At 54.9% G+C, this 104,242-nt stretch overlaps 7 protein-coding genes across 10 annotated transcripts; 4 read left to right on the top strand and 3 right to left on the bottom strand.

Annotated features, from left to right (window-relative positions):
* Positions 1-11,280: 11,280 nt before the first annotated feature.
* On the bottom strand, positions 11,281-15,529 carry ATF5 (activating transcription factor 5). The gene is made up of 3 exons (XM_082862813.1): positions 15,328-15,529; positions 13,696-13,992; positions 11,281-12,460 (listed from the first exon to the last, which is right to left on the bottom strand). The coding sequence occupies exons 2-3, from the start codon at positions 13,871-13,873 to the stop codon at positions 11,799-11,801; spliced, it is 840 nt and encodes a 279-aa protein (XP_082718939.1). The 5' UTR covers positions 13,874-13,992; positions 15,328-15,529; the 3' UTR covers positions 11,281-11,798.
* Positions 15,530-27,553: 12,024 nt separating this feature from the next.
* On the top strand, positions 27,554-40,433 carry NUP62 (nucleoporin 62). Of its 2 annotated transcripts, none has more exons than XM_082862376.1 (2): positions 27,554-27,634; positions 37,743-40,433. In XM_082862376.1, exon 2 carries the CDS (start codon positions 37,807-37,809, stop codon positions 39,355-39,357), a length of 1,551 nt encoding a protein of 516 aa, XP_082718502.1. In that variant the 5' UTR covers positions 27,554-27,634; positions 37,743-37,806; the 3' UTR covers positions 39,358-40,433. The 2 variants fall into 2 exon arrangements, with proteins under 2 accessions (XP_082718502.1, XP_082718501.1); XM_082862375.1 differs by lacking the exon at positions 27,554-27,634 and adding an exon at positions 29,252-29,417.
* Positions 40,434-44,508: 4,075 nt separating this feature from the next.
* On the top strand, positions 44,509-54,165 carry IL4I1 (interleukin 4 induced 1; the record flags this gene model as incomplete). Its single annotated transcript, XM_082862272.1, has 7 exons — positions 44,509-44,587; positions 48,389-48,627; positions 49,314-49,426; positions 50,039-50,240; positions 52,265-52,333; positions 52,676-52,812; positions 53,238-54,165. The coding sequence occupies 7 exons, from the start codon at positions 44,509-44,511 to the stop codon at positions 54,163-54,165; spliced, it is 1,767 nt and encodes a 588-aa protein (XP_082718398.1).
* A 292-nt stretch (positions 54,166-54,457) lies between these two features.
* Positions 54,458-67,691, bottom strand: TBC1D17 (TBC1 domain family member 17). The gene is made up of 17 exons (XM_082862140.1): positions 67,587-67,691; positions 67,046-67,144; positions 66,765-66,839; positions 62,164-62,287; positions 61,180-61,387; positions 60,583-60,694; positions 60,321-60,479; positions 59,826-59,954; positions 59,646-59,749; positions 59,033-59,127; positions 58,460-58,576; positions 58,265-58,365; positions 58,087-58,186; positions 56,187-56,284; positions 55,904-56,020; positions 55,272-55,358; positions 54,458-55,190 (listed from the first exon to the last, which is right to left on the bottom strand). Exons 1-17 carry the CDS (start codon positions 67,605-67,607, stop codon positions 54,972-54,974), a joined length of 1,965 nt encoding a protein of 654 aa, XP_082718266.1. The 5' UTR covers positions 67,608-67,691; the 3' UTR covers positions 54,458-54,971.
* Positions 67,692-68,725: 1,034 nt separating this feature from the next.
* On the top strand, positions 68,726-76,148 carry AKT1S1 (AKT1 substrate 1). Its single transcript, XM_082862650.1, has 5 exons — positions 68,726-68,830; positions 71,964-72,349; positions 73,440-73,517; positions 73,615-73,784; positions 75,198-76,148. The coding sequence occupies exons 2-5, from the start codon at positions 71,971-71,973 to the stop codon at positions 75,339-75,341; spliced, it is 771 nt and encodes a 256-aa protein (XP_082718776.1). The 5' UTR covers positions 68,726-68,830; positions 71,964-71,970; the 3' UTR covers positions 75,342-76,148.
* Positions 76,149-77,102: 954 nt separating this feature from the next.
* Positions 77,103-84,453, top strand: PNKP (polynucleotide kinase 3'-phosphatase). Its single transcript, XM_082863208.1, has 18 exons — positions 77,103-77,193; positions 77,449-77,612; positions 78,252-78,298; positions 78,637-78,939; positions 79,356-79,435; positions 79,515-79,572; positions 79,665-79,772; positions 80,182-80,253; positions 81,274-81,322; positions 81,439-81,509; positions 81,593-81,685; positions 81,773-81,869; positions 81,946-82,007; positions 82,260-82,369; positions 82,449-82,536; positions 82,633-82,694; positions 82,776-83,587; positions 84,380-84,453. The coding sequence occupies exons 2-17, from the start codon at positions 77,462-77,464 to the stop codon at positions 82,891-82,893; spliced, it is 1,569 nt and encodes a 522-aa protein (XP_082719334.1). The 5' UTR covers positions 77,103-77,193; positions 77,449-77,461; the 3' UTR covers positions 82,894-83,587; positions 84,380-84,453.
* Positions 83,789-92,803, bottom strand: PTOV1 (PTOV1 extended AT-hook containing adaptor protein). Of its 3 annotated transcripts, XM_082863211.1 has the most exons (13): positions 92,518-92,803; positions 89,482-89,619; positions 89,263-89,345; positions 89,137-89,194; positions 88,948-89,055; positions 87,273-87,428; positions 86,659-86,745; positions 86,501-86,574; positions 86,366-86,423; positions 86,098-86,202; positions 84,353-84,550; positions 84,197-84,267; positions 83,789-83,914 (listed from the first exon to the last, which is right to left on the bottom strand). In XM_082863211.1, exons 1-12 carry the CDS (start codon positions 92,686-92,688, stop codon positions 84,256-84,258), a joined length of 1,248 nt encoding a protein of 415 aa, XP_082719337.1. In that variant the 5' UTR covers positions 92,689-92,803; the 3' UTR covers positions 83,789-83,914; positions 84,197-84,255. The 3 variants fall into 3 exon arrangements, with proteins under 3 accessions (XP_082719337.1, XP_082719336.1, XP_082719335.1); XM_082863210.1 differs by having other exon boundaries at positions 86,501-86,745; XM_082863209.1 differs by having other exon boundaries at positions 88,948-89,194; positions 92,518-92,800.
* Between the last annotated feature and the right edge of the window lie 11,439 nt (positions 92,804-104,242).

The raw sequence follows: 104,242 nt of genomic DNA, 5'->3' as shown, positions 1-104,242 counted from the left end.
CCTGCCTGTCTTGGGGCCGTGTATGTGTCCACACAAGGATCCCAGCTCCACAGTACGAAGTGGAATATTTGCACACGGCTTCATGCTCAGAAGGGCTTCCCGCCTGGGGTTTGATGCTCTGAGGTTGCCATCTTGAAATTCCTAATAATTTTATCTTTGAGTTTGCATTTTGTAAGTGAAGTCTAATGGATAAGGAGCGCATGCCAGGGGGATTGGAACTTTGAATAACACGCGGTCAATCCGGGGACGTCCTGGATCTGGAGACAGCTTCTGGGCCCACCCTCGCACCCCCATCCCACCACTTGGGCACAGAGAGGGTCTGGAGTTTGCTGAGTTGAGTGGGTGCCTGTGAGTGTCTGCACTGCCCATCCCCCCAGTCAAGCCCAAGGGATTGGACGTTAACTAGCAAATATAAACACTATGAACAGGGACTTCCCTGGTGGCCCAGTGGTTAAGAATCCATCTTGCGATGCAGGGGATGCCAGTTCGATCCCTGGTTGGGGAACTAAGATCCCATGTGCCATGGGGCAACTAAGCTCGTGCACTGCAACTAGAGAGCCCAAGTGCTGCAACTACAGAACCCATATGCTCTGGAGCCCATGCCACAACGAGAGAGAAACCCGTGCACTGCAATGAAAGATCCCGCATGCCACAACTAAGACCCATTGCAGTCAAAAATAAATAAATAATAAATCTATTTTAAAAATGGTTAAAATGGTAAATTTTATGTTATGGATTTTAAGACAATTTTTTTTAATGTTAAGAGAAAAACAAAACATGACTGATAGGGAGTCCATGGAAAAAAGGAAAAAGGTTTTTCCTGCTTTTTTTTTTTGTCAAAGGGACCTCACATTTTCATTTTGCTCAGGGGCCTGCAAAAGATTTAGGCAGCACTTGTAAGAAGCTTCCAGACTCAGACCTGCCCTAAGAGGAGAGCGTGGTCAGCACTGCCCAGAGGCTGGGTTGATGAGCATCTGTCCCTCTCCTGAGGGTCAGGACAACATAGGAATGAAGGACACATATCTGGGACCACTCTGCTGGCATCTAACCCAACTTCTCAAGTGACTGGCAATACATGTAGTAAAGAATTAACCTCATCCAAAGAGAGGCGTGGGCTTTACCCAGCTCCTGGGAGGGAATCCTAAGACCTTGGCATGTGTGTCTCGGTGTCCACATTTCCTTTTTATTTTTTAATAAGAATACTGGTCATATCGGATTAGGCCCACCCTAATGACCTCACCTTAACTTGATCACCTGCAAAGACCCTGTTTCCAAATAAGGTCACATTCACAGGTACTGGGGGTTAGGTCTTGAATATCTTTTTTGGAGGGACACAATTCAACCCATAACAGACCCCCAGTAAAAACGCTGTACACCAAGGTTTATACACCACAAATGCTGTCACACATCGTTGCTGGGTGTATTGGTCAGCTTTGAGTTGCCATAAGATACCACACACTGGGCAGCTTAAACAACAGAAATGTATCAACACTTTCTCACAGTTCTGGAGGCCAGAAGTCCAAGATCCAAGTGTTAGCTTGGCGAGGGTCTGCTTCCTGGCTGGCAGATAGCTGCCTTCTCACTGTGCCCTCACATGTCAGAGACAGAGAGAGGGAGAGAGAGAGAACTCTGGTGTCTCTGTGTCTCTTCCTATAAGGGCACTAATCCTATTGCATAAGGGTCCCACCCTTATGACCTCATTTAACCTTAATTACCCCCTTGTTTCTATCTCCAAATACAGTCACATTGAGGGGGTTAGGGCTTCAACATATGAATTGGGGATGGGGGTATTCAGTCCATAGCACTCGGACAATTAAGCACTGTCCACATGACTTCACTGGGAGAGACCACCGGAACCTTGTGCCTGGCCTCCCCTGGACCCTGTCCTGTGAACTTTGCAGATTTTATTTTATTCTATTCTATTCTAAGAGAGTGCGGAATCCTAACCACTGGATGGCCAGGGAATTCCTTCCTTGGCAAATTGTAACCTGTGTCCTTTTGTTGTAACAAATCCTGAGTATAACAGTTTCTCTGAATTCTTTAAGTCCTTCCAATGAATCATCAAACTTCAGGGTGGTCTTGGGGATCCCCAGAACAGTCTGTTTCCCTCCTCCTCCTCAGACTGTGGTGCAGAAAGCCACCGTTTACCTAAGTGGGGGCGACGGTGCCCACTTGCCTGGGTCTGCCCATCCTGGGGACCAGTGCTCGCCTTTTCGAGCGCCCTCTGGTGGACCTGCAGTGGTCAGCTCTCAAAGAGCCCAGAACTTGTCTAGGATGGGAAGTTGCTGACCGGGAAAATTGCTGAGTTTATCACAAATACATAAAAAGGAAATGGGATAAATGCAGCCTGAAAAGCACAGAAAATGCACAGAGGAAATCCTCAGTTCCTCTTCATCTACAACCAGTTTCTCACTTTACTTCCCTATCGCTTGTCTCTCAAACAGGAGGCAACATCACTTTTTTTTTTAATATTCATTTTTTTTTATTTGGCTGTGTGGGGTCTTAGTTGTGGTACACGGATCTTCGATCTTTGTTGCAACATGTTTTTGTTTTGTTTCGTTTTTAATTGAGGCACGCAGGATCTTCGATCTTCCTTGCGACGTTTTTGTTTTGTTTTGGTTTGGTTTTAGTTGCAAGATGTGAACTCCTAGTTGAAGCATATGGGATCCAGCTTCCTGACCAGGGATCAAACCAGGGCCCCCTGCACTGGGAGTACAGAGTCTTAGCCACTGGACCAACATGGAAGTCCCTGGAGGCAACATCACTTTTAACTAAATGGTCCCAGCTGGTACCAAGGTGCCCATCCCTCCTCTTGCACTTGCTACAATGTCGTCTACAGCCCGGCCTGGACCCCGTGGAGAGCAGGCCTTGGGGGCAGGCTCTGAGGAGAAGGGAAACCAGGATCTCTGTCTCTGACTCGATTGCTCTGCCTTGTCTTGGTTTGAGTCAGTTTTCCAATTTCTACAGAATTGCAAAACAGGCCCCGAAAACTTCCCTTCTTTCAAATCAAGTAGACTATTCATTGCTTTTGCAATAGATGGCCAGAAAGAATGGGGGTGGGGAGGTCAGCCACTGGTAGGATTTCTGGGAGACTCAGGACCACATGGCATGGACACAGTGCTGAGGACCAAGCTGTCACCCAAAGTCAGGAGCACTGTTCTTTCTCTTCCATGGGAGATGTCATTGCCTCTGGGCCTCCTTGGCCTGAAAACTAGGTCCAGTTGCCTGGATATAGAGCGCCACCATTCCCGGGAGAAATAGTAGGGTGGAGAATTTACTCCAGGACTCACAATGAATAACACCCAAATGGGTGTGTGTCAGCTTGTGTATGTGTGCAGGTGTGTTTGGGGCCCAGAGCAGGCCATCTCAAAATGTGCTTCCATGGCATATTGATTATTTTGCATTATAGTTACTCAAGAAACTGCCAGGACTTCCCTGGTGGTGCAGTGGTTAAGAATCTGCCTGCCAATGCAGGGGACACGGGTTCCAGCCCTGCTCCAGGAAAAATGGAGCAACTAAGCCTGTGCATCACAACTACTGAGCCTGCGCTGTACAGCCCGCGAGCCATAACTACTGAGCCCGCATACCACAACTACTGAAGCCCACGCACCTAGAGCCTGTGCTCCGCAACAAGAGAAGCCTCCGCAGTGAGAAGCCCGCGCACCACAGCAAAGAGTAGCCCCCGCTCGCCACAACTAGAGAAAGCCCATGCGCAGCAACAAAGACCCAGCACAGCCACAAATAAATAAAAATAAATAAATAGATAGAAACGGCCAACTCAAGAGGACACTCTGACCCTCCTTTCTGCTTCCCTGAGAGCAGGATATAAATCTCTCAAGTGAAAGGTGCCCTCCCCACATCCGGAGGGAGAAGGACACCCTTATCAGCAGACCTAGGGAATTCGAGGCGAGAAGCCTGTGTGAACAAACCTCGTTACTTCTTTAATTTACTACCCCAAGGCTAAATTCTCACTAGATTCTTCACTCATTGGGCACCCAAAGCCCAAGTCTCTTTGTCCTGTCAATTCCTCACAGATTTGTTTCTTTGCCTAAAAAGCATAAAACCTGCCCAATTTGGCCACTTCTTAGGTCCCATTCCAGGTGGAGGGTTCCAGAAGACAGTGTATGTGATCGGCTGAATAATGGCCCCCACAGACAGCCCCGTCTTAATCCCCGGAACGTGTGAATACGTGTTACCTTGCAGGGCAAAAGACCTTTGCAGGTGTGATCACATTAAAGCTCTTGGTGGGGGGGAGGGGGGGTGGAGAGATTCTCCAGGTGGAGCCTCGTTGTGATCACAAGTTTATAAGACAGAGGCAGAGGGAGCATGGACCACAGCAGAGGTAAATGATAGACGATGATCAAAGAGATGGCAGTGATGCCATCGCCAGAACCTGCAAGAAGCAAGAAAGAGATTCACCTTTGAGATCCTCCAGGAGGAACCAACCCTGCTGACACCTTGATTTATCTCCCTGAGACTCTGGACTTTCAGACTCCAGAACCGTAAGAGAATGCATTTGGGTTGTTTTAAGTTGAAGTTGAAGCCCTACTCCCTTGAGGGGCTCTAGAGGAGAATCCATCCCCTTGCCTCAAGGCCCCTTCCGCCATCTGCAAAGCCAATGGCGTAGCATCTTCTCTGTCTGCCTCTGCCTTCATCTGCTTTTCCATCACACGGGCTTCTCTTCTGTGTTCAAATCTCCCTCAACCTCCCTCTTAGGAGAATGCTTGTGGTTACACTTAGGGCCAATGCAGGGAATCCGGGATAATCGCCCCATCTCAAAATGCTTAATTTAATCACATAGGCTAAGTCATTTCTGCCATAGAAATTAACATTCACAGGTTTCCAAAGATTACGAACTGGATGTCTTTGAGGGCTCTGTTCTTGCACATAAATATTGCATGATTCCTTTTATATGAAGTATTCGGACTGGGCAAAGCCACAGGGACAGAAAGCAGATGAATGGTTTCCAGGAGCTGGGGGGAGAGGGGTTTTGGGGTTGATTGCTTAACGGGTCCAGGCTTCCTGTTTGGGGGTGGGGGAGGGGATGAAACAGTTCTGGAGCGAGATAGTGGTGACGGTTGCACAACACTGTGAACGTGCTAAACGCCACTGAATTATACAGTTTAAGATGGTTAAAATGGTGAATGTCATGTTATGTATGTTTTTATTGGAGTATAGTTGATTTACAATGTTGTGTTAGTTTCAGGTATACAGCAAAGTGATTCAGTTATACATATATATTTATCCTTTATCAGATTCTTTTCCATTATAGGTTACTACAAGATATTGAATACAGTTCCCTGTGCTATACGGTAGGTCCTACTTTATATATAGTAGTGTATATCTGCTAATTACCAATTCCAAATTTATCCCTACCCCGCTTTCCCCTTTGGTAACCATAAGTTTGTTTTCCATGTCTGTGAGTCTATTTCTGGTTTGTAAATAAGGTCATTTGTATCATTTTTTTAGATTCTACAAATAAGCGCTATCATATGATATCTTTCTTTGTCTGACTTACTTCACTTAGTATTATAATGTCTAGGTCCATCCATGTTGCTGCAAATGGCATTATTTCATTCTTTTTTGTGGATGAGTAATATTCCATTGTGTGTGTGTATATATATACATCACATCTTCTTTACCCATTCTTCTGTCGATGGAAATTTAGGTTGCTTCCCTGTCTTGCTACTGTAAACAGTGCTGCTATATATTTTGTATTTTTAACACAATTTTTTTAAGTCCTCAGGGCCACTAATACAGAAACAGCACATTTCTGGCTATTATCAACATAGTAATTCAAACCAGCTATGAAACAGGACTGAGTCATTTACCCCCGGTGGATTATTTTCCTACCACTACCGTAATAAAGCACCACAAATGTGGTGCTTAAAATAACAGAAATGTATTTTCTCACAGTTCTGGAGGCTAGAAGTCCAAAATCATGGTGTTGGCAGGGCTCTCCTCTCTCCGAAGTCTCTAGGGAAGGACCCTTCCTTGCCTCTTCCAGCTTCTGGTGGCTGCTGGCAATCTCTGGCATCCCTTGGCTTGTGGATGCGTCCCTGCCTCTGTCTTCACCTGGCCTTCTCCCTGCATGTCTGTCTCGGTGTTTCTTTTCTTCTTGTAAGGACATCAGTTATATGGGATGAATGACCCACCCTACTGTAATGTGACCTCATCTTAACCAATTACATCTGCAATGACACTATTTCCAAACAAAGTCACATTCTGGGGCTCTGGGAAGAACATAAATGTGGAGGAGACACTATCCAACCCCGTACACTTGGTCAGATGGTCACTGGGAACTCCAGGTGGAACTTGAACATGGTTGAACATTCAGGGCAAGACCACAGAGCAGCATACGTAGGTGATACAGGAATCTCGGGACCTGTTAACGTAACTGGCCTTTGCCATCTGGCCCTATTAGATCCCTTCTCCTGAAGGAGGGTTAATGCCACGCCCAAGCTTACTTCATAATTCATCACAGTTCAGTACTGAAGAGGCAGTATAGCTCCATAACACTTACTGACCAGCTCACATTACTTTCTCTTTATGTCTTTACTGCAATCTGGATGTCGCTCATTGTAAGAAAATGATTTATTTACTTGTCTGGCTATTCCACTGACCCAGAGACAGGGCCCCACGCTAGATTCAGCTGTGACTCCAGTACTAACTGTTGTCTAGTTGGACCCTGGGCTCCTTTGCAGTATTTCACTGGCTTTGGCAGCTCCCCGCCCCCCGCCAACTACGCCAAGGGAACTGGGTTTACTTCTACCGCAAGCACAATGCCAAGGAAAAACTCTGGTCATGGAATCAAGGTCACTGGACTCAACTCAGAGATCTCCCTAGGTGGGGAAATGTGGCTTTGGTGATTCACTCCCCTACTGTGATCCTCAATTTTCTCTTCTGTAAAGTGGGAATTTTTAGCAATTGGTTTAACAAATACACCAGGCCCTTCAAAGTGATTTACAAATATTAACTCACTTAATGCTCAGACAGCCCTATCAAGCAGGTGCTATTAGTCCCATTTTAGAGCAGAGGAAACTGAGGCACAGAGAGGCTAGGCGAGCTGCCCAAGGTCACACAGCCGCCTGGATTCCACCCCGGGTTGTCTCACGCCAGACTAGGCGGGGAGGCCTTCCTGTACCGGCAGGGTGGTGAATTTGAGGTCTCGTCCGTCCTCCCATACAGGGATGTGAGCTCTGGGAGGTGCACAGAGGCATTTAATGAACACTGTGGAATGAAGGGATGAGTGGATATTTTAGGATGGCCACATCCCTTCGTGACCGCCTGCACCCTCCTGCCGATTTCTGTTCTGGGAATTCTATTCGTGGTCAGGGCTTCTAGTCCCAGTAAACCGGATCCTCGGGGCGAGAGGAGACCCCGAGGAAATCACGGGCTAGGGCTGAGTCAAGGTTGGAGGTTAACCCACTCACAGCGGGGCACAGCGCCACCTGGCGGCGGAGTCCTGCTAAGACAGAGACGCCGGGAGACCAGGAACGTTTGCTTTGGGCGTGGTTGAATCGGCAGCTTTGAAAGGGAGTTGATAGCGGGTGCGCAGTTGTCTGAAAATCAGTATTTGATACTGGGTGCTTCATAACTTTGGCTCAGGTAAATGTCAGCACTGTCACAAATAAATATGTTTTACTGTCGAGTGGAGAAGGTCAAAACCTGCCCCTTTGGACAGGTCAGCCCTCAGGTGGAATTTCAGCCCCAATTCACAACACCTGGCTGGCCCAAGTGTCGAGACTTGAATTTAAGTAGAAATAAATACGAACATAGCAGTTCTCACGCTTTTTGGTCTCAGAGACCCCTTTGCACTCTTAAATAAATAAGAGACCCCAAAGAACTTTTGTTTGCATGGGTTATATCTGTCAGTATTTATAGTCCCACGTGCCAGGACTCAAACCCAGCCAGAACCCAGATTGGGACTTGAATCCACAGTCTTTTAATTGAGATCACACACCTGGTCTCAGGACTTAATGAAGCTCAGTTTCTTGATGTCTCGCTTCAGAAAAACTTCAGTGAGAGACAAAGTGATAGGTAAGAAGTGGATTTATTTAGAGAGAAACACACTCCACCAACAAAATGTGGGCCATCTCAGAAGGCAAGAAGCCCTGAAGTATGGGGTGGTTAGTTTTTATGGGCTGGGTAATTTCACAGGCTAATGCGTGGCAGGATTATTCCAACTATTTGGGGGAAGAGGCGGAGATTTCCAGGAATTGGGCCACTGCCCACTTTTTGGCCTTTTATGGTTAGCCTCTGAACTGTCATGGCGCTGGTGGGTGTGTCATTTAGCATATGCTAATGTATTAAAATGAGGCTCAAGGTCCACTGGAAGTCAAATCTTCTGCCATCTCGGACCTAGTTAGTTCTAACCAGTTTTTGTCATGTCCTATGGTTATGTCATTCTTTTAAAGGTTGTGCCCTGTCCCTTTCCTTCCTGTTTCAGTTTTAGCAATTAAAATTACAAAACTTTTAAATTGAGAATACACAAACACATATTCCATTAGCCGTCAGAGTAACTATGTCATACATCACATAACCTCTGGAAAATTCCAGAGAGAGAGGGAGAGAGGGAGAGGGAGAGGGAGAGAGGGAGGCAAATAACATCTTATTATTACTATGAAAATAGTTTTAACTTTGTAAAATACCTGAAAGTGCCTTGGGGACCCTGAGGTCCCCAGACAACATTGGGAGCTGCTGGCCTAGAAGCCCCTGCATCCCTGTATTCCTGACCCTGGCTGACTCTCTTAGTTCTATCTTAATGACCAGACTCCTTAACATCCAGTTTTCCCTTTTCCTTTTGGTAATAGGACCACCTAGGCTCTGGCTGAGAAAATGACCACTCCTCTAGAGACTATATTTCCCAGGCTACTTTGCAGGTAGGTGTTCCCACGTGACAAATTTCAGCCAAAGGAAGGGAGCAGAAAAGATGTGGAAAACTCCCAGCTCACATCCTTAAAAGGAGGGACCTTAAAAGGAGACTGCTTGCTCTCCAGTATCTCTTTGCCCTTTCCTGCTTTCCGTAACAAAGTTATAGCGATGATGACTTGGCTTCAACTGTCTTGAAGAGGCTGACACTTTAGGAGAATGGTTCCCAAATTGTGGTCCCCAGACCAGCTGTAGCTGCAGCAGTGGCACCTGGGGCTTTGTGAGAGAGGCAAATTCTCAGGCCCCATCCAAGACCTGCTGAATCAGAAACTCTGGGGCATGGGGCCCAGGACTGTGTTTCCAAAAACCATCCAGGGGATTCTGATGCACAATCAAGTTTGAGGACCGGAGCTGGGAGATGTGGAGCAACAAGGTAGAAGGAAACTGGGTCCATGGATCACCTCAGCAGGTAGGGCCGACCTACTCCCTGCCCCACCTACCAGTGTAGATATTTACATGAGAAAATCAATCCATCTCACTAAAGCCTCTGTTATGTGGTCTTTGGTAGATCGATACCTTAATCGACAGTATATTTAAATACACTCCTTGATTCTTCTTGAATTAAAAATTTTAGGCATACACCACACAACCATCAGAAATGGCTACTATTGGGTTGGCCAAAAAGTTCGTTCGGGTTTTTTCCATAATGAACCTTTTGGCCAACTCAATTTTTTTTTCTTTTTTTGCTGTACGCGGGCCTCTCACCATTGTGGCCTCTCCCGTTGCGGAGCACAGGCTCCGGACGCGCAGGCTCAGCGGCCATGGCTCACGGGCCCAGCCGCTCCGCGGCACTTGGGATCTTCCCAGATGCACGAACTCGCGTCCCCTGCATCGGCAGGCGGATTCTCAACCACTGCACCACCAGGGAAGCCCTGGCCAACTCAATATTAAACAAAAAAAATTTTTTTTAAAAAAGGAAAAGACTAAGTTGGCAAGGATTGGAGAAACTGGAACCCTTGTGTACTGGTGGTGGGAACGTAAAATGGTGCCGCCGCTGTGGAACACGGCTGGGCATTTCCTCAAAAAATTAAAAATAGAATTACCATTTGATTCAACAATTCTACTTCTGGTTGAAACTCGAGGACCTTGAATAGTACCTCATATAAGTGGAATCATACACTATCTTTTGTGACTGCCTTATTTCACTTAGCATAATGTCCTCAAGGTTCATCCATGATGTAGCATGTGTTAAAATTTCCTTCCTTTTTAAGGCTGAATCATATTCCATTCCTACAGCTAGGAGTACCCATGTAACATAGCTCTAGACAATGAGATGTAAGCAGAAATCTACCAGAGTCAGCTACGAAAGATTTGACCTCCTGTCTCAAATTTAGATACAATGCCTGGAGCTGTGGCCTCCATCCTGTGACCCTGATGTAAAAGCCAAGAGAATCAGAGAGACTTCAGTTGACAGCAGCAGCCTCTCCTCTAGACTTCTGTGGGAAAAAACTTACGTGCACACCACTGATGGGCAGGTCTGCTGTTACTTGCGGCCAAAAGCATTTATAACTAATACACTTGGTCAAGTTATATCACCTCTGTCTCCCCAACCGGAATGTAGGTTCCACAGTGGCAGAAAACATGACTTTGTTCACCACTATGTGACCAGCCCTTCCTCTCCCAGCCAGCGCCCGGCAGAGACCACACAGATGGAATGAGTGTTTGCGGTTATTCATCCAAAACCTAACAATACCTTCCTTTGGGGTTGACTGAAATAATCATGCAAAATGCTTAAAATAGCGCTCGGTACACAGTAAGCCTTCAAAAAACAGATGTAGCTGAATGTCTCCGCCATGGCTACCAGGCCACCTCCCACTTCCTCCCGACTTCCCCTGGGAAGCTCTGCTCAGACGGCTGGCTCTTCATCACAGGGTACCCCACAACTGTGCTGCAGCCATCCAGCCCCTTTTGGTGTCACCCTTTTTGGTGACAAGGACCACGTGGAGCTCGCACCTTTGGCTATTCTCTCTTTTCCCTGTCTACGTAAGTAACAAATGGAAGCTAAAGTGGGTCTTGTACATTTACCAGTTCAGTCAGTCCCACCTTGGCCTTGACTGTGTGTCGGTGTGTGTGCTTGACCGTAAGTATTATGTTATTTCCATTATTATCATTATCGTCTTTGGTCTAAGACTGCCCTCCGAGCAACTTCTCCTCTCAAAGACAAGACGCACAGCCAGAGGAAATTCTTCATTTTATTTCCACTCACAACCCCCAGAAAGGATCAGTCCCTGCCCTCCCTCACCTAGAGGCAGCCCCTCCCCCAACACCTTCACAAAACACTGATTTCCTCCCAGACCTAAAAGGAACACCCAGTCACCCATTATGGCCATTCCCCCCCACCCACCCACCTACCCAGCTGCCCACTTATCCACCTGCTCTGTGAACTCGGCCACCTTTTGGTTCCACCCCCAAATGTAGTTCCCCAAGGTCACTTGGCTTATTTTGCTTGTATTCTATGGGCAGCTTTCTTAAAGCCCTCCCTGACTTAGTCTCCAGATGGCTTCCCTGTCCTCCTTTGCATAGACGTTCTGCAGAGATTCCTGGCCTCACTTCCCTGCTTGAGAGACCAGGTTTCCAAGCTCTCCCCTGCCCCCCCAATTTCCCATGGGCCTCTGTTCCTCAGCTGTTAGTTGAAGGGTATAGATGTTGACTAAGGCCAAACATTCCATGATTCTGGGGAGGGAGGAGGGGAGCAAATTCAGAATGGACAGGAAAGGAGGCAAGGATAAAAGGAGAGGGGGAGGGGAAGTTTGGACGGCAGCTAGAGGCAGGGGGATGTTGGGGGACCTCCCAGCTCAGCCCCAGAAACAGAAGTGAGCCACAGCCGAAGAGCAGCATGCCCGCTATGGCCTGAAGACCCGGCCCAGCTAGCTGGGCCGGGTCCTCTGGCTCCGAGCCTTGTACACTTCGATAAGCAGATCCTTGACGTACTGGATCTCCCGCTCCACCGACTCAGCCCTCTCCCTCAGCTCCCGGTTCCGGGCCTCCAGCCCCTGGCACTCGCCCTCCAGGGCCTCGCCCTCTGCACGCTTCCTCTGGCGGTACCTCAGAGCTGCTGACTTGTTCTGGTCTCTCTTCTTTTGCTTGCGGTCCCCTCGGGTGGCGGCAGGATTGGGGTAGGGGGTGGGGCGGGAGGGTTGAGGGGGAGGAGAAGGGGGTTGCTGTGGGGGGCACAGGGGCGCCAACCCCGAGTCCCCCTGCTCGGCCTCACTGCGGCTGTAGATGGCCAGCAAGTCGAGGGTGTCCGGGGCCGGGGTCGGGGGAAGGTCAAAGGTGGGCAGGGGGAGGGGAAGGGAGAGGGCGGGTGCCGGTGCTGGCTGTGTCGGAGGTGGGGAGGATGGTGGGAGGAGTGGGGCATCAAGGAAGTCTTCCATCTGCTCCAGCTCCTTCTTGAGGAGGGAGGCCATAGCTTCCAGGTCAGGTGGGGGTGGGGAAGGAGGGGGGAGGGCACCTGAGGGCAAGGGGGGCTCCAGAGGGAGGAGGGCTGTAAAGTCCACCCTCTCGGTCATCCAGTCAGAGAAGCCGTCGCCTGGAGGATTGAAGAGGGACAGAAAGCTCCTTGAGTTCCTAAGCCTCCACCCAACCAGGTCCCACTCATGACTACTTCATTCATCCCATTCGTTGAGTAAAACCACCAACCAGCCAATCAGTCAACCAACCAATCAAGGAATCATCAAACCAGTCAACAGACCAACAGACCAGCCAACTAACCGACCAATTAGCCAATCAATCAATGAACCAGTCAACCAACCAATGACCCAAACAACAAAACAGTCAACCAGCCATTTCTTCAACCATTCTAACATCCTCTTTACCGATTAGCCTGCATCTGTGGTTTCTTGATTTACCCTCTAGTTTACTCGTAAACGGCAAACTAAATCACACATAAACACACCCTGTTTCATCTTTAATTAATTATTGAAAACCCACTATGTACCAAGCATTTGGGATACACTAATGAATAAAACACTTCCTGCCTCAAGAGCTCTGCCTATGCTGTTTCCTCCACCTGAAAAGCTCTTCCCTTTTTTTTTTTTTTTTTTTTTTGCAGTACACGGGCCCAGCCGCTCCACGGCATGTGAGATCTTCCCAGACCGGGGCACGAACCCGTGTCCCCTGCATCGGCAGGCGGACTCTCAACCACTGCACCACCAGGGAATCCCAGTTGTTCCCTTTTCATGGCTCATTCCTTACCATTCTTTAGGTCTCAGCCAAAATGTTACTGACTTGGAGAGGGTTTCCTGGCTCCCCGCTCTAAACGTGTCCTTGTTGTCATTTTTAAAAATTATATTTATTTATATATTTATTTATTTTTATTTATTTAGTTGCGCCGGGTCTTAGTTGAGGCAGGCAGGCTCCTTAGTTGCAGCATGCGGACTCTTAGTTGCGGCATGCGTGTGGGATCTAGTTCCCTGACCAGGGATCGAAACTGGGCCCCCTGCATTGGGAGTCTTAACCACTGCGCCACCAGGAAAATCCCCCTTGTCATTTTTAAGCTCAGCTACTAAGTGTTTCCCACTTATCCCCATGCATCATGGTTTAATATGTATCTTGTCTGTCTCCCCAGTAAAGTGTGAGCTCCAAGAGGGCAGGGATCATGTCAGTCTTGTTTCCAGCTGTATCCCCAGCACCTAAGACAGTGCCTGACATATTATACATGCTCAATAAATACTTATTGAATGAGTGAAAAGTGAATGAATGAATTCTTCTCCCCTGCCCCCCACTGCCCAGCTCACCCCACCTCCATTCTTTGCCTGCCCTTACCTGCCAGGGGCTCTCCCCCCGCTGGAAGCCCGCCCTCTAGGGCTCCCCCAAGGACCTCATAGGGGCCCAGGGGGTCAGGGGCCAGGGGGAGTTTCCCATAGTCTACGAGCCAGCCCAGCCCGCTAGCTGGGAGCAGGGTCCTGTCCAGCTCCAGCCCCAGGGTCGCCAGGAGTGACATGGCTGCAGCACGGGCGTTGGGCACGGATGGCAATGGAGAAGGCTGCACCAACAAGTGGCAGGAGGCTCTGGCGGTTGCTCAGCTGGACGAAGACAGGCACCAAGGCAAAAGCGGAGTACCTACGAGTGTGACACAAAAGTGAGTGGGTCAGGGGCCAGCCTCACCTACTGCCAAAGCCACGGGGAAACCAAGCCATACCCCCAGGGCCCCGGGATTCCTTGCCCTTTCAGAATTCTAAATCTGCCCTTTCTTTCCCCAAATCTGAGCCCCACCCATTCCCAAGGGAATTCTCTTTACGCCCGACTTACTTTTCTTCAGAATTCCCCAGACCCAATCCTTCCAATACAGAAACCTATGGTCTCCCAGGGGAATTTCCTTAAGTCCCTCCCACCTACCGCATAATATTCCATTTCATTAAAAAAAACCACTCAATCCCAGGGGAATTTTCTTGCAGCCACACCTCTTCCTCTAAAATACATCCTTTAGGCCCCATCTCCTCTCTAGATTCCATCTCAAATCTCTTCCCAGGGGAATTCCCCCCGTCCCGCCCCTTCATCAATGTCATCCGTTCGAATCCCACCCTTCCCTTTGAATTTTGCGGTGATTGCCACTGTCCCTCCAAATCCCGCTCCCACGGTTTATTTTAGCTCCACCCCTCCCCGACGATTCCCCAGAGGCCTCGCCTCTTTCTCAGATAGAAACACCATCCCCTCAGCTAACGGTTTTCTTAGTCCCGCCCCTTCTCACCGTGGGTTACCCCCCAAGCCCCACCCCCCCCGTGACGCCTCTTATCCTAGCTCCATCCCCTTAAACGGGTCGTTTCTAAGTCCCGCCTTCTCCCCTGTCAATCTAAACCAGCCCCCCCACCGCCCCCCGGAGGTGCCTGAATGAAACGGAGGGAAGATGTGCTTTGCGCCTGAGCAAAGTGGAGGCGGGCGGGTGGAGGCTGCAGGCGGAGAACAGCTCCTCACTCTCCGCCATCCACACGCGGCTCTCTCGCCGAGGGCTAAAGCGCATGCTCCACCGCCGTAGCGGCCCCATTGCTCCCTCAGGCCTCCGCCCTCCTGGGGGTCAGTGCGCACGTGCGGCTGCTTGCTGCCCGCCCTTTGCATAGAAATACTACCGCTGGTGGACAGATGCGCATGAGCAATCGCTCGCAGACTCATTCAGGGCGTGGGGGAACCACCACCCTCTCTGGGAACTAGTGCGCAGGCGCAAACGCACATGTGCTGTCTTTAAACACCAACGTTGTCTGGAAGAACGCACCCTCCCCCCATCGGGCCGAGTGCGCATGCTCGACCGCGCGCGCGAACGACCCGTCTTCCCTCTTCTGCGCCTGCGCGACCGTGATTCCTCAGTCTCGTCTCCCTACGCCCCAGACTCGGTCGTGAGGGCCGCGAGCTTCGAAAGGGCGGGAAAGGCCGTTGGAGAGGGAGAGGCGAGCGGTTACTCACTCCATGGCTGCGCAAAGGAGAGGCGGCGGCGGCCTCGGCTGAAGAAAGAAGGTAGGAGCGGAGAGCGCAGGCGCGGTGAGCGCGGACACTGGCCGGGGGCACAGAGGGGTCGCGGCTACAGAGCCATGGCCGGGGCTACGCGGGCTGAGGTGGCGTCGCGCTGGTGTGAGGAGAAATCATGATCTGAGGATGGGGAATGAGGTGACCCCGTGGACTGGGGACAGATATACCGGAGGTGGCGCAGCACGGCCTGCCCGGATCCTTCCGCGCCCCGCCCCGCCCCGCGCGGCCTCCACCGTGAGGCGGGCCTCACCGCCCGCCCTCGGGGATCCCGGGATCCGGCCGCCTCATCCTTCCCACCCCGGGAATTCAGGCCTGTCCTTTCTCTGACCTGTAGATCTAGCCCCGCTTTCCTCCCAGCCTCGGGGGTGCCGACCCTTCTTTCCCTCTGACTCTGGGGTCCGGCCCCCTCCTCCTTGCGGTCCGCGGGCCGGCTCTCTGCTCCCTCTGGTTTGGTGACTCGGCCCTTCCTCTTCCCTGAGACCCGCACTGGTTCATTTCGCCTTTCTTTTCCCCTGCTTCGCGAATTTCCGGTCAGCCGCATGTTGATCTCTTTATCCTGAATTGCCGTCCCACTCTGAGAACGCTTCTTGTGGCTTAGAGTCTGGCGTGAGTCACTGGGCACGCTCCGTTCAAATCAGAGACGAATAAATTCTCTAGTCTCTCAGATAGGGGATTATTTGTAAAGTGGGGAGAATAATCAAGTGTACCTGGTGGGGTCGTTTGTGAGAAATAAGTCCATTCCTGTGAAACCCAGATCCCACCTCCTACATGCTCGCTCAGCGTCTTTCATGATCAGTAGGAGGGAACTCTGAGCCCCGCGTCCACTCTTCCGACCCCCGTGGCCGGAGCCCCAGACACTTAACCATGCAACACTTGCTGAAAGGTCGTTCTTGTGTTTCCTTCACTCCTCCAAGGTGATTTCCAGCCATCCCTGCCCTCTCCCATTCAAATATGGACGCTCAGCCCCATCTTGGTGCAGGGAGTCGGTCATCGCCCTCAGTCTTATCTTTTCTCCATCCCCTGCCCACCTCTCCTCAGCCCTTATCCTTAGCACTCCTTTCAGGCCCGTTGGTTCATTCTTCTGTCCCTGCCCCTCCCCTAGACTTCCTTTCGAAGGATCCTCTACCTCGGCTGCGCCCCCCCCACACACACTAGATCAGTCTTCACACTCTGCCAGAAAGAGGGAGATCTGTACTTGCATCACTAAAAGAGATCGGGCTTCCTAGCCATCCCCTCCCCCTGCACTGGACCCTCCACCAGCCCCAAGTGGATGTGGGTCTTTCCTGTGCAGCAGAAACCCCTCCTTTTCCCACCCTGCATTCATCCACATGCTTATGAGACTGAATCAAGATCCAAAGAAGGTGGGGGACCCTGATCTTGAGAGTTAGCTGGGAGTGAATACACACAGGCTTTTTTTTTTTCCCTTCCAAATGCATGTGCTCTTTTTTTCTCCCGGTTTTATTGAGATATAATTGACATGTAGCACTGTATGTAGCACTGTATAAGTTTAAGGTGTACAACATAATGATTTGGCTTACACACCTCGTGAATTGATTACCACAGTAAGTTTAGTGAACATCCATCACCTCCTACAATTACAACACTAAAGAAATAGAAAAAACACATACGTTTTTCCTTGTGATGAGAACTTTAGGATTTATACTCTTAACAACTTTCATATACAACATATAGCAGAGTTAATTATATTTATCGTATTGTACATTATATCCCTCGTACGGGCTGCTGTTGCATACAGGAAGTCTTTCTTGGGATCTGACCATGTTTCCTTATGATACTTAACTGTCCACTCTGCCAACTCTTGCCCTATAGGGGCTATGTTCCTACCAAGGCAGCATAGAGTAGTGGTTAAGAGCACAGTCTCTGGAGCCAAGTTGTTGGGTTCAGACGCTGAGTACACCCCACTTACTAGCTTACTGGCAATTTCCCTTCCCTGTGCCTCGGTTACCATTAACAGTGCCAGAATAAAGCATGGAGTTGAGTTAATAGAAACGGACTGAGGTACGTGGCCGTTAATAGTACCTGCTTCTTAGTACTGTTTTGAGGATTAAATGAGTTAATCCAGGTCAAGTGTGCTTAGACTAGTGCCTGGCACACAGTAGGTGCTACATAAGGGGGTTTTATTATTACTTTCATTGAGTTGGATATGTTTTATCTCCATTGCTAAGCAGTAGTGCTTTTAAAGTTCTTCTAAGTAAGAAGGACCGACTTGCACTCCTCAGTGTAGATATTTGAGCGATAGCAGGTGGCATTAGGGGAGTCTGTTGGACAGGCCGCTGGCAGTGAGGGGGCACAATCACTCCCCAGGCTTCTTCGGAAAGACCTTCTAGATTATAACAGGTGGACTAGGTAGTTTTCTTTAAATAAACTTTTTATTTTGGAATAATTGTAGATGTACTGCAAAGACAGTGCAGAGTCCCCTTATACCCCTCATCCAGTCTCTGTCACTGGACATCTTGCATTACGCTCGTACGTTTGCCACAGCTCAGGAGCCAACATCAGTACGTTTCTATTACCTAGACTCCACCTTGTCTTCTGATTTCACCAGTTGTTCGCTAACGCCCTTCCTTTCTTCCAGGATCCCCTCCAGGACGCCGTCTTACACCTTAGCCGTCCGTCTCTGTAGCCGCCTCTGCTCTGCAAAGGCTTTTTAGGCTTTCCTGTCTCTCGCAACCCTGACAGTTTTGAAGAGTGCTGGTTGGATATTCTATGGAATGCCCCTCATTTGGTTTTGTCTCATAGACGGGGATTGTGGGGTTTTGAGAGGACGACCAGGTAGGATATTTTTTAATACCTGGGAATGAACTTAGTGTGGGAATCTTGCTGCTTGTAGATTGCGGCGTTTGCTGACTGAGAAGACCCTGGTCCCCCTGTCCCAGCCCCTTGTGCCTTTTTCTCTCTCCATCTGATGGGTCCCATAGAGTTGAGTTCTGCTGGTGCCAGCTTGCACACTGAGCTCCCAGCCCTTCAGGGCATATTCGAATTTATGGGCGGTGGGTCATCAGTGGTGCCTGTGAGCCCAGGTCTTGGCACCCTGAGCCCTCTTCCCACACCCACCTCTGGACCTGTTGCCCATCCAGGACTCAGATGCCTGGGCCTCCCCCAACTTCACAAAGTCCTCTGGGGTCCAGGTGCCCCAGGCCCTTCAACTCCTGAGCTGGGGCTAGGAGCGTGGGTGGGGCTGCTGGGGACTCTTTTTCAGTGCGGAGGAGCCAGGCTTGGGGAGTGAGGTGGCAATTGCAGGCAGGTTGCATCACCCTGGCTGTTTGACAGGGAGGGGGAGTGGGAGATTCTCTGGGGGCCGCCCTGCGCACCCGGCAACCGTTCCTGGTTAGTGAAGCCCTGGATTGGAGAGAGGCTCCAGCACAGCAAGGGAGGGGTTTGGGGAGGGGGAGGGAGAGCAACCTGTGCAGAACCCTGAGAATCAGGCTCGATGCCGAGAACTACCAAGAACAGACTCAGATCACAGAGGCTGACCCGCTCAGCTTGCAGGGGGCAAGGTGTCGTGTACAGTCACACTGCTGGTTAGAGCCTGGGCCTCCGCCATATAGCTTCCAAGGCCCTGCTGGTCCCAGGGAGAGCGTGTCCTCTCTCAGATGTGTGGGGTCCCTGACCCCCAGCTCAGGATGTAGCCTGCTGGGAGGCCACCAAGCCTGGACCTTCACCTCGGGTCTGCTGCTGCTCACAATTGCCAAATTCTGTTGATTGTGACCTGACCCTCCGCATCCCCTGTCCCAGAGGAGGCCCTCCTCACCTGTCCTATCGCAGAACCCCGAACTGGTCTCCCAGTCAAGGTGACTGGGCCTGCAGTGATGGAAGAGGCACCGAGTTTTCCATCAGATAGACCCAGGTTTCAATCCCAAGCCCATACCACCTAGTCCTGGCCAAGGGTGCACACGAGGCCCTTACTCTGCCTTGGCCTCAGCTGCCTTCTGAAAAGTGGCTCAGATCGCTTCTCAACCTTTTGGCTAAGATCAAGTGAAAAGTGGCTCAGAGCCTTGACTCTGGAGCCAGCCTGCTAGGTTCACATCCCAACACCACTTATTTGACCCTCGGCAAGTGACATCTTCTCTCTGTGATTCAGTTTTCTCATCCATAAAATGGGGATAAGATGACCCACCTCCTAGGATTATTGTGAGGATTAAATAGGTCAATGTATGTAAAATTCCTAGAACAGAGCCTGCCTAATTATGAGCATTAATTATTTCTCTTTAAGGCTTAGGTGCTGAGGGGATTATATGAAATGATGTCGGTAAAGCCCAGCACTTACTAGGGACTCAAGGTCAACCCATGTTTGTTTCTCTTCGTATTCGTACCCCACTTTGTTCTGCTTTCAGAGCCGCCTCGAAGGCAGATGTCTGTGTGTGTGACTGTTTCCCCGAGCACTTAGAGGGTAAGTCAGAACCCTCCTCATTCCCAAGAATCATTCCTCACAGCCCCCAGCCCTGTGCTGTGGGGCATGCGGGGATCTCAATTCCCCGACCAGGGATCAAACCCGTGGAGTGGAAGCACAGAGTCCCAACTGCTGGGCCACCAGGGAAGTCCCGCATCAGTTTATTTTTAAATGAGTTGCTCAGGCACAGAGACTGGGGAATTCAGTCCTGTGGCCTCTGAAGGGGCACTAGGGCAGGTGTCTGCATCATGCAGGCCAGGAGGGCAGAGGTTGGGGGTGGGTGTCTTGGCAAACAAGGGCAGGAAGGCCAAGGCCAGTTCAGCTGGGGAAAGGGCAGTGCAGGGGCCAGGCACACAGAACACAGGTCTGCCACGTGGCCTAGTGGCTCAGAGTCCTCCAGAGTCCCTTCCCTCCCCTTCCTCCTGCTACATCTTCCTCAGCAGAGGCAGCCACAGCTCTCAGAGCCTGGCGAGGCCCCATACTGCTGCACCAGCTCCAGCACCCTCGATGGTCATCTTCTGTTTTCATTTCCTGTGGCCACTGTAACAAATTGCCGCAGACTTAGTGGCTTAAAACAACATGCACTTATTCCCTTTCAGTTCTGGAGACGAGAAGTCTAAAAGGGGTCCTTCTCGAGGCTCTAAGGGAGAATCCATTCCCTGGCCTTTTCCAGCTTCGAGAGGCTGCCTGCATTCCTTGGCTCGTGGCCCCTTCCTTGAATCACTTCTACCTCTGCTTCCATTATCATGTCCCCTATCTCCTCCTTTGATACTCTTGCCCTCCCTCTTATAAAGACCCTTGTGATTATGGTAGGGCACACCCCAAAAATCCAGTATAGTGTCTCCATCTCAAGATCCTTAATTTAACAACATCTGTAAAGTCCTTTTTGCCTATAGGGTAGCGTTCACAGATTCTGAGCACTAGGATGTGGACGTGTTTGGGAGCGTCATCCATCCTGCCACGCCTCCCCTCTCGGGACCTCCGTTTCCTCATCTGGGAGCTAAAGGCTAGCACCAGCCCTGGCATACCCGTCCCTCATATGCCCACAGGGAGTGGACAGGGTAAACTGAAGGTAATTGACAGCATGGTGTCCTGGAGCTCAGGACACATCACTTATCACCGTGTGGCCTTCAGCAAGGTGCTGTGCCCCCACGTGCTACATCAGAAGAGCAGGGACAATAGCAGAGGGCAGTGGTGAGGACCAGAGATAACGTGTGAAAAGGCCTAGAACGACGCCTGGCTTCGCCAGCGAGCTGTCCTTGCAGGCACGGTGCTGCTCAGGGTCGGCCCATGTGCCCTGCAACAGTGCCGGCCTGGCAGCGCAGAGCTTCGGGTTTCATAGAAGTGAGAAATCCAGACTTCTCCATGAGATCCAAGTTTTAAAAGGTTGGTGAGTCACTCAGAGAAACCTCAACAAACCTCGAGTGTGGATAGGCTGGGGCCGAGGGCCCTCCCTGACCTTTGTGTGCGGTGATTCCTACCCCCCTGCTCCCAACCCCACATCTGTCATCCTCTGCCCAGAGCAGAGAACTAAAGGAACTGAGGACTCCTCGGTGCAGGGCCACACATACCCCTGAGCTGTTCCCCACACCCCCCGCCGGACTGACCCAGCTTGAAAGGGTGCCGGTCTCACTTAGACTCTGCCCAGCCTATGCGCGGTTGGGGAGGGCATTGTTTGGGGAGCAGGGAAGGGGGTCTCTAGGGAATCATCCGGGAAGGTTGGGTTCCTGCTGAAGGGGGGCTGGTGTCCTTCATCAGCCATCCATGCCCCCAGGACCACCAGTACATGTAGTCAAACCATTTGGGTTTCTTGCTTGTCGCAGCTGTGGGGCCACCCACCTTGGGGGCCCGTGGGGCATCTCAGGAAGGGGGTGTCAGAGGGGGCTTTTAGGGGCTGGGCTGGGTTAGGTGACTGGGGAGGGTTCAGGGAAGAGGGGTTTTGCTCTGGATTGGAGGCCGGCAGGGAGCAGGGGCAAGGCCGTGACCAGCGTCCTTTGTCAGTGGAGCTGACGCTGTGCTTAGTTAAGAAGCAGCCGTCAGCTCTGAGCCAGGAGAGTGATGTTTGGTCATTTTTGTGCTTCGGACAGTGTGTTTCTGTCTGTGTTGAGACGTGTCAAGATCCATCACAATCAGGTGGCCTTGCCTGATGTGTTCTGTTCAGTTGTTTATGCCCAGCAGGAGAGTACAGGGCCACTCTTCCCTTTCTCACAGCAAACCTGCTCCTCGTGCCCGATGGGGGATGGCAGGTGGAGGGCAGCTGCAGCGCAGCCTGTACCCCTGCCTTGAGGTGGGCTTGGATGCACCATACCCCCAGGTTTGCTTGGGCACAAAGGAAAGTAGCAAGGCCTGAATGAACGCAGTTCGCACCCACTGGGATGGCCAGTCATAGGGGGAGCCAAGGGAGCAAGAGAGAGGGGGTTTGAGGCAGAGGCAGGGGACCATAACAGGAACACCTCACAGGCCTGAGAGGTCCCCCAGGACTGCCCCAGGGGGGGCTTTGAGGGCCAGCAGCCAGCAGGGCCCTAGACCTCAGAGCTGTTAGGTTTGTTCAGTAGCCCTTTGCCCTTCTTCTCCTGCCCGCCCCCACCCAGAGCAGGAACAGATTCCGGCGGGGGCCGGGGGGACGCAGGGCAGGAAAGGGCATCTGAGGCCCCCGCTTCACTCCAAGCCGTCAGGAGTCTAGCCTGCAGTGAGGGAAAGCAGACGGCACCGAGTTGGATTTGAGAGTGAAACCTGAACCACTAAACTAGTCTGGAAGGTGACAGAGGTGACCTGGGATGTCATTAGGGAACAGGAAGGGGGTGCTGGACATGGCACGCAATGGGGGGGCGTAGTGGTGAAAAGGGTCACACTGGAGAGGCTCCTGATGCCCCAGCTTAGCTCTGGGGCCAGACAGCCTCGGTCAGTCCTAACCACCGGGGCGACTTCGGGCAAGTTACCGAAGTTCTCTTGGCTTCAGTTTGCTCATCTGTAAAATGGGAACGCTGGTAGTTCCTGCCTCTTTGGGTTGTAGTCAGTACAGGTAAAGCACTACAAAGAGGGCACAGCACATAATAAATGTCCAGAAGTGTTAGTGCGGTGGTTGATACCCAGGGATAGGTAGGGGCTGTGATTGGTTCTAATCTCAGAATCAAAGCCACCCTGCCCCCCACCTCTGGTAGTTTTCACCTGGTTCCCAGAGAAACCATCTCCATGGCAACTGCCTCTGCCACAACCTGGACCTTTGCCTCCCTCCCCCACTGACATCACTGCCTCTCCACTGGGACACTGGTGTTGATTGCAAGAGAGGCTGGGGAGGGAGCACAGGTGTGTGTGGTTCTGTCTACACACACACACACACACACACACACACACTCACACTCACACGTGTCCACCTGTGGTGCTCTTAAAGTCCCTTGGCCCTGGTGCTTTAGCCCCTCACTGAGTCTTGTATCTGTGGTGTATCTGTGCCAAGCTGCATTTCCACTGGAGCCCCTTGTTGGCCTCAGCTGACTGGAGCATTTCTCCTCCCCAGCCCATTCTCAATCAGCTGTACTCATCCCCACAAGAAAGTGTGATCCTATCTTTAGAAATAGCTCTGCCCAGCCCCTGCCTTCTCAGCCCCTCCCTGGCATCCCATGCTTGGTTGGTTTGTTTAATGGCTTTATTGAAATACTGCAAAAAAAAAAAAAAAGCATGATTCACATCCATTTATTCAAGTGTACAATTCAGTGATTTTTATACATTCAGAGTTGTGTACTCATTACCACAGTCTAATTTTAGAACATATTTATCACTCCAGAGAGAAACCCCATACCTCTTAGTGGTCATTCTCCATGCTCCCATCCCTCGGCAACCACTAACCTGCTTTCTCTCTCTGTAGATTTGCCTATTCTGGACATTTCATATGAATGGAATCATACAATAGCTGGCCCTTTGTGTCTGGTTTTCTAGGTTCATCTGTTTTGTAGCATATGTCAATACTTTATTCCTTTTTAAAGCTACATAACATTTCATTTTATCCATTCATCAATTGATGGACGTTTGGGTTGTTTCTACTTTTTGGCTGTTATGGAATATGTGTGTACTAGATTTGTATGGACAAATGTTTTCATTTCTCTTGGGAGATACCTAGGAGTAGAATTGCTGGATCATTGGATAACTGTGTTTAACCTTTTGAGGAACTGCTGTACTGTTTTCGAAAGTGCCTGCACTATCTTACATTCCCACTAGCGATGAGGGTTCGAGTTTCTCCACATCCTAACCAACGCTTGATATTGTCCACCTTTTTTGTTATTGTAATCCTAGTGGCACCAGTAAACTGGTATCTCATTTTGGTTTTGATTTGCATTTCCCGACAGCTAACAGTGCTTTTCCCATGCTTATCACCCATTTGTGTATCTTCTTTGGCATCTTGTGGTTTTCACACAGGGCATTTAACACTGTTCTTCAAGGCAGCCCCTGCCCATCTGAGCTTTTGCCTGGAATGAGCCATTGCTCTAACCCCTCCCCACCTTGACTAACTCCTCCACATCCTTCAAAACAGGCTTAAACATCCCTTCCTTCTCTAGGACAGTGTCCTTGCCCCTCCCCTGGGCTTCCAGTAGGGTCTAACCAAAACTCTTTTCACAGTGTCTACCTGTTGTCCAACAATTTATCTCTTTGTTACCCTCAGTAAACTCTGAATTATTTAAGGGCAGGAACCTTGTCATATCCTGACTTTGACATTTATGTTGACATTGAGCAAGTTACTTAACTCTAAAAGGGAGATGCAATGGTACCTACCCTGTGGTAGAAGCAGTGAGAACTAAACCAGTTAGTACATGGAAAGCATGTAGAATAGTACCTGGCACAAAGCAACCTGGATCTGTTTATTGGGTTAACAAGCATTTGCTGAGTGCCCCCAGTGACCAGCAACTGTCACAGATATTGGGGTACAGCAGTGGAGATCACGGACCAAAATCCTGCCCTTCATGGAACTGTTGTTCTAATGGGGAGACAGACAACAAACGAGGTCTGTAAATGGAATATATTGTATTTCAGATGATGCTGGGTCCTAAGGATAGCTGGGGAAGACCTCACTGAGTAGGTGACATTTTAGCAAAGACCTGAAGGAGGTAAGGGAGTGAGCTATGGGGCCATCAGAGTGTTCCAGAGAGAGAAAACAGCAAGTGCAAAGACCCTGAGACAGGAGTGCTTTAGGCGTGTGTGCAGAACAGCAGGAAGGCCTGTAGGGCTGGAGTGGAGTGATGGAGGCAAAGGGTGGTTAGAGATGGGGGCATCTTTTGGCTGTTGGGAATAATGCTGCTGTGAATGTTTGTGCACAAGTTTTTGTCTGACTACCTGTTTTCAATTCTGGTAGCTTTTCCTTCATCACATTTATAACACTGGGTTTTTGAGGACGGGTGGCCATGCCATATTGTCTTTGTTTGCCCAGCCCAAGGCCTGTCCTGTCCTAAGTCTCAGTGGATGTTTGTTGACTGAATGAATGAGGTATGTTTGTGAATTACCCAACACGTGCTGGCATACAGTGGCGCTGAATGGTTGGTGCTTTTATCATTATTTTTTTTTAATGCAGTTCATATATCAGGTTGGCAATACTTTCCTAATTTCAGGTGCTGGCAGGTTGTAGGGAAATGGTTGTCTCAGGCACCACCAGTTAGAATAAAAGCACATACAGGCAAGTTGGAGGGCAGTTTGGTTGTCCCTAGCAAAACCAGAATGCAAGTACCTGTGGCCAGCAGTTCTTCTGGGATCTGCCCTGGAAGAGTGTCTGTGCCTGTGCCCGAGAAAGCATGAGTGAGTATGCTTGTTGCAGTATTGTTTATAATAAAGAAAAAATCAGGAGCATTCTAAATGTCCATCAGTAGAGGCACGGATAAATAAAATGTGGTCTAGTCACACTGCGGACTGGTTTACAGCGGCTAGAAGGAGAGGAAAACCTGTTGAAAACGCTACACATTGTGGAGTGACACATGCAGTATGATCCCCTGTGTAGTAGAGAAAACATATGTATAAAGTCATTTCCTCTGGCTATGAACGTACGCATGAGCACGTAGATAACAGATGCACAGCGACTTTTAACCGGGCTACCTCATGGGTGTGGGGACCAGGATCAAGGATAGTGATCAGGGGGTGCTTAGCTTTGTTGGTGGTGGCCAAAACAATATTTTAAAGAGAGGACTGATGTATTGATTGTGTAGTTAAAATTTAAATGTTAAAAATGCAGTTAGGGGGACTTCCTTGGTGGTCCAGTGGAAAAGACTCTGCTGCGCTTTCACTGCAGGGGGCACGGGTTCCATCCCTGGTCAGAGAACTAAGATCCCACATGCAGCACGGCCACACACACACACACGCAAAATGCGGTTAGGTAGAGGGGGGAAAATATCTTTCAGCACAAGAGAAGGAAACAAAACAGTTTTTGGCAAAAAAGGTAAGGGATCCAGTACCTGAGTAATCCTCAGAGCTTGTCCAGTCCTATTATTTTATATTAAGAGTGGTTCTAGAATCTTCCTTAAAAATCTACTCCTCTGGTTGTTTCCTGACTTTTCCACACACGTCTAACCTGATTCGTTTTCCCCATGGGGAAATTTGCTGTTTGTCCCACCACCTGAGCTCCTTCAGGTGCAGGTTTGGGCCTCAGGAGTGAGAAGGAGAATGTAATTGGTCGTTAGCCGTGAGGTGAGTTCTTGGGGTAGAGAGAGTATTTTCCAGTGAAGGAAGGAAGAAGAGGGATGGCTGAGAACCTCTGAGTCCAAGAAATATTTAGGTACTAGCTGGAGGCAACCCCGAGGAGCAAACAGCTGAGGGGTGCAAGGCAGTTCCCCTGTGAGAGTATTTCCTCCTCCATCCAATGAGGACAATAAGCGTACTTAAAATGACTTCTACAGTATAGTCAGTGAAGAAAGAAGAGTGCAGAATAGTGCTTCTGGCACATGCAGCCTTTTGTGTACAACGGGGAGATTGCAAACGGCATTTACTTAAACGCATTGAAAAAAAAAAAAAAAAATCTCTGGAAAGGGACTTCCCCGGTGGCACAGTGGTTAAGAATCCGCCTGCCAGTGCAGGGGACACGGGTTCAAGCCCTGGTCTGGGAAGATCCCACAGGCCGCGGAGCTACTAAGCCCACGTGCCACAGCTACTGAGCCTGCGCTCTAGAGGCTGCGAGCCACAACTACTGAGCCTGTGCGCCTAGAGCCCTTGCTCTGCAACAAGAGAAGCCACAGCAATGAGAAGCCCACGCACCGCAACGGAGAGTAGTCCCAGCTCACTGCAACTAGAGAAAACCCACGCGCAGCAATGAAGACCCAACACAGCCAAAAAATAAATAAATTTATTTATTTATTTATTTTTAAAAAGAAAAAAAGAAAATCTCTGGAAAGAGGCACAAGAAACTTAAAAGCTTGTCTCCAGTTTAAGAAAGATAGCTGTGTGGAGCAGGGGAGGATCACAGAGACCGTGGAATTCCCTCTTGTACCTTTGGAACATAGAACCATGTGAACAAACTATCTTTTCACAAAAAGAATTTAATTTTCATTTTAAAAAATGACCAGTATGTCATTGGGTGGGTTGGGAAATAGAACACGTGTGACACTGTCTCTTGGGCAGTTAGTATGCAGGGACATTTAGGGATCAGTTCATGTGACCAGGACAGGCAGTGAGGCTTTCCATATCCTTTCCCCTCCCCACATCAGACAGACAGACACGCCTCCTGTTTGTCCAGACAGGTCTCTAATGCTTAACATGGGTTCGTTATATTGATACCTGGGAAGGTGAGAAGCCTGCAGTGTGCCCGTCCACAGGGAGGAACAGGCCCGAGGAAATTAGGACCAGAACCCCAGGCAGCTTAAGGAGGTGAGAGGGCAGTTGAAAACTGCATCTACCTGGTCTCTGTCCCACCCTCCCAGTTGGGGATGCCTTGTGCTGTGGGAGAGAGATGGCCTTTACATGGACGGGAGCACTGAGGTTTCCCTGCTGCAGACTGGCTTAGAAAAGCCTCTCTGCCCCTCTCTGGGGCTCCGTTTCCTGCACCTGGGGTTGGCCGGGCCCACCAGGCAGGGTAGTTGTGTAAGAGCCAGACCGAGTGGCCCAGGTCACCACCAGCCCCCGCCAGGCGACTGCTGGCGTCTTGCCCCACCCCACCTCCCAGCAACCTGGGCGAGTCTTTCAAAACGTAAATCAGATCCTGGAACTTCAGAACTCTATCGTGGCTTCACACCGCACACTGGTCTGGCCACACTGGCCTCCTCGCTGCTCTGGAGCCTGAGACTCTGCCTTGTCTAAGGTCTGGTTGGCAAGCTGCTTGTCGCTGATCAGCTGATTTCCATTCTTTTTTTTTTTGCGGTACGCGGGCCTCTCACTCCTGTGGCCTCTCCCGTTGAGGTGCACAGGCTCTGGACACGCAGGCTCAGCAGACATGGCTCACGGGCCCAGCCGCTCTGCGGCATGTGGGACCCCGGACCGGGGCACGAACCCGTGTCCCCTGCATCGGCAGGCGGACTCTCAACCACTGCACCACCAGGGAAGCCCTGATTTCCATTCTTGAAGGGCAGGCTCTCTGGGCTTATCCGTTCCCTGAGGTTTAGAGGGGTTTTCTTTGACTCAAAGGAGAGTAGGGGATCCGATTCAAGAGAGATTTAAGAAGCAAGAGTCAGGGTCTCACATGTTGGTGAGACAACCTACAGGAGATGATGGTGGGGGGCAGGGGACAGGGAGTTCCTGCACTGACACAGCAAAGGTACCGGCTGGGCCAGGCCAGGATGGGCCTTTGAGCCTCAACGGGCATCACATTTCCCCAGGCAGGGCCGCGTTCAGCAGCGCTGGGCTGGGCTGATGACGACCAGGGGCAGCGGTTCCCTCAGTCTCTGATTTCCTGCCTTGTCTCTCCCATGTCTTCTCCCCTCCTCTGGTCTCTCTGAGCCCGTGGCCACACTTCCTCCAAGTCTTAAATAAATAGCTAATTCCAAAGGGAAAACGTAGTTGGTACAGACAGCTCCTGTCCTTCCTGGGTACTGTCTGGGCTCAGCGTTGTTAGCAGCCACCAGGTGGCTGTGGGCATAATGCTGGGAGCGGTTGCTCCCGTCACTTCCCAGAACTGCATTAATAAGTTAACATTTCCTGGGTCCCGAGAATACACCAGACATGGTGCTAAGTGCTTGACACGGATTAGACCATTTTATCTTCACAGAGACCGTATGATTCTGGAGCCATCATCCCCTTTTTTCAGATGAGGAAACTGAGGCCCGGGGAATGAATTTAGAACTAAGATCCCAGGGCTAGGAGTGGAGGAGTGGGCGCTCGGGCTGACAGGGTGCAGCGTCCACTGCTCGTTGCTGGGCTGTGTCCTGCCGGGCGACTGGCAGAAGAGGTTGGGCAAAGTCCTCTGTCCGCAGAGCTCACGGAAGTGCATGGGCTGGACTTCTCGTGACCGCTGCAGGCCTGCTGCCCTCCTCCCGGCCCATCAGTGGACTAGACAGACCTGGGCCCCATTAAGGAGCTGTGGGACATGGAGTCCTTTGGCTGGACTCGTTGCTGCCCCAAATGAAACAGAGTTTCTGTTATGAAGGAAGCGGGTGGATGTGGGGCAGCTGCCTCTGCCCCGGGGGATGAGCCTCGTGGTGGGAGAGTCACTTCTGAGGTGAGAAGGTGAAGGGCCGTGGTGGGGATGGGAGGGAAGCGGGGTCCCGGCTTTGTGTCCGGTGGGTGGACTGGCTGCCAGTCTGCTTCTGTGACCCGGCCCTCGACCCCACTCCCCGTCAGCCTGCTGCTCCAGCCGTAGCTGTGCAGAAGCTGCCCTGGAGGTGTGTCACTCCCTCGGCTGCTCAGCCACATGTCTGCCCAGGGCACCCCACTCCTCCATTAAGACTTAATTCTGACATCTCCCCCTCCGCTGCCCCAGAAGGAGCTCGATTCCTTTCTTGGGACTAGTGTTCGCTGCTGTGTGACCTTGAAGAAGTCACATTAACTCTCTGAGCTTGTTTCCCATCCAGGAAGGGTTTAGTGTGCTGCTTGCTCCTGGCCAGGTACCGCTTACATAGGTGGCACTCAGTAAATGTAGTTAGTATCGGTTCTCAGGCCGTCGGTCAGCCACAGATATTTATTGGGCGCCTGCTGCATGCCAGGCACTGCTCTGCGTGCTGGGGGTACAGCCATTAACAAAACAGGGAAGTCCTGCCCTGTGGGGCTGACACCATCACAACCACAAGCCCTCCTTGGTGTTCCCAGGCCACCCTGTCCCTCCCGTCCGTCATACACGGCCTGTTTTTGCTGGGTGTCACACACATCCACACTCCGATGAGGTCACCCCAGTGGCTGGGGATGTCTGGATTTTCAGGATCACAGCTGTTCTTTCCCCAGTAGCTCCGCAGCTGCTAGGGTCCTGCGATCACGCCCCGACGCACACAGGCAGGCCTGCCCTGGCCCCGTCACCCCTCACTCCTGCCCCTTTGTCAACCCCAACTCCAGGATGTGTTTCCCATCCATTTCTCTGTATTGAGTTCCGTCCTGTTCTTTCTTTGTCCCCCACCCCTGTATTAGTTTCCTATTGCTGTTATAACAGGTTACCACGAACTTAGCCGTTTAAGACAACACAAATATTTCCTCTTACAGTTCTGGAGGTCAGAAGTCTGAAATGGGTGCACAGGGCTGTGTTCCTTCTGGACACTGGGGGAGACTCTGGGTTTTTCCTTTTCCAGCTCCTAGAGGCCACCTGCTTTCCTTGGCTCATGGCCCCTTCCTCTGTCTTCAGAGCAGCAGTGTAGCAGCTCTCGGAACGTTCTTCCATGGTCACGGTCCCTGTGGCTGTCCTCTTCTGCCTCCTGATTCCAATAAGAACCCTCGTGATTACATTGAAAGCCCGTGCAGATAATCCAGGATCATTTCCCCATCTCAGGATCCTTAATCACATCTGTGAAGTCCCTTTTTGCCATGTGAGGTCACATATTCACAGGTTCTGCGATTACGGTGTGGACATGTCTTAGGGCTGTTATTCTGTCCACCACACACAACCCCTCCCCCATACCCTTCTTAATCTTTCTTTTCCTCTTGGTCCAAGGCTGAGGTCCCCCCATATTCATTCCCAAACACCCCTGTTCCTGGTGTCTAAGAAAAGGGGCTGTGGTAGGGAGGGAGGGAAAGGAGAGCCCAGGGCTCAGTAACAGTGCCGCCTGCCTGCCTCCTGCTGTCCTGGTCCCACCCCAGGACTTTGTTCTGGCTCCTCCCTCTGGTCTCAGATGCACTTCCCTCTGGCGGCCTCTGTTAATCCCCTCACCCCTGTGCGGCATCCCCTCTTCCCCTTCCCTTGCCCCACTTGGTCTTTTCTCCGTGACGCTGAGCCTCTTCTAACATGCCATGTAATTTCTCTGTTGTGTCTTGTTTTCCTGTCTGTCTCCCCCGCTGGAATGTAGCTCCACGAGAGCAGAGACTCCTCTGTCTCATCTACAGCCGTATTTTCGGGGCCTTGAATAGCGTCTGTACATAGCAGGTGATCAAAAATACCGGTTGGGGCTTCCCTGGTGGCGCAGTGGTTGAGAGTCCGCCTGCCGATGCAGGGGACGCGGGTTCGTGCCCTGGTCCGGGATGATCCCCCATGCCGCGGAGCAGCTGGGCCCGTGAGCCATGGCCGCTGAGCCTGCGCGTCCGGAGCCTGTGCTCCGCAACGGGAGAGGCCACAACAGTGAGAGGCCCGCATACCGCAAAAAAAACAAACAAAAAAAACCAGTTGTATGAATGATGTTGTACTGCAAAGAATTTGTGTGCTCTCTGTGACTCCCCCCTCGGGGGACGGACCATTTTTCCTCTCTGTGTTGTCATCACTGTACACAGGGTAGGACTGAGTAAATGCTAGAGTGAGTAAAGTACATGAAGTTCAGGTTTGGAGAGGCAGAAAACTAAAGGTTGGTGGACCTGAGCGAAGGTGGAGGTGATGGCAGAGAACCCTGGTCCTTGAAGCTGGGGGTGAGTTGTGTCTGTAGGTGGGAATCCCAGGCGCCCCGGGGCCATGCAGGTGGCCGGATGTGGTTTGGAAAATGAGGGCAAATGGCGGGGCTGGTGGCTCTGCCAGTAACACTCTCAGTGATCTCAAGGCAGCCCTTTTCACTCGGGGCCTGGGTCCTACGTGGACCAACTACCCCGGCCGCGGCTGCCCAGTTTCGGGCAGCTGGCCCGGGCACACCCTCCCCTCTTCCCAGGAAAAGGCACCACTTCAGTTTTTGTGCCTCCCCGCTTGCCCCCAAGCAGCGTCAGCTTCTCTGTTAGGAAAGCTCACCCCTTTGGTAAAAGTAGAAAAGCCCTCACAGAGGGCAGAGGGCTTTTTTTCCTTCTCTTTTTTTCACAGCTCACAATAGTTTGTATTTGTTCAGCCATGTTTTATGAGAAACACCCAAAGTTCTGGTCTTCAGTAGCTTTGTTAACCGGGACAGACCCTGCAGAGCTATCACTTTGTTTCATTTTGGTGCAGAGTATACATGTCCCAACCTGGGATTCTCTCTTCTCCATCCCCAGGGTCCTGGCTCAGGCCTTGGGCTCTTGGCCTAGACCGTCCCCCAGCCTCCTCCCAGCTGCCCCACCTCCAGCCTCTACTGCTCCAGTCCATCCCCCACCATGTTAGTCCCCCCCTCCCCCTGCCTTAAAGTCCCTCTGTGGCTCCCTCAGGATAAGGTCTGGCCATTCACGTGACATCGGTGGCTCTGCCAGCTTCTCCCATCACATCACATGGCACCATACATGAATGTGGTCACAGGTCCCCAAGACCACCCTCAGCTTCTGTGATTATCTGGAAAGACAGATCACAACTCAGCAAAGCTGTTATAGTTATGGTTTATTACAGCAAAACCAAAACAGGGTAAAATCAGTAAGGGGAGAAGGTATTCGGGGCAGAGTCCAGGAGAGACCAGGTGGAAGCTTCCAGTTGTCTTCTCCCAGGGGAGTCACACAGACAGGGCTTAATCCTCCAGCAGCAATGTGAGCACACACGGGACATTGCCCACCAGGGAAGCCTTGCTGTCCAGGGTGGTTTTAGCTACAGTCATGCAGGCACCGTGTCACCTTCGTTATTCAGCCTCTAGCCCCCTCACAGGGCAAGCTGATGCCGTGTGGCCTGGCCCACCTTAGAGACACTCTGTCAGGCAGGATGCTCCAAGGGCTTGGAGGTTCCCTCCCCAGAGCCGGGCAAGGGCCAGTCCTTTCTTTGGAATGTGCAGGGTTCAGCCCTGCCCCGCGCACGTTCTCCCTCCAGCCCATGCCGACAGCGTACTCAGGCCCCAGAGCCACACCTGCTGGTCAGCCTCTCTCTGCCTCCACCCGGACCCTCCTCCCTGTCTCCGGGCTGACCCCTCGTCCTTCAACGCTCAGCTCAGGCATCCGCTCCCACTACCTGTGACCCAGCCTTGCCCCTGCCTGCAGCCCTGGTAGTGAAAACCCGACGTTTGCTGCGTCTCTGGCTGCCTTCAGGGTTTAGGTCATCTCGCTGGGCCTCACTCTCCTCGTTCGTCAGATGGACCTGCTGTCAGGAATAAGTGAGCCGTAACACACAGGGTGGGCTGGATCAGGACGTGTTCACCACTCCTTAGTAGGTCCCTGGCATCCAACGTGTTGGAAATAGATGAGGCGTTTAATAAATATAGAACCGTTAAGCCAGACAAGGCCCCATGGGAGATTGTTTTTCTTGTGGTATAAAAAGCAAAGAACTTTCTATAAATGCTTTTCTGAAAAATTTTAGCTGCAGCTTATAAATAGCAGAAGCTCTCTCGAGTGAGGTCTTGAGAACTGAGACACGTGGGTGTAACAGTTCAGATGCTTCTGGCTGCTGGTAGCAGACCCAGCTCGAGGTGGCTCTGCAGTGAGCCGGGGGGTGTGAGCGTCTCTCGAGCAAGAAGGGAACTGGTGCAGGGCCAGGCGCCGGTGGTCCCAGAGGCTAAGGCACTTGCTGTGGCGAGAGTGAAGAGAGGCCTTTGTCAGAAGCCCCCAGAAGAGCTTTGTAAAAAGGCCAAGGTCATGATCCCGCCCCTGGAGAGAGACTGATGTTGGTGGTCTGATCAGCTTACATTTTGAGTGTATGTCCCAGGAGGTGGTGGGTCGGAGGCAGCCAGTTGAGGTCTGCTGGCTCAGACCAGGCAGGCGCACCGGGAGGGCGGGCGGCCCCGGGCCCCTCTCCCCAGAAGCACATGGCTGTGTGGAGGAGACCGAACAAAACCAGGGGTCTGCGGTGGAAGGTGGAGGGGCAGCTACCTACGCAGAGGGAAGAGGAGACAGGACTGGCGGATGCCTTCTCTGGGCCAGGCACGCAGCCCCTGTCATGACCGTGTTTATTCTTCAGCGTGTGAGGGGAGTATCCTCATTACAGGTGGGGAAACTGAGGCACAGAGCGGTTCAGGAGACACCTACGCCGGGCCCCACAGCTAGTGAGTAGCAGGAGCAGAGTTCAAGCCCAGGTCTTTTCTTCGTGCTCGGAGACCAACTTCGTGTCTGGAAACAGGGAGCTGTCTTGCAGCTGCTTTTAAATGGAAGGAAAATAAGCACATGAGGGTGTGGGGTGGAAGCTGGGTGCAGAACAGCCGCCATGCCCCCAAAGCAGGGCTGCTTGCCCTGTAGCCAGGATGGCGGGGGGTGCCCATTTGATGAAGTAGAGATGAAGAGGGCTTTTCAGTGCAGGGGCGGGGCTCTAGGGCTCTAGGGCCCACCGTGGGTTACTTCCGTCTGAGCCTCTCCTCCCCCATCTGTGTGCTGTGGCCATCATCCCGAGGACCTCGTAGGACAGGTGTGAAGTTGGCTGAGGAGGGGGTATGTATCACAGTGCTGTCGGGGCTGCCCCAGCACCACTCTCATTTTGACGCTGGAATGGATCATGCAGCCTGAGGCCCGCTGAAGAGTGGCAGCTGACCGTGAGTTCGTGTTAAACTTGAGGTCAGCCACAACCTCCAGGTCTTTTTCCTAAGCACTTCACAGCTGGTTTCACACCCACCCCCGGCCTCCCTCCCTTCCTCACCAGCTTCCAGGGGCTCGCCCCAGAGTGACGGTGCAGCGTGTGCCTGTGTGCAGCGACCGAGGTCATTAACACCATACCCACCTCCTTCCCGACTCGGCCATACTTCAGTGTCGTAGGGGCCACTCGCACTTCCCTGATGAGGGAGCTGAGTCTCAGGGAGCCCTGGGGAGTCACGGGGTCCCCCTTCATATCCGTCAGACACTTTCTACTCCCCAACTGTATTCGTGTCTTATATGGCTGTTCGCACAAATTATCACAAACTTATTAGCAGCTTAAAACAATGCACATTTATTCTCTGTATTTACGGACATCAGAGTCCAAAATCATTCTCACTGGGCTGAAATCAAGGAGAGCTGGTTCCTACTGGAGACTCCAGGGGAGATTCCTTTTCCTTGCCTTTTCCAGCTTCTAAAGGCCACCTGCATTCCTTGGCTTATGGCACCTTCCTCTATCTCCAAGTTAAAAATGCGTTACTCCAGTCTCTGCTTCCATCTTCAGATGGTCTCTTCTCTAGTCAAATCTCTTTCTGCCTCAATTTTATAAGGACACTCATGGTGACATTTAGGGCCCACTGTTTAACCCAGGATTATCTCCCCATTTCAAGATCCTTAATTTAATCACATCTGAAAATTCCTTCTGCCGCATACGGTAGTATATTCCCGGGTTCCAGGGAGTAGGACATGGGTGTCTTTATATTATATATATATATATATATATATATATATATATACATATATATATATATATAAATTTATTTATTTGTTTGTGGCCGCATTGGGTCTTTGTTGCTGCGCACAGGCTTTCTCTAGTTGCGGCGAGCGGGGGCTACTCTTCGTTGTGGTGCGCGGGCTTATCATTGCGGTGGCTTCTCTTGTTGCGGAGCACGGGCTCTAGGTGCGCGAGCTTCAGTAATTGTGGCACATGGGCTCAGTAGTTGTGGCTTGTGGACTCTAGAGTGCAGGCTCAGTAGTTGTGGCGCACGGGCTTAGTTGCTCTGCAGCATGTGGGATCTTCCCAGACCAGGGCTCGAACCCGTGTTCCCTGCATTGGCAGGCGGATTCTTAACCACTGTGCCACCAGGGAAGTCTGACATGGGTGTCTTTAGAGGACCACATCTTTGGTCCTGACCTGGCATGGTGTTATTTACACATGCCGACTCCCCTGCTTCCTTTAGCCCAGCCTGTGGTGTCCATCCCCTCCCCACACCCAAGTCACCTTTGGGGCAAGACAAGGTGTGATTGAGCACCAGCCTAGGGGAGGTTTGTTTAATTCAGTCACCCTATCTGTCCCACTCGAACTGTGATTCTAGAATCTGGCTACACAAGTTCGCTGGTTCTTCAGAGTATATTTACACCCTGTAATATGAAGGTCTCTTTCAAAAACCAAGCTTATCAATTATGTGTCTATCATACAGATGGAATGAACATTTGGAAGCTACTGCAAATTAGCAAGGAGACCATCCACCTGTACTCCCACCAGCCAAAGACAGCCCCCAGTCACATGTCGGTGTATTTCTTTCCAACCCTCTTTGTTCAGAGTAGTTCTGTTTTTCCACAGCTAAGATCACACTGCAGTAGTAAATTTGCATTCTGCTTCCCTTTGTTGTCATTTCCTGCGTTTCTTTAATATAGTTAGAGGCCGTGTCAGTGGGTATAATGCAGATCTTCCCTTATATCTGATACCTAATTGATCCCCTAATTCTGTGCAGGGAAACGCCCTGTCATCTGGTGCCCGCGCTGGGTGAGGAGCTTCGTGGATCAGGCCCATGGCCTGGGGTCAGCTCCTGATAGGTCACCGCAGCCCTCTGAGCCCAGTTTCCTCATCTTGGACGTGGGGACATAACCCCTCCCGCCAGACAGTAGTGAGAGATCGTGTCCCTGAGCAGCCCGCCTGATGGTTGGTGCTCAGCGTGTGATCACTCAGGCCCACTGACCTTTTCCTCTCCAAGTCACCTTTGACTTTCCAGCTAACAGATGGCTCTGCTCAGAGCTTTTTCAGTTAGAAATTACAGAACTCAGTCAGCTTAAACTGAACAGGGCGTGCTGGCTCGTGGCACTTCTGAGGAAGACAGAGTGGGGCTGCTGAGCAGGACTGGATTTTCTGGGTCTCGCGCTCTCTCCCCTCCCTCCCTCCTGTGCTCTCTCTGGTGGCAGCTCATCACCTCCCGGTGCTCATCCTCTGTGCCCTGCACCTGCAGGTGGAGGAGGCCCCTCTGTAGCACCTGGAGAGAAACCCCGGGGAGATCTCTTGGCCGACTCGTGTCTCCATGTCCCCTTGAACCAGTCTCTGCGGCCGGGGACAGCAAGCGCACTGATTGAGCACTCGGGTCTCGTGCCCACCCCTGCGTTAGAAGGAGGGCGAGGGACTGCGCCAACATGCCCTGCATCCTCCTAAATGGTGTGGGGTATGCGCAGGGAGGGGCTTTGGCACCCAAGGCCCTGGCGTACGGCTCAGCTTCCCGGGGCCCGTCTCTCTGTGAGGTCCAGAAGGGCACGTGGGGGGTGGCACTGTGCCTAATCAGCCTACCCCCACCCACTTGCAGTCAGCAGGGAGGCCTGCGGAGCAGGTCCCAAAGGCGCTTGTGTGCCTCTAGCCCTGCTCGCCAGAAGCGCCTCGAATCCGACCTCCTCCTCAGGGGCTGAGGTCGGTTCAGGCGCTGAGGTCGGTTCAGGCGCCCGCTCTTCGGCCTTCCCCTCCTTGGCAGCAGGGCTCCCGCTGGTGCTGGCTGTGGCCATGAGCGGCCCAAGCACCTCCAGCTCCTAGTGCCTGACCCCCGGGACGGGCTGTGCATCCCGATCCTTCTTTACTAGTTTAGCAGGGCCTGGTTAGGCTACACATTGAGAAGAGGATGGGTGGCTGCTTAATCAGAATTATCGAGTCCTGCCACCCTGCAGACGGATCCGTCATACCGCTGAGGTTGCCTTTCCAAAACTGTCATCTGATCATGTCACTTCCTCTGCTTTGAAAAATCTTTCCAAGGTTGCAGACACCGGTGGATTTGCTTTGGGAGCCGGAGTAGCTGCTGCCACCAGAGTCTGGAGCCATGAGCGGGTTTAATTTTGGAGGCACTGGGGCCCCCACAGGCGGGTTCACCTTTGGCGCTGCAAAGACAGCAACAACCACGCCTGCTACGGGGTTTTCTTTCTCCACGTCTGGCACCGGCGGGTTTAATTTTGGGACTCCCTCCCAGCCAGCCGCGAGCACCCCTTCCACCAGCCTGTTCTCACTCACCACCCAGGCTCCGGCGACACAGACCCCAGGATTCAGTTTTGGAACCACAACTCCTACAGCAGGAGCAACCGGATTTTCCTTAGGGATCAACAGCCCAAAGCTAAACTTGAGCGGCACAGCTGCCACCCCAGCCACGACGCAGCCCAGCGGCTTTGGGCTCGGCGGCAGCACCCTCACCAATGCCATCTCGAGCGCCGTCACGTCAGCCCAGGGCACGGCGCCCACCGGCTTTGTGTTTGGTCCTACCACCACGTCTGCTGCTCCGTCCACCACACCTGGGGGCTTCTCGTTCACGGGTGGAGGCACGTCCCAGACCGGGACCTCCGGCTTCAACATTGGCTCCATGGGGAGTTCGGCCCAGCCCACGGCCCTCACCGGGCTGCCCTTCACACCGGCCACGCCAGTGGCCACTGGAGCAGGGGCCACACAGCCGGCTGCTTCCGCACCCACCGCCACTACCGCCAGTGCTGGGCCCTCGCTCTTTGCCTCGCTGGCAAACGCTCCAGCCTCGTCTGCTGCCACCGGGCTCTCCCTTTGTGCCCCAGCCACCACGGCAGGGACGCCCGGAGTGGGGACGTTGGGCTTCAGCCTGAAGGCCCCTGGAGCAGCTTCCACCACCTCCACGGCAACGACCACCACCGCCACCACTGCCACCACCGGCTTCTCCTTGAATATAAAACCACTGGCTCCAGCTGGGATCCCCAGCAACACAGCGGCCTCCGGGACCACCCCAGCCGGCCCCAGTGCAGCCACCGGGGTGTCCGCCAGCCCCGCGATGACCTACGCCCAGCTGGAGAGTCTGATCAACAAGTGGAGCCTGGAGCTGGAGGACCAGGAACGGCACTTCTTACAGCAGGCCACGCAGGTCAACGCCTGGGACCGCACGCTGATCGAGAACGGGGAGAAGATCACCACCCTCCACCGCGAGGTCGAGAAGGTGAAGCTGGACCAGAAGAGGCTGGACCAGGAGCTCGACTTCATCCTGTCTCAGCAGAAGGAGCTGGAGGACCTGCTGAGCCCGCTGGAGGAGTCGGTCAAGGAGCAGAGCGGGACGGTGTACCTGCAGCACGCCGACGAGGAGCGAGAGAAGACTTACAAGCTGGCCGAGAACATCGATGCACAGCTGAAGCGCATGGCCCAGGACCTCAAGGACATCATCGAGCATCTGAACACGTCAGGGGGCCCCGCCGACACCAGTGACCCGCTGCAGCAGATCTGCAAGATCCTCAACGCGCACATGGACTCGCTGCAGTGGATCGACCAGAACTCAGCCCTGCTGCAGAGGAAGGTGGAGGAGGTGACCAAGGTGTGCGAGGGCCGCCGCAAGGAGCAGGAGCGCAGCTTCCGCATCACCTTCGACTGAGCCACTGCCCCGAGGGTGCACAGCGGGGCTGGGGACATGCAGTTACTGTCCCATGTGGGGTTGCAGTGAAATACATGTTTCTTTCTTTCTTTCTTTCAAACAGTCGTGCTGTTGAGAGAACTGTTCTGTGGTTAGACTTTCCACCTTAGCGAATAGAAAGGATTCTCAGAGCGCCGGTCCAGGCAGCAGCCTCACAGGTGTGGTGTTTGTGTGTCCTAGACTCTCTCCATCTACTACAACCACCCACCTCCAAGAGCTGGAGAAGCACTGAGCTGCCTGAGAACCACTTGTCTCCCAGCCGGGGTGCCACGTGGCCACCCTGTCCAACACACAGTCGTAGGTGCAGGGAGAAAAGACTACGGTTGAAGAATCTCCATCCTCAAGGAGCCAGCAGCCTGGTATAAGTGTAACCAGTATAGAGTGACTTGTGAATGGAATGGACAGTGGGACCTAGAATTTCAAAGGAGGAGAGATAGGTCAGATGAGGGACTTGAATGAGGTGTTGAGAAAAGAGGTCTCACCTTGCCTGGCTGACACACCTCCTCGTCCTCGTCTCCTTGTCTCAGGCTTCTCCTCCGGGAAGCCCTCTCAGCCACCCTGAAGCTGGGTCAGGTGGCCGCCCTGCATCCTGCGGGCCCCACACCACACTGAGCTTGCGAGCTCACATCTTTGGTTACACTCGTCACACTGTATTGTGCCGACTGTTTACTTCTCTGCCTCGCCATTAGGTTGTGAGCCCCTGGGGGCAGGGACTGTTTCTTGTTCCCCTTGTGTCCTCGGCACAATTCCTGTCACACTTGTCAAACAGGTGAACAGTAGAGATGAAACCAGCATAAAACATTAGTCCACAGGATGCCTGTTAAGTGGCCAGGGTGCCAGAGGTGGCCACAGACTTGATTCTGAACCTCCCAAAGCCAAAGCAAACCTAGTCAGCTGCAGTGAGATAGACCCACGGTGTGCAGAAGGCAGAAGCCCGCCAGCTGTATCCCAGGTGTCTTTTGTATTTGTCTGTACACTCTGCTGCACTGAAATACCTACGGCTGTCTGTTGTGTTTCTAAATAAAATAAAGTTTATAGTGGAATAAAAAAGCTGCTGTTAATGTGGATAACTTAGAAGAAGGTTGGGAAAAGAGCAGGTTCCAGATCAAGTGGGATGCCATTTGTCTGAAATTCAGAAGCAAGCAAACCTAAATGCACTGCCGAGGCGTGCACACACGTACACACACACATACACGTGTTCACAGCGTGGCTTCCTCTGGTGCTGATGGCGGGAGAGGAGCAGGGGGGGAAACCCGTTATAGCTGGGTCATATCTTCCAGTACATGGAAATATCCAGTCATCTGTCACCATCCCCAAGGCGTGTCATCAGCGGCACTCCTCTCCCCGTTACCTGGGGCTGGCCGGAGGGTTCTAGTTGTGCTTCAACAGTGGGCAACAGGTAAAGCTGGGCTGCAGCTTTGTATCGGGTGATTTCCAGATACTGGCCTGACGTTCTCCCTCTGACCCTGGCCCCTGTAGGCGCTAGTGATGCCGAGCGCTCAGATCTTGCTCCTGGTTCAGGGCGTTGGAAGTCTGCCCTCCAGCCTCCCTCAGCCTGTGCCACACTAAGCCGTGTTTTGGCTAAGGAGGGCCCAAGGACACTGGACATGTATGGGCCAGTTTCCCAAAGTCATGATCATGAGTCATTTCCTCAGGCCATCTTGGGCTTCTAAGAACCACTGTCCCATCCCAGCAGAAGCCATGGAAGAGGGACGGGAACGAGCTAGAGGAGGGAGACCCCGGCAACTCCAGTTGCTTCTCTCCGAAGGCTCCGGCCCCTGCAACAGTGGCCCTTTGTGCCATCTGTGAGCCGTGACTTCATCCGGGACCCGTATCTGACTCCCTCACCTAAGCTGAGGAGGGATAGGGAGGCCTTGAGTCCCCTTAGAAAGTAGGAAGTAGTGTTTTACCTACATGTATTCATTCAGCATCCATCTTTGGAGCACCTACTACCTACCAGATCCTGATCTAGCATTGGGGTTTCAAAAATGGAACGACAGGGCTTCCCTGGTGGCGCAGTGGTTGAGAGTCCGCCTGCCGATGCAGGGGACACGGGTTCGTGCCCCGGTCTGGGAGGATCCCACAAGCCGGGGAGTGGCTGGGCCCGTGAGCCATGGCCGCTGAGCCTGCGCGTCCAGAGCCTGTGCTCCGCAACGGGAGAGGCCACAACAACGAGAGGCCCGCGTACCGCAAAAAAAAAAAAAAAAAGGAACGATAATTCTCTGCGCATGAGGTCACTGGCAGGGGCCACACAATCTCGATAAGAAAAAAAAAATTCCTTGAGCTTGCATTTCCAATGCATATACCTGTTACTTTGCATATTAAACATTAGTGGAGCTTAATTGCTTTCTTATAGTTGTATTTTTTTAAATAAAAACAAATTGAAGTTCTAGTATTTTCCTCCCACACCCCAGGGGATCTCGGCACCCCACTTTGAAGAACACAAGCGATTATAATAATTCGACACAACAGCTGTGCCAGAGTGGGGGCTCCCGTGCTTGGGCACCATGGGGGGAATAGCTCCAGTGGCTTCCTGGGGGAGCCAGGGGCGTTCCCAAGATTGCAATAGGGTCAGCAGCTGACTGGGTACCACCCTGCGGATGCTGGCTTCATTGTAATTGCAGTTTCCCTTTCTAGGAAGAAAACAGATGCATTTCCTTGTCAGTCCAGACAAATGGCCTCTCCTTAAGTTCCTCTTCATTAATTAACATGAAGACAAGCGTGGTGGCTAAATTCGCAGTCAGAGGCTTTTAAAGGTGAATCTCCCTCAGTAAGCTGTATGGCATTTCTTCTCCCTGTTTAGGGGTAAGAGTGGCGACTGTGGGGTTATGGTTACGGCTCGCTTTTCATCTCCAGGACACCCTCAAACAACTGCCTCCGTTATGGCCCGGCCCTTTCCCCAGGATGATGCCCCTGCCTCATCTGGCACAGGTGGGGATCAAAGAGTCAGATGTTGGGGCTTCCCTGGTGGCGCAGTGGTTGAGAGTCCGCCTGCCGATCCAGGGGACACGGGTTCATGCCCCAGTCCGGGAAGATCCCACATGCCGTGGAGCGGCTGGGCCGGTGAGCCATGGCCACTGAGCCTGCGCGTCCGGAGCCTGTGCTCCGCAACAGGAGAGGCCACAACAGTGAGAGGCCCGCGTACCTCAAAAAAAAAAAAAAAAAAAAGGAGTCAGATGTTTGAAACAACCAGAGATTTCCAGAGGTCGAGCAGCCTTGATCTCCAAAGGGAAGTTGAAACAAATGAGTCTCAAGCAGTGGTGTGCTGGTAGCAGTCAGCCCTCCAGGGTCAGGGAAAGCCCTGACCGATAGCATATGCCCATTCCCATGGTGTAAATTCTCCCACTGTGGCTGATTTCAAGCCACCAAGATGAAGTCACCAAACACAAATTTGGGAAATTGACACACACTGTGTAGATGCAACTAATTCACCTCAAGAGTATATATGTAATAGTAAAAGATAATCAGATAATTAAGGGATGAATTTTGAGTAAATAAAATTAATTGTAAATATTTTAATAATGGCTCGCAAAGCAAAACCAAAAAAGAGATCCGAAAATTAAATGGTCGGCTCTCGTGAATAGGTGTGAGCCAGCTCCAGCACACCACTGCTCCCAGGGTTTTCAATCGACATCAAAATTGCCTTGGTGCTTTAAAAGTCTGCTCTCAGACCAGCAGCTCTCTGCAGAACTTCCAGGAACAAAATCCCTCACCCTCAGAAGTCAGGTCTGCTTGTGGACACCAGCCAACCCCCAGCCAGACATAACTGTCCTGAGCCGCCCCTGGGCCTCTCCCACAGCCCTCACACACCTTGGCACTGGTCACTTCACACTCCAGAGACCCACCTGGGCGCTACCCACACCTTACCTCCAGACACCATCCTGGTTCAACCCCATGACCTGCTGAGATTTCCCCGAGGCAGAGCCCAGGTGTGCTGCTCTGCTAGGCTCAGGCCTAGCCTGGGGCCATGGGGCCATATCAGACCCCACCCCGGGTTATAAGAACATAGACCCCCAAATCCACTGAACTGAAAGTGACACTTCCTGTCAAAGATACTCAGTATCAGGTGCAGTGTGGGCTCTGTGAATGTTGATTCAAACCAACTGTTAAAAGAAAAAAAAGTTTTCATGGGACTTCTCTGGTGGTCCAGTGGTTGAGACTACGCGCTACCAGTGCAGGGGACACAGGTTCGATCCCTGGTCGGGGAACTAAGATCCTGCATGCCGCATGGCGTGGCCCAAAGAAAAAAAGAAACACGTTTTGAGATAATCAGGGAAGTGTAAGCATTGATTTAATATCATTTTTAAATATGATAATGGTATTGGAGTTTTATTTTTGAAAAGGCAAATAAGTTCTTATCTTTTTTAAATTAATTTTTATTGGAGTATAGTTGATTTACAATGTTGTATTATTTTCTGCTATACAGCAAAGTGAATCAGTTTTACATATACATAAATCCACTCTTTTAGATTCTATTCACATATGTCATTACAGAGTACTGAGTTCCCTGGGCCATACAGTAGGTCCTTATTAGTTATCTATTTTATATATAGCAATGTATATATGTCAGTCCCAAACTCCCAATTTATCCCTCCCACCAAGTTCTGTTCTTTTAGCGCAGAGGTTGGCAAACTGTGACCCCACTTCCCGTTTTTGTAAGTAAAGTTTTACTGGAACACAGCCACACCCATCCATTTACGTGCTGTGACTGCTAGGAGGACAGAGTTGAGTAGGCGAGGTGGAGACCATGTGGCCCCAAAAGCCTCAGATGTTTATAGAAAAAGTTTGCCAACTTCTGTCTTACAGAAACATCCTCAAGTATTCACCTACAAAAATGATAATATGTCTGGGGTTTGCTGTAAAATAATCAGTGGGGGAGGGAGAAAGTGTAAATGAAACAAGATAGGCTATGAGGCGATGAATGCACCTGGCTTCATCATCCTAGTCTGTTTTTATATATGTTTGAAATTTTCCGTAATAAAAAACTTTCGAGAAGGGGGCATCTGCGCTCCACAGCCTCCCAACTGCTCTGATCCCACACCAGGACCCTGGCATCTCTGGTCTAACAAGGGAATCAGGACAGAGCCAGCACTACTCAGCCCGGTTTCACATATGCCCAACGATGACTTCTGTCCCGGGCTAACCAGAAAGGCCATGGGCGCTGAGAGAGCCCGCCAGAGCCAGCCATGCAGTGAGTGCCCCCCCATCAGAGCCCTGGGGTTCTGGAAACTGGGGAAGGAGGGGCAAGGGGGCTCAGAGGGAAGGGGGCCCCTGTCTAGGGGTCAGGCCAGGGATCAGGGCCTCAAGTAGGTCTGTCCTCTGCCCTCTGCACCCCTCCCCATCCAGGTCTGGACCCCCGACTTCTGTCTGGGGCCCTTGGCATCCCCTGGGTAGGCCCTGCCCTCCTCTGAGACTCGGGGAAAGTTTTAATACTGACCACTCAGGGTCTTTGGACTGACTCAGAGGAAAGAATATATATAAGGCACTAGCCCTGTCCGTTGCCCATCTCTGTGGCCACCATCACTAGTAGCTGCCCTGAGGGGCCACAGAGGGCCCCGCAGGGGGGGCGGGAGCGGGGCCAGGTCTCTGGCTGCTTCGGATGTGACCTAACCCCCGTTAGAACTGTCATTGTGGTTCTAGAAGCCAGCCAAATAAGGTAGGGTTTTCCCCCTAGAGACAATTTTTACCTGAAAGGGTTGAAAAAGCCCCAGGTCTTTCCCACCATCTGCCGCCACCCTCAGTTCTCACTGTGTGTCCTGTACCTCCTACTCACAAGCTTAGGAAGCCTAACCTAATCCAAACCACTCTTTCTCGTGACCCTAATTCATACCCTAATACCGTAAATTCAGCCCTAACACCAATCTCTGATTTTATCAGGAATGAGTCTGGAAGATCCAGTCATTTCTAACAAAGCAACCCCCAAATTACTCATAATCTCTTGACCCCAAAACAACCTTTGGTGTACGGCCTTCCAGCATGTCTCTTCCTGCCAGCTGGACTGTGGACCGTATCTGGCCGCTCTTGGGTGTTCCACCCAGCATCAACCAAACCCTAAGCCGGGGCGATTCTGCCTCCCCCTCCTCTGGGAATGGTTGGCGATGTCTAGAGACATTTGTAGCTGTTAAGCCTGGAGGGGCAAGTGCTACTGGCATCTAGTGGGTAGAGGCCAGTGATGCTACTCAACGTCCTACAATGCACAGGACCTTCCTCACAAAAACGGTCCCAACTGCATAGCACCGACACGGAGAGCCCCTACCTGGGCCCCATCCCCGGTCCACGAGCCTGAGCTAACCAAGTGTTAGCCATCCTGGAGCCGGGCTGCTGGGATCAAACACAGGTTCTGCCCCTTAGCTGGTGCCTGATCTGGGCCCCAGTTTTCTCCACTGTAAAATGGGGACAGCTCAACCCACCCTGTCAGAGTTGTCACTGGAGTCAATGAAGTAGAACGTGTAGTGTGTCGGGCACGCGGTACTCAGCAGGACCCACCGTCACCTTATCAGCATCCAGGAGGCCGAGCAGGCCTTGCCCTCGTAGCCTCCGAGAGTCCTGCTCGCCTCCCCACCTGACTCCTTGCATGAGGTCTCTGGGGTAAGGCTGCATGCCTTCCACAGAGTCCAGGGGGTGAACTGGGGGTGTGCCTGGAGCCGGGGGGACTGTGAACAGAGACCCTGTGCAGGAGAGACCAGGGGGTCAACCCAGGGACCCCAGGAGGGCCCCCCTAGATGCTCCGTGACCAACACTCCTTGCCCAGACATGCCCTGGGAGCCCCTTGGCTCTGCTGCCTCCATCCCTTTCTGCTTCCATGTTCTTGCTGCTCCCTTTCTCTGTGTGGGACATTGCCATGAGGCCGTAGAGCAGAGGGGCCTCTGGGAAGGGGACGGGGTGGGGGCAGGGACCTGGGATCAGGTGGACTCCCAGCTCTGCTGTTTCCCACTGTGGGACCCCGGGCAGGTGCCTTCCCCGCCGCGGGCCAGGTTCCCCTCCCTCACAAGGTGTGTAAGGTCCTGACGCGATGGCACGCCAACCCTCCACGTCATTGTGAATAAAGCAGGCGGGGTCTGCGATGGGAAGGCCTGCCAGCTCTGAGGCCTGTGCAAGTCCTGGGGTCCGCCCCTGCCCAGCCCCTGGCCACCTCTGAGCCTCAGATTCCTCCTCTGCCCAGGGCAGAGCTCTGAGCACAGGCCACCTCAGAGAGCGGCAACCCTCTCGCTGCTGGTTTTTGCTGACTCGCGCCCTTGGCTTTCTCTTAGTGTCCAGCTCACTGATTTTGTTTCCTTCTTGGCCACCGCCTTCCCACCCACATCAGATGTTTTCTGACTCACTGGTATGCACCCCCTCCAACCCCGTACCTCCATCAAACCACATCCCTCTTTGATTTACTGTTTGGATTTTCCCAACTGGTTGCTGCAGAGCGCCTGCCGCCCTCTGGCTTTCCTTCTTACCACTCGCCTGGTGCTCTCTCCTCCAACCCCCAGAAAAATCCCCAAGATTGCCTCTGCCCACCCCCTTCAAGGGACCCACCATAGGTCCCCTTGGCTGAAGTCCCGAAGCCATGAGCCCCACAGGGGCTCCTTGGAGCCGGGTCACCCTGTTCCCACTGCCTGCCCCTCGCCCCTGAGGAGAAAAGGGCCCACGGACAGTGGGTGGCGATGGCCAAAGCCAGGGAGAGAGACAGAAGCACTCGACGCTTTCTCCGAGGTGCCCCCCGCCGAAGCCCTAGCCTGAGCCGAGCGTCACAGTGGTTCTCAGCGCAGGGGGGACGGGCTCCTTGTGCAGGGCTGGGGTTGAGGGGGCCTTCACTGAATCCCTCTAGCACCCCCCGCGGCGGCAGCAGCTGGCATTTCCCAAGAAGCAGCTTCTAGTACTGACCCGGCTGCTGTTCCCAGGGCCCCGACCTGGATTCACTGCCTACTCCCACCAGCACAGGAGCGGCCCCCACCTTGACAGATGACACCGGAGCCAAAGAGAGGGGAAGGCCTGCTCCAAGTCCCCCCTGGCAGGTGCCAGACTCAGGACCCAGGCAGGCTGGCCCAGAGCTCGTGCCACCGACCACGAGCTGCTGCCTGTGAGTCCCCTGCTGTGCCCGTTTCACTGAGCTCAGAGCGGCCATGTGGCGGGGGCCAGCGAGGGCCCTCCAGAGCACAGGGACGGCTGACACAGAGAAGGACTCAGAGGCTGTCGCAGGGCACACGCCGTCCCAAGGCCAGAGGCCGCCTCTCCCCCTGCTCTGAGAATGAAAGAGGCAGGGAGGGCAGAGAAGAGGGCAGACACAGGGGCCCTCACAGATCAGGGGGACCAAGGGCTCGGGCAGGCCAGACTGATTTGCTTCCTCCCAACCCCTTCCCCTGCTGCCGCGCCCCCTCCAGCCTCAACTAGACTCTGAGCATCTGACCCGCCCCCAAGGAAAGGAGTTTCATTTCCCACAGCTCGATTTCCCAAGAGGGAGGGGAGGGCGGGGTTCGGCTCAGTTTAAGGGCCGAGACGGGGGACTCGGCAGACAGGCGGAGGGGACAGAGGAGAGAGGAGGTGCTAATGCCTGCGGAGGCCGAGGTAGCGAGGAGGCTGCAGAGAGACTGGGCCCCACAGAAACAGACGGGGAGACAGGGCTGAGCAGGGCAGATAAGGGAGAAACAGGGAGACCCAGAGGAGGTGAGAGAAAGGCAGGACAGAGAAGAGAGACAGGAGAGGAGGGCAGACAGGTGAGCAGAGACCAGGAGCCGGCTAGCCCGGGAACAGGGGACACACACGTGTGGAGAGACCAGGGCCATAGTGGGGAGGGCTGAGGTGGGCGCGGGGCAGCCCACAGTGGGCCAGGCTCGGGGGGACACAGGCTCCTGTCATAGTGGCCCTGCTTCCCCTCCAACCCAGACAACATCTCCCCCAGAGAGACATGGACTCCTTGGGTAAGTAAGCAGCGGAGGGAGCAGAAGCCGCTTTTCTCTCCCCACATACCCGCTGAGCTGCCCGCTGACCCTGTCCTTCTTCCTCCCAGCCTGGCGCCTCCTCGCCCTGGTCCCCATCCTCCTCAGCCTGGCGGCCTCCCTGGACTGGCAAACTGCCCAGAGCCGCGACCCCTTCGAGAAATGTATGCGAGACCCCGACTATGAGCAGCTGCTCAGAGTCCTGACCTTGGGCCTCAATCGGACCTCGAAGCCCCAGAGGGTGACTGTGGTTGGTGCAGGCGTGGCTGGGTTGTTGGCCGCCAAGGTGCTCAGCGATGCTGGACACAAGGTGAGAAGTGCTGCTTGCTGTCTACCTTGAGTCTTTCCTGCTGCGGCTGGGAGTCCTGGGTACAGGGACCTGGCCATGTCCCTGTTGAGGGGTGGGGGTGATGGGAGGCGGAGAGAGGGAGCTATGCTTTCCTTGTGGTCAGGGGAGCGAGGCCTGGAACCCTCTGCTCTAACATGAAACCCAGAGGGAACATGTGTCTGTGCTGAGGGCTTTGACTTTCCCTGCCCCACTCTCATCCTGGAGGAAAGTCCCTTGAAACCTCTTCCAACTTCCTGGGGGGAATTTGTGTTGGTGGAGATGGAAACTCCACACAAGGGGGAGTGCCCCCTGAAGTCTAACCACTGTCCCTCCCACTGAAATCCAAGAATGAGTATGGGCCAGGCCAATGGCTTCAGTACACACAAGAAATCTCCCCACTCCCTGAGCTGGGAAGTCCCTCTGAAATCTGGCCAGCGGCCTTCCTGCTGCAGTCTGGAAATTGTCACATTGTACATGTTCACTATGACTTTCTGTTCTCCCACCAGCCCCTCCCACCTCCCCATAAAAAAAGATCCTTCTTTCATCTCCATCCGTGCTGCTGTGGGGATGGAAGATTGGGTGGGTGTGGGGTGCGGGCTGCGACAGGGTGGAGATGGGGAGTCAGTGGGAGGAGCTAAAGCACCTGCTTGCTGCCCATCGTCCCTCAGGTCACCATCCTGGAGGCAGACAGCAGGATCGGGGGCCGAATCTTCACCTACCGGGACCGGAAGACCGGCTGGATTGGGGAGCTGGGAGCCATGCGCATGCCCAGCTCGCACAGGTGGGGCCTGACCTGGGGGCCAGGCAGGCGCAGGGCCACCCCAGCCCCTACCTCTGAGCCCAGTCTCAACCAGATTCCCAACTCAATCACTGCTCCAGTGCCAGCACGAACCTCAACTCTGACCCCAAACCTGGCGCCCCAGTAAAGTCAGGCCTAGACCCAACCTCCAGCTCTGTCCTTTTCCTGACTGACACTTCCGGGCCTCCCGGCTCCAGCCCCACCACTGAACCCCTGAAGTGCTCAGGCCACTGCGTCCAGCCCTTCCAGACCCCCAGCTCTATCCTCCCCGACCCTGGTCCTTTCCCCATCCCCAGCTCCCACCCCCATCCAACACAGCTCTGTCCCCATTCCTACTTGATCCCCAGTGAAAGCCACCTCCCCCTCCAAACCCAGTCCTGAAGTGCGCCGCCCTCAGCCTTCCAGCCTTGTTCCCCTTTCATTCCTGTCCCTGGCACTGAGGACCCCCAGTCTAGCCCGGCTCCAGCCTCATGCCCAGCCCCAAGCCCCGTCCCCAGCTGCCCCACCCACCCCCTTCCCTTCTCCAAGCCCCACTGGGGAGAGGGGCCCTCACCTCCCCCGCCCGACCCTCACCGGCGGCTCCCACTCCCTCAGGATCCTCCATGCGCTCTGCAAGAGCCTGGGACTCAATCTGACCAAATTCACCCAGTACGACGAGAACACGTGGACGGAGGTGCACGAGGTGAAGCTGCGGAACTACGTGGTGGAGAAGATGCCTGAGAAGCTGGGCTACAAGCTGCATCCCAAGGAGAAGGGCCACTCGCCCGAAGAAATCTACCAGATGGCTCTCAACAGGGTAGGCGCGTCCGCGAGCCCTGCAGCCCTGTCCCCCTGCCCCTGTCCTCCACGCTGTGGTGTCCCATGCCCTTTCCTCCTCCTGGCCTAGCTTTCCTTTTCCCATTCCTTCTGGTTTCCCATCACTGGCTCTTCCATCTTTAGTTTCCCCATAAGCCCTGATGATCCCCATCTCCCATCCCCTTCTCACTCACACACTGGCCAGAACAACCTCACCTTTCTACACCTTTGGGGTTTTTTGTTGGTTTTGGGTTTTTTTAGGCTGCGTCATTCGGCCCGTGGGATGTGGGATCTTAGTTCCCCGACTAGGGATTGAATCCATGACCCCTGCATTGGGAGCTCAGAGTCTTAACCACTGGACCGCCAGGGAAGTCCCTCTACACCTTTGGTTTAAACTATGATCTGTGGGCTTGTTTTCCAAGTCCATCTCCTGAGACCCAGACCTATGTCTGTCTCCCCCTGGCCATCCCCCAGGACCCTCCAGCTCCCACTGAGCTCGGCGGCAGCTTCCCTGAACCCACTCGGATTCCTGGGTTCCCCATCTCACAACAGTGCCATCATCACCACCCCCAGTCATGAAGCAGAGCTCCAGGGGCCATCCTCGCTTCCTGCCTTCCCTGTCAGGCCCCAGCTCCATCCGTCCTGCCCTCAACTGCCTCACACTGTTCCTACCTCTCTGTCCCCCCAGCTCCAGCCCCAGCTCAGGCCTGGACCTCTCCCTGCATCCTCACCCTGGCCCACCCTGCTCACAGCCCCCTATGCTCCCTAGCACCTCAGCCTCAGTTTGAAGCCCTGAGCAGTCTGGTCTCTCCCACTCCTTTAGCCCCATCTTCTCTCCAAGCAATTTTTATTGCCCACCCCAAACTCTCATGGTGGCCCAAACACCTTCAGCTCTGTACTCCTTCGTTTGCACTATGCTTGTCCACCGTCCCACACCCATGCCACTGACCCTGCCGGGAAGGCCTTTTCCTTTTCCCACCCAGGGAACCCTTTTCATCCCTCAAGAACCAGCTCCAGTGTCCCCTCCTCCAGGCAGCCTTCTCTGATGCCCTCAGGGAGGAGCCAGCCTAAGCCTCCTATGGGAGCTCCTAATTGTCCATCTCCTCTCGTGGACCAGGGTGGCCACTTAGTCCAGGCCATTTCTGTGCCCTGGCAGTGCCCAGTTTAAGGAGCCTAGGGAAATGTGAGGGGAAGGGTGAGTGAATGAGTGAGTGAGTGAGTGAGTGAGTGAAGGGACACCTCCTTTGGGGAGTTCCCTGGCCACAAGAGAGAAGCCAGGTGGACAAAGGAGAGGGCTGAAAACAGAGGGCAGCGAGGCTTCCGGGAGGGGATGAGGCTTGAACCAAGTGGTGAATGATGACCAGTTGGGTGCCCGGCAAAGATGAGGGGGGTGAGCAGGTGCAGGGGCGTGGAGGGGGGACCCGAGGGCGGTCTGAGCACTGGACACTGTGCTGCAGACCTGAAGCTGCCCTAAAAGATGGTGACCGAGGGGCTGGCAGGGGCCTTGAACGGCAGGCTGAGGGCTGGAACTCTGCGGCTCCAGGCACTGGGGAGCCACAGAAGGCTGTGGGCAGGCGAGGCGCCGCGAACAAACCCCCGTGAGCAGTCATGCCCTGTCAGGGCTGATGGGTGGGTGGCAGAAGGGACTCCACTTCCATCTGCGCCCACAACGATCCAGGCGACAGATAATTACCGTCCATAAGGACACAGCGCATGGAGCGCACAGGCTGGGACAGAGGCAGACAAAATAACACCCAACCAGGATGAGTGTGACATCGTCCGGTGGGCCGAACGCCCGGGGAATGAGGGGCAGCAACGACTCAGGGGGACTTCCCAGGGTGGCGACATGGTTGCGGTGGAGGGCAAGGCTGAGGGCCGAGCACGGGCAACATCCTGGCAGCTTGAACAAGAGAGGTGAATGGCCGGCCGTGAGCAGGAGCAGGAAGAGAAGCCAGGTTTGGACCCCAGGTGGGGCCTCCCCGGTCCTGTCCCCACAGCTCAGCGCCACTGCTTGTCCCTCCACAGGCCATCGAAGATGTCAGGACACTGGGCTGCAGAAAGGCAATGATGAAGTTTGAAAGGCACACGCTCCTGGTGAGTGAGGGCCTCGGTGTCGCTGTCTGAGAAACGACGACAAGGAGGGTGTCCATGGGGCCTTGGGCGGGGAGTCAGAAGGCAGGAAACTGGGACCCCGGGCCTGCCACCTCCTCCCTGCTTGACGGGGCTGGACACGCCCCTCTTGGGGCTTCGGTTTCCCTCATCTGTCCCAAGGTGGGGGGGGCCATATCGCTGAGGTCCAGGGAACCGCACTAAGCACGGCTGTGTCACTGAACTAAGTAAGAGGCTCCGCAGGGAGCGGCCCCGTGGGAGGGGGTACGGAGCCAGCAGGTGTAGCCTGCCTGGGCCCTGACCTGGGTGGGCCACGCCATCCCCCAGGAATACCTCCTCGGGGAGGGGAACCTGAGCCAGCCTGCCGTTCGGCTCCTGGGAGATGTGATGTCCAAGGACGGCTTCTTCTATCTCAACTTCGCCGAGGCCCTGCGGGCTCACAGCTGCCTCAGCGACCGGCTCCGGTGAGGCGGCGGGCTGGACAGACGCGGGGTGGGGGTGGGGGGGTGGTGGCGATGGGGCGAGTACGGAGTGGGCGGGGCTGGCGGGGGGGGCGCGGCCTGTAGATATGGGGGCAGGGGCCCAGGGGGCGGAGAGAGGCGCTCTGGGTCCCGCCACACTCGCCCCCGCATCCCGGTTCCTCCAGGGGAAGAAAGGTACCTGGAGAGTGGCGTGGCCCTGAGGGGATGAGGCGGGGTTCCCGGGTCACACCGCTCAGCTCCGGGGCCTCGGAGGGCCATCGGGGACTGACGAGGGCGGGGTAGATGAAGGGGTGGGATTAGAGGCAACCGGCAAGTGAGAACTGGAGTGGGGAGCGGGGAGTGTCTGGGGAGGGGCCGCTGCGGAGATGCAGGGCCCGAGAGCCCATCACGCACCCGCCCCGCCGCAGGTACAGCCGTATCGCGGGCGGCTGGGACCTGTTGCCGCGCGCGCTGCTGAGCTCGCTGTCGGGGCCTGTGCTGCTGCACACGCCCGTCGTGGCGATTAAGCAGGGGACGCACGAGGTGAGCGTGTACTTCGAGCCCTCGCGCCGGGCCCGGAATCAGAAGTCCTTGACGGCCGACGTGGTGCTGCTGACGGTGAGCGGGCCCGCGCTGCAGCGCATCACCTTCACGCCGCCGCTGACGCTCAAGTGGCAGGAGGCGGTGCGCGCTCTGCATTACATGCCAGCCACCAAGGTGTTCCTGAGCTTCCGCCGGCCCTTCTGGCACGACGAGCATATCGAAGGCGGCCACTCGAACACCGACCGACCGTCGCGCGTGATATTCTATCCGCCGCCTGGCGAGGGCGCGCTGCTGCTCGCCTCGTACACGTGGTCGGACGCGGCTGCCACGTTCGCTGGCCTGAGCCTGTCCGAAGCCCTGCGCTTGGCGCTCGACGACGTGGCGGCGCTTCACGGGCCCATCGTGTACCGGCTCTGGGACGGCAGCGGCATCGTCAAGCGCTGGGCGGAGGACCCGCACAGCCAGGGCGGCTTCGTGGTGCAGCCCCCGATGCTCTGGCGAACCGACAAGGACGAGGATCAGGAGTACGATTGGGCGGTCCCCCACGGCCGCATTTACTTCGCCGGCGAGCACACGGCCTACCCGCACGGCTGGGTGGAGACGGCCGTCAAGTCGGCACTGCGGGCCGCGGTCTTGATCAACGACCGGACCAGCAGCTGGAACGACCCCCGGACCATCAACAGCATGGGGCATGTGCACGTGGCGCCCGCCCACCACCACCCGCGCAGCCTCGAACGGGGGCGGGGCACCCACTCTCCAGCCTTACATGCCGTCACCGCTCCGCACACGACCCAAAAGAGGACCCAATATTAAAGTATTTTTGGAAACAGCAGTGTGGTCCCGCCCCCTCCCTGGCTCAGTCGCTTCCCCAATTTGCAGGGAGCAAAACCATTAGCCCTCGCGGTAGAAGGGGCTGCGCCTATCCTGGAGCCCCAGAAGCTGTCCTACTTCTTCCTGGGCCGCGGGCTCCGTTTGGGGGAGTAGGAGGTACAGGATGGACACTGCTTTGCGCCACCGGTAAACGTTAATCACAGTGCCCCACAACGGCTGTCACGACACAGTGGGAACCTTAAGCAAGTAACAAAAAGCCCAGCCGACACTGGGTTAAACACGAGTTTATTTTTCTCATAACAAGAAGCTGGTAAGTAGGGCCCCAGAGGGAGCAGCCCCGCAGGCCCTTCCATCTCGGTTATGTCCGGGATGTGCCCCTGCACCCCATCCTCACTCCTCCAAAAGCCCCAGACTCAAGCAGGTAAGGGAGCCCTGCCTCCACAAACCGCCACCACTCACCCGCAAGGGGCCTCGTCTTAGGCCTCATTGGCCGGGTCAGGGTCACAGTGGTCAGACATCGACTCTGCAGAGTGGTCAGAGGAGACCACGAGTCACCACCCCCTCTCGATCCAGAGCCAAGCCGGTGTGGTGGCCTCCCCGCTCCACCTACTCGAGGCCAACCAGATAGGAAAGTGTCAGTTTCAAGAAACCAGCTAAGAGAAGGGAGGCCTGGTGGAGAGCCCCGCCCCTCTTTGCGCCTCCCCTCCCCAGCCTCCGGGAGGGGCGGGGTCGTGGGGGGGAGCTGGGTAAAGTGTCTGGTGCTGAGCAGGCCGCCTCGCCCAGCACGGTTAAGAGTCCGCACATTCCTCCTCCTCCTCCTCCTCCTCCTCCTCCTCCGGCAGGATTTCCAGGCTGCTGTCAGGCTGCGGGACTGTGTCCGCGGGGGGCGGCGGAGCCGGTGGGGCGCGGGTGGGCGACAGCGGCAGTGGGGAGGCAGGTGGCGACGGGCTCTGGGGCTCTGCGGGGGGCGCCAGGCCTAGGATCTCCTGCACGTTGTGGGGCAGCTCCTGGCGGGTTGGCGGGTAGGGAGCGAGAAGTCAGAGGTTTGCTGGGGGTTGGGGGGCTATCGGGAGGGGTCAGGGACTCACCCGGCAGGCGGTCAGCTGCCGGTAGAGGGCCTCGGCCCGCGTCAGCACGTCCTCCACGCTCAGCTTCATGGTCAGCTCGTTGATGTGCTGCGGGCGGGGGTGGGTCAGGCCTGCCTGCCTGCAAGCACCCAGCCACCACCGCCCCAGCACCTACTCTGTGCCTCGTGCTGGGGTACAACTGAGGGAAGACAGACCGGGCTGGCCCTCTTGGGGCTCACAGTGGAGCTGGGGGATCAGGAGAGGTCATGTTCTCTCCGGCTGCTTGCCAGGTGCAGCATTCAGGGAAGGAAAAGGGCACCGAGCCCCACCGCCGCGGCCCCGCCCCACGTTAATGCACTGGGGCAGGGGCAGGTGGCCCACTCATGCATGGGCCACATGCTCTGTGAGGACACTGCAGGGAGCCAGGGATAACGGGGTAGGACACAGACAGACCCCGTCTCCTGGCTACCGTGCTCACAGCTTAGCCAATCATACTTTCCACAATCCTATTTTGAGTACCTACTACCGAAAGGTACTGTGGCACAGGGGCAGGGCCAGCCTCCACGGAGTTCACACCCAGGTGATGTGTCTTCTCCACACAGGTCAGGATGGGCAGGGGGAGGGAGGGGACTGCGAGGGAGCCGGGGTCTCACCTTGAGGATCTCATTGGACCCGAAGCCTGAAAGCATGAGGGTGTCCCGCTCCATGTCCAGGATGGCGCAGGCCACCAGCAGGTGCAGATTGGGGCCAGGGAGCCCCGTCCACAGCACCTAGCAGTGCCCAGGGGAGGGGTCACTGCAAAGCCTCTGCCTCAGGTCCCACCCAGGTCTGCCCCACGCCCTGCCCACCTCCCACCAACCTCCCTGCCCCATCCACTGGCAGTACAGCCAATCCATTTCTCCTTCTCGGCCCTCCCACCCCAACTGGCTGGCTCACCTCCCACAGCCGAAGGACATCCGGGAAGGGGAATTCCCTCTTGAACCAGATGAGCAGCCACCGGAAGCAGAAGCAGAGAGAGCCAGAGTCCTGGGAGTCTGGGGGAGGACAGCGGTGGGCGGGGCGGCTCTCAGCTGAGAGCAAGCTCAAAATCAACTCCAACCCGCTCTAATTCGCAGGGCGCCGGTGGCCGGACTGGACTCTAAGGAGTCACCCTGGCTGTAAGAACCCGCACGAGTCCACGCAAGAGGGACAGCTTCAGAGCGGGGACAGGGACGCCCAGCGCCAGCAGGAACCTTCCCATCCTGCCGTCCGGGCTCCAGATGAGGTGAGCTAGCCCCGTGGTCTCCGCTCTCATGTGGAAGGGAGGCAGTAAGACCAGTCCACTCAGGGAAAAAATCTATTCAACATCCAAAGCTGGGGGAGGTGTGAGGAAACTGGCCCTCGTGTACACTGCTAGCAAAAACGTAAGCTGGCAGAACTTTCTGGGAAAGCAGTGATGAAGACAAATGTTTCAAACCATGCAAAAATGTGTACTTCACTGGATACAATATCACTTCTTGGAATTTAACCTAAAGAAATAATCCACGAATATAGATTCATCACGGTGAAAAACTACAAATAACCTAAAAGTCCAGCAGGTCAGGTTAAATCTGTTTTTATACATCATTAAGATGGACAGAACACCAGGTAGTCGATAAGACTGATGATGTAGGGCTTCCCTGGTGGCTCAGTGGTTGGGAACCTGCCTGCCAATGCAGGGGACACGCCAGGGGACACGGGTTCGAGCCCTGGTTCAGAAAGATCCCACATGCCGCGGAACAACTAAGCCCGTGCGCCACAACTACTGAGCCTGCACTCTAGAGCCCACATGCCACAACTACTGAGCCTGCGTGCCACAACTACTGAAGCCCACGCACCTAGAGCCCGTGCTCTGCAACAAGAGAAGCCACCGCAATGAGAAGCCCGCGCACCACAATGAAGAGTAGCCCCCAGGGGCTTCCCTGGTGGCGCAGTGGTTGAGAATCTGCCTGCCAGTGCAGGGGACACAGGTTCGAGCCCTGGTCTGGGAAGATCCCACATGCCGCGGAGCAACTGTACCTGTGAGCCACAGCTACTGAGCCTGCGCGTCTGGAGCCTGGGCTCCGCAACAAGAGAGGCCGCGACAGTGAGAGGCTGCGCACCGCGATGAGCCGCCCCCACTTACCGCAACTACAGAAAGCTCTCGCACAGAAATGAAGACCCAACACAGCCAAAAAATAAATCAATTAATTTTTAAAAAACTGTTAAAAAAAAAAGAGTAGCCCCCATTCGCCACAACTAGAGAAAGCCCGCGCACAGCAATGACGACCCAACACAGCCAAAAATAAAAAAATAAATAAATTAGCTTATCATCATCTGCATTCAAAGAAATAGTACGAGCAACAGCAACTTTAACTTGCTTTTCTTTACGTGAATTCCCTGCATTTTTTATATTGAACAAGCAATGCAGTCAAATTTAAAAGCCGAAATGCAGCAGTCCCCGCCCCAGCAGCCCAGAGAACCAGTTTCCAATCCAGGCTCAGGGGTGACTGGAGATGAGAGCTGGTTGGAGATGAGGAGTGTGAGGAGCTGCGCCCAGGTCCTTCGTCTGAAAAGCCTGACAGCACACGAAGGAGCCACCTCAGCAGGCAGCGGGGGCGTGTTTGGCAGGGGTAGGGGGCCCACGTCTGCATTCGTTGAGGTTTTGCTCCAAACCACAGTCCTGCTTTTACATATCAATTCTGGGTTCTGTGGGGATGTTTCTCTTGCTTGCACCACGTCCAAACATCCTGGACATTGTCTGTGGCCACTCCCAGAGACTCTGCAGCAAGGTGTGTGGGCCCACCATCATCCCCTGCCTACCCGCCGAGACACGTACCCAGGAAGTCGCAGAGCGGAGGGTCCAGCACCCTCAAGAGGAGCAGGAGTTGCCCGAGTTGCCGCTTCATCGTCTCCTGACTCTCCTCAAAGTTCCCATGCTGTGGGAGGGAGGGCCACGTGAGGAGCCAGACCCCAGCTTTTGAGGGGGCCTGTCTCCCAGCCCTGCCGAGCCTCACCACGAGCTCCATGAAGCCACAGAAACACCAGAAGGCATCCACCTCGTTCTGAGTGACGTAGAGGATCGGGGAGAGAAGGTCACTCATGCCCTGGACGTAGCCTGGGGGGACATGGGGTCAGGGCCCAGCCGAGGCCTGCAGCGCGCTCCCCCTGCAAGGCCAGCCCCCAGCAGCTGCCCCCGGGCTGTGCCGCACCGAGGTCAAAGTGGTACATGCAGTAGGTAAGGAGGATGTCGTTCAGCAGGCCCAGCCCTGGGTTCTCGGGGCCCTCGTAGAACTTGTTGTTCCTATCGGTGCGGCTCACATCTCTCTCTGTGGGGACAGGGGGCAAAGCGCAAAGGCGTGAAAGGTGAGCCCTGTCCCTGCCGGCCGGCCGCCAGCACACCTAGGCAGGTGTGGGTCATCCAGAGACCATCTTGAACGCTCTCACGTGAGGTACTGTGCTTCACGCTCACCAGCTCGCCACACCCTCCCAGGAGCTGACAGTTACTAAACCATCAACAGATGGGGAGACTGCGGCCCAGGGAGGTAGGATCACTTGCCAAGATCTCACAGTGAGTAGGTGGTAGATTTGAACCCACGGAGCCTGGCTCCCCTCCCGTGTTCCCCCATCCCCGACCCCAGGGCCACTCACCCCTGCTCACCCCCGTCTCACTCCCCTCCATCCCTACAGATGGCCTTGCTCCTGCTCTTAGGGAGACAGGGGGCTCCCTCGGGCCCCTCCCGGCTGTTTCTGGTCTCACCATCCCACCCTTGCCCCCCACCAACCAATGAGGCTGCGGTATCCGTGCAGCAGTGAGTTCCTCCGCTCCTGCTCCGGGCTCACAGATTTCCACTGCAGCTTCATTCGGAAATACTCGTCCCTGAGGGGAGCGGAGGAGTGAGATGTAGGGCCACCCCCCGCCGCCTCATCCTACAGGGCTCAGCCTAGCTCACTGTCCCTGTGCTTCCCCTTCCCCACATCTCTCATGACACACAACACCCTTGGGGGGTTTTTTTGTTGTTGTTCAAAGTCTGTCACCCCCATTGGACAGAGAGCAGCAGGGGCAGGACCGGGACACACGGCAGAGGCACAAGATATACCAGGAACGACGAGAGGTGGCCCCATGGGGTTAGGAAGCCCGCTGCAAAGCGGTGACCACTGAAACGGCACGGCGCCAGAATGAAAACGGCATCGGGGATGGGCTCTGGGCCCTACAGGGGCAGGGCCTGGCCCACTGCCTCTGTCCCCGCTGTGCTCAGGTCGACGGCCCGTCTGTGCACGCGTAGCGCGCCGGTGCCGGGCCGCCACTGGGATATGCTGTTGATCAAAAACCTCCAGTCGACTCAGGAGGCCAGAGGCTGCAGCACAGCAGGGCAGGAGCCACGGCGTCTCACTCACGTTTTCTTGCGCATGTGGGCCTTGTGCTCCTCGGCTGAGCCCTCCCAGCTCAGGTACCCGAGGAGGAACTTCCAGGCCTCGCGTCGCAGGCTGGGGCTCAGACCCTGGAGGGCAGAGGGCAGCTCAGACGGGCCTCCCCTTGGCTGCCCGCCGACCCTGCCCACCCACTCGGCTCCTCACCCCTGAGAAGATGCGGGCTTTCAGCTCAGGGACCTGCTGCAGGCGGCCCTCGGGGCCCATGCGGCGGGCCCACTCCTCCTCCGTGACCGGAGGCGCCCGCTCCACAGCCGGCCTCGGCCCTAGCTCCACCTGGGGGACACAGGACGAGTGAGCCCAGGGCCTCGGCCCAACAGCGTTCCCCAGCCCACCGTGGGCCACTCCGAGTCAGCTCAGAGCCCTTCTAAGTTGCACGGACGGACAGAACGTTTGGGGCAGGAAGCATCTCCTTGGCTGAGTCAGTGAAAAAGTCACCCCCCAAGTCAGGAAAGCCCCCCCCAGTAATAGTAGGCACCAGGTGCACAGGCTACAAGCACCTTCCAGCAAGTCACTCATGAAACCCGATGAGGGCGGTGCTATTATCATCCCCATCTCACTGGGGAAACAGAGGCCCAGGGAAATGCAGTCCCATGCCCACGGTGACCGCCAAAGAGCAGCAGCGTCCACCCTGATACTCACACAGGAAATGACCTCAAACCCGGGCTCGGGTTCGTCATCGGGGGCTGGAGGCAGGTCAGGGGAGGCCCCCTCCTGGTGCGGCTGCAGGGCTCCGCGGAAGAAGTTGGTCACACGGGAGAAGCTGCTGAAGGTGGTGGAGTAGGGGTCCTGGAAGAAGCGCTGGGGACAGGGCCGAGGGGCGGTCACCGTCCACCCTCCCTGCCTGGCCTTCACGGCCCGCCCTTCCCTGCCCACACCGGCCAGCCTGGCGCTGGGGACTCACAGACACCACGTTGGAGCTGTCCTGGTCAAACAGCTGGAGGTGGTGGAAGGAGTTGGAGAGGGCCGAGGAGTCATGGGGGAAGACCAGGTAGAGGCGGGAGTCCTGCGGGGAGCTGCGGGCAGGGCATCTGGGTGACACACAGGCAGGGTGCCCACTTTTTCCTTTTTTTCTCAGTGTCCCGACTGCCCATGGGGAATCCCTCATCTCAGGCCTGAGACCCCAGCTGGAGCCCAGGGATGGCACAGGCCCCAGGGCTGGTCAACGAGGGCCTTCCACCTCCCTGGCCAGGGTGACTGACTCAGGGATAGGCCAACGAGAAGCAGCCCCAAGATGCTGCTGGAATGTGGGAAAGAGGTGCTTTCTACCCACCGGGGCCCCCAAAGAATGACAGCAAACTCAGAAAGAAAAAGAGCAACTCTTTCTGCACTCTGGGACCCGGGTCCCGCCTGATGTCAAACTGCCCTTTGATGTTGCAGTTACACGCGCCACTCAAGTCTCTTTTTCCTGCCTTTAAATCAGTCTGGGTTGTATTACTTTCACAGCCCTGAGGGAGTCAGGCTGCATCCCTGGAGGGGTGGGGCCTGGGACAAGGCTCACCTGGCCAACAGCAGGTAACGGCTGAGGACACGGAGCAGGGCGCGGGTACCCCCGCGGTGGAAGTGCAGGGCGGGCAGGGAGCCTCCGGCCTGCGTGACCAGAACCAGGTATGCCCAGCTGAGGCCCGGCTTGGAACGGCGGATGGACTTGAGCTCCCCCAGACTCACGGAGAAGGCCCAGGAGCCCCGGGGGGAGCTGGGCTCTGCACCTAGGGGGACAGCAGCGTTGGGACCAGGTGGGGGTCGGGAGGCGAGGGCGTGTGGAGCCAGAGGCGGCTCAGGCATCTCCTGAGAGCCCACTGCGAGCCAACCCCAGGCCCTCTGGGAAAGGAACCCAGTAAAACTGGAGGGGAGCCTGGGGGATGCGTGCCTGCCCCCAAATCTCCCCAGGCTCCCCACGTCTGCCCCCCCCCAACCCTGCCTGTCTCACCTCCAACCCTCTCTTCACTCTAGACCCCTCTCAAGCCACAGCAAAAAGGCTGTGGTTTCCTAAACACACCCAGTGCCCCACACCTCTGGCCTTACCCCCGCTGCTCTCTCTGCGGGGAGAGAAAACTCTCAAGCATCCTTCAGAGCTAGGCTGTGGCACCACCCGTTCCTGGAAGACTCCTCTGCCCCCTACGGGGTTAGATACCTCCTCTGGTGCCCCCAGCACCCTGTGCGACTCCAGGATGGCTCGAATTACCCTGTCACCCTGCAACCGTCACCGCCACAGCCTGGAAAATTCCATGGGCAGGACTTACGTGGAGGTGCCCACAGCCAATCAGGGAGCCCGGCCTGATGAGCAAGGCTGCAAACCTCAGAGACGCTGGCCACGCTGGACCTGGGCTGGGGACCGCCCTGCACCCCCCACCCACTCACCTGGGACTGGAGGCCACTGTGGGTGGCCATCTTGACTGTGGGTAGCACAGCCCATGGAGCCATGACCACTGAGGGTAAGTCGTGTCTCCGCCTGCCCCCACCCAGGGGCAACAGTTTAGTCTACCTCTCATGGGCTCTGAGTGGCGGTGCCGTGGCCGCACGGTGCTGATGACGGCCCAGTCGGGTTCATAGCCGGGGTCAAAGGTTGGTTCCTCCTCAGAGGTGCAGGAGTCTCCCCCACTGGTGTCCTTGGGGGAAGACAGGAAAAGAGACTTTGGGACTGTGGATTCAGAGTTTCCAGATCTGAGTCTCGAGGCCACCCTGGGAGGTAGCCCCATTGAACAAAGAGGGAAACTGAGGCACAAAGAGGGCACAGCACTTGCTCTCAGGGTCGGTCACCCAATGCGGCCAGGGAATGGGCCAGGATTTGAAGCCAAGTCTCACGGTGGCTCTAACCAAAGCACCCCCACATAAAAAGCAGACAGCTAGGCAGGGGTTGGGGTGCTTTGCAGTCAGACTGCCAGAGGTCGCTGTGCTTAAAATAAGTAGGTAGGAGTTACTAGAGTAACTCAAATCAGGACCACAATCAGATACGACTTCACACCCACTAGAATGGCTAGAATATAAAAAGACAGGCAATAGCAAGTGTTGGTGAGAATGTGGAGAAACTGGAACCTCTTACACTGCTGGTAGGATGGTAAGATGGTGCAGCCACTGTAGAAAACAGTCTGGCAGGTCCTCAAAAGGTTAAACGTGGAATTACCATATGACCCAGCAATTCCGCTCCTAGGTATACACCCCAGAGAAATAAACATGAACACCCACACAAAGACCTACACATGAACGTTCACAGCAGCATATTCGTGACTGCCAAGAAGTGGAAACAACCCACTGTCCATCGAACTGATGAATTAACAAAATGGGTAGATCCATACGATAGAATTTTATTCAGCAATAAAAAGGAAGGACGTTCCGATAGATGCTACAATATGGATGAACCTTGAAAGCAACCTAAATAAAAGAAGCCAGTCACAAAGAACCACATAGAGTATGATTCCATTTATATGAAATACGCAGAAAAGGCAAATTTATAGAGACAGAAAGCAGGTTAGTGGTTGCCAGGAGCTGGAGGAGGGGAGTACAGGTACAGGGTTTCTTTCGGGGATGATGAAATGTTCCGGAATTACACAGTGGTGATGGTTGCAAACGTGTGTGAATACTAAAAACCACTGAATTATGCACTTTGACAATTTTAAGTTTTCATAAAGCTTGAATTTTTTTGAGTCTGATGGTAAGTGAATTCTATCTGAATAAAAGAAAAAAATAGGTGGCTCGTATTTTGTTATGAAAATAACATGAAGTGCCCAGCATAGGGCCAGCTGGTGGCTGCTTTTATTGACATGAGCTCAGGGGCCTGTTGGGCAGATTCAGGGAAACCATGCAGAGCAGGGCCATGCTGAGGGTCAGAGTGCAGTAAAAGCCATGCTGGCCATGAGCCGTGGAGGAGGGCAGGGAGGGGACAAAATGTGTGAGGATTGCAGCAACTGGGAGAGAATTCACAGCTCGTGTGTCTTCTTCCTCTATGGGAAAGGCTAGAAAGGTAAAACATTTCCCAGGCTCCCCTGAAGTTGCGTTCCAGGCACAAGAGCCTACCAATCAGATGCACTCAGATCTACAAAGTGGAAATTGGATAAGGGCAACTTCCTGCCACTCTGGCTGGTGTTTGGCTGACAAGGAAAAAGGAGGAGTCTCATCTCTGTCTTCATCTTCCTGCACACAGAGCGGTAACTGGGGCAGCAGTGGGGCCGATTAGCAGCTCTGATGGTAGTATTCTCGAACTTGACAACTCCAATGACAGTCCCATTCCCTACAGCCCTGCCCTCACTGGATCGCAGCTCCCCTGGCAGGTCAGTTCTGCAGTGTCAGTCCTATTCCTCTAGCTTCTGTAAAACTTCTGTAAGCCTCCACGTCTTTGCATTTAACCCCTTGCTGCTTAAAGTAACTGGAGTGTTTTGTGACTCTTGCAGTAAAACCCTGCATGATTAGAAGGACTCAGACTGTGGGTCTACCCAACAGCCATTTCTGCTGGATATTCCAGACTGACAAGCCACTCCCACAACAGAAGCTGAAATATCCCAATATCCACTTTCCCAGCCTTCCCTGCATTTCTGAATGGCCTAGGGACCCAACTCTGGCCAGTGGAAGCTGAGGGTACATCCGCGGGGAGTTTGAAGAAGGGAATTCCTGATAAAAAGGCACCTACAGGAGTGAACACCCTATTCAGGTTAGCCTCTATGTGCTGTTAAGGGAGGACATGGTGTTTGGAACTGTGGCAGCCAACCAGGGCCATGAAAAGAAGACCAAGGAATGGCAAGGACACCTGTCCACAAGCTGCCAAACCAGCCCCTGGCAAAGCCGTCTGTGCCCTCTCTGTTTTGTGACATGAAGAATTTGATAATTTTGCCAGTGTTTACACAAAATAATGATAATTAGTGTGTTGTCTGTCAAATGTTTGCAGCTCTCCACCCCTCGGGCATACAGTAGGATTACAGCTCATTAAACTCTACTGGCTGAGTGGAGACATGCAACTCGTTCTGGCCAAACGGCTGGGATATATCACTTCCAAGATGGACTGTTTAACTGCCAGGGAAAAACTTCTAGAGATCTCTTTCCCTCTGCCACAAGGAATGAGACCTTTAAGATGCTGGCTGCTCTAGCAGCATGCTTCCTTGAGTAATCATGATGAGCAGAGCTCTTTTGCCAACCTGAGATACACATGTAGAGTCAACAAAAACAGTTAAAAAGGCTGGAGCTCCAGCAGCCCTTCTGGACCAGAAGGCAGCCTTAAGGACAGATGCCACATGTTGAGGATTACAGAGCAAAGTTGGAAAAAAGCTGTGTCATTGATAACATATGAACCTATACTGCTGACTTCTGGGCTTTGTAAAAAAAGAGAAATGAGCTGTTATCTTGTTTAGGTCGCTGGTATTCCTGTTTCTATTACATACAACCAAATGCAACTCCTAACTGATGCAAAGCTTTCTGGAAAACCTCTTGTTTTTACTGATAAAAAGGACAGATATGATTGGTACCCTGCTGGCCCCTTTTTCCTGCCTTAAAAGGCAGATGCAATGGCTGCAGCTGAAGTGGTCATTTAAACACCACTAGAGCAAGCACAGTAGGTTCTCAGCAATCCAAGCCTTGATGTCACTAACCAAGGACAGCAGCCTCATACCTTTTGGAGTCTTGTGAGGTGAAAGAAACAAACTTGTTTGCTCACTGTGTTGTCAGCTCAGTTTTGTGTTCCTTGGAGCTGAATGTATCCTGAATTTATATGTGTCCTTCCCATTGATGCCTGTCTCAGTGGGTTTCTGTTATTTGAAAATAAGAGCGCCAAGGAGGACAGCAATATTCTCAAGAAAGGCACTCAGACTGCCTGTGAGGTTGGTGAAAATGCAAAATCCTGGTTGCTGCTACTTCAACTTCCATAGGGGAGGCTCTGGAATCTCCGTTTGAAACCCCATGGCCCCAGCTGAGGCTTCATCCTCTCTTCCTGGCCCGTCACACTGGCCTCCTCCCCGACCTCCCAGCCCCCAATCTCCCTCCATTTGGTCCTTCCATCCATCTCCCACATGATCCCACAGATGGGGCTTTCCATACCCATACCTTTCCCCTCCCAAGGCTAACCTTGGCCCCCAGGACAGGGTCCAAGCTTCTCAGCCTGGCATTTCAGGCCCAACCATCTTTCCAGCAAAACCCTCTACAGAGATATCCCACGTTCCATTCTGCCCTGAAACACCCTTCTTCCTCCTGTCCCTGAAATATATTGTTTTTTGGGGTTTTTTTTGGCCGTGCTGTGTGGCATGTGGGATCTTAGTTCCCCAACCAGGGATTGAACCCATGCCCCATGCAGTAGAAGCACAGAGTCTTAACCACTAGACCACCAGAGAAGTCCCCGCTGAAATATATTCTTGCCTGCTTCTCATCTCTAGAGTCCTAGCCCAAATGTCTGCTCCCCAGAAGGAGACGTGCTCTGGAGTCAGTATGTCTGGGTTCAAATCCAAGTTCCAGTACTTCCTAGCTTTTCTGACCTCAGGAGAGGATGAGAGGATGAGGTTTCCTCTCATCGTGCCTCAATTTCTCAAAAACAGAATGAGGGGTGAGGGAGGACTTAGGCAGTGTCTGGGTTGGATTCATCTCTGGGTCCCAGCACCATCCAGCACAAGGGCCTGACAAGGAGACATCTGGAAATGAGAAGGGTGAGGTCTTGTACCCGGGGAAGGAAGGAATCCTGGCGAAGTGGATGAGTAGCCTCTGTCAGGTCTTGTTCCCTCTCTGGACACGATGGCAAGACTGCCCAAGAAAAAAATGCCACACTCCGTCAAGTCCTTATGGGCTGAGAGCCCGTGGAACCTGAATCCACAGGCTGAGTTGTCCTCTTGCACCCTGGCAGAGCTCTCCCAAGAAGCAAAGGGGGTGAGGAGGCAGGCAGCTACCCCCATGGCCACAAATCTCATAGTGTCTACTTTCTTTCCATGAATGGGCATCTTCAGCCCCATTTCACAGAGGAGACAAAAGTGAGTGATAGAGCGAACTTAGGTCCCAACCAGGACCACACATGCTCCTAGGGTAGGTCTGGAATTGTATTCAAGTCCTTCAAATGCTTTCCACTGCCCCGACCTAGAAAAAAAGTAAGTGGAGAAAGGGGAAGCAAAGGTAGCCTACCTTCTTGGAGAAGAAGATTTGGGTGGAATCTCCAGCCTCCTCTACAGGAGCCCAGTGCAGGAGGACGTCATTGTCCTGAGGGAAAAAAGGAGTGGTTGGGAGTGCTTCCCTCCAAACTCCCCAAACCATATTTCCAAACTTCCTCCCAGTTCTGGACCCTCAGCCTTAGAAAGCCACCTCTCCTTCTTAACCTCCCGTTGCTGACCTCCACACTATACTCCTACAGACGCCGCCTCCCTCCCGCTCTAGGCCTGCCCGAGCCCTGCTCTCTCCCGGCCTACCTTCTCCACAACACGGATGACGCCGGCGATGAGGGAGTCCGGGTCTTGGTGCTTCTTGGCACTGGTGTGCAGGTACACGCCTCCTTTCTCAAATACCACCTAGGAACGGGAACCATTGAAGGGCGGGGCCCAAGCGTGGGAAGACACTCAGGGGGCGGGGCTCAAAAGAGAGCCAATGGGAGCAGACCCGGGGGAAGAGCTATTCACCTTGGGGGCGGGGCCCAGGGTACTTTTACCTAGAGGATGGGGCCCGGAGTGAAGCCTGTATAGCGCCAGGCTTCTCTGGCACTCCGGAGGATGGAGAGGGGAGAAAGGGGGAGTGCATTCCAAACTGGGTGAGCCGCAGGGGGCGGGGCTAAACGATATGGGTCTCCCTAGGGCAGTGGAAGGAAGGGTGACAGCGTGTTTATTAAGGGAATGGTGTGCTTGTTAAGGAGGTGCTGGGCTCCCAGAGTCCCTGCAAGTCCTGAGAAAGAAGCAGACCACCGGAGGGCGGCGTTTCGCATAGACGGAAGCGAAAGAACGCGTCTTCAGTGCTTACCCTGTAACCGGCGCCCTCCATAGCCGCGGCCGAGACCTCACTGCCCCGGCTCCCTCCTTTTCCGGGTCAGCGTGCTGTCACATCCGGATAGGAGACTCCCCTCAAGCCCAGACAGTGGTGGCGTCCCCATCTGTTCTAGAATAGGAATGGGTGTAACCATTTTTCAGAATGGGGTGGTTAAACTTGAACCACGAGGTATCAAGTCACGTCACAGACGCTAAAGGTGGAGCGGCCAGTGCGCAGGCGCAGCAAAACAGCCCTAACGTAGAAGTAAACAAGGGGGCGGGTCCAAGAGCTCCACCCCCTCGCTCAAACTGGCTTGGAAAGGCCTACTCCTTTCTCCATATTGTGTACTGGCATCGAAGCCAAAGAGATGCCATTTTGCTCGAGGGCACGGGCAAGGCCGGTCAGCTGCGGCCATGTTAATGCGGGGCAGTCCCATCTCTCTGCGGGGCGCGAAAGCAAGGTCCTAGAAGAGAGAAACGGTTAAAGAAAAAGGTGAGAGGAGCTGTACGTCACACGAGGCCCCGAAGGACTCGGGTTAACGGGATGAAGCCGTCAGTATCCCCGGGGACGAAGCGGTCCCAGACGAATTCCTGAGTCACCGTCGAGAGAAAGCGTTCTGAGCCGCCATATTGAAGCTGGGCAAACCGAAGCAAGAAAGGATGCCATGTTGGATCTTTGCCAGCCTTGGTGCTGAGGGGGCTAGGTTGGAGAGAGAGCCCATATATACATTATGGGCAAATGATGCCAGGCTGGTTGCCATGTCATTAACGGGCCCTGCTTTCCACCAGTTCTGTGGAAGAGGTTATTATGGGGGAGGGACGTTAGGTCGCTTGCATTAGTATACTGTGGTCCTGAGTGTGCGTGTGCATTTTCCCCATATTTCTTGGGGAAATGTTTCCGAGCAAGCTGAAGCTTTTTTTTCACCATCTTTCTTATGGGCACCCTGCCGTCGCCATTGCTCCACTGTGATCCGGCGAAGCCCCCGTGGCCGCCATGTTGGTCTCGGGCAGCCGAGATAAGGGAGGCGGAGTGTGCAGAGTGGAGGCGGGCCAACCATGCGGAAGTGACGTAAGGCACCGCCATGTCTTTTGAGGGCGGCGACGGTGCCGGGCCGGCCATGCTGGCTACGGGCACGTGAGTGGAGGCGGCGTTGTGAACCGCGGTGTGGGGAGAATTTGGCCGTCCGGAGGAGAGGGGTGCTGGGAGGGCGAGCCGCTCGCGGGAGGAGTATAGCCAGCGTAGGTCAGAGGGCAGAAATCGCCCAGTGACCCTACGCTGAGCGCTGGAAAGGTGTCGCCCGCGGGAACCGTCGTGTCTGACCCGAGGCAACGCTTAGACAGCCTTATCCTCCGGTCTCTAGACCCACTAGGATCTTTACTTTGGCCGTGGACCATGTCCACAGGGTCGGGGGGTTACTCGGTGGGGCTTCGGGGCGCCCCTCACCCGTCCAAAGGCGGGACTTCCGGTCCTGGCCCCCACCTGGGCGGGCTTTCCTGTTTTCTTCCTAGAGAAGTGGGTCTTTCCCTGGACCCCCTGGCGAAATGGGGATTCTGAGCGGTAGAGAAAGACCCCGGACATTCACCTGCCCCCGGCCACTGGGTGCATCCTCGAGTTCCTCCCACCTTGGGGCGGGGGAGGGGTTTACTTCCAGTTTGACAGGTGGTGGGAGGGGACTTCGCTAGCATCCCTCATTCCTTGGGGGGCTTTTCCTCTTTCCTCATCTCTTCCTGGAGTCACTTTCCTCACTTCGTCTCCTCACCTCATCCTAAAAGGTCAATCACCTTATCTGTCCCTTCCTCCTCCTGTGGAGGACAGGTCTTACCTCCCTCTCTCCCTAATCTTAAACACCTCCATTTGGGGGGAGGGAGGATCTTCCATCTCTAAGCTCCTTGGAAGATACAGAACTTCCTCCGGAAGCTGAAGGAGTGGGAGACTCTCCTGTGGGGTACTTGGCTTGGCTACTCTCCTGTTGGTCCTGGCAACTCTCCTGTTGGGTAACCGACGCCAGAGAGCTCCCAAGCCTTGGCAGAGAGAGCTGCGTGAGTCACCCTTCTCCTCTTTGAGGTGTGTGGGACCCTCATGACCCACTCACTCCCACTTCACTCTTTTCAGCTATTCTAAGCTATAGGAGTTTGATCTACTCTTAGAGATGTTGTCTAAGAAAGGAGTTGAATCTTGGTGTCCCAAGGGAGTGAGAGCCCCCTGGCCTAGCACTACAAGGCTTTGTGACATTGGACCAGTCATTTCCCTGCCCTGAGCCTCAGTTTCCTCCATCAGATGGGGCTGACCCAAGGAGTGGCTGTGAGACCCTGTGCAGCTCCCAGTTCTGTTGGCTTTTGGAGTCAGGCAGACAGCAGTCTCACCCACTTCTGCCCTTTCTAGCTGTGTGCCTTCTGGTCAGTGCCTTAAGCTCTCTGAGCCTCACTTTTCCCATCTGGACTAGGAGATCATAAATCTTTCCCCATAAGGTAGGCAGGATGGCATTTGGGATTAAGAGCAGGTTGCCAGATCCAGGTCCCAGCTGTCCATCTCTCTAGCTAAATGACCCCGGGCAAGATACTGAATCTCCCCAGGCCTCCATTTGCAACTGTAAAGTGGGGTGATCATAGCTCCTCCCTCACAGGGGTGGTGGGAGGGTGGAATGAGATTGTTGATGACACCCTCAGGTCCCTGCCTAGCCTGTGGGAGGTGTGGTATAAACCTGCTTCAGGGTCTGTCAGGACTGGTACTGGTTGTGCCTCACTGCAAGGGCTTTGTACTTGGTGAGCTTCAACTGTCTCATATGTAAGGTAACAGCTCCCACCTTTGTGGGTCAGGTAGGAGGGGAGATGACAGGTGCAGAGCCCCTGCACAGAGTAGGTGCTTAGGAAACACTGGCTTCTATGATCTTGAGTCACAAAGGGCCTGCGAATCGAAATCAAACTTCTGTGACCCTAGAGGGCTAGATCACAGCCCTGCTTGAATCCCTGCAGTGACGGGGAGCTTGCTGCCTCTCTGCGGAGGCTCCTCAGCGGCCCAGCAGGCCCAGCTCAACCACTGGTTTACAGGGAGAAGACAGGCACAGAGAAGGCCATTCAGTGGTGCAAGGTCACACAGCAGTCAGGGCAGGAAGCCAGGCCCCTTGTCCCTTGTTCCTTTCACCTTGTAAGGAGATGCATCCAAGCAGATTGTCTGCTTAGGGCTGACCTGTCCTGGGGCCACAGATCACTGACCTCGGGTTGCTCATATTCTGATGGAGGAGGCAGCCAGAGGTACAGCTGTCACAAGCTCGTGTGACATGAGCTATAGTGGAGGTAGCCCAGGGCATTGTGGGTCTAGGGAAGGCATCTGATCCCTACTGCAGGTCAGGGAAGACTTCCAGAGGACCTGCCGGAACAGTCTTGTAGGAAGTGCGAGAGCTTTGTGGGCAGAGGACAGCTGGCACCCCATTTTCTGCTCGACCCCCGCTCTCTGAGACCTACCATGTGCTGGGCAAGGCTGGTGTCTCAGATGAATCTGACGCCCACACTGGCTGGGGAAATGGATGTGGATCCAGGCAGTGCTCCCCAGAGGGATATGTGCTAGAACGGGGGTCACGCAGACATTGTGGGAGCTCACAGGTGGGGAGGGGCCAACCTGAGCTCCGGGTGAGTGCAGGAGTGACAAGTACATGGAGGACAAGTGGTCCAGGTAGAGGGGGTCCACCTTGACTGAAGGAGCGTGTAAGGATATGAGGCCGGGGGCAGGCCCTCCAGCGCCGGGCTAAGGGGCTGTGACCTTGTCCTGGGGATGCGGGGGAGGAGCAGAGGCAGCTGCAGGGGTAGAAGGACCCCCTGGGGGGCTGTGTGCCAGCTGGACTGGAGGCTGGGGCAATGGTCCAGGGCAGCACCGTCCATCAGAAATATGATCTGAGCCACCTGTATAATTTCAAATCTTGTATGAGCCACATTAAAAAAGTGGAAAGAAAACAGATGAAATTCACTTTCACCCTATATTTTATTTAGTCAGCATAAATAAATGTGATCATTTCAACATTTAATCAACTTCAGATTGCTCATGAGATATCTTACATCCTACCTTTTTGTGCTAAGTCTTGCAAACCCCGTGTGGATTTCACACTCGTGGCACCTCTCACTTTGGATCAGTTACAGCTCACGTGCTCTCTAGTCACGTGTAGCTGATGGCTTCCATGTTGGACAGGGCAGGGCCAAGAGGAGAGAGCTGGGCTGCGGGGATGAGGGATGGGGCTGGGGGGAAGATGCGGAGCTCAGCTGGGATCAGGTGGAGAGGAGAGGTGGGGGTGGAGTCCAGGGACTGGTGGACACACGGGGCTGGGTGTGGACGGCGAAGTCAGCGAAGCCTCAGCCCACTGTGTCGTGCTCTGCCCCGCAGGGCGCGGATGGCGTCGGGGCGCCCCGAGGAGCTGTGGGAGGCCGTGGTGGGGGCTGCCGAGCGCTTCCGGGCCCGGACGGGCACGGAGCTGGTGCTGCTGACGGCTGCGCCCCCCCCGCCCCCCCGTCCGGGCCCCTGCGCCTATGCAGCCCACGGTCGAGGGGCCCTGGCCGAGGCTGCCCGCCGCTGCCTCCACGACATCGCCCTGGCCCACCGGGCAGCCGCCACCGCCCGGCCCCCCATGCCCCCACCAGCACCGCAGCCGCCCAGCCCTGCACGGAGCCCACCTCGGCCTACCCTGAACAGGGAGGAAGATGAGGAGGATGAGGACGAGCCAACGGAGACAGAGACCTCTGGGGAGCGGCTGGGTGTCAGCGATAATGGAGGTGAGAAGGGCAGGGCCCGGGGGGGTTCCTGGTAAGTTGCCTCCTCAGTGGGTTTTTCTGGAGGGGTACAGCTGGCCTGTCTCTGAGCCCTAATGTTCATGTAAGCTGCAGGCTTGCCTGTGACTCACTCTGTGACCTTGGGCAAGTCATTTCTCTTCTCTGAGCTTCAGTTTCCTTCCATCGTGTCTGAGAGCCAGCTCTGTGCTGGGAGACGCTGGGCACAGAGAAAGCCAACTTGGGGTCTTTTCTCTAGGGACTCTGGGTCTGGCCAAGGAATTGGAGTCCTGACATGAAGCAGTGCCCTGTGGAGGCCATGGCGGGGGAGGGAGCCTCCTGAGCCAGGAGCATGAGTAGAACAGAATTGTTTCCAAATCTGGGGTGCCTAATGCCTGTGAGAGCAAAGACAGGAGTTAAAGAGGAGTCAGGGGTACAAGCAACAGCTGAAGAAGCAACTGGCTGCATTGGGGGAAACGTGGAGGTTGGATGCTTCCCAGAGACTGTGCCGTAACATTAGGGCTTTGAAGAGTGAGTAGTTCTCCGGCAGTGGGTGGGTGGGGGACTCAATAAGTAGTTACTCATTTGTTACTGTTACTACCAACGGCTGACTTCCTCACTGTTGCTGGAGAAACCCTCATAGGATTAAGGGCACAGACTCGAGCCAGGTGGCCTGGGTTCAAATCCTGGTGACACCACTTACTAGATTTGGGACTAAGCGCAAGTGAGTTAATCTCTCTGTGCCTCCAGGTCCCCGTTTGTCAAACAGGGATCATAATCATCTCATATTTCTCTCAGCCTGTATTTTGAGTCGGTTCATCCCAAACAGATCTTACAGATTTCATGTTCGTCCAGCCAGTTGCTTTCACCTGGGGATGTACCAGATAGAGAGAAACTGGATTTATTTCTGCCGAAGGCCAGTCAGATAACCAGGGGAAAGGTGTTCGTGGCAGAGGGAATAATTATTCCAGAAGCCCCGAGGCTTGCAAGGGCCTGGCCAGTGCGGGGAACGGAGAGGCGGTGGCAGTGGCCGGAGTCTAGAGCGCATGGAGTCCAGCGGGACTCAACTGGTCCGGGCCTCTAATGCCATCCACAGGACTCTTTGTGATGGATGAGGATACCACGCTCCAGGACCTGCCCCCCTTCTGCGAGTCAGACCCTGAGAGCACAGACGGTGAGTGTCACAGGCTGTCCCCATCCCTGGAGAGGGGGGTGGGGAGCTGGGAGGAAGGCAGCTGAAGACAGAGGCTGAAGTCCACCTTCTCTCCCAGATGGCAGCCTGAGCGAGGAGACCCCCGCTGGGCCCCCAGCCTACTCAGTGCCCCCAGCCTCAGCCCTGCCCACACAGCAGTACGCCAAGTCCCTGCCCGTGTCCGTGCCCGTCTGGGCCTTCAAGGAGAAGAGGACAGAAGCTCGGTCATCTGATGAGGAGAACGGGCCGGTGAGGGGCAAATGGGAGGTGGGGAGGAGGGTGTAAGGAAGGGCTCAGAGCTCTCTCCTCCAGGAAGCCCTCGGACGTGGATGCCACGTTTCTCAGGATTGATCCTCCCCTCCTACTCATAAGGCTGGCTCTTGGGCTAGAGCGCTGCAGTTTTAACTATCACAGCCTTGTAATGTGCCCCAGTGCCTTGTAGAGAAAGCAGCCTCTAATTTCCAGGAACAGTACCGTTTATAGAATACGTGGTCTGCGCAGGGCACAAGTATTTTAGTATCCCCTCCAGATTGGGAAACTGAGGCTCAGAGGGGTCAGATCACCTTCCACCCTCACCCCACATATTCCTGGCCCCTCCTGGAATTTGTGCCACCTCCCTTGTCCTCTGTTCCTCCCTCCCACACTGTCCTACACATGGAGTTCCTGGGCTGGCCTGCGTGGGTCCTTATCTCCCATCACTAAAGCTCCCTGAAGCAGAGGGGAAACCGAGGCACTGAGATTACACATGACTTCCTGAGACTCAGCCCGTAAGGGGCAGCGCTGGGATTGGAACCTAGCTTACTTCTGGAAAAGAGCTATGGACTTGCAGGGAGGAGGCCTTGCATCCCATGGTTCCCCCTCCCTATGACACCTTACAGTGTCCTCACTTACAGACTAGCAGGGTCCATCAGCTGCTGCTGTCCTTGTTTATCACTGGTGGAAACACAGTTAATTAACTGAACCTTTGAGGCCTGAGTGCTGGGTTGTGGGCTGGCCTCTGAGAGGGCCCGGGTCCAGCTTCTGTTCGTGGCCTCTCCCATTCCGCTGGGCGTTAGGCCCAGCTCAGGGTGACAGGGGCCTTAAGGGAGGTAGTGCTAGGGCTGGGGCTGCAGGCAGAATGACAGGACCCCTCCTCAGTGGAGACTGACAGTGAGAGGGCTCCTTTCTCTACAGCGCTGGTGACATGGTCGTTCACCCTTCTTTAGCAATCACTGTGCTGATTATCTCAGAGCCTGTTATCAGCCCCGTTTTTCCGAGGGGAGACTGAAACCTAAGGAGGTACAATCCCTGTTGACAGCTAGTGGGTGGCAGAAGCCTGATTAGAACCTGACTGAATCCCGAACCCAGATCCTTAGACGTGAGACCCTCTGGGTGCACACAGCCGTGATGGTCAGCAGACAGGCAGCACTTCCACTATGTGGAAGGACGGCGATGAGACAGGCCTTTGTGTGTGCACATAGGAGGCGGAGAATGGGGGGGAGGAGAGGGGCAGGAAGGCTCTTTGAGGAGGTGGTGTTTTGAGTTGGGTGGCAGAGCCCTAAATGGAGCAGGACAGGGTGAAGGGCCTTCCTGGCCGTAGGCATCGCAGGGGCAAAAGTGCTAGGAGAGGACCTGGAGCCCAGGGTGTAGGCTCTGACCCCGGCCGTATCGCCGTTCCCGCAGCCCTCCTCGCCGGACCTGGACCGTATCGCGGCGAGCATGCGCGCGCTGGTGTTGCGGGAGGCCGAGGACACTCAGGTCTTCGGGGACCTGCCGCGGCCACGGCTCAACACCAGCGACTTCCAGAAGCTGAAGCGGAAATACTGAGGTCCAGGGAGCTTCCCGGCCCGGCGTCCGCCCCACCCCCACACTACACCCCTGCCCCGCCCCCGGGGCCTGCCAATCCGAGTCAGATCCGGGACCGGCCTCCCGGGCCACCAGGATTGACCAGCCCCTGCCAACCCCCGCCGCCCTTCCAGCCCACGACCGCTCCCGCGCGGATGAGCGATGCCTGTGCAGTTTCCCGATTGGGTCTGTTTTCTCTCTGCCCAGCGACAGATTCTTTCTATTAAGGGATTGTCTCGCTCCCCGATCGGGACGTGGCTAGTTGGCCAACTTCGTCGTTTTCTGCCTAGCAACAAGGGCTTTGCTCGCACGGCATTGGCTCCATTCCTGAAAGAGCACAGTCAAGCTCCAGGATTGGGTAGTGGCCCTCGACTTCAGCACGGTGAACGGGCAGCTCCTTCACTTGATTGGCTCGAACACTGTAAAGGGCTTGACCAATCTCCCGAGAGAGCCATCACCCTTCCTGAGTTCCCCCGCCTGATTGGTTCCACTTCTGGGGGCGTGGCCAACCCTCTTCCTGTGCCCAGGATTGGCCTGTGGCCTTAAATTTACGTTCTTTACACTACTGGGGCTGGGGTCGTCTTTTGCCGAAGTCCTGACAATTGTCCCTCTGGCCCCCTCAGGGATGGCCCGATCCTGTTCCTGCGTCTGACACCCTCTCATTGGTTCCATCCCACAACAGCCTGCCAATCAAACCCGTCCTTGCATCCAGGACGTTACCAGCTCCCGCCCCTCTCCCCCCACCCCCACAGGTGCCTTAAAGGGCCCTCGTCCACCCAAGGTGGGGGGCAGGGGGCCTCACTCTCCGGCCCTGGTGTGGGGGAGAGAGTGGGGGGTCGGGATCGGGAGTTGGGAGGGGCGCTCTGAGATTAAAGAGTTTTACCTCTGACAAATGAGTCTGAGGTGTGTTGTGGGTATTCATTTAACATTTTCTGAAGCCAAATTAGCAGCGTCTCATTGCTTCTCAGTGCAACGCTGGGAATTGGACTCGTCCCCATTTTACGAACAAGAAAAGAGAGGTTCATGGGGTGGGAGGAAGGATTCCATTCCTTCCTCGTATGATCGTGGAGTCCCAATCTTCAGGGCTTTGAGTGTTGGGATCGGAATAGTTTAATGAATCAGTCTCCTGAGCCCACATAGTGCCCAGGAAAGCCAGGAACCTCCAGCTGAGGCCGGGAGTTTTCTGACTAACGTAAGACAGCTGGAGGTTAGAGAACAAATGGCTCCTGGTCCGAAGATGTAAACGCGGAATCCCCATGTCCCATCAGACCACCACCAATGGAATGCTAACAACAGACAAAACTTAGGGCAAACTATCACCTAGACACTTCTATAAGTTATTTACATGTACTAACTCATTTAATCTTCCTAGTAACCCCACAAAGTGGAAACGATTATCCCCACACTGTAGATGAGAAAACTGCAGCATCCAGGGTAGGGTTGCTGTCGGGGCGGGGTTTCTTCGACTGACAATAATCGTAACGAGAATCTCCTCCCGCTATAACTGTCTCCGGCAAAGGGAATGAAAGTTAGAGTTCAGCGTGGAAAGAGAAAAAAATGTGTGAACAGGGAATCTACCCCCCCTACTGGCCTGCGTCTCATACTGCATCAGGAGAGATGAAGGTCAGAACAGCGGAGGGACCTTAGGAGCACTGTGTCTGGGGAGGGGCGGGGCTTATGACTAGGCGGAGCCAAATGCCCCGCCCACTTTGATAGGACGAGCCATTTCCGTCCGCGGAGAAACAGAGGCAGCAGCCGGCCGAGTTGCGAGCAGAGCGCCTCCGGCAGGCCCTCCCTGGTCGGAAGCGGCGAGTGAGCCAAGCGGCGGGCAAGGGTGAGCGTGGGGCCGAAGCGAGTGCGCGAGAGTTTCTCGGCCTTTGCCGTGGGAAGTTGGAGTCCGGGGTCCCGGAGGGAAGGAGTGGGGCGTTATCGCCTGGGAAACGGCGTGAGCCCCAGGCCAACGAGTGGGTGGGATTTCCGGAGCCTTTAGCTGATGAAGGGAATTTTTGGTGTAGAGTGCGAGAGGAGGCGGGACTTCCTTTAGCAACTGAGGGCTGCCACTCAAACCTATTTACCTACTTTCCTTTAGGCCGGCTCCCAGGATGGCCAGGGTGGAAGCCCAGGGCCGCCTGTGGCTGGAGAGCCCCCCTGGGGGAGCGCCTCCCATCTTCCTGCCCTTGGGTGGGCAAGCCCTGGTGCTGGGCCGAGGACCCTTGACGCAGGTTACCGACCGGAAGTGCTCCAGAAACCAAGGTGGGCAGGGAGGAGTCTGAGCTGGAGGGGGTGTGGTCCGCTTCAGGAGCGGGAACACAGTCAATGGGAAAGGTAGTCCAGGAATTGCGTGGTGCAACCAGTCCTGAAGTTGGTAGGTGGCATGTGGGGAGCACAGGAAGAAAAAGGTTGTGCCTGACCTGGAACTAGCCAGACACCTTGGGCGGGAGCGGATGGAGTCAATCTCGAGACACTTTGTCACTGGGCAGAGGATACTCACAGGCCACCGGGAAGGCTTGAATCAGGCCATGACCCTTGTCAAGGAGAGAGCCGATCCTACGGAGAAAAGTGCATATTGCTAAGCAGAGATGGGTGGTAGAGGGCCAAGCCCAGAACCTGCATCTTGCCAAGGTCTGCGTTGTCAAGGAGAAGCCAATTCTATACGGAAAAATACCTGCCCTGCCCCTAGGCGAGGACCAGTGACACAGGCAGTCGTTAAGGCCTTTATCTGGGTACTGCATGTCAAGGAGTGAGCCAATTCTACTTAGAAATAAACTGATTCCTCCTGCCGGATGGGTGCTGTAGCCCCATACTGTGGTCTGAAGCTGGCCATGCTCCCCAGTAAGGAGGGAAGCAGTCACACACGGATTCAGATCCTGACTCCACCCCCTCAATCCTCAGTGGAGCTGGTCGCTGACCCTGAGACTCGGACGGTGGCAGTGAAACAGGTACCAGTTCGTTAGCAAGGGGCCTGGGGGTGGAGTGGGGGTGGGGGGTGTGGAGAATCGCTACCCAGCGGGGAGCAGGCCCAATTGGGAAAATCTGATTCTGGGAGGGGAACAGGTGTGCCTGTTTCAGTGGGGTAAACATCCATACCCATTTAAATTGGGTAAGACTGGATGCTTATAACCTTCCCAGAGCCCTGATTGGTGGTACAGGGTGAGGAGGCGGGACTTAGGGGTCTGATTGGCTGGTGGAGAAAGGCGAGTCTTTTTCCGGGTTATTTGATTGGAGGAGGTTGCCGCTGGGGGTGGAGCCAGTTCCAGTCCTCCCCCTCTCTCTACAGCTGGGAGTTAACCCCTCAACTGCCGGGACTCAGGAGCTGAGAACAGGGTTGGAGGGTTCTCTGGGGGTGGGGGACACGCTGTATTTGGTCAATGGCCTCCACCCGCTGACCCTGCGCTGGGAAGAGGCTCACACGCCAGAATCCCAGCCAGACACTCCACCAGGCACCCCTCCTGTGGCCCCGGAGGAGGAGGAGGAGGAGGATGAACAGCAGAAAAAGCGGATAAGGAAGTCATCCCCTGGCTGGGAGAGCTTCCAGAAGCTGCTAGTGTTCACGGCACCTGGTGTGAAGCCCCGGGGCAAGGTGAGGCCCAAGCTGAGCGCTGAGGGAGCACAGCCCCTTATATGCAGTTAACACCCAAACAAAACTTAGCTCCTGTTTGGATTTTCATGGCTCTTGCCGTCCGAGGTGAAAAAGGCCAGGGGAAGAGGCTGGGTCGGATATGAAACCCATTTTAAAGATTGGAATACTGAGGGGCTCCGGAGGAATAGGAGATAGTAGAGTGAAGATTTCACTCTCTGAACTCAGTGTCCGAGATACATCTTTGCTGTGCCTTGTCCTTACCTAAGATGTGTAGGCCCGCTGTGACTCAGTTTCTCCATCTGTAAGGGGTGGGTGGTAATAGTCCCCAGCTTGCAGGGTTGATGTGAACCAGCCTGTGAGTGAGGGGGATCAGAGGTGTAACAGTGCCGTTCTTCCTCTTTTCTGGGTAACGCCAGGTGGCCAGTTTTGATCTGGATGGGACCCTCATCACCACACGTTCTGGGAAGGTCTTTCCCACTGGCCCCAGTGACTGGAGGTGATAAGAGACAAGAGGAAGGGGTGGGTGAGGTGCACTCCGGGCCCCACGTCACGTTGCTCTTCCACGCCCGCCCTAGGATCTTGTACCGAGAGATTCCACAGAAGCTCCGGGAACTGGCTGCCGAGGGTTACAAGGTGTGTGTGCGCGTGCGCGCGTGGTGGCGGGTTCACAGGGCAGGTCCGGGCCTGATGAGGAGGGCGCCGGCTGACACCTGTCCGCTTCCCAGCTGGTGATCTTCACCAACCAGATGGGCATTGGACGCGGGAAGCTGCCAGTGGAGTTGTTCAAGGCCAAGGTGGAGGCTGTGGTGGAGAAGCTGGGGGTCCCCTTTCAGGTATGGCTGTAAGGGAGGCTGAAGGGCTATGTGGAGGGACAGAGACTCTGAGATGGGGGCGGTGGGGGGGGAACCTGGTAGGTGAGGGGGCCAGGCACAGGGACCCAGAGAGAGGGGAACAGAGACAGTGAGATGGGACAGAGGAGGGAACAGAGACCCAGGGAGAAGGTATGACATGGTGAGCCAGTTGGAGAGGTAGGGGGAACAGAGACCCTGGGTGAGTGGGGTGTGGGCCCCAGGTGGGGTTATGCTGACAAACCCATTGTAAGTGGCAAGTTCCAGGGCACCGGGCGCTCTCCTTGGATTGGTGAGGTTCTGGGTAGCATCCTTGGGACCCATGTGCCCTTGAAGGACTCTGGGTGCTGGAGGAGGAGCCAAGGATGGTGTCTAACCTCTGCCCCACCCACAGGTCTTGGTGGCCACGCACGCAGGCTTGTACCGGAAGCCGGTGATCGGCATGTGGGACCACCTGCAGGGGCAGGTGAGCTTCGGACTCCCAGTGGCTCTCCTCCCTCTGCGGCCCCTTGCTCTCTGCCCTGCCTCCCCACTCTGGGTCTCTGGTGCATGACCTTCCTCTCATCCCCTACCCTAGCCTGGCCTTCTCAGTTCTTTTGCTGTCGTGTCCTAGTGTTGATATGTGAGGCCGGTGCTCGCAAACTGTGAAAAACAGTGGTGGAGAGAGAAGTCGCTCATGGATCCATTCATTCATTTGGGTGTGCGTTTGTTCTGAAGTTCAGCAGCTTCTTGAGCTGAAAATATTAGTGAACAAGACAAACTTGCCTGCTGCCAGATCAGGGAAGGTGCATTGACAGATATGTGGAATAGCAGAGTGCGGATAAGGCAGGGTGTTGCTTTATCTACGGAGCTCAGCGAAATCCTCTCTGAGGTGCCCTTGAGTAAAGATACAAAGCTGCTGAGGGAGGGAGCCATGTGTGTATCTGAGGGAAGAGTGGTCCAGGTAGGAGTAACGCCAAGTGCAAGGGTCCTGAGGTGGGACCGAGCCTGGTGTGCTCATGGGCAGTGAGGAGGCCCGTGTGGCTGTACCTGAGCGGGTGAGGGGGAAAGTGAGGGGTATGAGGTCAGAGAGCAGGGGTCAGGCTCTCAGGCTTCGTGGGCCACAGTGAGGTGGCCACCGGGAGGATTGGGAGGAGAGCGTCCGGAGCCGCGGTAAGTGGGAACTTGCGCCCTCTGGCGGCCGTTTGGGGAACAGACGGGCGAAAGTGGAAGCCGGGAGACCCGGAAGGAGTGACCGAATATTCTAGAGAAGTGCTGGTGGCCAGGATCGAGTTGGTGGTGCCGGCAAAGGGGGTGAGAAGTGGCCGGAGGGCGGGGCCGACAGGATTCACTGATGGATTGGGTGTGGAGCATAAGAGGTTAGAGATAGGCCTCCTGTGGGGCACAGACCAAGCTGAGCATCCGGCAGGACCCGTTAGTGCCCTGGGGGGACAGATGTGTGAATAGGTTCTTTACTGCCAGTTGTCTATCACCTGTCCCTCCCCAGGCCAACGAGGGCGTGCCCATCTCCATCGGGGACAGCGTCTTTGTGGGAGGTAAGGGCCTGGGGGTGGGGAAATGTGTGGGTCCGCAGGGCTGATGCAGGTAGGCTGGGGACCCCTGTCCCCAAGGTTCCTGGTGGAGACGGGTTTGTATCCTCCATGTGTTCCAGATGCAGCTGGACGCCCAACCAACTGGGCCCCTGGGCGCAAGAAGAAAGACTTCTCTTGTGCTGACCGCCTGGTGAGGCTCGCTCTACCCTGTCCCTGCCCACCCCGCCCCCCAGCCCAGCCACTACCCAGTCTGATGTGTGCCCTTGCCCCCAGTTTGCCCTCAACCTGGGCCTGCCTTTCGCCACGCCAGAGGAGTTCTTTCTGAAATGGCCCATGGCCCGCTTCGAGCTCCCAGCCTTTGACCCGGTGAGGCCCGCGGGGCGGGCTGGGGGCAGAGTGGGGGACATGCAGGGATGGGGAGGGCGTCTCGCTCATCATGTCTGCCCCTCCCAGAGGACCGTCTCCTGCTCTGGGCCTCTCTGCCTCCCCGAGTCCAGCTCCCTCTTAAGCTCAGACCCCGAGGTGGTTGTCGCCGTGGGATTTCCTGGGGGTGAGACTCCTGCCCCTCAAAAGCCCCAGCTCTGCTCCGACTTCTCAGGCCCCCACTAATGCTGCGCCCTTCACAGCTGGGAAGTCCACCTTCCTCCAGGAGCATCTCGTGTCGGCCGGATACGTCCACGTGAACAGGGTAGGACATCCGCAGCCCCTCCGCCCCCACCCCCGAGAGCTGTCCTCTAGGTCTCTGCTCCCGCCGCATCTGTCCTTCTCTTTCCGGCTCTGCCCCCTGCCCCCAGGTCCTCTCTCCAGGTCCCTGCCCCCCTCTCCCTGCCTTTCCCCCTACCCTGGATCCCTAACCCTCTGTCTCTGGGTCTTCCTCTCTGGTTCTCTGTCCCCCTGGGTCTCCTGGCCCCCATCCGTGACCTCTTTCTGGGTCCCCCAGGACACTCTGGGCTCATGGCAGCGCTGCGTGACCACGTGCGAGGCGGCCCTGAAGCAAAGGAAACGGGTCGTGATTGACAACACGAACCCGGACATCCAGAGCCGAGCCAGGTACCGGGGTCCCAGGGGCGGCCTCTGTAGGGTGGGCCCCGGGCCCTTTGCCAGCCCCCCACTTCCCCGGCCCCCACAGGTACATCAAGTGTGCCCGAGACGCAGGCGTCCCCTGCCGCTGCTTCCTCTTCAGCACCACCCTGGAGCAGGCACGCCACAACAACCGGGTGAGCCGGCCTCCGCCTCCCCAGCCCCCCACAACATCCCGCCCGCCCCCCACCCCCTCGCCCCAGCCTGGCCAGCCTGACCTCCGCCCCCCGCAGTTCCGGGACATGACGGACTCCTCTCACATCCCCGTGACCGACATCGTCATTTACGGCTACAGGTAGGCGCTGCGGGCGGGGAGGGACGCCAGGTTGAGCCTGTTCGTTGGGCCTCACCTCCACCCACCACCCTCTGCCGCCAGGAAGCAGCTCGAGGCCCCCACGCTGGCTGAAGGCTTCTCCGCCATCCTGGAGATCCCGTTCCGGATCCACGTGGCGCCGCAGCTCGAGCGGCTGTACCGCCAGTTCTCAGAGGGCTGAGCCAACGCCCACCCCCACCTGCTCCCCACCCCACAATAAATGCTGTTTTTTCTTCATGTTTGACCAGCATTTTGCTCCCAGCCGGGCTGGGAGCACAGACCCACCGGCCTGGTCTCCCAGGAAGGCACTGCTGGCAACTTTGCCTCAAACTAAACCCTCAGCCCACCTTGGGGACAACTGCATCTCGCGGACGGGGGTTTCGGCTTCTCCAGCCTGCGGCTGCTGGCGCTCCAGATGGGCGCCAGGGCATCCTGGCTGGCAGGGCCCGAGTGGAGTTCGCTGCACGCAGCTGCCAGCTGCAGAGCAAGCCCGGAGTTTTAGCAAGACTGACCCGGGGCCAAGAGCTGGAGCTCCGATTCCGTGAGAAATGAGGTGCTCTGCATGCTGGACTTGAACCCCAGGGCTATGGCCTGGACCTGCAGCAGCGAGGGGCGCCTGAGAGCCCGGCCAGGCCTGCCGCGTGCCACCAGTGCCAGAGGACTGGAACCGGCCTGGCATTGCCTTGTGTTTGCTTCCAGCTAAGTGAGGCTTGTGGAACCCGCAGGACAAGGAGGGCAGCCTGGCAACGCCGGGAGTCGGGGGATGGACCCCAGGAGCAGCCGGCCAGCTGTGGAAAGACTCTGGAAGACACGGCCCAGCAAGCACCTTGCAGACCTGGCAGCTCCGTGAACTGCAGCTTCCCCTCCTGGCTCAGGTGACAGTGATCTCAGAGGTGACCCCTCTCCTGCGAATGGTAGAAATGCACACTCCCAGGCCTCAGCCGTGTCAACACTCGGGGGTGGGCCCAGCCATCAGCCCCCGGGGACGGCACTCGGGTCTGAGGACAGCTGCTGTTGGGAGGGGCCTGGCCTCTCCCGAGCCAGGGTGCCTGGACAGAGCACAGTGGCCAAAGGGCTTTTAAAAGGTTTTATTGGGGAAACGTACAAGGGTGGGGACTGTCCTTGGAGATATCTCAGGACGCTGTCCTCCATCTCACTGGGCAGTTGCAGTCCCCACAGGCCTCTGCTCAGAAGCATCTGACCTGGGGGCAGGGAGCATAGTGGGAGGGACTGGACAGGTGAGGCTCCAGGGCCCCGGGCACAAGAAGAGCCTCTCCCTGCCCTCCCTGCCCCTGACTGGAAACTCCTGCTCCTGTTGCCGCCTGGTGGGGAGCGGGGCTGGAGTTTCCCAGGAGGCCTGGGACCATGGGGGATGCGCGTGCCTCTCTCTCTGCTCTGGTCTTCTCAAGGCTAGGGTCACACTACTTCCCGAACCCCAGGCAGTTCCCAGGGTCCATCCTGTCCTTGGCCCAGCTTCCACTCACCAGTCTCGGCGGGGCCTCGTCTGTGGCTCCTGGAGAGGCCCAGCCCGGCGGGGTGGCCCCTACCCCCCCATCTGTGCGAGAGGAAGCCAGGGAGGAGTCAGCGCGGGGTGGGGTTGGGGGGAGGGGACCGAGGCCCCGGCAGCGGCGCTCGCTCACCCCACGCTGCTGCTGCTCCTGCTCCAGGTTCCGCTGCAGGACCTGCTGCTGATTGGCGATGACGCGCCGGATGCCGTTGACGAAGTTGCTCTGGTCATGGGGGATGAGGCCGATGAAGATCTTCTTCTCAGAGGAGTACAGGAGCATGAGCACGCGGATCTCGCACGAGGCCTTGTAGGAAAAATGCACGCAGCCGGCCTGGCGGTGTGGAGCACAGTGTCACGGGCGGGCCCTCAGCGCAGACGCTCCTCCCCATTGAGACACGGGCGCAAACCGCACGGGTCAGCGCCCTGGCAGACGGGCACCACGGAGCACGCTGGGCCTTCCCAGCCGCCGTCCTCAGCCCTGTCAACACTCCCACAGGACACCAGAGGTGCCTGCGCAAGGACCAGTGAGTGGGCTCTACAGCTGAGCCCAGGAGGCTGCCCGACGAGCTCCAGCGAGACTGTGGCCCCCACGCCGGCCAGCCAGTACCCAGGGTGCCCACGGGACCAGCCACGGCCGTGACCGCGACCACGCAGGAAGGCCGCGGTGGGGGAGAAACACCAGGGGCCAATCTGGCCCCAGGAGGCCGGGCACCAGGGCTCCGTCCACTCTGCGACCCCCGGGCCAGCTGAGGGCGGGGAAGCTGGGCGGCGCTGATCCACTGCGATGCTGCCATCACCGCGGCTTGGGACATGGCTCAGCGTCACGGCGACCGCAGTGCCGACAGGCACCAATCGCTCCCTGACGCCTTTCACAGGACCCTCTCTCCAGGGCCCAGGGGTCACCGTCCCCATCTTACAGGTGAGCAAACCCAGGCTGAGAGCTCGGGGACTCGCAGGCCCCCAGAGCCAGAAGGGGTTATGCCTGCCCTCGGGCCTGTGTGCCACTGCAGGGGCCAGTGCTGACAGGCATCGAGGAGGAAGCCCCTCACAGCACCCCCGGGCCAACAGCCGAGGGAAGCCCGAGTGCGCCGAGGGAGCACCGGCCATGGGCCTCGAGGCCTTAGTTTCCCTGAGGAAATCCTGCTTTTAAACTCTTAAATAACCAGCCCCTCAAATGCACAGTGGCACAGCCATGATGACTTCGGCTGACTTAGAAACATTACGCTAATTCGAGGACAGCTATGACCTGGTACAGCAAACACCCACAAAGCGGACACAGACAGCTGCGGCTTCAGAAGCACGAGGGCCAAGCTCCTCACTTCACAGATGGAGAGACCGAGGCCCGCAGAGAGGGGAGAACTGGCCAAGGCCCACCAGCAGGTGAGCACCAGGGGCTTTCAGAGCTCGCTCCGGCTGGAGGCAGGCAGATGCCCTGCCTGGTGAGGGCCTTGGGAGCCTCAGGTTTTCCACCCTGTCCCCCGGGAAAGGAGCAAGAGGAAGGCGGCAGGTAAGAACCTGGGAGCAGAGTCGACGCGTGGGGTGATGTCAGCCTCAGCTGAGTAAACCCAGACAGAGCAGGGGGGGGACAGCCCCGGGGGCCCAAACCAGACTTGGTCCAAGTTCCCGCCCAGCACTTGCCAGCACAGCCTCCGAGCCTCAGTTTCCCCATCTGTAAAATGGGGTCAGGATGGCCCAGAGCCCCAGGGGAGCCAATGTCCAGGCACAGAGCCAACACGCCTTCCCCACGGCTACCATCACACCCGGCCAGTTTTGGGGAATCGTCCGCTCTTAATCTCATTTCAGTTTTTAAACACCAAGCGGCTCTGGCTCTGTCTGTCCCACCATCAGCCCGGCCCTGGGCCCCACCAGCCCACTCACAAAGCCGTTGTCCATGATCCGGCACAGGCTCTTCAGCGTCTCCAGGTCCTTGGTGAAGTGGAACTGCACCAGGCGGGAGTTCCGGAAGAGCGGCACCAGGGTGGTCTGCAGGGAGGCCCCGAGGTGGCTGGGCCAGGGGCCAGGGCCCCGCAGCCCCTCATGCCCACACATCGGCAGGCCCCGCCCCGCCTACCGCCACTTGCTGGACAGGCAGCCTCCCCCAGGGCCCCAAGGTCGAGGCAAGCCGAGTGCCCCCTTCCCCACTCACCAGCAGCTGCTGCGGGATGAGCTGCATGTACAGCTTCCGCGGCCACTGCTCGGTCCTCCTGCAGGGATGCGGGGACGAGGGTCAGGAGGCCAGGCCTCACCGAGATGCCGCCCCCGCCCCCTGCCCGACACTCACAGGATCTCCCCTTGGTTCACATAGATGTGCGACGGCAGCCACCTCTTAGACCGACTGTTAGGCTCAGGCCTGGGCTTTTGGGGGGTAAGAAGAGGGGAGCCGTCAGGAGTGGGAGGATGCCCTGGTCCTGAGGTCACCCAGGCCCGCCCAGGGCTCACCTCCTGCCACTCCATGACTCCACTCCATGCCAGGAACTTGTTGTTGACCATCTGGACAGGGCCCGCGACGCCACCAGGTCCCACTGCCTGGGGAGGAGACAGGTGGGCTGGTGCCCCAGGAGTTCCCCAAAGAACGCTGCCCAGACCCCTCCACGCCCCCAGTCCGTCAGTCCCAAGCTTATCTACCTGCTGCCCCCAGGGCCCAGCCTGGCCCGGCCCGGCCTCTAGTCTGCCCACAGGCCCAGAGGATTCCCCAGAGCGGGCCCTGCCCCTCACAGCACACCCCATGCCCTGGGCCAAGCCCCCGCCATCAGCCTGGGGGGACATGGCTCACAGGGTCTGCCTCTAAGAACTGGGCGGCTGTATAACTTGCCACACAAACTGGGACACTTTTGGGTGAAGGGGTCACTGAAGAGCTGGTAAGGCGTGAGCCAGGATTTGAGGTCACCCTCCTGCCACGAGTGTACCCTCCTGCCACGAGTGTGCCCGCCTGCCCATCCGCCTCCCTGCTCCCCATGGGCACCCCTCCTGCCGGGAACCACCCTGTCAGACCCCTCGACCCCCTCACCCTTCAAAGCCTCAGACACGTGTGGCGGCCGGGCCCAAGGGCACACCTGTTTGCGGGTGGTGATGACCTGCCGGATGGCATTGACGAAGCCGCTCTGGTCGTAGGGGATGAGGCCCATGAAGATCTTCTTCTTGGACGAGTACAGGAGCATGAGCACGCGCACCTCGCAGGGGGAGATGTGGGGGAAGAGCATGCAGCCCGCCTGTGGGTGGGGGTGGGGAGGGAACGATCATCACGGGACAGAAATCCTTAAGGTTAACACCAGGACCCTAAATGACTGGTGTGTAGCCAGAACGTGTCGTTCTGGGAGCCTGTGAACGTGCACCCTGGTGTCCCCCCCACCGTGACTCTGGGGTCAGGACTGGGGCCCCATGTGCCGGGTGAGGGTCCTGAGAGGGCTCCACCTGCCGCCCACGTGCCCCGAGGTCATCCCTGTCCTGTGGAGTTTGCTGCTGGGCCCCGCTGACAGAGGCCACCAGGCCCGGGGGTTAAGAGCACAAACGCAGGACCAGACTGCCTGGGAGTAACCCTGGCTCTGCTACCTCCTAGCTGTGTGACCTAAGGCAGGTCACCCCTGGACCTCAGTTTCCCCACGTGTAAAACAGCACAACAACGGCGCACAGAGTAAGCGCCACATAAACGCTCATTACACAAGATGCTACTGCCTCCTTGGTGGGACTGCGGGAGAGCCTGAGCCTCACAGACGTCCCCACCTGGGGTGTCTAGACAGTGGGGCATGCGCGTTCTCAGCCCCGGGGTCCGCTGGCTCAGGGACCCCACCCCTGGCCTTCCTGGACCCACGTGCGGTCGGCCCTCCCGGAGCATAACCGGACAGGCCATGGAGGGCGCGTGCTGAGGTCCACCTTCCCTGCAGCCTGCGAGCCCCAGGCTCCAAGCAAACGGTGCTGAATGAAGGGGTGACCGGGCAGGCAAGAGACCCCACACCAGTCACAACTCAGAAGAAAAGGGGATCGCCCAGGCACTGAAGGGCAGCACACAGCGCCCCCCGGAGGCAGCAGCCAGGAGCTGGAGGGTGGTCTGTCCCAAAGGGGACCAGGAAAGGGAGAGGACCCCAGAGCTGAGTCCTCCAGGCCAACGACCTACTCCCACCTCAACCCAACCCTTTCCCAGTACCTGCCGTCCCACAGCCGGAGCCCTGGGGGGTGGGGGCAGCGGCTGAAGCCTGGGCCCAGACCTGAGAGGCTTGCAGGGACCACGCCCACCATGTCCTGTGTCTGAATCCCCAATTTAACAATCTCTCCAGCTTGCACTTCCTGAGCACTCACAACGCCCTCAAGTCACCGCCTCAAGTGATTTACTCACTCCTCCCAGTGGCCCCAGGACCGCAGATGAGGAAACTGAGTCCCAGCAGACCATCTCCACTGCTGGCTCCCTCTTTCCTCCAGGCCACCCCAAAATGCCAAGTCCCTGCCATGTGCTATGGCCCCAACAAGCTCCTGGGTCCCAGGAGGGCTGGCCCAGGCCTCTCCCTTCGCTCCCGTGCCCGGGGGTGGCTCCAGCTTGTCCGGGAGGCTGGCTGGGCTCCTCTGCTCTCCAGGGACAGGGATGCCCCCAGAAGAGGTCACCCGGACCCTGCCACCTGCCTTGGGTTGTCCCAGCAGAGCTCTGCCTCCCGCCGTACTTGGTCACCACGGTGCTTCCAAGGGGCCCTTCTCGCCCTGTCCCCGCCCGTCCGCCCCCAGCACCCCCGCCCCACTCACAAAGCCGTTGCCCATGACGCGGCAGAGGCCCTTGAGAGAGTCGCAGTCTCTGTTGGTGAAGTGGAACTGCGCCAGCTGGGAGTTGCGGAACAGGGGGCCCAGGGTGGTCTGGGGGCGACAGGGGACAGCTGGGTCAGGGCCAGGCGGGTGCTCTGGGGCCAGGGCGGGCAGCAGAGGGTGGGGCCTCACCAGCAGCTGCTGCGGGATCAGCTGCATGATCAGCTTCTGCGGCCACTGGTCGGTCTCCCTGCGGGAAGAAGAGGGTCAGGGGAGCGGCCCTGCCACCCGCCCGCCCGCCCCCTGCCCACCACTCACAGGTTCTCGCCCTGGTTCACGTAGGCCTGGCAAGGGAGGGCCCGCTTCAGCTTCGCCGTGGAGTCCGAGTAGGGCCTGCGCTTCTGTGGTGGGAGCGGAGGGGTCACTGGACACAGCCCGGGTGCCCAGGCCTGCCCCCACCTGCAGGGGCAGAAGGAACCCCGGGGCCAGCCCCCAGCCCCCCGCAGACTCACAAGAGCACCTGACGTGGACGCTCACCTCCTGCCACTCGAGGACGCCGCTCCAGGCCAGCAGCTTGTTGCTGAGCCGGTGCTCACCCACGGCCAGGCCCCCGAGGGCGAGCCCGGGCGAGGAGGGCCCGATGGGACCCAGGGCCCCGAAGACCCGAGCACCTTGCTGTGGCAGAGGGGGTAGGGAAACTGAGGCTGAGGGGCCCGCTAGGGGAGCTGTCCCCCACATACCCCAGAAGGGACATCCCAACATTGAGACCCCGATCCCCAGCTGCGAAACCCCCAGGGCCATCTCCAACCCCTTTCTCCCAGGGTTGAGACCCTGAGTGGCTGACCCCCGTGTCCTTTTCCTGCTGCCACCCCAGGACGCTTCCCCGCCCCAAGGCTACTTGTCACCTCAACACTGGCCCATGCAGGGTCCCTGAAAGCTACCAGTTGCTTCCCCTTCCAGCCTTTGCTCCAGCTGTGCTCTCATCCTAGCGGGCCATCCCCCCCGCCACGTTCCTCAGGAGATGCTCCCCACTCATCCTCCCAGTGCTGATCAATTTTTGATTCCTCTATTGAGATAACTCAGAAGCAGCTCTCTGGGGGTCCAGAGCCTCCCTGAAGCTCCCCCCACGACACACAAGCCAGCCTGGGCTGTGTCTGTCTGTCTGGCACACTGGTTTGCCCCATCCCATCCAAGCTCAAAACCCTTCCAAAGCTCCCCCAGGCCCTCAAGAGAAAATCCAGGGACTCCCCTGGTGGTCCCGTGGTAAACAATCTGCCTTCCAATGCAAGGGACGCGGGTTCGATCCCTGGTCGGCGAACTAAGATCCCACATGCTGTGGGGCAACTAAACCTGCGTGCCACAACTGCTGCGCACGCGTGCCTCAAACTACAGAGCCCATGCGCTCTGGAGCCCGTGCACAACTAGAGAAGCCCGCGTGCCGCAACAAAATACCCCGCGTGCTGTGACTAAGATCCGGTGCAGCCGTAAAAATAAATAAGTAATTTAATTAATTTTTTAAAAAGATAAAAAAGAGAGAAAATCCAGACTCTTCTCTCTGGCTCCCGCCAACCTCCCCAGCCAGTTGCCCGCCTCCCCTAGCGCAGCCCAGGCTGCAGCCACATCAGGCTGACCACGGGGAGGCGGGAAGGAACCAGAACTCTCCAGGGAGGTGGGGACACATTTACAACAGGGAGCCTGACAACACCTGGAAGGGTCTCTCAAACACAACGTCTTGAGAGCATCTGCAAAACACCAGAAGTCCCAGCAATAAAGCCAAGGAAAGCTACACAATTTACTCACAAGGCACTCTCCAGTTATCTTTTTTTTAAACCCAAAACATCTCAAAGCAAACAAGGGAAGGCTTTGAAACAGCCTGACAGCAGGAAACCGGTGAAAACCCTCCTAATAGGTGCCTCCAGGCAGCAGAAAAAAAATGGTTGTTACTTTTCATTTCATTACTAATCAGTGTTTTCCAAATTTCCTATAAAGCACACAGGTGTCTTCTGCCCCAGAATAACAACAGGCAGGAAAAACTGTATTTTGTAGGGGCTTAAAAAGCAAAATAAAAACCTGAGCAAGCACACTCTCTCCCTGGGCAGGAGACTCTGGGATTCAGGCAACCGTGAGAGATCAGGAAGAAGAGCAGAGAGCATCCTGGTGTAAGAACACGGTCGGAGCATCCGAGACAGAGAAAGACTGTTGTAGCCCTGGGCGTGTAGGTTACCACAGCCAGAGCCCATAACGTCTGAGAAAACCAGTTAAATCACACACCTGGAGGAGACTTTGGGATCCAGGTGAACTCACTTTAGGGCCCAGTTAATGTGTGCACCAGGGACACCTGTTTAAACTCTGCTTGTGTCTGGAGGCCAGTCTGACTACGTTTTAACCTGGGTGTAAAAACCAGCGATGCTTAAGCTCAGGTCTCCCCGAAAGCAGGATGCGTGTCAAGGTGGAGGACCACGTTTAAGGGCTAGACCTACGTGCAATCCTAAAGGAAATCTCACATCTGGGCAGGTGTGTGTAAAATGCCTCCCACACCTGTTCTGTTGCTCACTGCATAGGAAGCCTATTTAGTACCTGGAAGAAGAATGAAAGCTTTAAGATGTACGTTTAAGGACCCAGGAGGCGCTTCTGAACAAGCAGACATGAACGCTAAGGAACGGAGAAGGCAATGGAGTGAAGGATGATGTTTAAGTTTAGGGAGGTGTTCCGAGTCCGGGTACCTGAATATAAGATCCGAGAAAACCTGTTTAAGGCTAGTGTGGAGCTGCCACAGCTCCCCGATACGCACAATGTTGGGGCAGGGTATTTAAGAAGGAAGCTTGAGCGCCAGGTTAGGGTAAAACGCGCATCTGGGCAAGCGTATCACGGCTTGGCTGTGCGTGAAACGTCGGGATATGTAGATTTACAGCTCCAGAAAAACCTTAAGAGTTTTGACAAGTATGTGCATCTTTTAGGTCTCGGGAAGCATGTGTAACTTCGCGTACCTGCAAAGCTGGATGTTTATGTTTAAGATCTGGACTTACTTGGCCTACTGCCATCAGTAAGGGCATCCAACATCTGGGCGAGCGTGCAAATAAACCCTGGGCGCACACGCCACGGGCGCCGTACAGACGCGTGCGGGCCCGGGGAGAACGCCCCTGGGGGCAACACCTGGGCGCGCCAGTGCGAGACGCGGGGCCCTCTCGCCGCCGTCCCCCCAGCCCCCTCCCCCATTTCCAGATTTCCTGCCCGGAAAGCGAGCAACTTTCCAACTGGAAAAACAACGCACGCCGGCCGTCCGCCCGCCCCCCACCCCGCGTTTAAATCGGGTCGCGGAGTCAGCAGTAATTTGAGCCCTTCCCGCCCCCGTACCCCACCCTCGCCACCCCATCCCGAATGCGAAACAAAGGGGAGAGCCCGGCGCGTACCACCCAGGGGGGTTCACAGGGAAGCCGGCCCCAGGCGGGACCACCCTTCGGGTCAACGGAGAAACCCCCGAGGGGGGAGGCCGTGGACAAAGACGCCAGTCCGGGAAAGGGGCCGGCGGGGGCGGGGCTGTGGAAAGCTCTGGAAAAAGGGCGGGGGGCTCACCATGGGAGGGGCCGAGCGAGCCCGGATCCGCGGCGGCTGCGGGCCCCGGGGGCTGGCCGGCCAGGAGCGCGAGCGGGCGGCGCGCACCGTGAGGTGCCGCAGGGGGCGGCCGCGACCCCCGAGGGGGCCCCCAGCGCCGGAGCGGTTTGGGGCACGGCGCGGACGGACCATGGCTGGTGCAGGCCGAGCGAGCTGGGGGCTCCACCGACTGAGAGGCGCGGGCGCGCGGCTTAGGGGGAGACAGGCTGGGCTGTACCAAGCGTGGGGGACGCACCGCCGGAGACGGTCGCTGTGGCCAAACCACTGCGGCGAGCAGGGGAGTGCGGCGCGTACCAATAGCGTCCGCAAGGGGGCGTGGCCGGGGTGTACCAAAATAGGGCTGGGGGAGCCCCGGGAAAAGGGTGTGTGGGGCGGGGAATACGGCAATTGGAAGATACTATGGGTCGCTCGAGCACGGAGGGGAGGAACTGAGAGGACGTGAGAGAAACCACTTCAGGGGGGCGCGGCTGGAAACACAGACCGAAGGGTGACCGGAGGAGATGAACGTAGAGGGTGATACCAAGTGGGCTGGGGAGGGTGGCAGGGGAGACCGTGCCCCGAGACCCAGACCTGCGGAGCCGGGAGCATCAAGACATGTAAGGAAAAGGAGGAATAATAGGCCTAGGGGCCAGGGAACCTACCTAGAAGTTCGGGAATACGGGTCGTACAAGGCCTAAGGAGAGGACTTAGGGTTTGAAGACAGTGACGTGGCTAGGTGGGCAGGGGACCACAACTCCCAGCGGCCGCCGGGCGGCGTGGGCGGAGCCAGAAACCCCAGGAGACGCCGCTGGTCACAGCTGCGTGCCCATTGGTCCCCGGGCCCTAGGCTCCGCCTGCCTCCCTCTGCATCTCCTTGCCACTCGCCTCTCGGGGCCATTCATTGATTCGCTCATTCACTCAGCGATTAAAGGACTGCGTGTTCACTTACTAGTAGTTGTGTAAGATTTCCTGCTTCAATTTCCTTGTTTCTTAAATGTGGATAATAGCTAACCCTAAGATGGTTATGAGGATCATATGAGTTAATAAAGTATTAGGATCGGTATCTGGCACAGTAACGACCTAAATTGTAGTTTTTCTCCTTTTAAAATCATTATTAGTACCATTTCCAGTTCTGTGCTGGGCAACGAGTATACCGTGGTGACCAAACAGACCAGGTCCACTGGAGAAAATAAATAATCGCAGTTTGTGATAAGTGTTATAGAGAAAATGCACAGAAGGGTGGGATGGTGACCGTGAGAAGTCAGGAAAGTGACCTTTAGGCAGCCTGCAACTCCACATAGGCTGGAAGAGTGTGCTAAGATGAGGGAACAGCCAGGGCACAAATCCTGAAAGTGGAAGGAAAACAAGGGGGGCCAGTATGGCTGGAGCAGAGTGACAGTGGAGGAGAGCTGTGGAAGTGTAGAGTGGCCAGGTGCCACAAGCAGGGTCCTATAGCCTTGGGATGGAATTTGGATTTTAGTCTCACTTTGCTGGGGAACCAGCAAAAGGTTTTTTACCAACGAAGGGACATAGTCTCATTTACATTTTAAACAAATCATTCACAGGATGCATAGAGTTATGCACACAATGTCACTACAAGTCTACAGAAGAAGCTGGGATCCAGAGTCACCTCTGAGGAGAGAAGGCAGCAGATGGAGTGGGGAAGGGTCACAGGAGTGGAAAGGAGACTCAGTTTATTCTTTTAGACTATTTGGAATTCTTCCCAAATACAAATGTTGCCTATTGAAAAATAATTGTTGATATATTAACATCTTTTTTTAAGGATCCCTCTGGCTGTGTTGAATATAAGATTATAGGGGATAGTGGAGCAGGAGGGCAGAGAAGAGACTATGGCAATAATCCAGGTGAGAGGCACAGGTGGGCTGGATCGCAGGCAGGGTGGCCGCAGTAGAAGTGGTCACTTTCACAATTTATTTTCAAGCTGGAGCCGAAAGGACTTGTGCAGAGAGTGAATGAAAGAGAGGGGTGAAGAGATGCCAAGGTTTTTGCTTGTACAGAAGTGTCATTTTGTGAAAGGGAAATGACTATGGGAGGCGGGGGGGGAGATGGAAATATCACTTGTTTCTATGAGGTACATTTAAGATGTTGACTGAACAATTTGGATAGGGGAGTCTGGAGATATAATTTCGGGAGCCTTCAGTGTTGGAATTGATGAGAATGAATGAGAGATCACGAGGAGGTGTGTGTGGACAAAGACTGGGACACTCCATCCCTTCAGAGGTCAGATCTATGAGGGGCAACTAGCAAATGAGAGGACAGACACATGAAATTTGAGGAGAAGCCCCAGGCAAGGTCATATTTCTCATCCTTGCTTGCCTGACCCACTAAGCTGCTTGCCCAAGGGTTTCCCAGGGCTGATGGTGCCCCAACCTGAGCCCCAAATCTGGCCTGGATTGTGGCCAAATAGGGAACCAGTGCTCACTGGACCCAGACTGCAAGTTTGATATCAACAGTTACCTCCAGAGCCCTGACAATGTCAGGACACCCCACCGCTGGCAGCAGGAAGGAGAAAGAACTGTAGGGGCAGAAGCCTCCTTCTCTTCCTTAATCTCCCTAAATCCTCAGTTCTCACCATTCTTAGCGGTCCAAGCCATTGTGATCTCTTGCCTAGGTAACAGCCTCCTAATTCTTGCCACCTTGACTCTCATTCCGCTAATCAAAACACTCCAATGGCTTCCCAATGCCCTTAGAATTAAATACAAACTCTTTCTCTAAAGCCCTGCATGGTGGGACCCCTACTGCTCTCTTCAGGCTGATCTCTTCTGTGCCCTTTCTGTCCTCCACCTAGTTGATGCCTTCCCGTCCCTCAGATCCCATCAGGACACATGTGTTGGTATGAATTCCTAGGATTGTCTAAGCATGGAGAAAGGTGTGCCAGGATACACTCCAGCATGAGCAAAATGGCAACATGTCAGAATGTGAAATGAAAACACAGGCTGAAATTCTATTAGTAATATTACAGTACAGCTCTCTGAAACCATCTAGCTTACCCAATTTGCCAGTTTGCAAGCCACTGTTCATTTATCTGTAAAACCTACCCAGCCTAGCTGGCTACTATTATGACAAAGCAATTCTGCTCCCATCTGTTAAGCTGTACACTTCCTGAGGAGTAGCTGTTACCAAACCTGTTTATGCCAGCCATGTTTAAGTTAATAACTTAACCCTATCAGATAAATGAAATATTAATGCAAGAGAGTTGTTTGTATGCAAAGCAGGTTGCCTGCATTAGAAAGAATAAAAGTGAGCTACTTAAAAAAAAAATAAAATGCTGCCAAATTAGATGCAAGCAAAGCAACCGTAAATGATTAAACGGAAAAGCTCATAAAAACCTAGGAAGGTCCAGCCTGCAGTTTGCTTGATAAGTGTCTTTAGGTTCTCAAGTCACTTTTTATTTTAAATAAATTTATTTATTTTTGGCTGCGCTGGGTCTTCGTGGCAGTGCATGGCCTTTCTCTAGCTGCGGCGAGCGGGGGCTACTCTTCGTTGCATTGCGCAGGCTTCTCATTGTGGTGGCTTCTCTTATTGCAGAGCTCGGGCTCTAGGCACGCGGGCTCAGTAGTTGTGGTGCACGGGCTTAGTTGCTCCGCGGCATATAGGATCTTCCTGGACCAGGGATCGAACCCTTGTCCCCTGCATTGGCAGGTGGATTCTTAACCACTGCACCACCAGGGAAGTCCCTCTCAGGTCACTTTTTAAAAAGAACTGGAAATGATAAATGACTTTGTGGTTTATGGGTGCAGTTTATACAAGCATGTGTCGTTGTATGAGAACTGGGAGACGTATACTTAAAGAAAAGGTCCTGGGTACTTCCCTAGTGGCACAGTGGTTAAGAATCTGCCTGCCAATGCAGGGGACACGGGTTCGATCCCTGGTCCGGGAAGATCCCACATGCCATGGAGCAACTAAGCCCATGTGCCACAACTACTAAAGCCCGCGCGCTCTAGGGCCCGTGTGCCGCAACTACTGAGCCTGCGTGCTGCAACTACTGAAGCCCACGCACCTAGAGCCTGTGCTCCGCAACAAGAGAAGCCACCGCAATGAGAAGCCCGCACACCTCAACAAAGAGTAGCCCCCACTGGCCGCAACTAGAGAAAGGCCACACACAGCAACGAAGACCCAGTGCAGCGAAAAAACAACAACAACAAAAAGGTCTTGGTTCTACATAGAGGGAAGAGATGAATGTCTTTCTAAAATGTTCTTGATGAAAATAAAACATTTAAAGTGTTTAGACGTTCATTAATGCTATCTGCCATATTCTTCTAACTCCCCACTGGCCCAGCAATTGAAAGGATTGCACTTCCTGACCCCACTACATTTGAGTGGGGCCATGTAATTAATTCTGGCTAACGAGGTATGGGCAAAAATGACACATGTGAATTCAGTCTGGAGCATTTAATTATTGGTGCCAGACCAGAGCACTCTATGCCTTTCCCATGCCACCTGGCAATGTTTAAGATCTCTCAGCATGGGCTCCAAGCTGATCCTCCATGTAGCAAGAGTGAGAATATCCACCTTTTCTATTTCAAGCCGCTGCAGTTTGGGGGTTGTTTGTTATTGCAGCATAACCCAGCCTATCCTGACATAGAAATGTCCTTTTCAAATAATCCTGTTTAACCAATCTGATTGCTTTTACTGAAAGGGCAAGCTGGGAGTACAAATAGATGTGTATGTGGCATAGACAAGGACATGAAGACAACATGGACAAATAACACTTTATACTACAAAGTGGGAGTAAGGTGATCTCTACCTTGAAGTTTCTCTTTTGTTTGTTTTTGCAATTACAAAACAATGTTCTTAAAAAAAAAGGGTCTGCCTAATACATACTCTTCAAGCTCTATACATTCTTCCTTAAGCTTTCTCATCATGATTTGTAATTATCTGTGTCTCCCACATTTGACTGGGAGCTTCTTAAGGACAAAGACCATGTCTGGCGTATTCACAGCTATATTCCAAGAACCCAGCACACAGCTCTCTGGGTCTAAGTGTACAACCCCCTAGAACACCCTCCACACCTCTAGAGAGGTTATGTAATGTGTTTACTCTCCCGTTTCCCCTTCCGGGGCGCACCAGGAAGCCACCTGTCCCAGCTTTCCCTGCAGTAGGAGGGGAAGATTGAGTTCTCACCTGTGGGAGCGTATGCATGAGCATCATGACGTCATGAGCGAGCGTCACTTCCGGTCCCAGGCCGGTAAGAGCCAGTGTTCGCTCCCCGTGCCCTTGCTCTATTGCTCTTTCCAGTGTTGGAGACTAAGGAGGGTTTGGTTATTGAATGGAAGCAGCAGGACCCCCGAGTCACTGTTGGAGAAGAGCCGCCAGAGGGAACAGCCTGACCCAGGCTATCATGGTGGGGCAGTGCCGGAGGGAGGTAAACCCTCTGTTAAACCAGTGAGATTTAAGGATTTGTTAACATAACGTAGTCTGATCTGACCCCACACACACACACACACACACACACAGGGCTCTTCAATCCTATTTGTCTACCCACCACATGTGCTCTGTAGTCTGTAGTCTCCAGGCCTTCGTTTACACTGTCCCCTCTACCTACTGTGCCCTTCCCTTTAGTTGTACCTATCAAAGGATGACCCATAATAGCATGTACTTTTCATTAAGCATGAAACCGGGAGTTCTCATTCAATTCCCACAAGGACCCTTCAAGGTTGGCTTATGAGAGCCTCAGCTTACAGATATGAGAGAACAGGGTCTGCAAGGTGAGCTCCCTGATTTCTTCCTGCCAACTACAGGAAGGCAGGGACCACACCTTTTCCCTGCCACAGCCCTAACCCCTACCAGGCATCCAGTAAGTATTTCCCAAACAAATGAACTGCAAATTTTTGACCTCCAATGTCAACTGGCCCCTGCTTCCTGCCTGGTATTGTATGAAGTTCCTTGATTACCTCCTAGAGTTTGGTTGATCCTCAGCCATACACGCCAGAGTGGGTCAGACTGGTTGTTAGAGCTGGTGCCAGCCTGTATCACTTAATTTAAAAACATATCATTCTTGGAGGGACTTCCCTGGCGGTCCAGTGGTTAAGACTCTGCACTTCCGCTGCAGGGGGCGTAGGTTCTATCCCTGGTCAGGGAACTAAGATCCCGCAAGCCACGCAGTGAGGCCAAAAAAATAAAATTAAAAATAAATAAATAAAAATATATCACTCTTGGAAAAGCAATAATAATAAACATGTCTTAGACACTGCTAAGCACTTCATGTCTGAGCTCACCGAAGACTTACACACCAGGCCATGAGGGTGACAATCTTATTATCCCATTCTACAGACAGGGAAACCAAGGACCAGTGAGGCAGGAGCCTGAGGTCACAGGCCGAGGAGAGGCAGAGAGAGATCACAAGCCCAGGTTTGTCCTTTTTTTTTTTTTTTTAAGATTTTTTGGATGTGGACCATTTTAAAAGTCTTTATTGAATTTGTTACAATATTGCTTCTGTTTTATGTTTTGGTTTTTTGGCTGTGAGGCATGTGGGATCTTAGCTCCCCGACCAGGGATCAAACCTGCACTCCCTGCATTGGAAGGCAAAGTCTTAACCACTGGACTGCCAGAGAAGTCCCCCAGGTTCGTTCTTAATCTCAGCAGAAGCCCTTGGTCCCTAGTTGGTGGAAAAAATGAGGGGCATTAGGCGTGAACACCTTAACTTTCTGTCGCTCCTGCCCAAGGCCCACCCAGGGCCATCAACTAGGGGCTGGGACCCTCCCGTCCTCGTCACTGGGACACCTCTCACGTCTGCCTCTCAGCCACCACCTACCCCCGCAACATGCACTGTTCCAAACACTCCCAGATTGGAAAAACCCGGACCTCGCCCACCTCTAAGCCCAGAGGCCTTTCTCCTCGCCTTCAGAGGCAAGGTGCCTTGCGATGGCCGTGTCCTGCCCAGCCTCTCCCAGTACAGTATGATCCACGCTGGTTAACTGGCAAGATACGCGTTGGTACAATCACTGATGTGCCAGGTATTTTTTGGAGGGAGCAACTGGGCAGTTCTGTTGCAGTTTAAGATGGGCACCCCACTAAAAAATAAATAAAAATAAAATAAAATGGGCACCCCAAAAGGTCAGAAACATTCTACATGGCCAACAATAGGGGACTGATTTGAGAAAGCTGTGGTATTCCAAGGGGGAATACCATGCGGCCATGAAAACGGACAGAGGGGGACTTGCCTGGTGGTCCAGTGGTTGACTCCTCACTTCCAGTGCAGTGGGCGTGGGTTCGATCCCTGATCGGGGAACTAAGATCCCACTTGCCGTAGGGCATGGCCAAATAAAAGGGACAGAGGGCTTTTTGCCCGGGTATAACCTGCAAGATACTCTGTCAGATGAAAAAAGTAAACTACAGAATAAAGCAGACTAAGTTCTAGAGATCTTCTGTAGAACAAAGTGCCCATAATTACTGACACTCTACTGTGCACTTAAATTTAAGAGGATAAATCTGTTAAGTGTCCTTACTACCCACCCCCCACAAACACACACAAAACAAAGGGACACAAGGAAACTTTTGGAGGTGATGGATGCCGACTACCTTAATTGCAGTGATGCTTTCGTGAGTGTATACATAGATCCAAACTCAATCATACCTCAGCAAAGCTGTTTACAAAAATATAAAGCAGGCTGCCACTGGACAGAAGAGCCAGAAAATGAATATACTTCTCTGTTTGCTTCTACCTGCTCGTTCAGATCTCTGAAAGAACACACAAGAGATTGGTTACTGGTCTCCAGAGGGGGCTGGGAGAGGCCATGCATTGGGTTGGTTTTGGAGCCTCTACAAGTGTGAACCATAGAAGGTTTTTTAATGCAAAAAATAAGTTCAGTCTTTAAAAAGGCAAATAAACAGAACTGGCATACTCCTCAAGTTTGAAATTTTCCAGCTGGGACTGTATCACACGGGAATCCCTGCACCAATGAGGGGTTAAAGATGTATGTATATGCTGATTCTCTGCGGCATTTTTGATAATAGTGGAAAACTACACAGCTACCCAGAGACAGCTCCCGTGACCCCCACCTCCTGGTATTATAATCCTTGTATTACCCTCTCAGCCTCAGTGTGGGCTGGACCTAGCGATAGCTGTAAAGAACAGAATACGGCAAAAGCGACAGGCCATCACTTCCACCACTGAGTTACAGAAAGACTGTGGGTTCCATCTTGGGTGCTCTGTGAAGAGGCCCACATGGCAAGAAACCCAGGGAGACCTCCAGCCAAGAGCAAGCAAGGAACTGAGGCTCTGTGTCCAGGCACCTGCAAGGAACCAGATCTGGCCAGCAGGCATGTGAATGACCTTGGAAGTGGGCCTTCTCCCAGTGGAGCCTTCAGATGAGACCACAGCCCCAGCCCACTTGACAGCAACCTTGAGAGACCTTGGGCCAGAGGCCCGAGCTAAGCTGGGCCTGGATTCCTGACCCAGAGCAACTGCAGGACAATAAACGCTTATTGTTTTAAGCCACTGAGTGATGTTACATATCAACAGACAGACAGCTTATGCCGCCGGGATGGTCTGTGGGATTGGAATTTGTCCACTTAATGGACTAGGGAAAGCAACCATTTAATAACAGGACATAAAGCCTCATGTAACGAATGATGTGGACAAATGGTCATGACTCAAGGGAAAGAAAAGCAAGATAAAGAACATATAGAAACTGACCTCATTTACATAAAACATTTAAGAAACTATAAACGTGTCTACAACCGCATGCACGTAAACCCAACACCAAACTGACGTATCTGCCTCTGGGGAGGATGCTGCTTCGCTCAGTGTTTGGGGTGAGAGGGGAGAATGAGATGTGAAAGGGTACTTCACTTTTTATTCTACACATTTCAGTGGTTTTTCACCTTTATGAAACTAGAATCCTGTGTATCGCAATAAATTTTTAAGGTTAATTTTTTAAAAACCCAAGATGGTGGGAAAATATATATTAGTGAGTATTGTGTACCTTGAAACAAATATACCTTTTTTAGAAGGTGTCGTTTTTCTCATAAATTTTCTTTATAGAGGTAGTAGGTGGGCATGCTCTCACCCAAGACAGGTTTCTAACCATTAATGTGTCGGTGTTTTTTTGTTTTTTGTTTTTTTTCAGTTATGTTCTGCCACTTTTGCCAGATCTGTTCCTGTGGAAGAATTCTCAGTCCCCAGTCTTGCTTCCAGCCCTAAATGCATGGTCCAAAAGCAAATTGGTCAAAAATGAAATGTTTCCAACCAGTCACTCATCCAGTTACAACCTTCATGGATGCCCCGGTGGTACTGCCAAACGGGCATGCATTTTTAGAAGCAGTTTTGCCCTCTAAGAGCACGTTCTGGCCAGTGATAACAACCATGGCTAATAGCAGCTCTCCTGAGAGGAGGGCTGTGCTGAGCCCGCTAGGTACTCAATCCTACGAGGAAGTCACTACTTGCCATGTGGGGAGACTGAGGCTCACAGAGGCGTGGGGACCTGCCCAAAGCCACACAGCTCATTGGTTCAGGACCTGGAGTCTAAACACTGAGGTGCTAAGGTTTGCACCATTTCTTCTACACTGCAGCAGCTTTATAACAGTACCTCGTGCTCAGAGAAAAAGGTTCCAGAAAGATTTGCTCTATTCGTTTTGGCCGGTTCTCGGGGGTACTTTAAAGGCTGTTGTCTACACCCCGGCTGTGAAGGGTGGAGGTGAGTCCTCCGTGTCTAGACCTCCACTCTCCGGGCCCACCCGTAACCAAGGGCTTTCTTCTGCCTCACCCTGTGTATGATATGCACCCGTGATGACACTGTGACAGTCCCTTTGGTTCCTCTAATTTGGTGCTGAGGTCAAGAGGGCCTCATAGGCCCACAACGGCCAAACCAGTGACTGGAAACATTTCTTTGATCAATTTGTCCCAGATGGACTCGAGCCTGTGTTTCCCTGCAGGGCAACGTCCACCCTGGTGGGAACGGCATGGGCTGCTCCCCGCTAGTCTTCTTTCCTGTTAGCGGCTTTGGACACAGTCGCTCCCTCTCTCCTCAGAAACTCGGCTTCCAGAACACACGTGCCTGCCTGCTCCTCCTGTCTCCCGGCCCCCACCCCACTCGCACACGTGGGTCCTTCTCTGGCCTCTGTCCTTTGTCCTCGCGTCTTCTTCTTCCAGAGGTCACAAAATGGCGGCCCGGCGGCCTCGTGAGACCCACCAGCGGATTTTGTTTGGTCCTCACAGTGTTTTTTGGTTTTAATTTGAATGCAGTTAGGCGGGGCAAGCACTCCCCAAGTTCGCCACAGTCCCCATCAATCCTTGTCGTCTTACACCCGTCCGCGTCACACATTTCCATCACCTGCCTGGTCCCTGGAGCCATCTGAGTTTTCAGAAACCCCTGCTATGCACGCTGCCTGGGAAACCTCACCCGCTTTTCCCTCCTTCGACCGCCACTGGGATCTCCTGCTCCATCTCTCATCTGCGTCAGAATCGCCGAGGGAGCTTGTTCCAAATGCCGACGCCCAGCCTCCCTCCCGCCCCCAGATGGATTTGCTTCGACAGTTCTAGATGGTTCTAGATGGTTCTAGGGCAGGGATCGTAAACTCAAATGCCGGCAGGAGCCAGGTGGGCCACATAAATGAGTGCACTTGCCAGGTATAAGAAAAGTCGACGGCCAGAAATATAATCAAATGGAATCTTTACTGAACTCTGGTGAATGCATGGAACATAATACAAACATGTGTCATACTGGAGTTTATATTTCAAATCCAAAATTGAAAAAATACAAATTGAAAAATAGAAATATTTAATTACTAAAATTTTTTTTCTCTGTCGTAACTCTTCTGCTCCCTGACTTGAAGCCGGGAGGCCGACATCATCCCTGCCGCCCCCAGATGTCAACATCAGGCCTTGGATGTCATGGTGGGATGGGTGGTTGAGAATTCAACCTGGACTCCTGAAGCTGGGAGCGATATTGAACTTGATTCAGTTTTGTAACGGAAAACGGCTGTTCACAAGCGTGGCCGCTTCCAAACGCAGAGATTCAGGACAACTACTGGAGAGTGGTGTAGGACTGTCATCTTCCGGTGGAACCCACTTAGGAACCAGCAGCTTATTGCCCTGTAGTTCGTTCAATAACTACTATTTGCGGTCTGCATTCACACGATCGACATTAACCAACAAAGGCAAAGTGGACAGTGTTAGTTTTCATCAAGTCTGGATGCGGAGAGCCCTTGGGGGAATTTGGTCTTTAACCCCACGAGTTGGGTGAACGTGGTCTGGGCCATGTCTTTCGTTTCTGGAAACCAACTGCAGCAACGAAAGGGAGTCAGAATATTCCCTGCCAACGACTTCCCCATTTTTGCCAGGACTGGGTGAACACAATCATACATTCAAGTAGCTGTTTGTGTATGTCCTTGCGGAGAAAAGAGAGTGTTCAGAAGGGTTGGAACCTCGATCAAAAGTCTCTGACTGACCTTCTCAGGGGAACCAAGGTGTGGCTTCTGCCTCATCTGAAATGAACCAAGTGGATGGACTGCAACGGTTCAGACTGCTTCCACATGTCCTGTGACAACCAGGTCACAGAGCTTCTATAAAACACATTGGGTCAAGTTCATCACCAGCCTGCCCGTGGTTAAGGTACACGAGCCTGTCACGGACGTCGTGTCCTGTGTTCCGTTGACTTTCTTAGTAAGGTCAGTGCCTGGTGATTGATGCAACGATCTGAGTCCTCGGATCAAGGCGTCCCCTGTCGGTCCCGTGTGACACTGA

Source organism: Leucopleurus acutus, assembly GCF_964270905.1.
Source record: "Leucopleurus acutus genome assembly, chromosome: 20".
Taxonomy (NCBI): Eukaryota; Metazoa; Chordata; class Mammalia; order Artiodactyla; family Delphinidae; genus Leucopleurus; species Leucopleurus acutus.
This window is presented reverse-complemented; position numbering and strand designations above follow the sequence as displayed.

What these genes read in the sequence shown, in the direction of transcription:
- PNKP (XM_082863208.1), top strand. Translation starts at nt 77,462, where the DNA reads ATGGCCAGGGTGGAAGCCCAGGGCCGCCTGTGGCTGGAGAGCCCCCCT. An exon ending in GGACGGTGGCAGTGAAACAG is followed by an intron (nt 78,299 to 78,636) that starts GTACCAGTTCGT and finishes CTCTCTCTACAG; the next exon opens with CTGGGAGTTAACCCCTCAAC. An exon ending in AGCTCCCAGCCTTTGACCCG is followed by an intron (nt 81,686 to 81,772) that starts GTGAGGCCCGCG and finishes TGCCCCTCCCAG; the next exon opens with AGGACCGTCTCCTGCTCTGG.
- NUP62 (XM_082862376.1), top strand. Translation starts at nt 37,807, where the DNA reads ATGAGCGGGTTTAATTTTGGAGGCACTGGGGCCCCCACAGGCGGGTTC.
- TBC1D17 (XM_082862140.1), bottom strand. Translation starts at nt 67,607, where the DNA reads ATGGAGGGCGCCGGTTACAGG. An exon ending in AAATCTTCTTCTCCAAGAAG is followed by an intron (nt 62,288 to 66,764) that starts GTAGGCTACCTT and finishes TCTTCCCCCAAG; the next exon opens with GACACCAGTGGGGGAGACTC. An exon ending in GGCAGCTGACCGCCTGCCGG is followed by an intron (nt 55,191 to 55,271) that starts GTGAGTCCCTGA and finishes CCAACCCGCCAG; the next exon opens with GAGCTGCCCCACAACGTGCA.
- AKT1S1 (XM_082862650.1), top strand. Translation starts at nt 71,971, where the DNA reads ATGGCGTCGGGGCGCCCCGAGGAGCTGTGGGAGGCCGTGGTGGGGGCT. An exon ending in GGGTGTCAGCGATAATGGAG is followed by an intron (nt 72,350 to 73,439) that starts GTGAGAAGGGCA and finishes TGCCATCCACAG; the next exon opens with GACTCTTTGTGATGGATGAG. An exon ending in AGACCCTGAGAGCACAGACG is followed by an intron (nt 73,518 to 73,614) that starts GTGAGTGTCACA and finishes CTTCTCTCCCAG; the next exon opens with ATGGCAGCCTGAGCGAGGAG.
- PTOV1 (XM_082863210.1), bottom strand. Translation starts at nt 92,688, where the DNA reads ATGGTCCGTCCGCGCCGTGCCCCAAACCGCTCCGGCGCTGGGGGCCCC. An exon ending in GTGAACCAGGGCGAGAACCT is followed by an intron (nt 89,195 to 89,262) that starts GTGAGTGGTGGG and finishes TTCTTCCCGCAG; the next exon opens with GGAGACCGACCAGTGGCCGC. An exon ending in TCATCACCACCCGCAAACAG is followed by an intron (nt 86,746 to 87,272) that starts GTGTGCCCTTGG and finishes TCTCCTCCCCAG; the next exon opens with GCAGTGGGACCTGGTGGCGT.
- ATF5 (XM_082862813.1), bottom strand. Translation starts at nt 13,873, where the DNA reads ATGTCACTCCTGGCGACCCTGGGGCTGGAGCTGGACAGGACCCTGCTC. An exon ending in GGGGGGAGAGCCCCTGGCAG is followed by an intron (nt 12,461 to 13,695) that starts GTAAGGGCAGGC and finishes TCAATCCTCCAG; the next exon opens with GCGACGGCTTCTCTGACTGG.